Source organism: Nothobranchius furzeri, chromosome 3, assembly GCF_043380555.1.
Source record: "Nothobranchius furzeri strain GRZ-AD chromosome 3, NfurGRZ-RIMD1, whole genome shotgun sequence".
Classification (NCBI taxonomy): Eukaryota; Metazoa; Chordata; class Actinopteri; order Cyprinodontiformes; family Nothobranchiidae; genus Nothobranchius; species Nothobranchius furzeri.
The window spans coordinates 29442834-29587012 of NC_091743.1; positions in this window are offsets into that span (position 1 = coordinate 29442834).

Here is a 144179-nt window from a genome sequence, read left to right on the forward strand (position 1 = left end):
GGTCACGGGATCTGGTGTCAATTTAAAGAAGTAGTCCAGTTACACCTTTGTGGGCTTATAACTTGGCTTCTGAATGTCCTAGAGAGGTTAGGTTTGTTTAAGTGTACTCCAATCTACAGCCCCTACAACCACAAAAAGGAATGGAGTCATTAGCACTTATGGTTTGTAAATGGCACCCAGAATTATGTTGCACGAAGCACAATTTCACATCATTCTGGGTTCATTTGTGTGAAAACAAGGTCCAATCAGGCTGAAACGTTACAGGAAGGTAGAATCTATTGAGTTGTAAGTGATCTGAACGTTTCATGATGATAGCACTTTCCTAAGGGGGTCAAACCATGTCCCAAAGGTCACCGGATCTTGTGTCAATTTAAAGAAGTAGTCCAGTTACACATTTGTGGGCTTATAACTTGGCTTCTGAATGTCCTAGAGAGATCAGGTTTATTTTAGTGTACTCCAATCAACAGCCCCTACAACCACAAAAAGGAATGGAGTCATTAGCACTTATGGTTTGTAAATGGCACCCAGAATTATGTTGCACGAAGCACTATTTCACATCATTCTGGGTCCATTTGTGTGAAAACAAGGTCCAATCAGGCTGAAACGTTACAGGAAGGTAGAATCTATTGAGTTGTAAGTGATCTGAACGTTTCATGATGATAGCACTTTCCTAAGGGGGTCAAACCATGTCCCAAAGGTCACCGGATCTGGTGTCAATTTAAAGAAGTTGTCCAGTTACACATTTGTGGGCTTATAACTTGGCTTCTTAATGTCCTAGAGCGATCAGGTTTGTATTAGTGTACTCCAATCAACAGCCCCTACAACCACAAAAAGGAATGGAGTCATTAGCACTTATGGCTTTTAAATGGCACCCAGAATTATGTTGCACGAAGCACAATTTCACATCATTCTGGGTTCATTTGTGTGAAAACAAGGTCCAATCAGGCTGAAACGTTACATGAAGGTAGAATCTATTGAGTTGTAAGTGATCTGAAGGTTTCATGATGATAGCACTTTCCTAAGGGGGTGAATCCATGTCTCAAGGGTCACCGGATCTGGTGTCAATTTAAAGAAGTAGTCCAGTTACACATTTGTGGGCTTATAACTTGGCTTCTGAATGTCCTAGAGCGATCAGGTTTGTTTTAGTGTACTCCAATCAACAGCCCCTAGAACCACAAAAAGGAATGGAGACATTAGCACTTATGGTTTTTAAATGGCACCCAGAATTATGTTGCACGAAGCACAATTTCACATCATTCTGGGTTCATTTGTGTGAAAACAAGGTCCAATCAGGCTGAAACGTTACAGGAAGGTAGAATCTATTGAGTTGTAAGTGATCTGAACGTTTCATGATGATAGCACTTTCCTAAGGGGGTCAAACCATGTCCCAAAGGTCACCGGATCTGGTGTCACTTTAACGAAGTAGTCCAGTTACACATTTGTGGGCTTATAACTTGGCTTCTGAATGTCCTAGAGAGATCAGGTTTGTTTTAGTGTACTCCAATCAACAGCCCCTACAACCACAAAAAGGAATGGAGTCATTAGCACTTATGGTTTTTAAATGGCACCCAGAATTATGGTGCACGAAGCACAATTTCACATCATTCTGGGTTCATTTGTGTGAAAACAAGGTCCAATCAGGCTGAAACGTTACAGGAAGGTAGAATCTATTGAGTTGTAAGTGATCTGAACGTTTCATGATGATAGCACTTTCCTAAGGGGGTCAAACCATGTCCCAAAGGTCACCGGATCTGGTGTCAATTTAAAGAAGTAGTCCAGTTACACATTTGTGGGCTTATAACTTGGCTTCTGAATGTCCTAGAGAGATCAGGTTTGTTTTAGTGTACTCCAATCAACAGCCCCTACAACCACAAAAAGGAATGGAGTCATTAGCACTTATGGTTTGTAAATGGCACCCAGAATTATGTTGCACGAAGCACAATTTCACATCATTCTGGGTCCATTTGTGTGAAAACAAGGTCCAATCAGGCTGAAACGTTACAAGAAGGTAGAATCTATTGAGTTGTAAGTGATCTGAACGTTTCATGATGATCGCACATTCCTATAGGGGGTCAAACCATGTTCCAAAGGTCACCGGGCCTGGTGTCACTTTAAAGAAGTAGTCCAGTTACACATTTGTGGGCTTATAACTTGGCTTCTGAATGTCCTAGAGAGGTCAGGTTTGTTTTAGTGTACTCCAATCAACAGCCCCTACAACCACAAAAAGGAATGGAGTCATTAGCACTTATGGTTTGTAAATGGCACCCAGAATTATGTTGCACGAAGCACAATTTCACATCATTCGGGGTCCATTTGTGTGAAAACAAGGTCCAATCAGGCTGAAACGTTACAGGAAGGTAGAATCTATTGAGTTGTAAGTGATCTGAACATTTCAAGATGATCGCACATTCCTATAGGGGGTAAAACCATGTCCCAAAGGTCATTGGGCCTGGTGTCACTTTAAAGAAGTAGTCCAGTTACATCTTTGTGGGCTTATAACTTGGCTTCTGAATGTCCTAGAGAGGTTAGGTTTGTTTTAATGTACTCCAATCAACAGCCCCTACAACCACAAAAAGGAATGGAGTCATTAGCACTTATGGTTTGTTGGGGTTATTAGGAGCGAACAATTAGTAAGCTTCAACTTACTTTTGGATTCTTCAATAAATTCTGTAAATATGGGAATATTTACTGATTTATTAATTAATTAAGATATTCTTAGATATACGGGGCACCATTCCCCTTTTACCGGGGAAAAATTGAATCCAAAACTCTTATCAGTCTTTCTTGAAGTTCGTAGAATCCTTGGAGCAGAGACTTCTCTTCGACACAACAAAGCTACTGGAGACGTAAATCTGAATTTTATAATGTTTAATTAACAATTTGTCAAATGAATAAACAGTGGCATAAATTAATAATAACCATGTGATATAATAAAAGGATGTATATTCAAAATAATGTTCAAGGTGTTTGTGTGGTGTGTGTGAGTGAGTGTGTGTGTGTGTGTGTGTGTGTGTGTGAGAGAGATGAATGGGTCTTTGTTTCCCCAGAGTAGGTGGGGGAAGTGAGCTGTGAGTGTGTGTGGGGCTCTTCTCCTCCCCTCGCATTCAACAGGAGACCTGGATGTGTAAAGTTTTCTACTTTCCCGAACACTTAGTGGCTTAGAATCACAGTAAAACTTAACTCAAACACTTCAAAAGTTAACAAGCAACAAAAGGTCACTTGTAAATTATTTAATCTAAAAGGAGTCGGCAGCCTGGCCAGAGCTGACGACTAAAGATATTAGCGATGATCAATAAGCAGTTTATTCTTTCAAAATGACCCGAAGGACGTATTGGGAGCGAAAGAGGAAAACACGAAGCTACTTTTTAAGCAATAGCACGGTTTTATTGCTTATTCTGGACTATAGAGGAAACGGGAGAAGAAAAGGAGAGAGAGAAATGAATTTTCTGATCACCAGATGAGCGAGGCGTCCCCCGCTGTTATGACTTGACGGTTCTCCGTTTTTCTCCGCAGTTTTCAGCGTCATCCGTCGGTTTGATGCTTTCTCCGTTGTTTGGCTCCACGTGTGTTTCTCCACGGCTGGACACAAAGAGAACGAAGTTTCTTTTGTGCTGAGTTTGACAACTTACAGCGTCTCTGAGAGCTGAATGGAGCTCCGCTCGTTCCCAGTCAGGTCCCGATGGAGTTGAGTGTAGTTTCCAGCGGTTGCGTGGGCTCAACTTGGCACTTAGAGCTTCCGCGTGCTCAAGTTGACGGAGCGTTCGACAAGCGTGTCCTTACCGCCAGGTATCCTGGGCAAAAGAACCAGGTTTCTTTGTCTCTGCTGAAGATTTATGGTCTTAGTTCGCGGGAAAAGCTCCACGGCTTCCCGCACATGCGCAGAACGTGTTTCTGGTACTAGGCGGTGACATCATCCCAATGCTTCCGTGTGCAAAGCATCATGGGAAATGAAGTTTCTATGCGCTGATGTGATTATTTGCTTTTCAGAGCAATTTAAGCACAGTCATTTTGGAGAAAATCACTGCATAGTAATTTCCTCATGAGGTCAGACCCTCAACATTCCCCCTTTTGGTTTCGGGGATCGCGCCCAAAGCTCGATCGTCGGAAGCACAGATGGGTTTGTTCCTCATGAACGTAGGTCGACTTGATTGTCGGAAGCACAGGTGGGTTTGTCCCTTAGGACGTTGGTCTCCTTGGACGCCTTTGTCTTTGGTCTTTGTCTTGGATCCTGGCGCCTTTGGTCTTTGATCCTGGTCAGGCACAAAGAGGATAGGAAACGGGATAGTCCCCAACGCGCATAACGAGAAGAAGCCACTCACGCAGGTGGTACGCAATGATGATGTCGTCCATGCGAGAGGTAGTAGTGTAGAAGGAGGAAGGTCGGTGGGCGGTTAACTCCACGAGGGGACACAAAGGCATCTCACCGCCGGCCATACAGTTCAGTTTATGGATCACGCGGTGATGTACGAGGTCCATAGTTCGCAAACGCGCATTGACCTATGTGGTCCCAAGATTCCCCCCTTTTTGGTCCAAAGGGTGGATCAGGACAGTCTTTGGGCCAAAACAAGGACCATAAAACTAAGAGGTACTACAATGTGCTGGTGCGTCAGACAGAGTCATTGACAGACTGAGCTGGGCCGGCACATAACCACTAGTTAATATGTGACCAAGTAAGAAACAAAAATACAGAAAACCCAAAAAAAAAAAAAACATGTAACATATAACATCCAAGAAAATTCATAGCAACCTTGAGGTCTCATAAAATACATTCTTAGGTCATACATTCAGTGTGTAGCTTATAAAGAATGTGACATACTGCAACACTCAGATAAATATTTGAGGTAGACTAAAATGAGAACTACTCTTAGGGTTACAAAATAATAAAGAAAACGTTGCTCACCCCCTTTAGACAGGTGTGGTACATTCACGCTTGGAGTCTCCCCGAACGCGGTCAAGAGGCACACCGTAGGTGAGCAAGAGCATCTTATCTTGGAGTTTCTTAACACGCCTGTAGGCGGACTAAGCCATCACGGCCGTGATGAGCCATCCCATCCCCAGGGCGACCAATGTGCAGATTAAGGTGGTATAATCTGTGTCAATGTAGCGTCTTTGGTATCTATTCATGGGCGTCAAAGTAAGTTCACGCGGGGTTTGTGTGAACTTAACAAATTTGGTTCCTTCAATCAGTAATTGTTGGTCAATTTCTAAATCGAAGGCAAAGTTATAACCCTGGAAAGCGTCCATGATCTCAATCTCTGAGTCATGCTGTTCGAGGTTGAGGTGATGGAGTGCCAGGTTTCTAGTTCAAAGTGGAAATGCCTACCGTCCTTTCAAATACCAAAGTTCAGCATCGACTTAAACCTATAGATGTGAGGTGTCACAATTATGGGAACATGTAACAGGAAACCGAGTTCTAATTTTCTGCATCAACGTGAATGGGAATTGCACTACCTAGGCTGTACGCTAGGTGGATTTGTGAAAGGTGCACAGTAGAGGGGTAGCAGCTGTCAAGCTAACTTTGAGCAGGTCCAGTGGTACCAAGTACGGGGAAATACGACTTTCAACCAAGCTGTCCAGTGTGGAACTTACTTCCCTGAGCAGGTCCTGCATCAAATCTCTCACCACTCATGTGTACACAATATCCTGATGTATGGTTTCAGACAAAGTCTTGATTGCACGTAGAGATTCATTAATCAGAGCAGAATGTAGGTTGACAGTTACAAGAGTACCCTGTAAGGTTTTAGTAAGTACTTCCTGTTAGCGTTCTAGGAGGAGTTTCTCTTGGTTAGTGAAAATGACGGGGGGGGGGGGGGGGGGGAGGGGGGGGGGGCTTGGTTCTTTGTCGGTTAGTACATGTTAGTGGGTTAAACGTGCACTTTCCCCCCTTTCCATTTCCATGCATAGAACTATGTAGCGACTACGTCTACCTCCTGCGGGGAGTCTGGTCTCTGTACCCGCGGGGATGGTTTGACGTAGGGTTTGATTTGGCTTGCATGCACCCATTTGTAGACAGGCTCCTGTCTTGCTTTGGTGATGCGTAACCTGTATGCAACTGGAGAGAGTTTTGCCACGATCTCAAATGGTCCTGACCAGCAGGGCAGGAACTTCTTAGGTCTGCGTGCCGGTTGGGCGAACCGAAAGTAGAATACTTTGTCACCCACCTCGTATTCGCGGCTGGTTGTCTTTTGGTCGTAGTAGGCCTTAGCGCCTTCTACGTTGGTCTCCAGTTTCTTCTGAGCGTGCGCGAACGTAGCTCTGAGGTGTGTTTTCAAGTCTGCCACATACTGATGAGCGGTATAGGCAGTGGCAACACTGACATCCTCTGGGTGATACAGGAGGTGCAGTGGTAGAGTCATCAGTCTGCCGGTCATCATCTCAAAGGGCGTAACCCCCGTGGATCGCTGTGGAGTGGACCGTATGGCCATCAGGACCAGAGGGAGCTTGACGTCCCAGTCCTTCCCAGTGGAGCAGACGTACTTTTTGAGCATAGAGACGACCGTGCGGTTCATCCGTTCGACCTGTCCGGATGACTGTGGGTGATAGGGGAGGTGGAATCTCACTTCCACTCCCAAAAGTTCAAACAGGGACGTCATTACACTGGATGTGAAATGAGTTCCTCGGTCAGAGTCAATGCAGAGTGGAAGTCCCCATCGACTGAAAACGTGGTTAATCAGCAGTACAGCGGTTGTGACGGCTGTATCGTTTGGCGCTGGAAGGCACTCAACCCACTTTGTGAAACTGCAAGTTACAGTTAGCATATATTTGTTTCCTCTTGCCGATTTGGGAACCGGTCCAACCCAGTCGATCTGCAGGTGGGACCAAGGGAAGGTTATTCCCCTGCGTTGCAGTGGTGCTCTAGCAAGCGGCTGGGAGGGTTGAAACTGGGCACAGATGAGGCAGCCTTGGACATAGCTGTGTACATCCTTGGACATCGATGGCCAATATGCTACTTCTGTCAGTGACGCGAGGGTAGCGTTTGCTCCGCGGTGACCTCCGACCGGAGCGTCGTGGGCGTAGGCAAGCATTACTCCTCTGTGGTCGAGTGGAACAACCCAGCGCGGCGGGCTGTGATCGTCATGCATGTAAACTAACAAATCGTTTTGTAGTTTCAGGTGCGCGAGTTGACGATGCAGGGTTACCAAATCTCGGCTTGCGCCCATAGGTGGTGATGGTTGTTCAGGTATCGGGCCCTTTTGGAGAAGCTCGCGGATGAGCTTCAGGTCAGGATCTTGTTCCTGCATGGTGACTAGGTCCGCGTCATGTGGTTGTCTGCCTAGAAACACGGGTACCCCAATGTTCTGAGGTTCGTCTGCCTGTTTAGCATGGCGACGAGTAATCGCGCAGACCTCGTGAACGGCCTTGGGTGGAAGCCACTCGTCTTTGAATTCCCAACAGGTTCCCTGGTCAGCACCGAGCTTAGCAAGGCGGTCTGCTTCGTCATTACCATCTTTCTCCTGACCTAGGGTCCTGGAGTGACCTTTGACCTTTTTCCAGTAGACCATTATGCCTTTCTCAGTGGTGAGCAGATCACACGCTAGGAATAACTCCGAGTGTTTCACGTCTCTGTTCCTGGCGTTTTTCATGTGATTCTCCTTCCACATGGGGAAGTGAGAGATGAAGCTGTGTCTAGCGTAGTTTGAATCAGAGCAAAGGACGATTTGAGTGATGTCCAAGGCTGCCGCCTGCTGGAGGGTTATCAACACTGCAGCAATTTCGGCGTACTGACTAGACTTTTGGCCCAACCGGTAGTGATTTGGTTGCTTATTGTCACAGTCCACCCAAACGACTCCAACCCCAGCACGGAGCTGGCCTTCGTGAAGGTAGGAGCATCCATCAGTGTAAACTTTCGGAAGCCCTTGGCAAACATTCTCATCAAAGTAGCGATGATTGGATGCGGTTGGGTAGACTGCGGCAGGTGTGTCCAGGGGGCCCATGACGGAGTCAGAGTCACAGTGCTGGCAGCCTGCTAGCCCTTGTCCTAGCGCTAGCTTGGTGTTCTGACCATACTTGACCTCAATGTTGTATCCTTGGAGCACCATCATCCACGTCGCAATGCGGCTGTTTGACACTCTTCCTTCGCGCAGTCGCTGGCTGTTTAGGAAGGTGACAGGCTGATGACACGTTTCAATGATCACTTTCTGTCCACCGATGTAACTACGAAAGTGTTCGACGGCCCAGACTGTAGAGAGGAGAGCTCTCTCGCAGTCTGAGAACTGGAGTTCCACCTTGCTCAGAGGCTTGCTGGCGTATGCCACAACTCTCATGTCCTGATCGTGTTTCTGCTTCAAAGCAGCGCTCAGGCAGTGAGAGGAGAAAGTAGCCTCTATGTAGAACTCTTTATCCTTGTCTTGGTAAGCCAGACTGGGTGCGGACGCCAACTTCTGTTTTAGGAACTGGAAGGAGAGTTCTTGGGGTCTGTCCCACACGAAAGGTGTGTCGTTCCGAAGCAGCTCAGTGAGGGGCCTTGCTATTTCAGCGTACTCCTCAATGAACTGCCTGGAGTAGTTGCAGACTCCGAGGAAGCTCCTGAGTTCAGTCAGATTAGCTGGGGCTTTGATGTCCTGAATGGCTCTAATGCGTCCCGCTTGGGGCTCGACTCCATTAGGGCCAACCAGCAGTCCAACATACTCCACTTTGGTTCGACACCACTGTCCCTTGAGAATCGCCAATTTAGCTCCGGCGTCAGCGAGCTGTTGCAGCACATGACGGAGCTCAACCAGGTGCTCCTCGAAGGTTCGGCTCCTCATCAAGATGTCATCGACATATATGAGGTTCCCTCTAGAAGCAGCATCTGACATGGCTTTGTGGAGGAAGATGTTGAACTCGGCAGGTGAGTTAGAGTAGCCAAAGGGGCAGCGGTTCCAAGTATATTGGCGATTTCCAAAGGAGAAAGCCAGTTTATACTGGTCCGCCGGCTCAACCTTCATGGTCCAGAAGCCGTTGGCTACGTCAACCGTAGAGAAGAAACGAGCATATCTGACTCTGGCTAGCTCCTGATCTAAATGGATCATAGGCCACCTGGAGAGAGGTACTTGTTTGTTCAGTGCACGATAGTCTATGGTGAGACGCCATTTCCCAGTCGGTTTCAGAACCGGCCAGATGGGAGAGTTGTAAGTGGAGTTACACTCTCTGATGATGTTTTTCTCCTTCAGCTGATCGAGGATCTCCTGGATCGACTCATAAGCAGCGAGGGGAATCTTGTACTGACGTACAAAAGTAGGAGGGGCATTCGGGTTCGTCGGAATGCGAACCGTGTGCAGGTTTGTGAGTCCACAGTCCAGGGAGTCCCTGGATAAGATGGACTGAAACTCATAGAACAGGCTTCTAAGCGCTGCTCTCTGCTCCTCTGACTCCAGCGCATCCGCTTTGTCAAGCTGCTGGCTGACTTCGGCCTCGAAGCCGTCATAAGGTTCAGAGGAGGAGGGTCTCTGGTGTTCCGGGCTTTCAACCGGTGACTCAGAGGGTTGAGTATTTATTACAAAAACCGTTAGACACTGACCGCCGTCAGTATCTAAGGTTGCACTGCAAATGGGTTCCTCAGGAAGGGCTTCATGCCGCTTGATGGTAATCATTTGTGAAGGGAAAGTACTGAATGTGTCTACACCAACCTGTCTGTCGTTCAAGAACAACGGAAGTTGTCCGATCACGGGGACTGAAAGTTCAAAGTCATGGAATGAGCTATCTATCAGCATGCCCAAGGGCTTTCCTGCCGGCAGGTGGATAGGACTCTGGGTCGGATTTCCGACCAACAAGTAAGCAGAACGACTGTTCAGCTCCAAGAGTGGCGTGCCACAGACGGCTAAGTTGAGCTCCAAGAAGTGTGGTGATGGCTGGAAGAAGGCCTGTGTGCCTGGCAGCTTCTGATGCTTCATCAGAGTCAGATGAACAGGCACTCCTTTGACCAGTGGGGGCAGAACCGTGCTGGCCTCAACCACTGCACGGCAGGCCTGTGGAATGGTCTGACCGGACAGCAAGTGTTCAGGGCCTTCTGAGCGAGGCTCAGAGGATGGTGTGGCTCGGGCCCAAAGGACTTGATTGCAAGTGTCCATCTGGGCACCGAGTCGAACCAGCAGATCTGCTCCAATGAGTGCAGGTGGATCAAGCTGTGGTATGATGCTGAATGTATGTGTGAGCTGTCTTGCTCCAAGTTGGATAGTCAGAGAGCAGACCTCTGGCGCTTTCAGGAGCCTCTGCGGCCAAGTAGGTGACAAGAGCCGATGGCTACTTGTCACACTGACAAGAAGGGGGTCCTTCTGACGCAGGTGTTCAAACGTCTGCTGGCTGATGGCTGACTTTTCAGACCAAAGAGCAAGGCGAGCATCTGAGATGTGGGTGCAGTTGATGGTAAGACCACCAACTATGTGTGGTGCATATGGCTGCAGGCTGACGTTCTTCAGCGAGCAGAGAAAAGATGAATGTGTGCGGAACGGAGTTCCAGGAGCGGTTTCATGCCTTTGCAGGCGGACATCGTCTGTGGGAGCCGTAGGGAGGGGCATGACCTTGGAACAAGGGTTTTGCTGCTCACTTATGCTGACTTCAAGAATGGAGGATGGTCGGCTGCTATCCGGGTTCCGGGGCTTAGGTGTGTCCACCTGGGCCCACAGTTGACCCTTCTGGCAGTCGATGAGGGGAGCTAGACGTTCAAGCAGGTCCTGACCAACGAGAAGTGGTTCAGTGTCTAGCTGGCAGACATAAAACGGGTGAACCAGAGTCATGTCTTGGAAGGTGATATCCAGCCACGCCCGGTGAGTGATACACTCCCGGGTCTGGGTGTAGCTGGTGATTTTCAGGTCACAGGGTTCTACCTGGACTGGTTTCCCGAGCGACCGCATGGTGTCAGACACGCGATGGAACAGTGTGGAGCACATCGGGGTGATTTCTGAGCCGGTATCCAGCAGAGCATCAACCTGTATGCATCCACCTACGTTGGTGCTACAGTACAAACGGCGAGCATGATCATGGTTTGTTAAGTCACCAAGGAACTTCAGAAATTTAGTATCAGGTTTCTCTGGGGGGTAGATTTCAGGAGACTCCTGTGATCTACCAGTAGTGTTCCCCCAGCTGATCAGGTAGGTCCTGGCCACGCTGGGGGGTTGAGCCACGCCTAGTCATGCGGACGTTGGCTCTGGGTCTGGCTTCTTAGAAGAAGACTTTGGTGCAGGGGTCTCATCTGCAGATCTCAGCTGTTCCTTCTATTTAGCTAGGAACTGCTGAAACATCTCCTGGAGGTCGGCTTTGGTCAAGTACTCACCTGCGGACTTTCGATCGGGACCTACCTGTGGGCGGCGCTCCTTAAACTTTCCACTGTTCCGACCTGCCTGCCGTTGGTTTTGGTTGGGCCACTTCCTGTCTGATTGTCCAGACCTAGGCGGCCAATCAGCACCCCCCTTCCCCTGTTGAGGAGATTGGGACTGCTTTCGCGGTTTAGCAGGTTTTGGCTTAGTGGGTGGAGCTTCTGTGCCTTCGAGCTCCAAACGCGGCTCGGCGTCGGGAGCTAGGTGCATGACGCGGTGATGTGCATCAGGCTTTTGGGGCTTTCCGCCGGCTTCCCAAGCCTGTTGAGCGTATCTCCTAATCTCCTGAGTTGTCAGTTTTTTCATCCGACAATACATTGAGACTTCGGATCGAACACACTCGTGCAGGTTGTGAATGAACAGGGATCTGAAGGCAGGGTCTTCCTCGAGCCCAGGGCCGTTTCGACCTTGGAAATAAGCACTTTTGAGTCGGCGATAATACTCTCTGGGGGGTTCGTTTATCCCGTGTTTGATGGAGAAGGCCCCCATTGTAGCTGACGCAGAGTCTGCATACGTGGCGTATTCATCCCTCAACGCTCGGCAGAGCGAGGAGTACCGATCACGAATGTCAGGTGGTAGAGTTTCCATGAAACCGTGCACCGTTCTAGATGTGGTTTTCCAAATTAGCTTGAGCTTTTCCCTTGAAGAGGGTGCTGGAAGATCAAGCAGACAACGTTCTATCTCCCTGAGATAATCGTCGACATTGGATTCATTGGTGTTAGGATCAAAGCGTTCTATGTCTTTAGCTAGCGATTCAATTTGACGTACACGGAGCCCTGACTCACGGTACGGCGCGTCATCCTCTGACTCTGACCCACGGTCTGTCTCAGAAGGCGCTGGATATCGCTGGTGTGCTCTGGGCTCCCAATGTTGACTCCTGGGGCCCAAATCGGGGTTCGGCATGCTGTGGCGGGCTGCTGGCACGTCACGTGGGTGTCTTGGGAGGTCCTCCTCCCGGGGCACGTCTGCGTAGTGCAGCCTGCGTCTTTCAACTGGGGCTTCTGCGTAATACACTTTGTCCGGATACGGACTGGCGTATGATGCTTTGTCCTGCAGCTGGTTACCGGCATGCCGAATACCGGAGTAGCTAGGATGGGTGGATGGTTGAGGTGCAGCTTGGGGTGCATAACCCCAATCGGCACCTTGCACCCTTCGTGGACTGGGGGAGCGGTCTAAATAGAGGTGCCGCTCGGCTGGTCGGCTTCTCACTAATTGAGAAGGCCGTGAAGATGAGGGTGGTGGTCCAACCTGGGGTTCGAGGGCGAACTGCCCTCGGCCCCTAGGTGGTCCTGAATGCCCTATAGTGTGTGTAGGGAACGGGGCCGCAGGTTGGGACAGATGAGCTTCATCTCTCCCCTGTGGCGTGCGTCCGTCCAGAGAGTTATGGTGTTTCCCCCCTTCCCACTGTCTGTTGTCATCAGCAGAGGGGGGCGGGGTCTTCTCCCCATCTTCCCCAGAATCGGTGCTGTCTTCCTCCTCGTCATCCTTCTGCCTTCCATTTTGCTGCCTTTCAGCTAGCATGCTCTGGAGCTTCATGATCTCTCGATCATGTTGGAGTTCTCTCTGATAGAGGATCAGGGCTAACTTAGCTAAGTGAACCTGGATTGGTTTTGTACCATCCGGGTTTTCTATTTGATCAATTACAGCTTCTAGCTCGTCGCTACGCTGTTCTTCAGTGAAATCCCTAGAAGGGTAGTCGGGTTCTCGAGCAACCGCGACCAGTTTGGACAATATTTGTCCAGAAATTAGGCCAGGTTCATAGTCGTGGGCCGCAGCGCCACCTGGTTGCTGGGAGTTGGTCAGTTCACTACTCTGTCCCTCCATTTTTAACAACCGAAACAAAAATAGCCTAGTAGAGCTTCTGCAGATAGCTCAAACTGCACCTTTTGGGCAGCAACTGCTAGCTTTGTAGCAGAAAAACACTAAATTAACCTTTGTGCGCACAGGTTTTAGCGTTTTAAGATTGCACGGAATGCCGTGACTGACGCTTAAAATACTATTCCTTTCAGTATTTTAGCAAAAGCTGGTGCGTTGCCGTAGCAACGTCTTACAACACTTGCAGTGTTAAATATGCTAGTTATTCCTTCAGAATATTAGCAAACAGGGTGTTATCAGTCTTTGAGTGAAGGTTTCAGTTAGTTATAATAGCCACTGTGAGTTAAAGTCGCTAAATTAGCAGTTAATTTTAGCCTAAAAGGGTTAGTCAGAATTACTTACACGCTGCACCTTTAATGAGGAACTGAATTTTAACCTAAAAGGTTAGCCAGAATTAATTACACGTTGCACCTTTAAGGAAAAACTGAATTTTAACCTAAAAGGTTAGCCAGAATTAATTACACGTTGCACCTTTAAGGAAAAGCTGAATTTTAACCTAAAAGGTTAGCCAGAATTAATTACACGTTGCACCTTTAAGGAAAAACTGAATTTTTAACCTAAAAGGTCAACCAGAATTAATTTACACGTTGCACCTTTAAAGAAGCACTGAGTTACTGGTGAGAGTTCGATGCAGCTTCCTGCTCAGCGAAATCAGCACCACTCTGTTGCTGGTTCAAGGCTGAACAACGGATTATTTTTAATTCAAGCTCTTTGGATTTATTTGTTTGTTTGTGCCGGATAGAAAGTCTCTGTGTATCCAAGCCTCACACGGCCGCACCAATTAATGTTGGGGTTATTAGGAGCGAACAATTAGTAAGCTTCAACTTACTTTTGGATTCTTCAATAAATTCTGTAAATATGGGAATATTTACTGATTTATTAATTAATTAAGATATTCTTAGATATACGGGGCACCATTCCCCTTTTACCGGGGAAAAATTGAATCCAAAACTCTTATCAGTCTTTCTTGAAGTTCGTAGAATCCTTGGAGCAGAGACTTCTCTTCGACACAACAAAGCTACTGGAGACGAAAATCTGAATTTTATAACGTTTAATTAACAATTTGTCAAATGAATAAACAGTGGCATAAATGAATAATAACCATGTGATATAATAAAAGGATGTATATTCAAAATAATGTTCAAGGTGTTTGTGTGGTGTGTGTGAGTGAGTGTGTGTGTGTGTGTGTGTGTGTGTGAGAGAGATGAATGGGTCTTTGTTTCCCCAGAGTAGGTGGGGGGAGTGAGCTGTGAGTGTGTGTGGGGCTCTTCTCCTCCCCTCGCATTCAACAGGAGACCTGGATGTGTAAAGTTTTCTACTTTCCCGAACACTTAGTGGCTTAGAATCACAGTAAAACTTAACTCAAACACTTCAAAAGTTAACAAGCAACAAAAGGTCACTTGTAAATTATTTAATCTAAAAGGAGTCGGCAGCCTGGCCAGAGCTGACGACTAAAGATATTAGCGATGATCAATAAGCAGTTTATTCTTTCAAAATGACCCGAAGGACGAATTGGGAGCGAAAGAGGAAAACACGAAGCTACTTTTTAAGCAATAGCGCGGTTTTATTGCTTATTCTGGACTATAGAGGAAACGGGAGAAGAAAAGGAGAGAGAGAAATGAATTTTCTGATCACCAGATGAGCGAGGCGTCCCCCGCTGTTATGACTTGACGGTTCTCCGTTTTTCTCCGCAGTTTTCAGCGTCATCCGTCGGTTTGATGCTTTCTCCGTTGTTTGGCTCCACGTGTGTTTCTCCACGGCTGGACACAAAGAGAACGAAGTTTCTTTTGTGCTGAGTTTGACAACTTACAGCGTCTCTGAGAGCTGAATGGAGCTCCGCTCGTTCCCAGTCAGGTCCCGATGGAGTTGAGTGTAGTTTCCAGCGATTGCGTGGGCTCAACTTGGCACTTAGAGCTTCCGCGTGCTCAAGTTGACGGAGCGTTCGACAAGCGTGTCCTTACCGCCAGGTATCCTGGGCAAAAGAACCAGGTTTCTTTGTCTCTGCTGAAGATTTATGGTCTTAGTTCGCGGGAAAAGCTCCACGGCTTCCCGCACATGCGCAGAACGTGTTTCTGGTACTAGGCGGTGACATCATCCCAATGCTTCCGTGTGCAAAGCATCATGGGAAATGAAGTTTCTTGGCGCTGATGTGATTATTTGCTTTTCAGAGCAATTTAAGCACAGTCATTTTGGAGAAAATCACTGCATAGTAATTTCCTCATGAGGTCAGACCCTCAACAGGTTTGTAATTGGCACCCAGAATTTTGTTGCACGAAGCACAATTTCACATCATTCTGGGTTCATTTGTGTGAAAACAAGGTCCAATCAGGCTGAAACGTTACAAGAAGGTAGAATCTATTGAGTTGTAAGTGATCTGAACGTTTCATGATGATCGCACATTCCTATAGGGGGTCAAACCATGTCCCAAAGGTCACCGGGCCTGGTGTCACTTTAAAGAAGTAGTCCAGTTACACATTTGTGGGCTTATAACTTAGCTTCTGAATGTCCTAGAGCGATCAGGTTTGTTTTAGTGTACTCCAATCAACAGCCCCTACAACCACAAAAAGGAATGGAGTCATTAGCACTTATGGTTTGTAAATGGCACCCAGAATTATGTTGCACGAAGCACTATTTCACATCATTCTGGGTCCATTTGTGTGAAAACAAGGACCAATCAGGCTGAAACGTTACGGGAAGGCAGAATCTATTGAGTTGTAAGCGATCTGAACGTTTCATTATGATAGCACTTTCCTAAGGGGGTCAAACCATATCCCAAAGGTCACCGGATCTGGTGTCAATTTAAAGAAGTAGTCCAGTTACACGTGTGGGCTTATAACTTGGCTTCTGAATGTCCTAGAGAGATTAGGTTTATTTTAGTGTACTCCAATCAACAGCCCCTACAACCACAAAAAGGAATGGAGTCATTAGCACTTATGGTTTGTAAATGGCACCCAGAATTATGTTGCACGAAGCACTATTTCACATCATTCTGGGTCCATTTGTGTGAAAACAAGGTCCAATCAGGCTGAAACGTCACAGGAAGGTAGAATCTATTGAGTTGTAAGTGATCTGAACATTTCATGATGATAGCACTTTCCTAAGGGGGTCAAACCATGTCCCAAAGGTCACGGGATCTGGTGTCACTTTAAAGAAGTAGTCCAGTTACACCTTTGTGGGCTTATAACTTGGCTTCTGAATGTCCTAGAGAGGTTAGGTTTGTTTTAGTGTACTCCAATCTACAGCCCCTACAACCACAAAAAGGAATGGAGTCATTAGCACTTATGGTTTGTAAATGGCACCCAGAATTATGTTGCACGAAGCACAATTTCACATCATTCTGGGTTCATTTGTGTGAAAACAAGGTCCAATCAGGCTGAAACGTTACAGGAAGGTAGAATCTATTGATTTGTAAGTGATCTGAACGTTTCATGATGATAGCACTTTCCTAAGGGGGTCAAACCATGTCCCAAAGGTCACCGGATCTGGTGTCAATTTAAAGAAGTAGTCCAGTTAAACATTTGTGGGCTCATAACTTGGCTTCTGAATGTCCTAGAGAGATCAGGTTTATTTTAGTGTACTCCAATCAACAGCCCCTACAACCACAAAAAGGAATGGAGTCATTAGCACTTATGGTTTGTAAATGGCACCCAGAATTATGTTGCACGAAGCACTATTTCACATCATTCTGGGTCCATTTGTGTGAAAACAAGGTCAATTCAGGCTGAAACGTTACAGGAAGGTAGAATCTATTGAGTTGTAAGTGATCTGAACGTTTCATGATGATAGCACTTTCCTAAGGGGGTCAAACCATGTCCCAAAGGTCACCGGATCTGGTGTCAATTTAAAGAAGTTGTCCAGTTACACATTTGTGGGCTTATAACTTGGCTTCTTAATGTCCTACAGCGATCAGGTTTGTTTTAGTGTACACCAATCAACAGCCCCTACAACCACAAAAAGGAATGGAGTCATTAGCACTTATGGCTTTTAAATGGCACCCAGAATTATGTTGCACGAAGCACAATTTCACATCATTCTGGGTTCATTAGTGTGAAAACAAGGTCCAATCAGGCTGAAACGTTACAAGAAGGTAGAATCTATTGAGTTGTAAGTGATCTGAACGTTTCAAGATGATCGCACATTCCTATAGGGGGTAAAACCATGTCCCAAAGGTCACCGGGCCTGGTGTCACTTTAAAGAAGTAGTCCAGTTACATCTTTGTGGGCTTATAACTTGGCTTCTGAATGTCCTAGAGAGGTCAGGTTTGTTTTAGTGTACTCCAATCAACAGCCCCTACAACCACAAAAAGGAATGGAGTCATTAGCACTTATGGTTTGTACATGGCACCCAAAATTATGTTGCACGAAGCACTATTTCACATCATTCGGGGTCCATTTATCTGAAAACAAGGTCCAATCAGGCTGAAACGTTACAGGAAGGTAGAATCTATTGAGTTGTAAGTGATCTGAACATTTCAAGATGATCGCACATTCCTATAGGGGGTAAAACCATGTCCCAAAGGTCATTGGGCCTGGTGTCACTTTAAAGAAGTAGTCTAGTTACATCTTTGTGGGCTTATAACTTGGCTTCTGAATGTCCTAGAGAGGTTAGGTTTGTTTTAATGTACTCCAATCAACAGCCCCTACAACCACAAAAAGGAATGGAGTCATTAGCACTTATGGTTTGTAATTGGCACCCAGAATTTTGTTGCACGAAGCACAATTTCACATCATTCTGGGTTCATTTGTGTGAAAACAAGGTCCAATCAGGCTGAAACATTACAAGAAGGTAGAATCTATTGAGTTGTAAGTGATCTGAACGTTTCATGATGATCGCACATTCCTATAGGGGGTCAAACCATGTCCCAAAGGTCACCGGGCCTGGTGTCACTTTAAAGAAGTAGTCCAGTTACACATTTGTGGGCTTATAACTTGGCTTCTGAATGTCCTAGAGCGATCAGGTTTGTTTTAGTGTACTCCAATCAACAGCCCCTACAACCACAAAAAGGAATGGAGTCATTAGCACTTATGGTTTGTAAATGGCACCCAGAATTATGTTGCACGAAGCACTATTTCACATCATTCTGGGTCCATTTGTGTGAAAACAAGGACCAATCAGGCTGAAACGTTACGGGAAGGTAGAATCTATTGAGTTGTAAGCGATCTGAACGTTTCATTATGATAGCACTTTCCTAAGGGGGTCAAACCATATCCCAAAGGTCACCGGATCTGGTGTCAATTTAAAGAAGTAGTCCAGTTACACATGTGTGGGCTTATAACTTGGCTTCTGAATGTCCTAGAGAGATTAGGTTTATTTTAGTGTACTCCAATCAACAGCCCCTACAACCACAAAAAGGAATGGAGTCATTAGCACTTATGGTTTGTAAATGGCACCCAGAATTATGTTGCACGAAGCACTATTTCACATCATTCTGGGTCCATTTGTGTGAAAACAAGGTCCAATCAGGCTGAAACGTCACAGGAAGGTAGAATCTATTGAGTTGTAAGTGATCTGAACATTTCATGATGATAGCACTTTCCTAAGGGGGTCAAACCATGTCCCAAAGGTCACGGGATCTGGTGTCACTTTAAAGAAGTAGTCCAGTTACACCTTTGTGGGCTTATAACTTGGCTTCTGAATGTCCTAGAGAGGTTAGGTTTGTTTTAGTGTACTCCAATCTACAGCCCCTACAACCACAAAAAGGAATGGAGTCATTAGCACTTATGGTTTGTAAATGGCACCCTGAATTATGTTGCACGAAGCACAATTTCACATCATTCTGGGTTCATTTGTGTGAAAACAAGGTCCAATCAGGCTGAAACGTTACAGGAAGGTAGAATCTATTGATTTGTAAGTGATCTGAACGTTTCATGATGATAGCACTTTCCTAAGGGGGTCAAACCATGTCCCAAAGGTCACCGGATCTGGTGTAAATTTAAAGAAGTAGTCCAGTTACACATTTGTGGGCTTATAACCTGGCTTCTGAATGTCCTAGAGAGATCAGGTTTATTTTAGTGTACTCCAATCAACAGCCCCTACAACCACAAAAAGGAATGGAGTCATTAGCACTTATTTTTTTGTAAATGGCACCCAGAATTATGTTGCACGAAGCACTATTTCACATCATTCTGGGTCCATTTGTGTGAAAACAAGGTCCAATCAGGCTGAAACGTTACAGGAAGGTAGAATCTATTGAGTTGTAAGTGATCTGAAGGTTTCATGATGATAGCACTTTCCTAAGGGGGTCAAACCATGTCCCAAAGGTCACCGGATCTGGTGTGAATTTAAAGAAGTTGTCCAGTTACACATTTGTGGGCTTATAACTTGGCTTCTTAATGTCCTAGAGCGATCAGGTTTGTTTTAGTGTACTCCAATCAACAGCCCCTACAACCACAAAAAGGAATGGAGTCATTAGCACTTATGGCTTTTAAATGGCACCCAGAATTATGTTGCACGAAGCACAATTTCACATCATTCTGGGTTCATTAGTGTGAAAACAAGGTCAAATCAGGCTGAAACGTTACAAGAAGGTAGAATCTATTGAGTTGTAAGTGATCTGAACGTTTCATGATGATCGCACATTCCTATAGGGGGTCAAACCATGTCCCAAAGGTCACCGGGCCTGGTGTCACTTTAAAGAAGTAGTCCAGTTACACCTTTGTGGGCTTATAACTTGGCTTCTGAATGTCCTAGAGATATCAGGTTTGTTTTAGTGTACTCCAATCAACAGCCCCTACAACCACAAAAAGGAATGGAGTCATTAGCTCTTATGGTTTGTAAATGGCACCCAGAATTATGTTGCACGAAGCACAATTTCACATCATTTTGGGTCCATTTGTGTGAAAACAAGGTCCAATCAGGCTGAAACGTTACAAGAAGGTAGAATCTATTGAGTTGTAAGTGATCTGAACGTTTCATGATGATCGCACATTCCTATAGGGGGTCAAACCATGTTCCAAAGGTCACCGGGCCTGGTGTCACTTTAAAGAAGTTGTCCAGTTACACATTTGTGGGCTTATAACTTGGCTTCTGAATGTCCTAGAGAGGTCAGGTTTGTTTTAGTGTACTCCAATCAACAGCCCCTACAACCACAAAAAGGAATGGAGTCATTAGCACTTATGGTTTGTAAATGGCACCCAGAATTATGTTGCACGAAGCACAATTTCACATCATTCGGGGTCCATTTGTGTGAAAACAAGGTCCAATCAGGCTGAAACGTTACAGGAAGGTAGAATCTATTGAGTTGTAAGTGATCTGAACATTTCAAGATGATCGCACATTCCTATAGGGGGTAAAACCATGTCCCAAAGGTCATTGGGCCTGGTGTCAATTTAAAGAAGTAGTCCAGTTACATCTTTGTGGGCTTATAACTTGGCTTCTGAATGTCCTAGAGAGGTTAGGTTTGTTTTAGTGTACTCCAATCTACAGCCCCTACAACCACAAAGAGGAATGGAGTCATTAGCACTTATGGTTTGTAAATGGCACCCAGAATTATGTTGCACGAAGCACAATTTCACATCATTCTCGGTTCATTTGTGTGAAAACAAGGTCCAATCAGGCTGAAACGTTACAGGAAGGTAGAATCTATTGAGTTGTAAGTGATCTGAACGTTTAATGATGATAGCACTTTCCTAAGGGGGTCAAACCATGTCCCAAAGGTCACCAAATCTGGTGTCAATTTAAAGAAGTAGTCCAGTTACATCTTTGTGGGGCTTATAACTTGGTTTCTGAATGTCCTAGAGAGGTTAGGTTTGTTTTAGTGTACTCCAATCAACAGCCCCTACAACCACAAAAAGGAATGGAGTCATTAGCACTTATGGTTTGTGAATTGGCACCCAGAATTATGTTGCACGAAGCACAATTTCACATCATTCTGGGTTCATTTGTGTGAAAACAAGGTCCAATCAGGCTGAAACGTTACAAGAAGGTAGAATCTATTGAGTTGTAAGTGATCTGAACGTTTCATGATGATCGCACATTCCTATAGGGGGTCAAACCATGTCCCAAAGGTCACCGTGCCTGGTGTCACTTTAAAGAAGTAGTCCAGTTACACCTTTAGGGGCTTATAACTTGGCTTCTGAATGTCCTAGAGAGGTCAGGTTTGTTTTAGTGTACTCCAATCAACAGCCCCTACAACCACAAAAAGGAATGGAGTCATTAGCACTTATGGTTTTTAAATTGTACCCAGAATTATGTTGCACGAAGCACAATTTCACATCATTCTGGGTTCATTTGTGTGAAAACAAGGTCCAATCAGGCTGAAACGTTACAGGAAGGTAGAATCTTATGAGTTGTAAGTGATTTGAACGTTTCATGATGATAGCACATTCCTATAGGGGGTCAAAACATGTCCCAAAGGACACCGGGCCTGGTGTCACTTTAAAGAAGTCCAGTTACACATTTGTGGGCTTATAACTTGGCTTCTGAATGTCCTAGAGAGATCAGGTTTGTTTTAGTGTACTCCAATCAACAGCCCCTACAACCACTAAAAGGATTGGAGTCATTAGCACTTATGGTTTGTAAATGGCACCCAGAATTATGTTGCACGAAGCACAATTTCACAACATTCTGGGTCGATTTGTGTGAAAACAAGGTCCAATCAGGCTGAAACGTTACAAGAAGGTAGAATCTATTGAGTTGTAAGTGATCTGAACATTTCATGATGATCGCACATTCCTATAGGGGGTCAAACCATGTCCCAAAGGTCACCGGGCCTGGTGTCAATTTAAAGAAGTAGTCCAGTTACACCTTTGTGGGCTTATAACTTGGCTTCTGAATGCCCTAGAGAGGTCAGGTTTGTTTTAATGTACTCCAATCAACAGCCCCTACAACCACAAAAAGGAATGGAGTCATTAGCACTTATGGTTTGTAAATGGCACCCAGAATTATGTTGCACGAAGCACAATTTCACATCATTCTGGGTTCATTTGTGTGAAAACAAGGTCCAATCAGGCAGAAACGTTACAGGAAGGTAGAATCTATTGAGTTGTAAGTGATCTGAACGTTTCATGATGATAGCACTTTCCTATAGGGGGTCAAACCATGTCCCAAAGGTCACCGGGCCTGGTGTCACTTTAAAGAAGTAGTCCAGTTACAGCTTTGTGGGCATATAACTTGGCTTCTGAATGTCCTAGAGAGGTCAGGTTTGTTTTATTTTACTCCAATCAACGGCCCCTACAACCACAAAAAGGAATGGAGTCATTAGCACTTATGGTTTGTAAATGGCACCCAGAATTATGTGGCACAAAGCACAATTTCACATCATTCTGGGTTTATTTGTGTGAAAACAAGGTCCAATCAGGCTGAAACGTTACAGGAAGGTAGAATCTATTGAGTTGTAAGTGATCTGAACGTTTCATGATGATCGCACATTCCTATAGGGGGTCAAAACATGTCCCAAAGGACACCGGGCCTGGTGTCACTTTAAAGAAGAAGTCCAGTTACACATTTGTGGGCTTATAACTTGGCTTCTGAATGTCCTAGAGAGATCAGGTTTGTTTTAGTGTACTCCAATCAACAGCCCCTACAACCACTAAAAGGAATGGAGTCATTAGCACTTATGGTTTGTAAATGGCACCCAGAATTATTTTGCACGAAGCACAATTTCACAACATTCTGGGTCCAATTGTGTGAAAACAAGGTCCAATCAGGCTTAAACGTTACAAGAAGGTAGAATCTATTGAGTTGTAAGTGATCTGAACATTTCATGATGATCGCACATTCCTAAGGGGGTCAAACCATGTCCCAAAGGTCACCGGATCTGGTGTCAATTTAAAGAAGTAGTCCAGTTACACATTTGTGGGCTTATAACTTGGCTTCTGAATGTCCTAGAGAGATCAGGTTTGTTTTAGTATACTCCAATCAACAGCCCGTACAACCACAAAAAGGAATGGAGTCATTAGCACTTATGGTTTTTAAATGGCACCCAGAATTATGTTGCACGAAGCACAATTTCACATCATTCTGGGTTCATTTGTGTGAAAACAAGGTCCAATCAGGCTGAAATGTTACAGGAAGGTAGAATCTATTGAGTTGTAAGTGATCTGAACGTTTCATGATGATCGCACATTCCTATAGGGGGTCAAACCATGTCCCAAAGGTCACCGGATCTGGTGTCAATTTAAAGAAGTAGTCCAGTTACACATTTGTGGGCTTATAACTTGGCTTCTGAATGTCCTAGAGAGATCAGGTTTGTTTTAGTGTACTCCAATTAACAGCCCCTACAACCACAAAAAGGAATGGAGTCATTAGCACTTATGGTTTGTAAATGGCACCCAGAATTATGTGGCAAGAAGCACAATGTCACATCATTCTGGGCCCATTTGTGTAAAAACAAGGTCCAATCAGGCTGAAACGTTACAAGAAGGTAGAATCTATTGAGTTGTAAGTGATCTGAACGTTTCATGATGATCGCACATTCCTAAGGGGGTCAAACCATGTCCCAAAGGTCACCGGGCCTGGTGTCACTTTAAAGAAGTAGTGCAGTTACACCTTTGCGGGCTTATAACTTGGCTTCTGAATATCCTAGAGAGGTCAGGTTTAATTTAGAGTACTCCAATTAACAGCCCCCATTACCCCAAAAAGGAATGGAGTCATTAGCACTTATGGTTTGGAAATGGCACCCATAATTATGTTGCACGAAGCACAATTTCACATCATTCTGGGTCCATTTGTGTGAAAACAAGGTCCAATCAGGCTGAAACGTTACAAGAAGGTAGAATCTATTGAGTTGTAAGTGATCTGAACATTTCATGATGATCGCACATTCCTATAGAGGGTCAAACCATGTCCCAAAGGTCACCGGGCCTGGTGTCACTTTAAAGAAGTAGTCCAGTTACACTTTTGTGGGCTTATAACTTGGCTTCTGAATGTCCTAGAGAGGTCAGGTTTGTTTTAGTGTACTCCAATCAACAGCCCCTACAACCACAAAAAGGAATGGAGTCATTAGCGCTTATGGTTTGTAAATGGTACCCAGAATTATGTTGCACGAAGCACAATTTGACATCATTCTGGGTCCATTTGTGTGAAAACAAGGTCCAATCAGGCTGAAACGTTACAAGAAGGTAGAATCTATTGAGTTGTAAGTGATCTGAACTTTTCATGATGATAGCACTTTCCTAAGGGGGTCAAACCATGTCCCAAAGGTCACGGGATCTGGTGTCACTTTAAAGAAGTAGTCCAGTTACACCTTTGTGGGCTTATAACTTGGCTTCTGAATATCCTAGAGAGGTCAGGTTTAATTTAGAGTACTCCAATTAACAGCCCCCATTACCCCAAAAAGGAATGGAGTCATTAGCACTTATGGTTTTCAAATGGCACCCAGAATTATGTTGCACGAAGCACAATTTCACATCATTCTGGGTTCATTTGTGTGAAAACAAGGTCCAATCAGGCTGAAACGTTACAGGAAGGTAGAATTTATTGAGTTGTAAGTGATCTGAATGATTCATGATGATCGCACATTCCTATAGGGGGTAAAACCATGTCCCAAAGGTCACCGGGCCTGGTGTCACTTTAAAGAAGTAGTCCAGTTACACCTTTGTGGGCTTATAACTTGGCTTCTGAATGTCCTAGAGAGATCAGGTTTGTTTTAGTGTACTCCAATCAACAGCCCCTACAACCACAAAAAGGAATGGAGTAATTAGCACTTATGGTTTGTAAATGGCACCCAGAATTATGTGGCACGAAGCACAATTTCACATCATTCTGGGTTCATTTGTGTGAAAACAAGGTCCAATCAGGCTGAAACTTTACAAGAAGGTAGAATCTATTGAGTTGTAAGTGATCTGAACGTTTCATGATGATCGCACATTCCTATAGGGGGTCAAACCATGTCCCAAAGGTCATCGGGCCTGGTGCCACTTTAAAGAATTAGTCCAGTTACACCTTTGTGGGCTTGTAACTTGGCTTCTGAATGTCCTAGAGAGGTCAGGCTTGTTTTAGTGTACTCCGTACTCAGATCAACAGCCCCTACAACCCCAAAAAGGAATGGAGTCATTAGCACTTATGGTTTTTAAATGGCACCCAGAATTATGTTGCACGAAGCACAATTTCACATCATTCTGGGTTCATTTGTGTGAAAACAAGGTCCAGTCAGGCTGAAACGTTACAGAAAGGTAGAATCTATTGAGTTGTAAGTGATCTGAACGTTTCATGATGATAGCACTTTCCTAAGGGGGTCAAACCATGTAACAAAGGTCACCGGATCTGGTGTCAATTTAAAGAAGTAGTCCAGTTACACCTTTGTGGGCTTATAACTTGGCTTCTAAATGTCCTAGAGAGATCAGATTTGTTTTAGTGTACTCCAATCAACAGCCCCTACAACCACAAAAAGGAATGGAGTCATTAGCACTTATGGTTTTTAAATGGCACCCAGAATTATGTTGCACGAAGCACAATTTCACATCATTCTGGGTTCATTTGTGTGAAAACAAGGTCCAATCAGCCTGAAACGTTACAGGAAGGTAGAATCTATTGAGTTGTAAGTGATCTGAACGTTTCATGATGATAGCGCTTTCCTAAGGGGGTCACACCATGTCCCAAAGGTCACCGGATCTGGTGTCAATTTAGAGAAGTAGTCCAGTTACACCTTTGTGGGCTTATAACTTGGCTTCTGAATATCCTAGAGAGGTCAGGTTTGTTTGAGTGTACTCCAATCAACAGCCCCTACAACCACAAAAAGGAATGGAGTCATTAGCACTTATGATTTGTAAATGGCACCCAGAATTATGTTGCACGAAGCACAATTTCACATCATTCTGGGTCGATTTGTGTGTAAACAAGGTCCAATCAGGCTGAAACGTTACAAGAAGGTAGAATCTGTTGAGTTGTAAGTGATCTGAACGTTTCATGATGATCGCACATTCCTATAGGGGGTCAAACCATGTCCCAAAGGTCACCGGGCCTGGTGTCAATTTAAAGAAGTAGTCCAGTTACACATTTGTGGGATTATAACTTGGCTTCTGAATATCCTAGAGAGGTCAGGTTTGTTTTAGAGTACTCCAATAACAGCCCCCATTACCCCAAATAGGAATGGAGTCATTAGCGCTTATGGTTTTTAAATGGCACCCAGAATTATGTTGCACGAAGCACAATTTCACATCATTCTGGGTTCATTTGTGTGAAAACACGGTCCAATCAGGCTGAAACGTTACAGGAAGGTAGAATCTATTGAGTTGTAAGTGATCTGAACGTTTCATGATGATAGCACTTTCCTAAGGGGGTCAAACCATGTCCCAAAGGTCACCGGCTCTGGTGTCAATTTAAAGAAGTAGTCCAGTTACACCTTTGTGGGCTTATAACTTGGCTTCTAAATGTCCTAGAGAGGTCAGGTTTGTTTTAGTGTACTCCAATCAACAGCCCCTACAACCACAAAAAGGAATGGAGTCATTAGCACTTATGGTTTGTAAATGGCACCCAGAATTATGTGGCACGAAGCACAATTTCACATTATTCTGGGTTCATTTGTGTGAAAACAAGGTCCAATCAGGCTGAAACTTTACAAGAAGGTAGAATCTATTGAGTTGTAAGTGATCTGAACGTTTCATGATGATCGCACATTCCTATAGGGGGTCAAACCATGTCCCAAAGGTCATCGGGCCTGGTGCCACTTTAAAGAAGTAGTCCAGTTACACCTTTGTGGGCTTGTAACTTGGCTTCTGAATGTCCTAGAGAGGTCAGGCTTGTTTTAGTGTACTCCGTACTCAGATCAACAGCCCCTACAACCCCAAAAAGGAATGGAGTCATTAGCACTTATGGTTTTTAAATGGCACCCAGAATTATGTTGCACGAAGCACAATTTCACATCATTCTGGGTTCATTTGTGTGAAAACAAGGTCCAGTCAGGCTGAAACGTTACAGGAAGGTAGAATCTATTGAGTTGTAAGTGATCTGAACGTTTCATGATGATAGCACTTTCCTAAGGGGGTCAAACCATGTAACAAATGTCACCGGATCTGGTGTCAATTTAAAGAAGTAGTCCAGTTACACCTTTGTGGGCTTATAACTTGGCTTCTAAATGTCCTAGAGAGATCAGATTTGTTTTAGTGTACTCTAATCAACAGCCCCTACAACCACAAAAAGGAATGGAGTCATTAGCACTTATGGTTTTTAAATGGCACCCAGAATTCTGTTGCACGAAGCACAATTTCACATCATTCTGGGTTCATTTGTGTGAAAACAAGGTCCAATCAGCCTGAAACGTTACAGGAAGGTAGAATCTATTGAGTTGTAAGTGATCTGAACGTTTCATGATGATAGCGCTTTCCTAAGGGGGTCAAACCATGTCCCAAAGGTCACCGGATCTGGTGTCAATTTAGAGAAGTAGTCCAGTTACACCTTTGTGGGCTTATAACTTGGCTTCTGAATATCCTAGAGAGGTCAGGTTTGTTTGAGTGTACTCCAATCAACAGCCCCTACAACCACAAAAAGGAATGGAGTCATTAGCACTTATGATTTGTAAATGGCACCCAGAATTATGTTGCATGAAGCACAATTTCACATCATTCTGGGTGGATTTGTGTGAAAACAAGGTCCAATCAGGTTGAAACGTTACAGGAAGGTAGAATCTATTGAGTTGTAAGTGATCTGAACGTTTCATGATGATCGCACATTCCTAAGGGGGTATAACCATGTCCCAAAGGTCACCGGATCGGTGTCAATTTAAAGAAGTAGTCCAGTTACACATTTGTGGGCTTATAACTTGGCTTCTGAATGTCCTAGAGAGATCAGGTTTGTTTTAATGTACTCCAATCAACAGCCTCTACAACCACAAAAAGGAATGGAGTCATTAGCACTTATGGTTTGTAAATGGCACCCAGAATTATGTGGCACGAAGCACAATTTCACATCATTCTGGGTTCATTTGTGTGAAAACAAGGTCCAATCAGGCTGAAACTTTACAAGAAGGTAGAATCTATTGAGTTGTAAGTGATCTGAACGTTTCATGATGATCGCACATTCCTATAGGGGGTCAAACCATGTCCCAAAGGTCATCGGGCCTGAGGCCACTTTAAAGAAGTAGTCCAGTTACACCTTTGTGGGCTTGTAACTTGGCTTCTGAATGTCCTAGAGAGGTCAGGCTTGTTTTAGTGTACTCCGTACTCAGATCAACAGCCCCTACAACCCCAAAAAGGAATGGAGTCATTAGCACTTATGGTTTTTAAATGGCACCCAGAATTATGTTGCACGAAGCACAAATTCACATCATTCTGGGTTCATTTGTGTGAAAGCAAGGTCCAGTCAGGCTGAAACGTTACAGGAAGGTAGAATCTATTGAGTTGTAAGTGATCTGAATGTTTCATGATGATAGCACTTTCCTAAGGGGGTCAAACCATGTAACAAAGGTCACCGGATCTGGTGTCAATTTAAAGAAGTAGTCCAGTTACACCTTTGTGGGCTTATAACTTGGCTTCTAAATGTCCTAGAGAGATCAGATTTGTTTTAGTGTACTCCAATCAACAGCCCCTACAACCACAAAAAGGAATGGAGTCATTAGCACTTATGGTTTTTAAATGGCACCCAGAATTATGTTGCACGAAGCACAATTTCACATCATTCTGGGTTCATTTGTGTGAAAACAAGGTCCAATCAGCCTGAAACGTTACAGGAAGGTAGAATCTATTGAGTTGTAAGTGATCTGAACGTTTCATGATGATCGCACATTCTTATAGGGGGTCAAACCATGTCCCAAAGGTCACCAGATCTGGTGTCAATTTAAAGAAGTAGTCCAGTTACACCTTTGTGGGCTTATAACTTGGCTTCTGAATGTCCTAGAGAGATCAGGTTTGTTTTAGTGTACTCCATTCAACAGCCCCTACAACCACAAAAAGGAATGGAGTCATTAGCCCTTATGGTTTGGAAAAGGCACCCAGAATTATGTTGCAAGAAGCACAATTTCACATCATTCTGGGTCAATTTGTGTGAAAACAAGGTCCAATCAGGCTGAAACGTTACAAGAAGGTAGAATCTATTGAGTTGTAAGTGATCTGAACGTTTCATGATGATCGCACATTCCTATAGGGGGTCAAACCATGTCCCAAAGGTCACCGGGCCTTTTGTCACCTTAAAGAAGTAGTCCAGTTACACCTTTGTGGGCTTGTAACTTGGCTTCTGAATGTCCTAGAGAGGTCAGGCTTGTTTTAGTGTACTCCGTACTCAGATCAACAGCCCCTACAACCCCAAAAAGGAATGGAGTCATTAGCACTTATGGTTTTTAAATGGCACCCAGAATTATGTTGCACGAAGCACAATTTCACATCATTCTGGGTTCATTTGTGTGAAAACAAGGTCCAGTCAGGCTGAAACGTTACAGAAAGGTAGAATCTATTGAGTTGTAAGTTATCTGAATGTTTCATGATGATAGCACTTTCCTAAGGGGGTCAAACCATGTAACAAAGGTCACCGGATCTGGTGTCAATTTAAAGAAGTAGTCCAGTTACACCTTTGTGGGCTTATAACTTGGCTTCTAAATGTCCTAGAGAGATCAGATTTGTTTTAGTGTACTCCAATCAACAGCCCCTACAACCACAAAAAGGAATGGAGTCATTAGCACTTATGGTTTTTAAATGGCACCCAGAATTATGTTGCACGAAGCACAATTTCACATCATTCTGGGTTCATTTGTGTGAAAACAAGGTTCAATCAGCCTGAAACGTTACAGGAAGGTAGAATCTATTGAGTTGTAAGTGATCTGAACGTTTCATGATGATAGCGCTTTCCTAAGGGGGTCACACCATGTCCCAAAGGTCACCGGATCTGGTGTCAATTTAGAGAAGTAGTCCAGTTACACCTTTGTGGGCTTATAACTTGGCTTCTGAATATCCTAGAGAGGTCAGGTTTGTTTGAGTGTACTCCAATCAACAGCCCCTACAACCACAAAAAGGAATGGAGTCATTAGCACTTATGATTTGTAAATGGCACCCAGAATTATGTTGCACGAAGCACAATTTCACATCATTCTGGGTCGATTTGTGTGTAAACAAGGTCCAATCAGGCTGAAACGTTACAAGAAGGTAGAATCTGTTGAGTTGTAAGTGATCTGAACGTTTCATGATGATAGCACTTTCCTAAGGGGGTCAAACCATGTCCCAAAGGTCACCGGCTCTGGTGTCAATTTAAAGAAGTAGTCCAGTTACACCTTTGTGGGCTTATAACTTGGCTTCTAAATGTCCTAGAGAGGTCAGGTTTGTTTTAGTGTACTCCAATCAACAGCCCCTACAACCACAAAAAGGAATGGAGTCATTAGCACTTATGGTTTGTAAATGGCACCCAGAATTATGTGGCACGAAGCACAATTTCACATTATTCTGGGTTCATTTGTGTGAAAACAAGGTCCAATCAGGCTGAAACTTTACAAGAAGGTAGAATCTATTGAGTTGTAAGTGATCTGAACGTTTCATGATGATCGCACATTCCTATAGGGGGTCAAACCATGTCCCAAAGGTCATCGGGCCTGGTGCCACTTTAAAGAAGTAGTCCAGTTACACCTTTGTGGGCTTGTAACTTGGCTTCTGAATGTCCTAGAGAGGTCAGGCTTGTTTTAGTGTACTCCGTACTCAGATCAACAGCCCCTACAACCCCAAAAAGGAATGGAGTCATTAGCACTTATGGTTTTTAAATGGCACCCAGAATTATGTTGCACGAAGCACAATTTCACATCATTCTGGGTTCATTTGTGTGAAAACAAGGTCCAGTCAGGCTGAAACGTTACAGGAAGGTAGAATCTATTGAGTTGTAAGTGATCTGAACGTTTCATGATGATAGCACTTTCCTAAGGGGGTCAAACCATGTAACAAATGTCACCGGATCTGGTGTCAATTTAAAGAAGTAGTCCAGTTACACCTTTGTGGGCTTATAACTTGGCTTCTAAATGTCCTAGAGAGATCAGATTTGTTTTAGTGTACTCTAATCAACAGCCCCTACAACCACAAAAAGGAATGGAGTCATTAGCACTTATGGTTTTTAAATGGCACCCAGAATTATGTTGCACGAAGCACAATTTCACATCATTCTGGGTTCATTTGTGTGAAAACAAGGTCCAATCAGCCTGAAACGTTACAGGAAGGTAGAATCTATTGAGTTGTAAGTGATCTGAACGTTTCATGATGATAGCGCTTTCCTAAGGGGGTCAAACCATGTCCCAAAGGTCACCGGATCTGGTGTCAATTTAGAGAAGTAGTCCAGTTACACCTTTGTGGGCTTATAACTTGGCTTCTGAATATCCTAGAGAGGTCAGGTTTGTTTGAGTGTACTCCAATCAACAGCCCCTACAACCACAAAAAGGAATGGAGTCATTAGCACTTATGATTTGTAAATGGCACCCAGAATTATGTTGCATGAAGCACAATTTCACATCATTCTGGGTGGATTTGTGTGAAAACAAGGTCCAATCAGGTTGAAACGTTACAGGAAGGTAGAATCTATTGAGTTGTAAGTGATCTGAACGTTTCATGATGATCGCACATTCCTAAGGGGGTATAACCATGTCCCAAAGGTCACCGGATCGGTGTCAATTTAAAGAAGTAGTCCAGTTACACATTTGTGGGCTTATAACTTGGCTTCTGAATGTCCTAGAGAGATCAGGTTTGTTTTAATGTACTCCAATCAACAGCCTCTACAACCACAAAAAGGAATGGAGTCATTAGCACTTATGGTTTGTAAATGGCACCCAGAATTATGTGGCACGAAGCACAATTTCACATCATTCTGGGTTCATTTGTGTGAAAACAAGGTCCAATCAGGCTGAAACTTTACAAGAAGGTAGAATCTATTGAGTTGTAAGTGATCTGAACGTTTCATGATGATCGCACATTCCTATAGGGGGTCAAACCATGTCCCAAAGGTCACCGGGCCTTTTGTCACCTTAAAGAAGTAGTCCAGTTACACCTTTGTGGGCTTGTAACTTGGCTTCTGAATGTCCTAGAGAGGTCAGGCTTGTTTTAGTGTACTCCGTACTCAGATCAACAGCCCCTACAACCCCAAAAAGGAATGGAGTCATTAGCACTTATGGTTTTTAAATGGCACCCAGAATTATGTTGCACGAAGCACAATTTCACATAATTCTGGGTTCATTTGTGTGAAAACAAGGTCCAGTCAGGCTGAAACGTTACAGAAAGGTAGAATCTATTGAGTTGTAAGTGATCTGAATGTTTCATGATGATAGCACTTTCCTAAGGGGGTCAAACCATGTAACAAAGGTCACCGGATCTGGTGTCAATTTAAAGAAGTAGTCCAGTTACACCTTTGTGGGCTTATAACTTGGCTTCTAAATGTCCTAGAGAGATCAGATTTGTTTTAGTGTACTCCAATCAACAGCCCCTACAACCACAAAAAGGAATGGAGTCATTAGCACTTATGGTTTTTAAATGGCACCCAGAATTATGTTGCACGAAGCACAATTTCACATCATTCTGGGTTCATTTGTGTGAAAACAAGGTCCAATCAGCCTGAAACGTTACAGGAAGGTAGAATCTATTGAGTTGTAAGTGATCTGAACGTTTCATGATGATAGCGCTTTCCTAAGGGGGTCACACCATGTCCCAAAGGTCACCGGATCTGGTGTCAATTTAGAGAAGTAGTCCAGTTACACCTTTGTGGGCTTATAACTTGGCTTCTGAATATCCTAGAGAGGTCAGGTTTGTTTGAGTGTACTCCAATCAACAGCCCCTACAACCACAAAAAGGAATGGAGTCATTAGCACTTATGATTTGTAAATGGCACCCAGAATTATGTTGCACGAAGCACAATTTCACATCATTCTGGGTCGATTTGTGTGTAAACAAGGTCCAATCAGGCTGAAACGTTACAAGAAGGTAGAATCTGTTGAGTTGTAAGTGATCTGAACGTTTCATGATGATCGCACATTCCTATAGGGGGTCAAACCATGTCCCAAAGGTCACCGGGCCTGGTGTCAATTTAAAGAAGTAGTCCAGTTACACATTTGTGGGATTATAACTTGGCTTCTGAATATCCTAGAGAGGTCAGGTTTGTTTTAGAGTACTCCAATAACAGCCCCCATTACCCCAAATAGGAATGGAGTCATTAGCGCTTATGGTTTTTAAATGGCACCCAGAATTATGTTGCACGAAGCACAATTTCACATCATTCTGGGTTCATTTGTGTGAAAACACGGTCCAATCAGGCTGAAACGTTACAGGAAGGTAGAATCTATTGAGTTGTAAGTGATCTGAACGTTTCATGATGATAGCACTTTCCTAAGGGGGTCAAACCATGTCCCAAAGGTCACCGGCTCTGGTGTCAATTTAAAGAAGTAGTCCAGTTACACCTTTGTGGGCTTATAACTTGGCTTCTAAATGTCCTAGAGAGGTCAGGTTTGTTTTAGTGTACTCCAATCAACAGCCCCTACAACCACAAAAAGGAATGGAGTCATTAGCACTTATGGTTTGTAAATGGCACCCAGAATTATGTGGCACGAAGCACAATTTCACATTATTCTGGGTTCATTTGTGTGAAAACAAGGTCCAATCAGGCTGAAACTTTACAAGAAGGTAGAATCTATTGAGTTGTAAGTGATCTGAACGTTTCATGATGATCGCACATTCCTATAGGGGGTCAAACCATGTCCCAAAGGTCATCGGGCCTGGTGCCACTTTAAAGAAGTAGTCCAGTTACACCTTTGTGGGCTTGTAACTTGGCTTCTGAATGTCCTAGAGAGGTCAGGCTTGTTTTAGTGTACTCCGTACTCAGATCAACAGCCCCTACAACCCCAAAAAGGAATGGAGTCATTAGCACTTATGGTTTTTAAATGGCACCCAGAATTATGTTGCACGAAGCACAATTTCACATCATTCTGGGTTCATTTGTGTGAAAACAAGGTCCAGTCAGGCTGAAACGTTACAGGAAGGTAGAATCTATTGAGTTGTAAGTGATCTGAACGTTTCATGATGATAGCACTTTCCTAAGGGGGTCAAACCATGTAACAAATGTCACCGGATCTGGTGTCAATTTAAAGAAGTAGTCCAGTTACACCTTTGTGGGCTTATAACTTGGCTTCTAAATGTCCTAGAGAAATCAGATTTGTTTTAGTGTACTCTAATCAACAGCCCCTACAACCACAAAAAGGAATGGAGTCATTAGCACTTATGGTTTTTAAATGGCACCCAGAATTATGTTGCACGAAGCACAATTTCACATCATTCTGGGTTCATTTGTGTGAAAACAAGGTCCAATCAGCCTGAAACGTTACAGGAAGGTAGAATCTATTGAGTTGTAAGTGATCTGAACGTTTCATGATGATAGCGCTTTCCTAAGGGGGTCAAACCATGTCCCAAAGGTCACCGGATCTGGTGTCAATTTAGAGAAGTAGTCCAGTTACACCTTTGTGGGCTTATAACTTGGCTTCTGAATATCCTAGAGAGGTCAGGTTTGTTTGAGTGTACTCCAATCAACAGCCCCTACAACCACAAAAAGGAATGGAGTCATTAGCACTTATGATTTGTAAATGGCACCCAGAATTATGTTGCATGAAGCACAATTTCACATCATTCTGGGTGGATTTGTGTGAAAACAAGGTCCAATCAGGTTGAAACGTTACAGGAAGGTAGAATCTATTGAGTTGTAAGTGATCTGAACGTTTCATGATGATCGCACATTCCTAAGGGGGTATAACCATGTCCCAAAGGTCACCGGATCGGTGTCAATTTAAAGAAGTAGTCCAGTTACACATTTGTGGGCTTATAACTTGGCTTCTGAATGTCCTAGAGAGGTCAGGCTTGTTTTAGTGTACTCCGTACTCAGATCAACAGCCCCTACAACCCCAAAAAGGAATGGAGTCATTAGCACTTATGGTTTTTAAATGGCACCCAGAATTATGTTGCACGAAGCACAAATTCACATCATTCTGGGTTCATTTGTGTGAAAGCAAGGTCCAGTCAGGCTGAAACTTTACAGGAAGGTAGAATCTATTGAGTTGTAAGTGATCTGAATGTTTCATGATGATAGCACTTTCCTAAGGGGGTCAAACCATGTAACAAAGGTCACCGGATCTGGTGTCAATTTAAAGAAGTAGTCCAGTTACACCTTTGTGGGCTTATAACTTGGCTTCTAAATGTCCTAGAGAGATCAGATTTGTTTTAGTGTACTCCAATCAACAGCCCCTACATCCACAAAAAGGAATGGAGTCATTAGCACTTATGGTTTTTAAATGGCACCCAGAATTATGTTGCACGAAGCACAATTTCACATCATTCTGGGTTCATTTGTGTGAAAACAAGGTCCAATCAGCCTGAAACGTTACAGGAAGGTAGAATCTATTGAGTTGTAAGTGATCTGAACGTTTCATGATGATCGCACAATCTTATAGGGGGTCAAACCATGTCCCAAAGGTCACCGGATCTGGTGTCAATTTAAAGAAGTAGTCCAGTTACACCTTTGTGGGCTTATAACTTGGCTTCTGAATGTCCTAGAGAGATCAGGTTTGTTTTAGTGTACTCCATTCAACAGCCCCTACAACCACAAAAAGGAATGGAGTCATTAGCCCTTATGGTTTTGAAAAGGCACCCAGAATTATGTTGCAAGAAGCACAATTTCACATCATTCTGGGTCAATTTGTGTGAAAACAAGGTCCAATCAGGCTGAAACGTTACAAGAAGGTAGAATCTATTGAGTTGTAAGTGATCTGAACGTTTCATGATGATCGCACATTCCTATAGGGGGTCAAACCATGTCCCAAAGGTCACCGGGCCTGGTGTCACTTTAAAGAAGTAGTCCAGTTACACATTTGTGGGATTATAACTTGGCTTCTGAATATCCTAGAGAGGTCAGGTTTGTTTTAGAGTACTCCAATTAACAGCCCCCATTACCCCAAATAGGAATGGAGTCATTAGCCCTTATGGTTTGTAAATGGCACCCAGAATTATGTTGCAAGAAGCACAATTTCACATCATTCTGGGTCCATTTGTGTGAAAACAATGTCCAATCAGGCTGAAACGTTACAAGAAGGTAGAATCTATTGAGTTGTAAGTGATCTGAACGTTTCATGATGATCGCACATTCCTATAGGGGGTAAAACCATGTCCCAAAGGTCACTGGGCCTGGTGTCAATTTAAAGAAGTAGTCCAGTTACACCTTTGTGGGCTTATAGCTTGGCTTCTGAATGTCCTAGAGAGGTCAGGTTTGTTTTAGTGTACTCCAATCAACAGCCCCTACAACCACAAAAACGAATGGAGTTATTAGCACTTATGGTTTGTAAATGGCACCCAGAATTATGTTGCACGAAGCACTATTTCACATCATTCTGGGTCCATTTGTGTGAAAACAAGGTCCAATCAGGCTGAAACGTTACAGGAAGGTAGAATCTATTGAGTTGTAAGTGATCTGAACGTTTCATGATGATCGCACATTCCTATAGGGGGTAAAACCATGTCCCAAAGGTCACTGGGCCTGGTGTCAATTTAAAGAAGTAGTCCAATTACACCTTTGAGGGCTTATAACTTGGTTTCTGAATGTCCTAGAGAGATCAGGGTTGTTTTAATGTACTCCAAACAACAGCCCCTACAACCACAAAAAGGAATGGAGTCCTTAGCACTTATTGTTTGTAAATGGCACCCAGAATTATGTTGCACAAAGCACAATTTCACATCATTCTGGGTCCATTTGTGTGAAAACAAGGTCCAATAGGGCTGAAACGTTACAAGAAGGTAGAATCTTCTGAGTTGTAAGTTATCTGAACGTTTCATGATGATCGCACATTCCTATAGGGGGTCAAACCATGTCCCAAAGGTCACCGGGCCTGGTGTCACTTTAAAGAAGTAGTCCAGTTACACATTTGTGGGATTATAACTTGGCTTCTGAATATCCTAGAGAGGTCAGGTTTGTTTTAGAGTACTCCAATTAACAGCCCCCATTACCCCAAATAGGAATGGAGTCATTAGCGCTTATGGTTTTTAAATGGCACCCAGAATTATGTTGCACGAAGCACAATTTCACATCATTCTGGGTTCATTTGTGTGAAAACAAGGTCCAATCAGATGGAAACGTTACAGGAAGGTAGAATCTATTGAGTTGTAAGTGATCTGAACGTTTCATGATGATAGCACTTTCCTAAGGGGGTCAAACCATGTCCCAAAGGTCACCGGATCTGGTGTAAATTAAAAGAAGTGGTCCAGTTACACCTTTGTGGGCTTATAACTTGGCTTCTGAATATCCTAGAGAGGTCAGGTTTGTTTTAGTGTACTCCAATCAACAGCCCCTACAACCACAAAAAGGAATGGAGTCATTAGAACTTATAGTTTGTAAATGGCACCCAGAATTATGTTGCACGAAGCACAATTTCACATCATTCTGGGTCCATTTGTGTGAAAACAATGTCCAATCAGGCTGAAACGTTACAAGAAGGTAGAATCTATTGAGTTGTAAGTGATCTGAACGTTTCATGATGATCGAACATTCCTATAGGGGGTAAAACCATGTCCCAAAGGTCACCGGATCTGGTGTCAATTTAAAGAAGTAGTCCAGTTACACCTTTGTGGGCTTATAACTTGGCTTCTGAATGTCCTAGTGGGATCAGGTTTGTTTTAGTGTACTCCAATCAACAGCCCCTACAACCACAAAAAGGAATGGAGTCATTAGCCCTTATGGTTTGTAAATGGCACCCAGAATTATGTTGCAAGAAGCACAATTTCACATCATTCTGGGTCCATTTGTGTGAAAACAATGTCCAGTCAGGCTGAAACGTTACAAGAAGGTAGAATCTATTGAGTTGTAAGTGATCTGAACGTTTCATGATGATCGCACATTCCTATAGGGGGTAAAACCATGTCCCAAAGGTCACTGGGCCTGGTGTCAATTTAAAGAAGTAGTCCAGTTACACCTTTGTGGGCTTATAGCTTGGCTTCTGAATGTCCTAGAGAGGTCAGGTTTGTTTTAGTGTACTCCAATCAACAGCCCCTACAACCACAAAAACGAATGGAGTCATTAGCACTTATGGTTTGTAAATGGCACCCAGAATTATGTTGCACGAAGCACAATTTCACATCATTCTGGGTCCATTTGTGTGAAAACAAGGTCCAATCAGGCTGAAACGTTACAGGAAGGTAGAATCTATTGAGTTGTAAGTGGTCTGAACGTTTCATGATGATCGCACATTCCTATAGGGGGTAAAACCATGTCCCAAAGGTCACTGGGCCTGGTGTCACTTTAAAGAAGTAGTCCAGTTACACATTTGTGGGCTTATAACTTGGCTTCTGAATGTCCTAGAGAGGTCAGGTTTGTTTTAGTGTACTCCAATCAACAGCCCCAACAACCACAAAAAGGAATGGAGTCATTAGCACTTATGGTTTGTAAATGGCACCCAGAATTATGTTGCACGAAGCACAATTTCACATCATTCTGGGTCCATTTGTGTGAAAACAAGGTCCAATCAGGCTGAAACGTTACAAGAAGGTAGAATCTATTGAGTTGTAAGTGATCTGAACGTTTCATGAAGATCGCACATTCCTATAGGGGGTCAAACCATGTCCCAGAGGTCACCGGTCCTGCTGTCTCTTTAAAGAAGTAGTCCAGTTACACCTTTGTTGGCTTGTAACTTGGCTTTTGAATATCCTAGAGAGGTCAGGTTTCTTTTAGAGTACTCCAATTAACAGCCCCCATTACCCCAAAAAGGAATGGAGTCATTAGCACTTATGGTTTTTAAATGGCACCCAGAATTATGTTGCACGAAGCACAATTTCACATCATTCTGGGTTCATTTGTGTGAAAACAAGGTCCAATCAGGCTGAAACGTTACAGGAAGGTAGAATCTATTGAGTTGTTAGTGATCTGAAAGTTTCATGATGATAGCACTTTCCTAAGGGGGTCAAACGATGTCCCAAAGGTAACCGGATCTGGTGTCAATTTAAAGAAGTAGTCCAGTTACACATTTGTGGGCTTATAACTTGGCTTCTGAATGTCCTAGAGAGATCAGGTTTGTTTTAATGTACTCCAATCAACAGCCCCTACACCCACAAAACGGAATGGAGTCATTAGCACTTATGGTTTGGAAATGGCACCCAGAATTATGTTGCACGAAGCACAATTTCACATCATTCTGGGCCCATTTGTGTGAAAACAAGGTCCAATCAGGCTGAAACGTTACAAGAAGGTAGAATCTATTGAGTTGTAAGTGATCTGAACGTTTCATGATGATCGCACTTTCCTATAGGGGGTCAAACCATGTCCCAAAGGTCACCGGGCCTGGCGTCACTTTAAAGAAGTAGTCCAGTTACACCTTTGTGGGCTTATAACTTGGCTTCTGAATGTCCTAGAGAGGTCAGGTTTGTTTTAGAGTACTCCAATTAACAGCCCCCATTACCCCAAAAAGGAATGGAGTCATTAGCACTTATGGTTTTTAAATGGCACCCAGAATTATGGTGCACGAAGCACAATTTCACATCATTCTGGGTTCATTTGTGTGAAAACAAGGTCCAATCAGGCTGAAACGTTACAGGAAGGTAGAATCTATTGAGTTGTAAGTGATCTGAACGTTTCATGATGATAGCACTTTCCTAAGGGGGTCAAACCATGTCCCAAAGGTCACAGGGCCTGGTGTCAATTTAAAGAAGTAGTCCAGTTACACCTTTGTGGGCTTTTAACTTGGCTTCTGGATATCCTAGAGAGGTCAGGTTTGTTTTAGAGTTATCCAATTAACAGCACTCATTACCCCAAAAAGGAATGGAGTCATTAGCACTTATGATTTTTAAAGGCACCCAGAGTTATGTTGCACGAAGCACAATTTCACATCATTCTGGGTTCATTTGTGTGAAAACATGGTCCAATCAGGCTGAAACGTTACAGGAAGGTAGAATCTATTGAGTTGTAAGTGATCTGAACGTTTCATGATGATAGCACTTTCCTAAGGGGGTCAAACCATGTCCCAAAGGTCACCGGATCTGGTGTCAATTTAAAGAAGTAGTCCAGTTACACATTTGCGGGCTTATAACTTGGCTTCTGAATGTCCTAGAGAGATCAGGTTTGTTTTAGTGTACTCCAATCAACAGCCCCTACAACCACAAAAAGGAATGGAATCATTAGCACTTATGGTTTGTAAATGGCACCCAGAATTATGTTGCACCAAGCACAATTTCACATCATTCTGGGTCCATTTGTGTGAAAACAAGGTCCAATCAGGCTGAAACGTTACAAGAAGGTAGAATCTATTGAGTTGTAAGTGATCTGAACGTTTCATGATGATCGCACATTCCTATAGGGGGTCAAACCATGTCCCAAAGGTCACCGGGCCTGGTGTCACTTTAAAGAAGTCGTCCAGTTACACCTTTGTGGGCTTTTAACTTGGCTTCTGAATATCCTAGAGAGGTCAGGTTTGTTTTAGAGTACTCCAATTAACAGCCCCCATTACCCCAAAAAGGAATGGAGTCATTAGCACTTATGGTTTTTAAATGGCACCCAGAGATTTGTTGCACGAAGCACAATTTCACATCATTCTGGGTTCATTTGTGTGAAAACAAGGTCCAATCAGGCTGAAACGTTACAGGAAGGTAGAATCTATTGAGTTGTTAGTGATCTGAAAGTTTCATGATGATAGCACTTTCCTAAGGGGGTCAAACCATGTCCCAAACGTCACCAGATCTGGTGTCAATTTAAAGTAGTCCAGTTACACATTTGTGGGCTTATAACTTGGCTTCTGAATGTCCTAGAGAGATCAGGTTTGTTTTAATGTACTCCAATAAACAGCCCCTACAACCACAAAAAGGAATGGAGTCATTAGCAGTTATGGTTTGTAAATGGCACCCAGAATTATGTTGCACGAAGCACAATTTCACATCATTCTGGGTCCATTTGTGTGAAAACAAGGTCCAATCAGGCTGAAACGTTACAAGAAGGTAGAATCTATTGAGTTGTAAGTGATCTGAACGTTTCATGATGATCGCACTTTCCAATAGGGGGTCAAACCATGTCCCAAAGGTCACCGGGCCTCGTGTCACTTTAAAGAAGTAGTCCAGTTACATCTTTGTGGGCTTATAACTTGGCTTCTGAATATCCTAGAGAGGTCAGGTTTGTTTTAGTGTACTCCAATTAACAGCCCCCATTACCCCAAAAAAGGAATGGAGTCATTAGCACTCATGGTGTTTAAATGGCACCCAGAATTATGTTGCACGAAGCACAATTTCACATCATTCTGGGTTCATTTGTGTGAAAACAAGGTCCAATCAGGCTGAAACGTTACAGGAAGGTAGAATCTATTGAGTTGTAAGTGATCTGAACGTTTCATGATGATATCACTTTCCTAAGGGGGTCAAACCATGTCCCAAAGGTCACCGGATCTGGTGTAAATTTAAAGAAGTAGTCCAGTTACACATTTGTGGGCTTATAACTTGGCTTCTGAATGTCCTGGAGAGATCAGGTTTGTTTTAGTGTTCTCCAATCAACAGCCCCTACAACCACAAAAAGGAATGGAGTCATTAGCACTTATGGTTTGGAAATGGCACCCAGAATTATGTTGCACGATGTACAATTTCACATCATTCTGGTTCCATTTGTGTGAAAACAAGGTCCAATCAGGCTGAAACGTTACAAGAAGGTAGAATCTATTGAGTTGTAAGTGATCTGAACATTTCTTGATGATCGCACATTCCTATAGGGGGTCAAACCATGTCCCAAAGGTCACCGGGCCTGGTGTCACTTTAAAGAAGTAGTCCAGTTACACATTTGTGGGCTTATAACTTGGCTTCTGAATGTCCTAGAGAGGTCAGGTTTGTTTTAGTGTACTCCAATCAACAGCCCCTACAACCACAAAAAGGAATGGAGTCATTAGCACTTATGGTTTGGAAATGGCACCCAGAAATATGTTGCACGAAGCACAATTTCACATCATTCTGGGTCCATTTGTGTGAAAACAAGGTCCAATCAGGCTGAAACGTTACAGGAAGGTAGAATCTATTGAGTTGTAAGTGATCTGAACGTTTCATGATGATAGCACTTTCCTAAGGGGGTCAAACCATGTCCCAAAGGTCACCGGGCCTGGTGTCACTTTAAAGAAGTAGTCCAGTTACACCTTTGTGGGCTTATAACTTGGCTTCTGAATATCCTAGAGAGGTCAGGTTTGTTTTAGTGTACTCCAATTAACAGCCCCCATTACCCCAAAAAGGAATGGAGTCATTAGCACTTATGGTTTTTAAATGGCACCCAGAGATTTGTTGCACGAAGCACAATTTCACATCATTCTGGGTTCATTTGTGTGAAAACAAGGTCCAATCAGGCTGAAACGTTACAGGAAGGTAGAATCTATTGAGTTGTTAGTGATCTGAAAGTTTCATGATGATAGCACTTTCCTAAGGGGGTCAAACCATGTCCCAAACGTCACCGGATCTGGTGTCAATTTAAAGTAGTCCAGTTACACATTTGCGGGCTTATAACTTGGCTTCTGAATGTCCTAGAGAGATCAGGTTTGTTTTAATGTACTCCAATAAACAGCCCCTACAACCACAAAAAGGAATGGAGTCATTAGCAGTTATGGTTTGTAAATGGCACCCAGAATTATGTTGCACGAAGCACAATTTCACATCATTCTGGGTCCATTTGTGTGAAAACAAGGTCCAATCAGGCTGAAACGTTACAAGAAGGTAGAATCTATTGAGTTGTAAGTGATCTGAACGTTTCATGATGATCGCACTTTCCAATAGGGGGTCAAACCATGTCCCAAAGGTCACCGGGCCTGGTGTCACTTTAAAGAAGTAGTCCAGTTACATCTTTGTGGGCTTATAACTTGGCTTCTGAATATCCTAGAGAGGTCAGGTTTGTTTTAGTGTACTCCAATTAACAGCCCCCATTACCCCAAAAAAGGAATGGAGTCATTAGCTCTCATGGTTTTTAAATGGCACACAGAATTATGTTGCACGAAGCACAATTTCACATCATTCTGGGTTCATTTGTGTGAAAACAAGGTCCAATCAGGCTGAAACATTACAGGAAGGTAGAATCTATTGAGTTGTAAGTGATCTGAACGTTTCATGATGATATCACTTTCCTAAGGGGATCAAACCATGTCCCAAAGGTCACCGGATCTGGTGTCAATTTAAAGAAGTAGTCCAGTTACACATTTGTGGGCTTATAACTTGGCTTCTGAATGTCCTGGAGAGATCAGGTTTGTTTTAGTGTTCTCCAATCAACAGCCCCTACAACCACAAAAAGGAATGGAGTCATTAGCACTTATGGTTTGGAAATGGCACCCAGAATTATGTTGCACGATGTACAATTTCACATCATTCTGGTTCCATTTGTTTGAAAACAAGGTCCAATCAGGCTGAAACGTTACAAGAAGGTAGAATCTATTGAGTTGTAAGTGATCTGAACGTTTCTTGATGATCGCACATTCCTATAGGGGGTCAAACCATGTCCCAAAGGTCACCGGGCCTGGTGTCACTTTAAAGAAGTAGTCCAGTTACACATTTGTGGGCTTATAACTTGGCTTCTGAATGTCCTAGAGAGGTCAGGTTTGTTTTTGTGTACTCCAATCAACAGCCCCTACAACCACAAAAAGGAATGGAGTCATTAGCACTTATGGTTTGGAAATGGCACCCAGAAATATGTTGCATGAAGCACAATTTCACATCATTCTGGGTCCATTTGTGTGAAAACAAGGTCCAATCAGGCTGAAACGTTACAGGAAGGTAGAATCTATTGAGTTGTAAGTGATCTGAACGTTTCATGATGATAGCACTTTCCTAAGGGGGTCAAACCATGTCCCAAATGTCACCGGGCCTGGTGTCACTTTAAAGAAGTAGTCCAGTTACACCTTTGTGGGCTTATAACTTGGCTTCTGAATATCCTAGAGAGGTCAGGTTTGTTTTAGTGTACTCCAATTAACAGCCCCCATTACCCCAAAAAGGAATGGAGTCATTAGCACTTATGGTTTTTAAATGGCACCCAGAATTATGTTGCACGAAGCACAATTTCACATCATTCCGGGTTCATTTGTGTGAAAACAAGGTCCAATCAGCTGAAACGTTACAGGAAGGTAGAATCTATTGAATTTTAAGTGATCTGAACATTTCATGATGATAGCACTTTCCTAAGCGGGTCAAACCATGTCCCAGAGGTCACCGGATCTGGTGTCAATTTAAAGTAGTAGTCCAGTTACACATTTGTGGGCTTATAACTTGGCTTCTGAATGTCCTAGAGAGATCAGGTTTGTTTTAGTGTACTCCAATCAACAGCCCCTACAACCACAAAAAGGAATGGAGTCTTAGCACTTATGGTTTTTAAATGGCACCCAGAATTATGTTGCACGAAGCACAATTTCACATCATTCGGGGTTCATTTGTGTGAAAACAAGGTCCAATCAGGCTGAAACGTTACAGGAAGGTAGAATCTATTGAGTTGTAAGTGATCTGAACATTTCATGATGATAGCACTTTCCTAAGGGGGTCAAACCATGTCCCAGAGGTCACCGGATCTGGTGTCAATTTAAAGAAGTAGTACAGTTACACATTTGTGGGCTTATAACTTGGCTTATGAATGTCCTAGAGAGATCAGGTTTGTTTTAGTGTACTCCAATCAACAGCCCCTACAACCACAAAAAGGAATGCAGTCTTTGCACTTATGGTTTTGAAATTGGCACCCAAAATTATGTTGCACGAAGCACAATTTCACATCATTCTGGGTTCATTTGTGTGAAAACAAGGTCCAGTCAGGCTGAAACGTTACAGGAAGGTAGAATCTATTGAGTTGTAAGTGATCTGAACGTTTCATGATGATAGCACTTTCCTAAGGGGGTCAAACCATGTCCCAAAGGTCACTGGATCTGGTGTCAATTTAAAGAAGTAGTCCAGTTACACATTTGTGGGCTTACAACTTGGCTTCTGACTGGTGGTTTGACCCCCTTAGTAATTTGTGATCATCTTGAAACGTTCAGATCACTTACAACTCAATAGATTCTACCTTCTTGTAACGTTTCAGCCTGATTGGACCTTGTTTTCACACAAATGGACCCAGAATGATGTGAAATTGTGCTTCGTGCAACATAATTCTGGGTGCCATTTAAAAACCATAAGTGCTAATGACTCCATTCCTTTTAGTGGTAATGGGGGCTGCTAATTGGAGTACTCTAAAACAAACCTGACCTCTCTAGGATATTCAGAAGCCAAGTTATAAGCTCAGAAAAGGTGTAACTGGACTACTTCTTTAAATTGACACCAGGCCCGGTGACCTTTGGGACATGGTTTGACCCCCAATAGGAATGTGCGATCATCATGAAACGTTCAGATCACTTACAACTCAATAGATTCTACCTTCTTGTAACGTTTCAGCCTGACTGGACCTTGTTTTCACACAAATGGACCCATAATGATGTGAAATTTTGCTTCGTGCAACATAATTCTGGGTGCCATTTAAAAACCATAAGTGCTAATGACTCCATTCCTTTTTGAGGTTGTAGGGGCTGTTGATTGGAGTACACTAAAACAAACCTGATCTCTCTAGGACATTCAGAAACCAAGTTATAAGCCCTCAAAGGTGTAATTGGACTACTTCTTTAAATTGACACCAGGCCCGGTGACCTTTGGGACATGGTTTGACCCACTATAGGAATGTGCGATCATCATGAAACGTTCAGATCACTTACAACTCAATAGATTCTACCTTCTTGTAACGTTTCAGCCTGATTGGACCTTGTTTTCACACAAATGGACCCAGAATGATGTGAAATTGTGCTTCGTGCAACATAATTCTGGGTGCCACTTAAAAACCATACGTGCATATGACTCCATTCCTTTTTGTGGATGTAGGGGCTGTTGGTTGGAGTACATTAACACAAACCTGATCTCTCTAGGACATTCAGAAGCCAAGTTATAAGCCCACAAATGTGTAACTGGACTACTTCTTTAAATTTACACCAGATCCGGTGACCTTTGGGACATGGTTTGACCCCCTTAGGAAAGTGCGATCATCATGAAACGTTCAGATCACTTACAACTCAATAGATTCTACCTTCCTGTAACGTTTCAGCCTGATTGGACCTTGTTTTCACACAAATGAACCCAGAATGATGTGAAATTGTGCTTCGTGCAACATAATTCTGGGTGCCATTTAAAAACCATAAGTGCTAATGACTCCATTCCTTTTTGTGGTTGTAGGGGCTGTTGATTGGAGTATACTAAAACAAACCTGATCTCTCTAGGACATTCAGAAGCCAAGTTATAAGCCCACAAATGTGTAACTGGACTACTTCTTTAAATTGACACCAGATCCGGTGACCTTTGGGACATGGTTTGACCCCCTTAGGAAAGTGCTATCATCATGACACGTTCAGATCACTTACAACTCAATAGATTCTACCTTCTTGTAACGTTTCAGCCTGATTGGACCTTGTTTTCACACAAATGGACCCAGAATGATGTGAAATTGTGCTTCGTGCAACATAAGTCTGGGTGCCATTCACAAACCATAAGTGCTAATGACTCCATTGCTTTTTGTGGTTGTAGGGGCTGTTCGTTGGAGTACATTAAAACAAACCTGATCTCTCTAGGACATTCAGAAGCCAAGTTATAAGCCCACAAATGTGTAACTGGACTACTTCTTTAAATTGACACCAGATCCGGTGACCTTTGGGACATGGTTTGACCCCCTAGGAAAGTGCTATCATCATGAAACGTTCAGATCACTTACAACTCAATAGATTCTACCGTCTTGTAACGTTTCAGCCTGATTGGACCTTGTTTTAACACAAATGGACCCAGAATGATGTGAAATTGTGCTTCGTGCAACATAATTCTGGGTGCCATTTAAAAACCATAAGTGCTAATGATTCCATTCCTTTTTGAGGTTGTAGGGGCTGTTGATTGGAGTACACTAAAACAAACCTGATCTCTCTAGGACATTCAGAAGCCAAGTAATAAGCCCTCAAAGGTGTAATTGGACTACGTCTTTAAAGTGACACCAGGCCCGGTGACCTTTGGGACATGGTTTGACCCCCTATAGGAATGTGCGATCATCATGAAACGTTCAGATCACTTACAACTCAATAGATTCTACCTTCTTGTAACGTTTCAGCCTGATTGGAACTTGATTTCACACAAATGAACCCAGAATGATGTGAAATTGTGCTTCGTGCAACATAATTCTGGGTGCCATTAAAAACCATAAGTGCTATTGACTCCATTCCTTTTAGTGGTAATGGGGGCTGTTAATTGGAGTACTATAAAACAAACCTGATCTCTCTAGGACATTCAGAAGACAAGTTATAAGCCCACAAATGTGTAACTGGACTACTTCTTTAAAGTGACACCAGGCCCGGTGACCTTTGGGACATGGTTTTACCCCCTATAGGAATGTGCAATCATCATGAAACATTCAGATCAATTACAACTCAATAGATTCTACCTTCTTGTAACGTTTCAGCCTGATTGGACCTTGTTTTCACTCAAATGAAACCAGAATGATGTGAAATTGTGCTTCGTGCAACATAATTCTGGGTGCCATTTAAAAACCATAAGTGCTAATGACTCCATTCCTTTTAGTGGTAATGGGGGCTGTTAATTGGAGTACTCTAAAACAAACCTGACCTCTCTAGGATATTCAGAAGCCAAGTTATAAGCCCACAAAGGTGTAACTGGACTACTTCTTTAAAGTGACACCAGACCCGGTGACCTTTGGGACATGGTTTGACCCCCTATAGGAATGTGCGATCATCATGAAACGTTCTGATCACTTACAACTCAATAGATTCTACCTTCTTGTAACGTTTCAGCCTGATTGGACCTTGTTTTCACACAAATGGACCCAGAATGATGTGAAATTGTGCTTCGTGCAACATAATTCTGGATGCCATTTACAAACCATAAGTGCTAATGACTCCATTCCTTTTTGTGGTTGTAGGGGCTGTTGATTGGAGTACATTAAAACAAACCTGATCTCTCTAGGACATTCAGAAGCCAAGTTATAAGCCCACAAATGTGTTACTGGACTACTTCTTTAAATTGACACCATATCCGGTGACCTTTGGGACATGGTTTGACCCCCTTAGGAAAGGGCTATCATCATGTTACGTTCAGATCACTTACAACTCAATAGATTCTACCTTTCTGTAACGTTTCAGCCTGATTGGACCTTGTTTTCACTCTAATGAACCCAGAATGATGTGAAATTGTGCTTCGTGCAACATAATTCTGGGTGCCATTTAAAAACCATAAGTGCTAATGACTCCATTCCTTTTTGTGGTTGTAGGGGCTGTTGATTGGAGTATACTAAAACAATCCTGATCCCTCTAGGACATTCAGAAGCCAAGTTATAAGCCCACAAATGTGTAAGTGGACTACTTCTTTAAATTGACACCAGATCCGGTGACCTTTGGGACATGGTTTGACCCCATTAGGAAAGTGCTATAATCATGAAACGTTCAGATCACTTACAACTCAATAGATTCTACCTTCCTGTAACGTTTCAGCCTGATTGGACCTTGTTTTCACACAAATGAACCCAGAATGATGTGAAATTGTGCTTCGTGCAACATAATTCTGGGTGCCTTTTAAAAACCATAAGTGCTAATGACTCCATTCCTTTTTGTGGTTGTAGGGGCTGTTGATTGGAGTATGCTAAAACAAACCTGATCTCTCTAGGACATTCAGAAGCCAAGTTATAAGCCCACAAATGTGTAACTGGACTACTTTAAGTTGACACCAGATCCGGTGACCTTTGGGACATGGTTTGACCCCCTTAGGAAAGTGCTATCATCATGAAACGTTCAGATCACTTACAACTCAATAGATTCTACCTTCCTGTAACGTTTCAGCCTGATTGGACCTTGTTTTCACACAAATGGACCCAGAATGATGTGAAATTGTGCTTCGTGCAACATAATTCTGGGTGCCATTTAAAAACCATAAGTGCTAATGACTCCAATCCTTTTTGAGGTTGTAGGGGCTGTTGATTTGAGTACACTAAAACAAACCTGATCTCTCTAGGACATTCAGAAACCAAGTTATAAGCCCTCAAAGGTGTAATTGGACTACTTCTTTAAAGTGACACCAGGCCCGGTGACCTTTGGGACATGGTTTGACCCCCTATAGGAATGTGCGATCATCATGAAACGTTCAGATCACTTACAACTCAATAGATTCTACCTTCTTGTAACGTTTCAGCCTGATTGGACCTTGTTTTCACACAAATGGACCCAGAATGATGTGAAATTGTGCTTCGTGCAACATAATTCTGGTCGCCATTTACAAGCCATAAGTGCTAATACTCCATTCCTTTTTGTGGTTGTAGGGGCTGTTGGTTGGAGTACATTAAAACAAACCTGATCTCTCTAGGACAGTCAGAAGCCAAGTTATAAGCCCACAAATGTGTAACTGGACTACTTCTTTAAATTGACACCAGATCCGGTGACCTTTGGGACATGGTTTGACCCCCTTAGGAAAGTGCTATAATCATGAAACGTTCAGATCACTTACAATTCAATAGATTCTACCTTCCTGTAACGTTTCAGCCTGATTGTACCTTGTTTTCACACAAATGAACCCAGAATGATGTGAAATTAGGCTTCGTGCAACATAATTCTGGGAGCCATTTAAAAACCATAAGTGCTAATGACTCCATTCCTTTTTGTGGTTGTAGGGGCTGTTGATTGGAGTACATTAAAACAAACCTGATCTCTATAGGACATTCAGAAGCCAAGTTATAAGCCCACAAATGTGTAACTGGACTACTTCTTTAAATTGACACCAGATCCGGTGACCTTTGGGACATGGTTTGATCCCCTTAGGAAAGAACTATCATCATGAAACGTTCAGATCACTTACAACTCAATAGATTCTACCTTCCTGTAACGTTTCAGCCTGATTGGACCTTGTTTTCACACAAATGAACCCAGAATGATGTGAAATTGTGCTTCGTGCAACATAATTCTGGGTGCCATTTAAAAACCATAAGTGCTAATGACTCCATTCCTTTTTGTGGTTGTAGGGGCTGTTGATTGGAGTATACTAAAACAAACCTGATCTCTCTAGGACATTCAGAAGCCAAGTTATAAGCCCACAAATGTGTAACTGACTACTTCTTTAAAATGACACCAGATCCGGTGACCTTTGGGACATGGTTTGACCCCCTTACGAAAGTGCGATCATCTTGAAACGTTCAGATCACTTACAACTCAATAGATTCTACCTTCTTGTAACGATTCAGCCTGATTGGACCTTGTTTTCACACAGATGGACCCAGAATGAAGTGAAATTGTGCTTCATGCAACATAATTCTGGGTGCCATTTACAAACCATAAGTGGTAATGACTCCATTCCTTTTTGTGGTTGTAGGGGCTGTTGATTGGAGTACATTAAAACAAACCTGATCTCTCTAGGACATTCAGAAGCCAAGTTATAAGCCCACAAATGTGTAACTGGACTACTTCTTTAAATTGACACCAGATCCGGTGACCTTTGGGACATGGTTTGACCCCCTTAGGAAAGTGCTATCATCATGAAACGTTCAGATCACTTACAACTCAATAGATTCTACCTTCCTGTAACGTTTCAGCCTGATTGGACCTTGTTTTCACACAAATGAACCCAGAATGATGTGAAATTGTGCTTCGTGCAACATAATTCTGGGTGCCATTTAAAAACCACAAGTGCTAATGACTCCATTCCTTTTGGGGTTAATGGGGGCTGTTAATTGGAGTACTCTAAAACAAACCTGACCTCTCTAAGATATTCAGAAGCCAAGTTTTAGGCCCACAAATGTGTAACTGGACTACTTCGTTAAATTGACACCAGATCCCGTGACCTTTGGGACATGGTTTGACCCCCTTAGGAAAGTGCTATCATCATGAAACGTTTAGATCACTTACAACTCAATAGATTCTACCTTCCTGTAATGTTTCAGCCTGATTGGACCTTGTTTTCACACAAATGAACCCAGAATGATGTGAAATTGTGCTTTGTGCAACATAATTCTGGGTGCCATTTAAAAACCATAAGTGCTAATGATTCCATTCCTTTTTGAGGTTGTAGGGGCTGTTGATTGGAGTACACTAAAACAAACCTGATCTCTCTAGGACATTCAGAAGCCAAGTAATAAGCCCTCAAAGGTGTAATTGGACTACGTCTTTAAAGTGACACCAGGCCCGGTGACCTTTGGGACATGGTTTGACCCCCTATAGGAATGTGCGATCATCATGAAACGTTCAGATCACTTACAACTCAATAGATTCTACCTTCTTGTTACGTTTCAGCCTGATTGGAACTTGTTTTCACACAAATGAACCCAGAATGATGTGAAATTGTGCTTCGTGCAACATAATTCTGGGTGCCATTTACAAACCATACGTGCTAATGACTCCATTCCTTTTTGTGGTTGTAGGGCCTGTTGATTGGAGTTCACTAAAACAAACCTGATCTCTCTAGGACATTCAGAAGCCAAGTTATAAGCCCACAAATGTGTAAATGGACTACTTCTTTAAAGTGACGCCAGGCCCGGTGACCTTTGGGACATGGTTTTACCCCCTATAGGAATGTGCGATCATCATGAAACGTTCAGATCACTTACAACTCAATAGATTCTACCTTCTTGTAACGTTTCAGCCTGATTGGAACTTGATTTCACACAAATGAACCCAGAATGATGTGAAATTGTGCTTCGTGCAACATAATTCTGGGTGCCATTAAAAACCATAAGTGCTATTGACTCCATTCCTTTTAGTGGTAATGGGGGCTGTTAATTGGAGTACTATAAAACAAACCTGATCTCTCTAGGACATTCAGAAGACAAGTTATAAGCCCACAAATGTGTAACTGGACTACTTCTTTAAAGTGACACCAGGCCCGGTGACCTTTGGGACATGGTTTTACCCCCTATAGGAATGTGCAATCATCATGAAACATTCAGATCAATTACAACTCAATAGATTCTACCTTCTTGTAACGTTTCAGCCTGATTGGACCTTGTTTTCACTCAAATGAAACCAGAATGATGTGAAATTGTGCTTCGTGCAACATAATTCTGGGTGCCATTTAAAAACCATAAGTGCTAATGACTCCATTCCTTTTAGTGGTAATGGGGGCTGTTAATTGGAGTACTCTAAAACAAACCTGACCTCTCTAGGATATTCAGAAGCCAAGTTATAAGCCCACAAAGGTGTAACTGGACTACTTCTTTAAAGTGACACCAGACCCGGTGACCTTTGGGACATGGTTTGACCCCCTATAGGAATGTGCGATCATCATGAAACGTTCAGATCACTTACAACTCAATAGATTCTACCTTCTTGTAACGTTTCAGCCTGATTGGACCTTGTTTTCACACAAATGGACCCAGAATGATGTGAAATTGTGCTTCGTGCAACATAATTCTGGGTGCCATTTAAAAACCATAAGTGCTAATGACTCCATTCCTTTTTGTGGTTGTAGGGGCTGTTGATTGGAGTATACTAAAACAAACCGAATCTCTCTAGGACATTCAGAAGCCAAGTTATAAGCCCACAAATGTGTAACTGACTACTTCTTTAAAATGACACCAGATCCGGTGACCTTTGGGACATGGTTTGACCCCCTTACGAAAGTGCGATCATCTTGAAACGTTCAGATCACTTACAACTCAATAGATTCTACCTTCTTGTAACGATTCAGCCTGATTGGACCTTGTTTTCACACAGATGGACCCAGAATGAAGTGAAATTGTGCTTCATGCAACATAATTCTGGGTGCCATTTACAAACCATAAGTGCTAATGACTCCATTCCTTTTTGTGGTTGTAGGGGCTGTTGATTGGAGTACATTAAAACAAACCTGATCTCTCTAGGACATTCAGAAGCCAAGTTATAAGCCCACAAATGTGTAACTGGACTACTTCTTTAAATTGACACCAGATCCGGTGACCTTTGGGACATGGTTTGACCCCCTTAGGAAAGTGCTATCATCATGAAACGTTCAGATCACTTACAACTCAATAGATTCTACCTTCCTGTAACGTTTCAGCCTGATTGGACCTTGTTTTCACACAAATGAACCCAGAATGATGTGAAATTGTGCTTCGTGCAACATAATTCTGGGTGCCATTTAAAAACCACAAGTGCTAATGACTCCATTCCTTTTGGGGTTAATGGGGGCTGTTAATTGGAGTACTCTAAAACAAACCTGACCTCTCTAAGATATTCAGAAGCCAAGTTTTAGGCCCACAAATGTGTAACTGGACTACTTCGTTAAATTGACACCAGATCCGGTGACCTTTGGGACATGGTTTGACCCCCTTAGGAAAGTGCTATCATCATGAAACGTTTAGATCACTTACAACTCAATAGATTCTACCTTTCTGTAATGTTTCAGCCTGATTTGACCTTGTTTTCACACAAATGAACCCAGAATGATGTGAAATTGTGCTTTGTGCAACATAATTCTGGGTGCCATTTAAAAACCATAAGTGCTAATGATTCCATTCCTTTTTGAGGTTGTAGGGGCTGTTGATTGGAGTACACTAAAACAAACCTGATCTCTCTAGGACATTCAGAAGCCAAGTAATAAGCCCTCAAAGGTGTAATTGGACTACGTCTTTAAAGTGACACCAGGCCCGGTGACCTTTGGGACATGGTTTGACCCCCTATAGGAATGTGCGATCATCATGAAACGTTCAGATCACTTACAACTCAATAGATTCTACCTTCTTGTTACGTTTCAGCCTGATTGGAACTTGTTTTCACACAAATGAACCCAGAATGATGTGAAATTGTGCTTCGTGCAACATAATTCTGGGTGCCATTTACAAACCATACGTGCTAATGACTCCATTCCTTTTTGTGGTTGTAGGGCCTGTTGATTGGAGTTCACTAAAACAAACCTGATCTCTCTAGGACATTCAGAAGCCAAGTTATAAGCCCACAAATGTGTAAATGGACTACTTCTTTAAAGTGACGCCAGGCCCGGTGACCTTTGGGACATGGTTTTACCCCCTATAGGAATGTGCGATCATCATGAAACGTTCAGATCACTTACAACTCAATAGATTCTACCTTCTTGTAACGTTTCAGCCTGATTGGAACTTGATTTCACACAAATGAACCCAGAATGATGTGAAATTGTGCTTCGTGCAACATAATTCTGGGTGCCATTAAAAACCATAAGTGCTATTGACTCCATTCCTTTTAGTGGTAATGGGGGCTGTTAATTGGAGTACTATAAAACAAACCTGATCTCTCTAGGACATTCAGAAGACAAGTTATAAGCCCACAAATGTGTAACTGGACTACTTCTTTAAAGTGACACCAGGCCCGGTGACCTTTGGGACATGGTTTTACCCCCTATAGGAATGTGCAATCATCATGAAACATTCAGATCAATTACAACTCAATAGATTCTACCTTCTTGTAACGTTTCAGCCTGATTGGACCTTGTTTTCACTCAAATGAAACCAGAATGATGTGAAATTGTGCTTCGTGCAACATAATTCTGGGTGCCATTTAAAAACCATAAGTGCTAATGACTCCATTCCTTTTTGTGGTTGTAGGGGCTGTTGGTTGGAGTACATTAAAACAAACCTGATCTCTCTAGGACATTCAGAAGCCAAGTTATAAGCCCACAAATGTGTTACTGGACTACTTCTTTAAATTGACACCATATCCGGTGACCTTTGGGACATGGTTTGACCCCCTTAGGAAAGGGCTATCATCATGTTACGTTCAGATCACTTACAACTCAATAGATTCTACATTTCTGTAACGTTTCAGCCTGATTGGACCTTGTTTTCACTCTAATGAACCCAGAATGATGTGAAATTGTGCTTCGTGCAACATAATTCTGGGTGCCATTTAAAAACCATAAGTGCTAATGACTCCATTCCTTTTTGTGGTTGTAGGGGCTGTTGATTGGAGTATACTAAAACAAACCTGATCCCTCTAGGACATTCAGAAGCCAAGTTATAAGCCCACAAATGTGTAACTGGACTACTTCTTTAAATTGACACCAGATCCGGTGACCTTTGGGACATGGTTTGACCCCATTAGGAAAGTGCTATCATCATGAAACATTCAGATCACTTACAACTCAATAGATTCTACCTTCCTGTAACGTTTCAGCCTGATTGGACCTTGTTTTCACACAAATGAACCCAGAATGATGTGAAATTGTGCTTCGTGCAACATAATTCTGGGTGCCATTTAAAAACCATAAGTGCTAATGACTCCATTCCTTTTTGTGGTTGTAGGGGCTGTTGATTGGAGTATGCTAAAACAAACCTGATCTCTCTAGGACATTCAGAAGCCAAGTTATAAGCCCACAAATGTGTAACTGGACTACTTCTTTAAGTTGACACCAGATCCGGTGACCTTTGGGACATGGTTTGACCCCCTTAGGAAAGTGCTATCATCATGAAACGTTCAGATCACTTACAACTCAATAGATTCTACCTTCCTGTAACGTTTCAGCCTGATTGGACCTTGTTTTCACACAAATGGACCCAGAATGATGTGAAATTGTGCTTCGTGCAACATAATTCTGGGTGCCATTTAAAAACCATAAGTGCTAATGACTCCAATCCTTTTTGAGGTTGTAGGGGCTGTTGATTGGAGTACACTAAAACAAACCTGATCTCTCTAGGACATTCAGAAACCAAGTTATAAGCCCTCAAAGGTGTAATTGGACTACTTCTTTAAGTGACACCAGGCCCAGTGACCTTTGGGACATGGTTTGACCCCCTATAGGAATGTGCGATCATCATGAAACGTTCAGATCACTTACAACTCAATAGATTCTACCTTCTTGTAACGTTTCAGCCTGATTGGACCTTGTTTTCACACAAATGGACCCAGAATGATGTGAAATTGTGCTTCGTGCAACATAATTCTGGGCGCCATTTACAAGCCATAAGTGCTAATACTCCATTCCTTTTTGTGGTTGTAGGGGCTGTTGGTTGGAGTACATTAAAACAAACCTGATCTCTCTAGGACAGTCAGAAGCCAAGTTATAAGCCCACAAATGTGTAACTGGACTACTTCTTTAAATTGACACCAGATCCGGTGACCTTTGGGACATGGTTTGACCCCCTTAGGAAAGTGCTATAATCATGAAACGTTCAGATCACTTACAATTCAATAGATTCTACCTTCCTGTAACGTTTCAGCCTGATTGGACCTTGTTTTCACACAAATGAACCCAGAATGATGTGAAATTAGGCTTCGTGCAACATAATTCTGGGAGCCATTTAAAAACCATAAGTGCTAATGACTCCATTCCTTTTTGTGGTTGTAGGGGCTGTTGATTGGAGTACATTAAAACAAACCTGATCTCTCTAGGACATTCAGAAGCCAAGTTATAAGCCCACAAATGTGTAACTGACTACTTCTTTAAAATGACACCAGACCCGGTGACCTTTGGGACATGGTTTGACCCCCTTACGAAAGTGCGATCATCTTGAAACGTTCAGATCACTTACAACTCAATAGATTCTACCTTCTTGTAACGATTCAGCCTGATTGGACCTTGTTTTCACACAAATGGACCCAGAATGAAGTGAAATTGTGCTTCATGCAACATAATTCTGGGTGCCATTTACAAACCATAAGTGCTAATGACTCCAGTCCTTTTTGTGGTTGTAGGGGCTGTTGATTGGAGTACATTAAAACAAACCTGATCTCTCTAGGACATTCAGAAGCCAAGTTATAAGCCCACAAATGTGTAACTGGACTACTTCTTTAAATTGACACCAGATCCGGTGACCTTTGGGACATGGTTTGATCCCCTTAGGAAAGTTCTATCATCATGAAACGTTCAGATCACTTACAACTCAATAGATTCTACCTTCCTGTAACGTTTCAGCCTGATTGGACCTTGTTTTCACACAAATGAACCCAGAATGATGTGAAATTGTGCTTCGTGCCACATAATTCTGGGTACCATTTAAAAACCATAAGTTCTAATGACTCCATTCCTGTTTGTGGTTGTAGGGGCTGTTGACTGGAGTATACTAAAACAAACCTGATTTCTCTAGGATATTCAGAAGCCAAGTTATAAGCCCACAAATGTGTAACTGGACTACTTCGTTAAATTGACACCAGATCCGGTGACCTTTGGGACATGGTTTGACCCCCTTAGGAAAGTGCTATCATCATGAAACGTTTAGATCACTTACAACTCAATAGATTCTACCTTCCTGTAATGTTTCAGCCTGACTGGACCTTGTTTTCACACAAATGAACCCAGAATGATGTGAAATTGTGCTTCGTGCAACATAATTCTGGGTGCCATTTAAAAACCATAAGTGCTAATGATTCCATTCCTTTTTGAGGTTGTAGGGGCTGTTGATTGGAGTACTCTAAAACAAACCTGATCTCTCTAGGACATTCAGAAGCCAAGTTATAAGCCCTCAAAGGTGTAATTGGACTACGTCTTTAAAGTGACACCAGGCCCGGTGACCTTTGGGACATGGTTTGACCCCTTATAGGAATGTGCGATCATCATGAAACGTTCAGATCACTTACAACTCAATAGATTCTACCTTCTTGTAACGTTTCAGCCTGATTGGACCTTGTTTTCACACAAATGAACCCAGAATGATGTGAAATTGTGCTTCGTGCAACATAATTCTGGGTGCCATTTACAAACCATACGTGCTAATGACTCCATTCCTTTTTGTGGTTGTAGGGCCTGTTGATTGGAGTACACTAAAACAAACCTGATCTCTCTAGGACATTCAGAAGCCAAGTTATAAGCCCACAAATGTGTAAATGGACTACTTCTTTAAAGTGACGCCAGGCCTGGTGACCTTTGGGACATTATTTTACCCCCTATAGGAATGTGCGATCATCATGAAACGTTCAGATCACTTACAACTCAATAGATTCTACCTTCTTGTAACGTTTCAGCCTGATTGGAACTTGTTTTCACACAAATGAACCCAGAATGATGTGAAATTGTGCTTCGTGCAACATAATTCTGGGTGCCATTAAAAACCATAAGTGCTATTGACTCCATTCCTTTTAGTGGTAATGGGGGCTGTTAATTGGAGTACTCTAAAACAAACCTGATCTCTCTAGGACATTCAGAAGCCAAGTTATAAGCCCACAAATGTGTAACTGGACTACTTCTTTAAAGTGACACCAGGCCCGGTGACCTTTGGGACATGGTTTTACCCCCTATAGGAATGTGCAATCATCATGAAACGTTCAGATCACTTACAACTCAATAGATTCTACCTTCTTGTAACGTTTCAGCCTGATTGGACCTTGTTTTCACTCAAATGAAACCAGAATGATGTGAAATTGTGCTTCGTGCAACATAATTCTGGGTGCCATTTAAAAACCATAAGTGCTAATGACTCCATTCCTTTTAGTGGTAATGGGGGTTGTTAATTGGAGTACTCTAAAACAACCCTGACCTCTCTAGGATATTCAGAAGCAAAGTTATAAGCCCACAAAGGTGTAACTGGACTACTTCTTTAAAGTGACACCAGACCCGGTGACCTTTGGGACATGGTTTGACCCCCTATAGGAATGTGCGATCATCATGAAACGTTCAGATCACTTACAACTCAATAGATTCTACCTTCTTGTAACGTTTCAGCCTGATTGGACCTTGTTTTCACACAAATGGACCCAGAATGATGTGAAATTGTGCTTCGTGCAACATAATTCTGGGTGCCATTTACAAACCATAAGTGCTAATGACTCCATTCCTTTTTGTGGTTGTAGGGGCTGTTGGTTGGAGTACATTAAAACAAACCTGATCTCTCTAGGACATTCAGAAGCCAAGTTATAAGCCCACAAATGTGTTACTGGACTACTTCTTTAAATTGACACCAGATCCGGTGACCTTTGGGACATGGTTTGACCCCCTTAGGAAAGGGCTATCATCATGAAACGTTCAGATCACTTACAACTCAATAGATTCTACCTTTCTGTAACGTTTCAGCCTGATTGGACCTTGTTTTCACACAAATGAACCCAGAATGATGTGAAATTGTGCTTCGTGCAACATAATTCTGTGTGCCATTTAAAAAGCATAAGTGCTAATGACTCCATTCCTTTTTGTGGTTGTAGGGGCTGTTGATTGGAGTATACTTAAACTAACCTGATCTCTCTAGGACATTCAGAAGCCAAGTTATAAGCCCACAAATGTGTAACTGGACTACTTCTTTAAATTGACACCAGATCCGGTGACCTTTGGGACATGGTTTGACCCCCTTAGGAAAGTGCTATCATCATGAAACGTTCAGATCACTTACAACTCAATAGATTCTACCTTCCTGTAACGTTTCAGCCTGATTGGACCTTGTTTTCACACAAATGAACCCAGAATGATGTGAAATTGTGCTTCGTACAACATAATTCTGGGTGCCATTTAAAAACCATAAGCGCTAATGACTCCATTCCTTGTAGTGGTAATGGGGGCTGTTCATTGGAGTACTCTAAAACAAACCTGACCTCTCTAGGATATTCAGAAGCCAAGTTATAAGCCCACAAATGTGTAACTGGACTACTTCTTTAAATTGACACCAGATCCGGTGACCTTTGGGACATGGTTTGACCCCCTTAGGAAAGTGCTATCATCATGAAACGTTCAGATCACTTACAACTCAATAGATTCTACCTTCCTGTAACGTTTCAGCCTGATTGGACCTTGTTTTCACACAAATCGACCCAGAATGATGTGAAATTGTGCTTCGTGCAACATAATTCTGGGTGCCATTTAAAAACCATAAGTGCTAATGACTCCATTCCTTTTTGAGGTTGTAGGGGCTGTTGATTGGAGTACACTAAAACAAACCTGATCTCTCTAGGACATTCAGAAACCAAGTTATAAGCCCTCAAAGGTGTAATTGGACTACTTCTTTAAAGTGACACCAGGCCCGGTGACCTTTGGGACATGGTTTGACCCCCTATAGGAATGTGCGATCATCATGAAACGTTCAGATCACTTACAACTCAATAGATTCTACCTTCTTGTAACTTTTCAGCCTGATTGGACCTTGTTTTCACACAAATGGACCCAGAATGATGTGAAATTGTGCTTCGTGCAACATAATTCTGGGTGCCATTTACAAACCATAAGTGCTAATGGCTCCATTCCTTTTTGAGGTTGTATTGGCTGTTGATTGGAGTACACAAAAAAACAAACCTGATCTCTCTAGGACTTTCAGAAACCAAGTTATAAGCCCTCAAAGGTGTAATTGGACTACTTCTTTAAAGTGACACCAGGCCCGGTGACCTTTGGGACATGGTTTGACCCCCTATAGGAATGTGCGATCATCATGAAACGTTCAGATCACTTACAACTCAATAGATTCTACCTTCTTGTAACGTTTCAGCCTGATTGGACCTTGTTTTCACACAAATGGACCCAGAATGATGTGAAATTGTGCTTCGTGCAACATAATTCTGGGTGCCATTTACAAACCATAAGTGCTAATGGCTCCATTCCTTTTTGAGGTTGTAGGGGCTGTTGATTGGAGTATACTAAAACAATTCTGATCTCTCTAGGACATTCAGAAGCCAAGTTATAAGCCCACAAATGTGTAACTGGACTACTTCTTTAAATTGACACCAGATCCGGTGACCTTTGGGACATGGTTTGACCCCCTTAGGAAAGTGCGATCATCTTGAAACGTTCAGATCACTTACAACTCAATAGATTCTACCTTCTTGTAACGTTTCAGCCTGATTGGACCTTGTTTTCACACAAATGGACCCAGAATGATGTGAAATTGTGCTTCATGCAACATAATTCTGGGTGCCATTTACAAACCATAAGTGCTAATGACTCCATTTCTTTTTGTGGTTGTAGGGGCTGTTGATTGGAGTACATTAAAACAAACCTGATCTCTCTAGAACATTCAGAAGCCAAGTTATAAGCCCACAAATGTGTAACTGGACTACTTCTTTAAAGTGACACCAGGCCCGGTGACCTTTGGGACATGGTTTTACCCCCTATAGGAATGTGTGATCATCATGAAACGTTCAGATCACTTACAACTCAATAGATTCTACCTTCTTGTAACGTTTCAGCCTGATTGGACCTTGTTTTCACAAAAATGAACCCAGAATGATGTGAAATTGTGCTTCGTGCAACATAATTCTGGGTGCCATTTAAAAACCATAAGTGCTAATGACTCCATTCCTTTTAGTGGTAACGGGGGCTGTTAATTGGAGTACTCTAAAACAAACCTGACCTCTGTAGGATATTCAGAAGCCAAGTTATAAGCCCACAAAGGTGTAACTGGACTACTTCTTTAAAGTGACACCAGGCCCGGTGACCTTTGGGACATGGTTTTACCCCCTATAGGAATGTGCGATCATCATGAAACGTTCAGATCACTTACAACTCAATAGATTCTACCTTCTTGTAACGTTTCAGCCTGATTGGACCTTGTTTTCACACAAATGGACCCAGAATGAAGTGAAATTGTGCTTCGTGCAACATAATTCTGGGTGCCATTTAAAAACCATAAGTGCTAATGACTCCATTCCTTTTTGAGGTTGTAGGGGCTGTTGATTGGAGTACACTAAAACAAACCTGATCTCTCTAGGACATTCAGAAACCAAGTTATAAGCCCTCAAAGGTGTAATTTGACTACTTTAAAGTGACAACAGGCCCGGTGACCTTTGGGACATGGTTTGACCCCCTATAGGAATGTGCGATCATCTTGAAACGTTCAGATCACTTACAACTCAATAGATTCTACATTCTTGTAACGTTTCAGCCTGATTGGACCTTGTTTTCACACAAATGGACCCAGAATGATGTGAAATTGTGCTTCATGCAACATAATTCTGGGTGCCATTTACAAACCATAAGTGCTAATGACTCCATTCCTTTTTGAGGTTGTAGGGGCTGTTGATTGGAGTATACTAAAACAATTCTGATCTCTCTAGGACATTCAGAAGCAAAGTTATAAGCCCACAAATGTGTAACTGGACTACTTCTTTAAATTGACACCAGATCCGGTGACCTTTGGGACATGGTTTGACCCCCTTAGGAAAGTGCGATCATCTTGAAATGTTCAGATCATTTACAACTCAATAGATTCTACCTTCTTGTAACGTTTCAGCCTGATTGGACCTTGTTTTCACACAAATGGACCCAGAATGATTAGAAATTGTGCTTCATGCAACATAATTCTGGGTGCCATTTACAAACCATAAGTGCTAATGACTCCATTCCTTTTTGTGGTTGTAGGGGCTGTTGATTGGAGTATATTAAAACAAACCTGATCTCTCTAGGACATTCAGAAGCCAAGTTATAAGCCCACAAATGTGTAACTGGACTACTTCTTTAAAATGACACCAGATCCAGTGACCTTTGGGACATGGTTTGACCCCCTCAGGAAAGTGCTATCATCATGAAACGTTCAGTTCACTTACAACTCAATAGATTCTACCTTCCTGTAACGTTTCAGCCTGATTGGACCTTGTTTTCACACAAATGAACCCAGAATGATGTGAAATTGTGCTTCGTGCAACATAATGCTGGGTGCCATTTACAAACCATAAGTGCTAATGACTCCATTCCTTTTTGGGGTAATTGGGGCTGTTAATTTGAGTACTCTAAAACAAACCTGACCTCTCTAGGATATTCAAAAGCCAAGTTATAAGCCCACAAAGGTGGAACTGGACTACTTCATTAAAGTGACACCAGGCCCGGTGACCTTTGGGACATGGTTTGACCCCCTATAGGCATGTGCGATCATCATGAAACGTTCAGATCACTTACAACTCAATAGATTCTACCTTTTTGTAACGTTTCAGCCTGATTGGATCTTGTTTTCGCACAAATGGACCCAGAATGATGTGAAATTGTGCTTCGTGCATTATAATTCTGGGTGCCATTTACAAACCATAAGTGCTAATGACTCCATTCCTTTTTGTGGTTGTAGGGGCTGTTGATTGGAGTACTCTGAAACAAACCTGATCTCTCTAGGACATTCAGAAGCCAAGTTATAAGCCCACAAATGTGTAACTGGGCTACTTCTTTAAATTGACACCAGATCCGGTGACCTTTGGGACATGGTTTGACCCCCTTAGGAAAGTGCTATCATCATGAAACGTTTAAATCACTTACAACTCAATAGATTCTACCTTCTTGTAACGTTTCAGCCTGATTGGACCTTGTTTTCACACAAATGAACCCAGAATGATGTGAAATTGTGCTTCGTGCAACATAATTCTGGGTGTCATTTAAAAACCATAAGTGCTAATGACTCCATTCCTTTTTGGAGTAATTGGGGCTGTTAATTGGAGTACTCTAAATCAAACCTGACCTCTCTAGGATATTCAAAAGCCAAGTTATAAGCCCACAAAGATGTAACTGGAATACTTCTTTAAAGTGACACCAGGCCCGGTGACCTTTGGGACATGGTTTGATATCCTATAGGAATGTGCGATCATCATGAAACGTTCAGATCACTTACAACTCAATAGATTCTACCTTCTTGTAACGTTTCAGCCTGATTGGACATTGTTTTCGAACAAATGGACCCAGAATGATGTGAAATTGTGCTTCGTGCAACATAATTCTGGGTGCCATTTACAAACCATAAGTGCTAATGACTCCATTCCTTTTTGGGGTAATGGGGGCTGTTAATTGGAGTACTCTAAATTAAACCTGACCTCTCTAGGATATTCAGAAGCCAAGTTATAAGCCCACAAATGTGTAACAGGACTACTTCTTTAAATTGACCCCAGATCCGGTGACCTTTGGGACATGGTTTGACCCCCTTAGGAAAGTGCTATCATCATGAAACGTTTAGATCACTTACAACTCAATAGATTCTACCTTCTTGTAACGTTTCAGCCTGATTGGACCTTGTTTTCACACAAATGGACCCAGAATGATGTGAAATTGTGCTTTGTGCAACATAATTCTGGGTGCCATTTACAAACCATAAGTGCTAATGACTCCATTCTTTTTTGTGGTTGTAGGGGCTGTTGATTGGAGTACACTAAAACAAACCTGACCTCTCTAGGACATTCAGAAGCCAAGTTATTTGCCCACAAAGGTGTAACTGTGTAACGGTTTTTAGGTTTTGCTTTATTGACTAGATGAATATGGACGTTGGGCGCCAGTCAGGTCTCCCTCCTGACACATGGGATAAAATAACAAGAAAAAACAGGCGTACAAGTTGCAATGGTGATTGAACATAAAATCTCCCGTTACACAAGGAAATATGTTACTAGACATACACCCTTACATTAAGTTGTCTGACCAAAAAAATGAAATGAATGGAGGTAATAGTCCAGAGGAAAATCAGGTTTGAGCAATTTCACAGATGCAGTTTATTTAGCTGAATTGTCCATAATGGAGGAGCGGTGCTTGCAGGTGAGTGAAGAATTTTTACCCTTGTATTGGAAAAGTTGACAGGGGTCGTTTAACAAATGAGAGTGATGAGAAGTTTGAAACACACGTTCTCACTACAAAGGAAATAATTTTCTTTTAATAATCGATTCCATTTTAATCCTGCCATTGAGCAAACCCAAATTCTGAGTTTAGTTTTCTTTTTAACTCACGTTTTAGTAGATCGTTTGCTTGACGTAAGGATCTCTTCAATGGGCAATCCGATTAAGCAATCCCCCTTTAAAAGAATTTTCAGATGAGTTTTGGCTTCATTTTCCTTTTCTCGCTACGGTCAGTAGGAACTTACATCAGTGGTCAAGTTGCGATGAATATGGTGCGTCCAGGTGATGACATCATCAAATAGCGAATTTAGAAACTTCCAGCGTCTCTTCCAGATCTGTCTCAATCCTTGAGGGATTAACAGCCTCTTTGATTAAAAAACAGTCTGTTTACTCAGTAGAAATCACTGTGCACCTGTGTTCACGTCACTCTGTTCACAGGTGGAGAGAAAGTCTGTGGAGCTTGAAGGCACTTTCTATTTTTTTCCTGTTTAGGGTGCGGCAGCCAGCTGCGCACAGGTGCAGCAGATTTATAATCAAGAAAAAAAAGGTGAGAGGAGCGGTGGAGTGCTTAGCTCTATATTGTCATGACAATTCCAGATCGTTACATCCACCCCCCCTTATGAATACCAGCATGGTAGGTGGAAAATTCACAATACCATGTCTGTACATTTTAATTGGGTTTTGATTTTGATTTTTTTATTATATTCTTTTATATTCTGTTTTCCATTAAGATTGTTGATCAATGGGAGGAAATCCAGTGAAATCTTCCTCATCACTGTCTTCTTGGAAAATCTTAATGATTTTTTGTTTCTGTAGCCTGTCCCATTCTCTTGCCGTAGGATAACAAGGTTTCATTTGCGATACATGGATTATTCTATGGTCTTCTCCAGTATCTTCCAGCACGATTTCATAAATTACAGGACCAGTCTGTTTGATGACTCGATATGGTCCTTTCCATCGAGGTGCAAGTTTTGCTGTGAATGGTTTATCACCCTTTGATAAATGATGCGTGCGTATCCAGACACGATCTTGGTCGGAGTACGTGTCATCACGGTGTCTTTTGTCATAGTGTTTTTTCTGGCTCTGTTTTGCTTTTTCCAGGTGATCTGTTGCAAATCTTTGCAGTTCAGCCAAGCTTTTGCTTGTAGAATAGGCAGGAGTATCGGGATTACTTAGATGCGGGTTGAGTTCGGCATCTAGAGGTCCTCGGAGATGGCGTCCAGTATTCAGTTCGGCTGGAGTGATTCCAGTGGATTCATGAACGGCGGTGTTTATGGCAAAACGGAATTCGGGTAAGAATCTGTCCCAAGTTTTGTGTTTTGCATCTACATATGAGGCCAACATAGTTTTAATGTTGCGATTGACTCTTTCCGTCAAATTCGTTTGTGGGTGATATGCAGAAGTTCTTTTAGGTATCACGTTCCATTTTTTACAAAGTTCATCATAAAGAGAAGAAACAAATTGAGGTCCTTGATCAGAGAGTATGTATGTAGGTACACCCCAGCGAGTCAATATTTCCTTTATTAAATGTTGTCCTACAACTTCAGCTGTGGCTTTGCGTAAAGGAAACATTTCGACCCACCGGCTGTAATAGTCAACAAATACTAGCAAGTATATGTTACCATTGTTGCTGCGAGGAAAGGGGCCCATGAGATCTACTCCGAGCATTTCCCATGGTTTACTTATGGTGGGCTGTTGAAGCTTACCAGGAGGCTTTCTGGTTTCGGGTTTGCATACTTGACAAATTTGGCAACAGCGCACATAGTCTCTGACATCTAAACTCATTTTTGGCCAATAGACAAGAGCTTGCAGTCTTTTATAAGTTTTATATCTGCCTAAATGTCCTGATAAGGGATCGTTATGGTAGTGGTATAGAAGCTGTGATCGGAGAGAAGGCGGTATGTAGACTTGATAAGTGGTTTTGTGAGGCAGTTTAACCACTCGGTAAACCTTGTCTTCCAATACTGTATATGTGATTACTTGACTCTCCTTTATTTCACCTTTTTCCATTATTTCAGTGTATAACTTTTGGGCAAAGGGGTCTGTTTGTTGTTCTCTCCAGATGTTTTCATCTGTAATTTGCAAAGGATCAGATGTGTCTCTTTTTGATCTCAGTACAACAGCACAAGAGGAAAAAGAATGTTCTGAGTCCATGAGTGGAGCTCGTGAAAGGGCATCCGGCACTGTGTTGTATCTCCCTTTCCTGTATTCCACAGTGAAAGTGAATTCTTGTAGACGTAGGGCCCATCGGATTAATCTGGTGCTTGGTTTTTGTGTTTTGAAAACCCAGATTAATGAAGAATGGTCGGTTACTACAGTAAATGGTTTTCCTTCCAGGTAATATCTCCATTTTTCTAATGCCCATACCACAGCGAGACATTCCTGTTCTGTCGTAGAGTAATTTCTTTCTGCTTTGTTTAGAGTTCGACTGTCAAAGGCGAGAACTTGCTCCGTACCTAACCCAGTTTGTTGGGCTAAGACTGCTCCAAGACCTACATCACTGGCATCTGTGTACACAATGAAAGGTAAGTTGAAGTTTGGATGTCCTAATACAGGAGGAGAGGTAAGCAGTTGTTTAATAGTTTCGAAAGATGTTTGACATTGAGGAGTCCAATTGAATTTTTCTCCTTTTCTTTTCAGTGCATTCAATGGTTCAGTGAGGTGAGAAAATCCAGGTACAAAGCGGTGGTACCATCCCGCCATTCCAAGAAACCATTGCAACTGTTTGAGGTTCGTTGGAACAGGGAAGTCTTGTACAGCTTTGCTCTTTTCTTCATCCACAGTTATCCCTTCTGAAGAAACAGTGTGCCCAAGAAACTTCAGGTGTGTACGGAAAAACTGACTTTTGTCCATGTTCACAGTTAAGTTAGCTTCACGTAGTTTATCCAATACAGCTTGAATATCCTGTTGATGTTGTGTATGGGAGGAAGAGTAAATGATGATATCATCAAGATATACAAAACATTTTTTTTCCTTTGAGTTCTCCAAGGACGATTTCCATCAACCTTTGGAAAGTAGCTGGTGCGTTCTTCAATCCAAAGGGCATTACTTTGAATTGGTATAATCCAATGGGGCATACAAAAGCAGTTTTCTCTTTGTCTGTGGGGTTCATTTTGACTTGCCAATATCCACTATTGAGGTCTAAGGTGGTGAATATGGTTGCTCCAGCGCGAGATTCTAGGATTTCTTGTATGTTTGGTAGTGGGTACGAGTCTGTGTGGGTAGCAGCGTTGAGTATGCGGTAGTCTACACAGAAACGTAGTTTAGGGTCATTTTTTTGTACCAGTACAACTGGGGCAGCATATGAGGAAGTAGAAGGCTCAATGAAGCCCACAAATGTGTAACTGGACTACTTCTTTAAATTGACACCAGATGCAGTGACCTTTGGGACATGGTTTGACCCCCTTAGGAAAGTGCGATCATCATGAAACGTTCAGATCACTTACAACTCAATAGATTCTTCCTTCCTGTAACGTTTCTGCCTGATTGGACCTTGTTTTCACACAAATGGACCCAGAATGATGTGAAATTGTGCTTCATGCAACATAATTCTGGGTGCCATTTAAAAACCATAAGTGCTAATGACTCCATTCCTTTTTGTGGAAATGGGGGCTGCTAATTGGAGTACTCTAAAACAAACCTGACCTCTCTAGGATATTCAGAAGCCAAGTTATAAGCCCACAAAGGTGTAACTGGACTACTTCTTTAAAGTGACACCAGGCCCGGTAACCTTTGGGACATGGTTTGACCCCCAATAGGAATGTGCGATCATCATGAAACGTTCAGATCACTTACAACTCAATAGATTCTACCTTCTTGTAACGTTTCAGCCAGATTGGACCTAGTTTTCACACAAATGGACCGAGAATGATGTGAAATTGTGCTTCGTGCAACATAATTCTGGGTTCCATTTAAAAACCATAATTGCTAATGACTCCATTCCTTTTTGAGGTTGTAGTGGCTGTTGATTGGAGTACATTAAAACAAACCTGATCTCTATAGGACATTCAGAAACCAAGTTATAAGCCCACAAAGGTGTAATTGGACTACTTCTTTAAAGTGACACCAGGCCCGGTGACCTTTGGGACATGGTTTGACCCCCTATAGGAATATGCGATCATCATGAAACGTTCAGATCACTTACAACTCAATAGATTCTACCTTCTTGTAACGTTTTAGCCTGATTGGACCTTGTTTTCACACAAATGAACCCAGAATGATGTGAAATTGTGCTTCGTGCAACATAATTCTGGGTGCCATTTAAAAACCATAAGTGCTAATGACTCCATTCCTTTTTGTGGTTGTAGGGGCTGTTGATTGGAGTATACTAAAACAAACCTGATCTCTCTAGGACATTCAGAAGCAAAGTTATAAGCCCACAAATGTGTAACTGGACTACTTCTTTAAATTGACACCCGATCCGGTGACCTTTGGGACATGGTTTGACCCCCTTAGGAAAGTGTGATCATCTTGAAACGTTCAGATCACTTACAACTCAATGGATTCTACCTTCTCGTAACGTTTCAGCCTGATTGGACCTTGTTATCACACAAATGGACCCAGAAAGATGTGAAATTGTGCTTCGTGCAACATAATTCTGGGTGCCATTTACAAACCATAAGTGCTAATGACTCCATTCCTTTTTGTGGTTGTAGGGGCTGTTGATTGGAGTACATTAAAACAAACCTGATCTCTCTAGGACATTCAGAAGCCAAGTTATAAGCCCACAAATGTGTAACTGGACTACTTCTTTAAATTGACACCAGATCCGGTGACCTTTGGGACATGGTTTGACCCCCTTAGGAAAGTGCTATCATCATGAAACGTTCAGATCACTTACAATTCAATAGATTCTACCTTCCTGTAACGTTTCACCCTGATTGTACCTTGTTTTCACACAAATGAACCCAGAATGATGTGAAATTGTGCTTCGTGCAACATAATTCTGGGTGCCATTTACAAACCATAAGTGCTAATGACTCCATTCCTTTTTGAGTTTGTAGGGGCTGTTGATTGGAGTACACTAAAACAAACCTGATTTCTCTAGGACATTCAGAAACCAAGTTATAAGCCCTCAAAGGTGTAATTGGGCTACTTCTTTAAAGTGACACCAGGCCCGGTGACCTTTGGGACATGGTTTGACCCCCTATAGGAATGTGCTATCATCATGAAACGTTCAGATCACTTACAACTCAAAAGATTCTACCTTCTTGTAACGTTTCAGCCTGATTGGACCTTTTTTTCACACAAATGTACCCAGAATGATGTGAAATTGTGCTTCGTGCAACATAATTCTGGGAGCCATTTACAAACCATAAGTGCTAATGACTCCATTGCTTTTTGTGGTTGTAGGGGCTGTTGATTGGAGTACATTAAAACAAACCTGATCTCTCTAGGACATTCAGAAGCCAAGTTATAAGCCCACAAATGTGTAACTGGACTACTTCTTTAAATTGACACCAGATCCGGTGACCTTTGGGACATCGTTTGACCCCCTTAGGAAAGTGCTATCATCATGAAACGTTCAGATCACTTACAATTCAATAGATTCTACCTTCCTGTAATGTTTCAGCCTGATTGTACCTTGTTTTTACACAAATGAACCCAGAATGATGTGAAATTGTGCTTCGTGCAACATAATTCTGGGTGCCATTTACAAACCATAAGTGCTAATGACTCCATTCCTTTTTGAGTTTGTAGGGGCTGTTGATTGGAGTACACTAAAACAAACCTGATTTCTCTAGGACATTCAGAAACCAAGTTATAAGCCCTCAAAGGTGTAATTGGGCTACTTCTTTAAAGTGACACCAGGCCCGGTGACCTTTGGGACATGGTTTGACCCCCTATAGGAATGTGCTATCATCATGAAACGTTCAGATCACTTACAACTCAAAAGATTCTACCTTCTTGTAACGTTTCAGCCTGATTGGACCTTTTTTTCACACAAATGTACCCAGAATGATGTGAAATTGTGCTTCGTGCAACATAATTCTGGGAGCCATTTACAAACCATAAGTGCTAATGACTCCATTGCTTTTTGTGGTTGTAGGGGCTGTTGATTGGAGTACATTAAAACAAACCTGATCTCTCTAGGACATTCAGAAGCCAAGTTATAAGCCCACAAATGTGTAACTGGACTACTTCTTTAAATTGACACCAGATCCGGTGACCTTTGGGACATCGTTTGACCCCCTTAGGAAAGTGCTATCATCATGAAACGTTCAGATCACTTACAATTCAATAGATTCTACCTTCCTGTAATGTTTCAGCCTGATTGTACCTTGTTTTTACACAAATGAACCCAGAATGATGTGAAATTGTGCTTCGTGCAACATAATTCTGGGTGCAATTTAAAAACCATAAGTGCTAATGACTCCATTCCTTTTTGTGGTTGTAGGGGCTGTTGATTGGAGTATACTAAAACAAACCTGATCTCTCTAGGACATTCAGAAGCCAAGTTATAAGCCCACAAATGTGTAACTAGACTACTTCTTTAAATTGACACCAGATCCGGTGACCTTTGGGACATGGTTTGACCCCCTTAGGAAAGTGCGATCATCTTGAAACGTTCAGATCACTTACAACTCAATAGATTCTACCTTCTTGTAACGTTTCAGCCTGATTGGACCTTGTTTTCACACAAATGGACCCAGAATGATGTGAAATTGTGCTTCATGCAACATAATTCTGGGTGCCATTTACAAACCATAAGTGCTAATGACTCATTCCTTTTTGTGGTTGTAGGGGCTGTTGATTGGAGTACATTAAAACAAACCTGATCTCTCTAGGACATTCAGAAGCCAAGTTATAAGCCCACAAATGTGTAACTGGACTACTTCTTTAAAGTGACACCAGGCCCGGTGACCTTTGGGACATGGTTTCAGCCCCTATAGGAATGTGCGATCATCATGAAACGTTCAGATCACTTACAACTCAATAGATTCTACCTTCTTATAACATTTCAGCCTGATTGGACCCTGTTTTCACACAAATGAACCCAGAATGATGTGAAATTGTGCTTCGTGCAACATAATTCTGGGTGCCATTTAAAAACCATAAGTGCTAATGACTCCATTCCTTTTTGTGGTTGTAGGGGCTGTTGATTGGAGTACATTAAAACAAACATGATCTCTCTAGGACATTCAGAAGCCGAGTTATAAGCCCACAAATGTGTAACTGGACTACTTCTTTAAATTGACACCAGATCCGGTGACCTTTGGGACATGGTTTGACCCCCTTAGGAAAGTGCGATCATCATGAAATGTTGAGATCCCTTACAATTCAATAGATTCTACCTTCCTGTAATGTTTCAGCCTGATTGGACCTTGTTTTCACACAAATGAACCCAGAATGATGTGAAATTGTGCTTCGTGCAACATAATTCTGGGTGCCATTTAAAAACCATAAGTGCTAATGACTCCATTCCTTTTTGTGGTTGTAGGGGCTGTTGATTGGAGTATACTAAAACAAACCTGATCTCTCTAGGACATTCAGAAGCCAAGTTATAAGCCCACAAATGTGTAACTGGCCTACTTTAAAATGACACCAGATCCGGTGACCTTAGGGACATGGTTTGACCCCCTTAGGAAAGTGCGATCATCTTGAAACGTTCAGATCACTTACAACTCAATAGATTCTACCTTCTTGTAACGTTTCAGCCTGATTGGACCTTGTTTTCACACAAATGGACCCAGAATGATGTGAAATTGTGCTTCATGCAACATAATTCTGGGTGCCATTTACAAACCATAAGTGCTAATGACTCCATTCCTTTTTGTGGTTGTAGGGGCTGTTGATTGGAGTACATTAAAACAAACCTGATCTCTCTAGGACATTCAGAAGCCAAGTTATAAACCCACAAATGTGTAACTGGACTACTTCTTTAAATTGACACCAGATCCGGTGACCTTTGGGACATGGTTTGATCCCCTTAGGAAAGTACTATCATCATGAAACGTTCAGATCACTTACAACTCAATAGATTCTACCTTCCTGTAACGTTTCAGCCTGATTGGACCTTGTTTTCACACAAATGAACCCAGAATGATGTGAAATTGTGCTTCATGCAACATATTTCTGGGTGCCATTTAAAAACCATAAGTGCTAATGACTCCATTCCTTTTTGTGGTTGTGGAGGCTGTTGTTTGGAGTATACTAAAACAAACCTGATCTCTCTAGGACATTCAGAAGCCAAGTTATAAGCCCACAAATGTGTAACTGGACTACTTCTTTAAATTGACACCAGATCCGGTGACCTTTGGGACATGGTTTGACCCCCTTAGGAAAGTGCTATCATCATGAAACGTTCATGCAACATAATTCTGGGTGCCATTTAAAAACCATAAGTGCTAATGAGTCCATTCCTTTTTTAGGTTGTAGGGGCTGTTGATTGGAGTACACTAAAACAAACCTGATCTCTCTAGGACATTCAGAAACCAAGTTATAAGCCCTCAAAGGTGCAATTAGACTACTTCTTTAAAGTGACACCAGGCCCGGTGACCTTTGGGACATGGTTTTACCCCCTATAGGAATGTGCGATCATCATGAAACGTTCAGATCACTTACAATTCAATAGATTCTACCTTCCTGTAACGTTTCACCCTGATTGTACCTTGTTTTCACACAAATGAACCCAGAATGATGTGAAATTGTGCTTCGTGCAACTTAATTCTGGGTGCCATTTACAAACCATACGTGCTAATGACTCCATTCCTTTTTGAGGTTGTAGGGGCTGTTGATTGGAGTACACTAAAACAAACCTGATTTCTCTAGGACATTCAGAAACCAAGTTATAAGCCCTCAAAGGTGTAATTGGGCTACTTCTTTAAAGTGACACCAGGCCCGGTGACCTTTGGGACATGGTTTGACCCCCTATAGGAATGTGCGATCATCATGAAACGTTCAGATCACTTACAACTCAAAAGATTCTACCTTCTTGTAACGTTTCAGCCTGATTGGACCTTTTTTTCACACAAATGGACCCAGAATGATGTGAAATTGTGCTTCGTGCAACATAATTCTGGGAGCCATTTACAAACCATAAGTGCTAATGACTCCATTGCTTTTTGTGGTTGTAGGGGCTGTTGATTGGAGTACATTAAAACAAACCTGATCTCTCTAGGACATTCAGAAGCCAAGTTATAAGCCCACAAATGTGTAACTGGACTACTTCTTTAAATTGACACCAGATCCGGTGACCTTTGGGACATGGTTTGACCCCCTTAGGAAAGTGCTATCATCATGAAACGTTCAGATCACTTACAATTCAATAGATTCTACCTTCCTGTAATGTTTCAGCCTGATTGTACCTTGTTTTCACACAAATGAACCCAGAATGATGTGAAATTGTGCTTCGTGCAACATAATTCTGGGTGCCATTTAAAAACCATAAGTGCTAATGACTCCATTCCTTTTTGTGGTTGTAGGGGCTGTTGATTGGAGTATACTAAAACAAACCTGATCTCTCTAGGACATTCAGAAGCCAAGTTATAAGCCCTCAAATGTGTAACTAGACTACTTCTTTAAATTGACACCAGATCCGGTGACCTTTGGGACATGGTTTGACCCCCTTAGGAAAGTGCGATCATCTTGAAACGTTCAGATCACTTACAACTCAATAGATTCTACCTTCTTGTAACGTTTCAGCCTGATTGGACCTTGTTTTCACACAAATGGACCCAGAATGATGTGAAATTGTGCTTCATGCAACATAATTCTGGGTGCCATTTACAAACCATAAGTGCTAATGACTCATTCCTTTTTGTGGTTGTAGGGGCTGTTGATTGGAGTACATTAAAACAAACCTGATCTCTCTAGGACATTCAGAAGCCAAGTTATAAGCCCACAAATGTGTAACTGGACTACTTCTTTAAAGTGACACCAGGCCCGGTGACCTTTGGGACATAGTTTCAGCCCCTATAGGAATGTGCGATCATCATGAAACGTTCAGATCACTTACAACTCAATAGATTCTACCTTCTTGTAACATTTCAGCCTGATTGGACCCTGTTTTCACACAAATGAACCCAGAATGATGTGAAATTGTGCTTCGTGCAACATAATTCTGGGTACCATTTAAAAACCATAAGTGCTAATGACTCCATTCCTTTTTGTGGTTGTAGGGGCTGTTGATTGGAGTACATTAAAACAAACCTGATTTCTCTAGGACATTCAGAAGCCGAGTTATAAGCCCACAAATGTGTAACTGGACTACTTCTTTAAATTGACACCAGATCCGGTGACCTTTGGGACATGGTTTGACCCCCTTAGGAAAGTGCTATCATCATGAAACGTTCAGATCCCTTACAATTCAATAGATTCTACCTTCCTGTAACGTTTCAGCCTGATTGGACCTTGTTTTCACACAAATGAACCCAGAATGATGTGAAATTGTGCTTCGTGCAACATAATTCTGGGTGCCATTTAAAAACCATAAGTGCTAATGACTCCATTCCTTTTGTGGTTGTAGGGGCTGTTGATTGGAGTATACTAAAACAAACCTGATCTCTCTAGGACATTCAGAAGCCAAGTTATAAGCCCACAAATGTGTAACTGGACTACTTTAAAATGACACCAGATCCGGTGACCTTAGGGACATGGTTTGACCCCCTTAGGAAAGTGCGATCATCTTGAAACGTTCAGATCACTTACAACTCAATAGATTCTACCTTCTTGTAACGTTTCAGCCTGATTGGACCTTGTTTTCACACAAATGGACCCAGAATGATGTGAAATTGTGCTTCATGCAACATAATTCTGGGTGCCATTTACAAACCATAAGTGCTAATGACTCCATTCCTTTTTGAGGTTGTAGGGGCTGTTGATTGGAGTACATTAAAACAAACCTGATCTCTCTAGGACATTCAGAAGCCAAGTTATAAGCCCACAAATGTGTAACTGGACTACTTCTTTAAATTGACACCAGATCCGGTGACCTTTGGGACATGGTTTGATCCCCTTAGGAAAGTACTATCATCATGAAACGTTCAGATCACTTACAACTCAATAGATTCTACCTTCCTGTAACGTTTCAGCCTGATTGGACCTTGTTTTCACACAAATGAACCCAGAATGATGTGAAATTGTGCTTCGTGCAACATATTTCTGGGTGCCATTTAAAAACCATAAGTGCTAATGACTCCATTCCTTTTTGTGGTTGTAGAGGCTGTTGATTGGAGTATACTAAAACAAACCTGATCTCTCTAGGACATTCAGAAGCCAAGTTATAAGCCCACAAATGTGTAACTGGACAACTTCTTTAAATTGACACCAGATCCGGTGACCTTTGGGACATGGTTTGACCCCCTTAGGAAAGTGCTATCATCATGAAACGTTCATGCAACATATTTCTGGGTGCCATTTAAAAACCATAAGTGCTAATGAGTCCATTCCTTTTTTAGGTTGTAGGGGCTGTTGATTGGAGTACACTAAAACAAACCTGATCTCTCTAGGACATTCAGGAACCAAGTTATAAGCCCTCAAAGGTGCAATTAGACTACTTCTTTAAAGTGACACCAGGCCCGGTGACCTTTGGGACATGGTTTTACCCCCTATAGGAATGTGCGATCATCATGAAACGTTCAGATCACTTACAACTCAATAGATTCTACGTTCTTGTAACGTTTCAGCCTGATTGGACCTTGTTTTCACACAAATGGACCCAGAATGATGTGAAATTGTGCTTCGTGCAACATAATTCTGGGTGCCATTTACAAACCATAAGTGCTAATGACTCCATTCCTTTTTGTGGTTGTAGGGGCTGTTGGTTGGAGTACATTAAAACAAACCTGATCTCTCTAGGACATTCAGAAGCCAAGTTATAAGCCCACAAATGTGTAACTGGACTACTTCTTTAAATTGACACCAGATCCGGTGACCTTTGGGACATGGTTTGACCCCCTTAAGAAAGTGCTATCATCATGAAACGTTCAGATCACTTACAACTCAATAGATTTTACCTTCCTGTAACGTTTCAGCCTGATTGGACCTTGTTTTCACACAAATGAACCCAGAATGATGTGAAATTGTGCTTCGTGCAACATAATTCTGGGTGCCATTTACAAACCATAAGTGCTAATGACTCCATTCCTTTTTGTGGTTGTAGGGGCTGTTGATTGGAGTACATTAAAACAAACCTGATCTCTCTAGGACATTCAGAAGCCAAATTATAAGCCCACAAATGTGTAACTGGACTACTTCTTTAAATTGACACCAGATCCGGTGACCTTTGGGACATGGTTTGACCCCCTTAGGAAAGTGCTATCATCATGAAACGTTCAGATCACTTACAATTCAATAGATTCTACCTTCCTGTAACGTTTCAGCCTGATTGTACCTTGTTTTCACACAAATGAAACCAGAATGATGTGAAATTGTGCTTCGTGCAACATAATTCTGGGTGCCATTTACAAACCATAAGTGCTAATGACTCCATTCCTTTTTGAGGTTGTAGGGGCTGTTGATTCGAGTACACTAAAACAAACCTGATATCTCTAGGGCATTCAGAAACGAAGTTATAAGCCCTCAAAGGTGTAATTGGACTACTTCTTTAAAGTGACACCAGGCCCCGTGACCTTTGGGACATGGTTTGACCGCCTATAGGAATGTGCGATCATCATGAAACGTTCAGATCACTTACAACTCAATAGATTCTACCTTCTTGTAACGTTTCAGCCTGATTGGACCTTGTTTTCACACAAATGGACCCAGAATGATGTGAAATTGTGCTTCGTGCAACATAATTCTGGGTGCAATTTACAAACCATAAGTGCTAATGACTCCATTCCTTTTTGTGGTTGTAGGGGCTGTTGATTGGAGTACATTAAAACAAACCTGATCTCTCTAGGACATTTAGAAGCCAAGTTATAAGCCCACAAATGTGTAACTGGACTACTTCTTTACATTGACACCAGATCCGGTGACCTTTGGGACATGGTTTGACCCCCTTAGGAAAGTGCTATCATCATGAAACGTTCAGATCACTTACAATTCAATAGATTCTACCTTCCTGTAATGTTTCAGCCTGATTGTACCTTGTTTTCACACAAATGAACCCAGAATGATGTGAAATTGTGCTTCGTGCAACATAATTCTGGGTGCCATTTAAAAACCATAAGTGCTAATGACTCCATTCCTTTTTGTGGTTGTAGGGGCTGTTGATTGGAGTATACTAAAACAAACCTGATCTCTCTAGGACATTCAGAAGCCAAGTTATAAGCCCACAAATGTGTAACTGGACTACTTCTTTAAATTGACAAAAGATCCGGTGACCTTTGGGACATGGTTTGAGCCCCTTAGGAAAGTGCGATCATCTTGAAACGTTCAGATCACTTACAACTCAATAGATTCTACCTTCTTGTAACATTTCAGCCTGATCGGACCTTGTTTTCAAACAAATGGACCCAGAATGATGTGAAATTGTGCTTCATGCAAAATAATTCTGGGTGTCATTAGCACTTATGGTTTTTAAATGGCACCCAGAATTATGTTGCACGAAGCACAATTTCACATCATTCTGGGTTCATTTGTGTGAAAACAATGTACAATCAGGCAGAAACATTACAGGAAGGTAGAATCTATTGAATTGTAAGTGATCTGAACGTTTCATGATGATAGCACTTTCCTAAGGGGGTCAAACCATGTCCCAAAGGTCACCGGATCTGGTGTCAATTTAAAGAAGTAGTCCAGTTACACATTTGTGGGCTTATAACTTGGCTTCTGAATGTCCTAGAGAGATCAGGTTTGTTTTAATGTACTCCAATCAACAGCCCCTACAACCACAAAAAGGAATGGAGTCATTAGCACTTATGGTTTGTAAATGGCACCCAGAATTATGTTGCACGAAGCACAATTTCACATCATTCTGGGTCCATTTGTGTGAAAACAAGGTCCAATCAGACTGAAACGTTACAAGAAGGTAGAATCTATTGAGTTGTAAGTGATCTGAACGTTTCATGATGATCGTACATTCCTATAGGCGGTCAAACCATGTCCCAAAGGTCACCGGGCCTGGTGTCACTTTAAAGAAGTAGTCCAATTACACCTTTGAGGGCTTATAACTTGGTTTCTGAATGTCCTAGAGAGATCGGGTTTGTTTTAGTGTACTCCAATCAACAGCCCCTACAACCTCAAAAAGGAATGGAGTCATTAGCACTTATGGTTTGTAAATTCCACCCAGAATTATGTTGCACGAAGCACAATTTCACATCATTCTGGTTGCATTTGTGTGAAAACAAGGTACAATCAGGCTGAAACGTTACAGGAAGGTAGAATCTATTGAATTGTAAGTGATCTGAACATTTCAAGATGATAGCACTTTCCTAAGGGGGTCAAACCTTGTCCCAAAGGTCACCGGATCTGGTGTCAATTTAAAGAAGTAGTCCAGTTACACATTTGTGGGCTTATAACTTGGCTTCTGAATGTCCTAGAGAGATCAGGTTTGTTTTAATGTACTCCAATCAACAGCCCCTACAACCACAAAAAGGAATGGAGTCATTAGCACTTATGGTTTGTAAATGGCACCCAGAATTATGTTGCACGAAGCACAATTTCACATCATTATGGGTCCATTTGTGTGAAAACAAGGTCCAATCAGGCTGAAACGTTACAAGAAGGTAGAATCTATTGAGTTGTAAGTGATCTGAACGTTTCAAGATGATCGCACTTTCCTAAGGGGGTCAAACCATGTCCCAAAGGTCACCGGATCTGGTGTCAATTTAAAGAAGTAGTCCAGTTACACATTTGTGGGCTTATAACTTGGCTTCTGAATGTCCTAGATAGATCAGGATTGTTTTAGTAAACTTCAATCAACAGCCCCTACAAACACAAAAAGGAATGGAGTCATTAGCACTTATGGTTTTTAAATGGCACCCAGAATTATGTTGCACGAAGCACAATTTCACATCATTCTGGGTTCATTTGTGTGAAAACAAGGTCCAATCAGGCTGAAACGTTACAAGAAGGTAGAATCTATTGAGTTGTAAGTGATCTGAACGTTTCATGATGATCGCACATTCCTATAGAGGTCAAACCATGTCCCAAAGGTCACCGGGCCTGGTGTCACTTTAAAGAAGTAGTCCAATTACACCTTTGAGGGATTATAACTTGGTTTCTGAATGTCCTACAGAGATCAGGTTTGTTTTAATGTACTCCAACCAACAGCCCCTACAACCACAAAAAGGAATGGAGTCATTAGCACTTATGGTTTGTAAATGGCACCCAGAATTATGTTGCACGAAGCACGATTTCACATCATTCTGGGTCCATTTGTGTGAAAACAAGGTCCAATCAGGCTGAAACGTTACAAGAAGGTAGAATCTATTGAGTTGTAAGTGATCTGAACGTTTCATGATGATAGCACTTTCCTAGGGGGGTCAAACCATGTCCCAAAGGTCACCGGATCTGGTGTCAATTTAAAGAAGTAGTCCAGTTACACATTTGTGGGCTTATAACTTGGCTTCTGAATGTCCTAGAGAGATCAGGTTTGTTTTAGTATACTCCAATCAACAGCCCCTACAACCACAAAAAGGAATGGAGTCATTAGCACTTTTGGTTTGTAAATGGCACCCAGAATTATTTTGCATGAAGCACAATTTCACATCATTCTGGGTCCATTTGTGTGAAAACAAGGTCCGATCAGGCTGAAACGTTACAAGAAGGTAGAATCTATTGAGTTGTAAGTGATCTGAACGTTTCATGATGATAGCACTTTCCTAGGGGGGTCAAACCATGTCCCAAAGGTCACCGGATCTGGTGTCAATTTAAAGAAGTAGTCCAGTTACACATTTGTGGGCTTATAACTTGGCTTCTGAATGTCCTAGAGAGATCAGGTTTGTTTTAGTATACTCCAATCAACAGCCCCTACAACCACAAAAAGGAATGGAGTCATTAGCACTTATGTTTTTTAAATGGCACCCAGAATTATGTTGTATGAAGCACAATTTCACATCATTCTGGGTTCATTTGTGTGAAAACAAGGTCCAATCAGGCTGAAACATTACAGAAAGGTAGAATCTATTGAGTTGTAAGTGATCTGAACGTTTCATGATGATAGCACTTTCCTAAGGGGATCAAACAATGTCCCAAAGGTCACCGGATCTGGTGTCAATTTAAAGAAGTAGTCCAGTTACACATTTGTGGGCTTATAACTTGGCTTCTGAATGTCCTAGAGAGATCAGGTTTTTTTTAATGTACTCCAATCAACAGCCCCTACAACCACAAAAAGGATTGGAGTCATTAGCACTTATGGTTTGTAAATGGCACCCAGAATTATGTTGCATGAAGCACAATTTCACATCATTCTGGGTCCATTTGTGTGAAAACAAGGTCCAATCAGGCTGAAACGTTCCAGGAAGGTAGAATCTATTGAGTTGTAAGTGATCTGAATGTTTCATGATGATAGCACTTTCCTAAGGGGGTCAAACCATGTCCCAAAGGTCACCTGATCTGGTGTCAATTTAAAGAAGTAGTCCAGTTACACATTTGTGGGCTTATAACTTGGCTTCTGAATGTCCTACAGAGATCAGGTTTGTTTTAGTATACTCCAATCAACAGCCCCTACAACCACAAAAAGGAATGGAGTCATTAGCACTTATGGTTTTTAAATGGCACCCAGAATTATGTTGCACGAAGCACAATTTCACATCATTCTGGGTTCATTTGTGTGAAAACAAGGTACAATCAGGCTGAAACATTACAGGAAGGTAGAATCTATTGAATTGTAAGTGATCTGAACGTTTCATGATGATAGCACTTTCCTAAGGGGGTCAAACCATGTCCCAAAGGTCACCGGATCTGGTGTCAATTTAAAGAAGTAGTCCAGTTACACATTTGTGGGCTTATAACTTGGCTTCTGAATGTCCTAGAGAGATCAGGTTTGTTTTAATGTACTCCAATCAACAGCCCCTATAACCACAAAAAGGAATGGAGTCATTAGCACTTATGGTTGGTAAATGGCACCCAGAATTATGTTGCAGGAAGCACAATTTCACATCATTCTGGGTCCATTTGTGTGAAAACAAGGTCCAATCAGGCTGAAACGTTACAAGAAGGTAGAATCTATTGAGTTGTAAGTGATCTGAACGTTTCATGATGACCGCACATTCCTATAGGCGGTCATACCATGTCCCAAAGGTCACCGGGCCTGGTGTCACTTTAAAGAAGTAGTCCAATTACACCTTTGAGGGCTTATAACTTGGTTTCTGAATGTCCTAGAGAGATCAGGTTTGTTTTAGTGTACTCCAATCAACAGCCCCTACAACCTCAAAAAGGAATGGAGTCATTAGCACTTATGGTTTGTAAATGGCACCCAGAATTATGTTGCACGAAGCACAATTTCACATCATTCTGGTTTCATTTGTTTGAAAACAAGGTACAATCAGGCTGAAACGTTACAGGAAGGTAGAATCTATTGAATTGTAAGTGATCTGAACGTTTCAAGATGATAGCACTTTCCTAAGGGGGTCAAACCATGTCCCAAAGGTCACCGGATCTGGTGTCAATTTAAAGAAGTAGTCCAGTTACACATTTGTGGGCTTATAACTTGGCTTCTGAATGTCCTAGAGAGATCAGGTTTGTTTTAATGTACTTCAATCAACAGCCCCTACAACCACAAAAAGGAATGGAGTCATTAGCACTTATGGTTTGTAAATGGCACCCAGAATTATGTTGCACGAAGCACAATTTCACATCATTCTGGGTCCATTTGTGTGAAAACAAGGTCCAGTCAGGCTGAAACGTTACAAGAAGGTAGAATCTATTGAGTTGTAAGTGATCTGAACGTTTCAAGATGATCGCACTTTCCTAAGGGGGTCAAACCATGTCCCGAAGGTCACCGGATCTGGTGTCAATTTAAAGAAGTAGTCCAGTTACACATTTGTGGGCTTATAACTTGGCTTCTGAATGTCCTAGAGAGATCAGGTTTGTTTTAGTATACTCCAATCAACAGCCCCTACAACCACAAAAAGGAATGGAGTCATTAGCACTTATGGTTTTTAAATGGCACCCAGAATTATGTTGCACGAAGCACAATTTCACATCATTCTGGGTTCATTTGTGTGAAAACAAAGTCCAATCAGGCTGAAACGATACAAGAAGGAAGAATCTATTGACTTGTAAGTGATCTGAACGTTTCATGATGATAGCACTTTCCTAAGGGGGTCTAACCATGTCCCAAAGGTCACCGGATCTGGTGTCAATTTAAAGAAGTAGTCCAGTTACACATTTGTGGGCTTATAACTTGGCTTCTGAATGTCCTAGAGAGATCAGGTTTGTTTTAGTATACTCCAATCAACAGCCCCTACAACCACAAAAAGGAATGGAGTCATTAGCAGTTATGGTTTTTAAATGGCACCCAGAATTATGTTGCACGAAGCACAATTTCACATCATTCTGGGTTCATTTGTGTGAAAACAAGGTCCAATCAGGCTGAAACGTTACAGTAAGGTAGAATCTATTGAGTTGTAAGTGATCTGAATGTTTCATGATGATAGCACTTTCCTAAGGGGATCAAACAATGTCCCAAAGGTCACCGGATCTGGTGTCAATTTAAAGAAGTAGTCCAGTTACACATTTGTGGGCTTATAACTTGGCTTCTGAATGTCCTAGAGAGATCAGGTTTGTTTTAATGTACTCCAATCAACAGCCACTACAACCACAAAAAGGAATGGAGTCATTAGCACTTATGGTTTGTAAATGGCACCCAGAAATATGTTGCATGAAGCACAATTTCACATCATTCTGGGTCCATTTGTGTGAAAACAAGGTCCAATCAGGCTGAAACGTTCCAGGAAGGTAGAATCTATTGAGTTGTAAGTGATCTGAACGTTTCATGATGATAGCACTTTCCTAAGGGGGTCAAACCATGTCCCAAAGGTCACCGGATCTGGTGTCAATTTAAAGAAGTAGTCCAGTTACACATTTGTGGGCTTATAACTTGGCTTCTGAATGTCCTAGAGAGGTTAGGTTTGTTTTAATGTACTCCAATCAACAGCCCCTACAACCACAAAAAGGAATGGAGTCATTAGCACTTATGGTTTGTAAATGGCACCCAGAATTATTTTGCATGAAGCACAATTTCACATCATTCTGGGTCCATTTGTGTGAAAACAAGGTCCGATCAGGCTGAAACGTTACAAGAAGGTAGAATCTATTGAGTTGTAAGTGATCTGAACGTTTCAAGATGATCGCACTTTCCTAAGGGGGTCAAACCATGTCCCAAAGGTCACCGGATCTTTTGTCAATTTAAAGAAGTAGTCCAGTTACACATTTGTGGGCTTATAACTTGGCTTCTGAATGTCCTTGAGAGATCAGGTTTGTTTTAGTATACTCCAATCAACAGCCCCTACAACTACAAAAAGGAATGGAGTCATTAGCACTTATGGTTTTTAAATGGCACCCAGAATTATGTTGCACGAAGCACAATTTCACATCATTCTGGGTTCATTTGTGTGAAAACAAGGTACAATCAGGCTGAAACATTACAGGAAGGTAGAATCTATTGAGTTGTAAGTGATCTGAACGTTTCATGATGATAGCACTTTCCTAAGGGGGTCAAACCATGTCCCAAAGGTCACCGGATCTGGTGTCACTTTAAAGAAGTAGTCCAATTACACCCTTGAGGGCTTATAACTTGGTTTCTGAATGTCCTAGAGAGATCAGGTTTGTTTTAGTGTACTCCAATCAACAGCCCCTACAACCTCAAAAAGGAATGGAGTCATTAGCACTTATGGTTTGTAAATGGCACCCAGAATTATGTTGCACGAAGCACAATTTCACATCATTCTGGGTTCATTTGTGTGAAAACAAGGTACAATCAGGCTGAAACGTTACAGGAAGGTAGAATCTATTGAGTTGTAAGTGATCTGAACGTTTGAAGATGATAGCACTTTCCTAAGGGGGTCAAACCATGTCCCAAAGGTCACCGGATCTGGTGTCAATTTAAAGAAGTAGTCCAGTTACACATTTGTGGGCTTATAACTTGGCTTCTGAATGTCCTAGAGAGATCAGGTTTGTTTTAATGTACTCCAATCAACAGCCCCTACAACCACAAAAAGGAATGGAGTCATTAGCACTTATGGTTTGTAAATGGCACCCAGAATTATGTTGCACGAAGCACAATTTCACATCATTCTGGGTCCATTTGTGTGAAAACAAGGTCCAATCAGGCTGAAACGTTACAAGAAGGTAGAATCTATTGAGTTGTAAGTGATCTGAACGTTTCAAGCTGATCGCACTTTCCTAAGGGGGTCAAACCATGTCCCAAAGGTCACCGGATCTGGTGTCAATTTAAAGAAGTAGTCCAGTTACACATTTGTGGGCTTATAACTTGGCTTCTGAATGTCCTAGAGAGATCAGGTTTGTTTTAGTATACTCCAATCAACAGCCCCTACAACCACAAAAAGGAATGGAGTCATTAGCACTTAAGGTTTGTAAATGGCACCCAGAATTATGTTGCACGAAGCACAATTTCACATCATTCTGGGTCCATTTGTGTGAAAACAAGGTCCAATCAGGCTGAAACGTTACAAGAAGGTAGAATCTATTGAGTTGTAAGTGATCTGAACGTTTCATGATGATAGCACTTTCCTAAGGGGGTCAAACCATGTCCCAAAGGTCACCGGATCTGGTGTCAATTTAAAGAAGTAGTCCAGTTACACATTTGTGGGCTTATAACTTGGCTTCTGAATGTCCTAGAGAGATCAGGTTTGTTTTAGTATACTCCAATCAACAGCCCCTACAACCACAAAAAGGAATGGAGTCATTAGCACTTATGGTTTGTAAATGGCACCCAGAATTATGTTGCACGAAGCACAATTTCACATCATTCTGGGTCCATTTGTGTGAAAACAAGGTCCAATCAGGCTGAAACGTTACAAGAAGGTAGAATCTATTAAGTTGTAAGTGAGCTGAACGTTTCTTGATGATCGCACATTCCTATAGGGGGTAAAACCATGTCCCAAAGGTCACCGGGCCTGGTGTCACTTTAAAGAAGTAGTCTAATTGCACCTTTGAGGGCTTATAACTTGGTTTCTGAATGTCCTAGAGAGATCAGGTTTGTTTTAGTGTACTCCAATCAACAGCCCCTACAACCTAAAAAAGGAATGGACTCATTAGCACTTATGGTTTTTAAATGGCACCCAGAATTATGTTGCACGAAGCACAATTTCACATCATTCTGGGTCCATTTGTGTGAAAACAAGGTCCAATCAGGCTGAAACGTTACAAGAAGGTAGAATCTATTGAGTTGTAAGTGATCTGAACGTTTCATGATGATAGCACTTTCCTAAGGGTGTCAAACCATGTCCCAAAGGTCACCGGATCTGGTGTCAATTTAAAGAAGTAGTCCAGTTACACATTTGTGGGCTTATAACATGGCTTCTGAATGTCCTAGAGAGATCAGGTTTGTTTTAGTATACTCCAATCAACAGCCCCTACAACCACAAAAAGGAATGGAGTCATTAGCACTTATGGTTTTTAAATGGCACCCAGAATTATGTTGCACGAAGCACAATTTCACATCATTCTGGGTTCATTTGTGTGAAAACAAGGTCCAATCAGGCTGAAACGTTACAGAAAGGTAGAATCTATTGAGTTGTAAGTGATCTGAACGTTTCAAGATGATCGCACTTTCCTAAGGGGGTCAAGCCATGTCCCAAAGGTCACCGGATCTGGTGTCAATTTAAAGAAGTAGTCCAGTTACACATTTGTGGGCTTATAACTTGGCTTCTGAATGTCCTTGAGAGATCAGGTTTGTTTTAGTATACTCCAGTCAACAGCCCCTACAACCACAAAAAGGAATTGAGTCATTAGCACTTATGGTTTTTAAATGGCACCCAGAATTATGTTGCACGAAGCACAATTTCACATCATTCTGGGTTCATTTGTGTGAAAACAAGGTCCAATCAGGCTGAAACGTCACAAGAAGGTAGAATCTATTGAGTTGTAAGTGATCTGAACGTTTCATGATGATAGCACTTTCCTAAGGGGGTCAAACCATGTCCCAAAGGTCACCGGATCTGGTGTCAATTTAAAGAAGTAGTCCAGTTACACATTTGTGGGCTTATAACTTGGCTTCTGAATGTCCTAGAGAGATCAGGTTTGTTTTAGTATACTCCAATCAGCAGCCCCTACAACCACAAAAAGGAATGGAGTCATTAGCACTTATGGTTTGTAAATGGCACCCAGAATTATGTTGCACGAAGCACAATTTCACATCATTCTGGGTCCATTTGTGTGAAAACAAGGTCCAATCAGGCTGAAACGTTACAAGAAGGTAGAATCTATTGAGTTGTAAGTGATCTGAACGTTTCAAGATGATCGCACTTTCCTAAGGGGGTCAAGCCATGTCCCAAAGGTCACCGGATCTGGTGTCAATTTAAAGAAGTAGTCCAGTTACACATTTGTGGGCTTATAACTTGGCTTCTGAATGTCCTAGAGAGATCAGGTTTGTTTTAGTATACTCCAATCAACAGCCCCTACAACCACAAAAAGGAATTGAGTCATTAGCACTTATGGTTTTTAAATGGCACCCAGAATTATGTTGCACGAAGCACAATTTCACATCATTCTGGGTTCATTTGTGTGAAAACAAGGTCCAATCAGGCTGAAACGTTACAAGAAGGTAGAATCTATTGAGTTGTAAGTGATCTGAACGTTTCAAGATGATCGCACTTTCCTAAGGGGGTCAAACCATGTCCCAAAGGTCACCGGATCTGGTGTCAATTTAAAGAAGTAGTCCAGTTACACATTTGTGGGCTTATAACTTGGCTTCTGAATGTCCTAGAGAGATCAGGTTTGTTTCAGTATACTCCAATCAACAGACCCTACAACCACAAAAAGGAATGGAGTCATTAGCACTTATGGTTTTTAAATGGCACCCAGAATTATGTTGCACGAAGCACAATTTCACATCATTCTGGGTTCATTTGTGTGAAAACAAGGTCCAATCAGGCTGAAACGTTACAAGAAGGTAGAATCTATTGAGTTGTAAGTGATCTGAACGTTTCATGATGATCGCACATTCCTATAGGGGGTCAAACCATGTCCCAAAGGTCACCGGGCCTGGTGTCACTTTAAAGAAGTAGTCCAATTACACCTTTGAGGGATTATAACTTGGTTTCTGAATGTCCTAAAGAGATCAGGTTTGTTTTAATGTACTCCAACCAACAGCCCCTACAACCACAAAAAGGAATGGAGTCATTAGCACTTATGGTTTTTAAATGGCACCCAGAATTATGTTGCACGAAGCACAATTTCACATCATTCTGGGTTCATTTGTGTGAAAACAAGGTCCAACCAGGCTGAAACATTACAAGAAGGTAGAATCTATTGAGTTGTAAGTGATCTGAACGTTTCATGATGATCGCACATTCCTATAGGGGGTCAAACCATGTCCCAAAGGTCACCGGGCCTGGTGTCACTTTAAAGAAGTAGTCCAATTACACCTTTGAGGGATTATAACTTGGTTTCTGAATGTCCTAAAGAGATCAGGTTTGTTTTAATGTACTCCAACCAACAGCCCCTACAACCACAAAAAGGAATGGAGTCATTAGCACTTATGGTTTGTAAATGGCACCCAGAATTATGTTGCACGAAGCACAATTTCACATCATTCTGGGTCCATTTGTGGGAAAACAAGGTCCAATCAGGCTGAACGTTACAAGAAGGTAGAATCTATTGAGTTGTAAGTGATCTGAACGTTTCATGATGATAGCACTTTCCTAAGGGGGTCAAACCATGTCCCAAAGGTCACCGGATCTGGTGTCAATTTAAAGAAATAGTCCAGTTACACATTTGTGGGCTTATAACTTGGCTTCTGAATGTCCTAGAGAGATCAGGTTTGTTTTAGTATACTCCAATCAACAGCCCCTACAACCACAAAAAGGAATGGAGTCATTAGCACTTATGGTTTTTAAATGGCACCCAGAATTATGTTGCACGAAGCACAATTTCACATCATTCTGGGTTCATTTGTGTGAAAACAAGGTCCAATCAGGCTGAAACGTTACAAGAAGGTAGAATCTATTGAGTTGTAAGTGATCTGAACGTTTCATGATGATAGCACTTTCCTAAGGGGGTCAAACCATGTCCCAAAGGTCACCGGATCTGGTGTCAATTTAAAGAAGTAGTCCAGTTACACATTTGTGGGCTTATAACTTGGCTTCTGAATGTCCTAGAGAGATCAGGTTTGTTTTAGTATACTCCAATCAACAGCCCCTACAACCACAAAAAGGAATGGAGTCATTAGCACTTATGGTTTTTAAATGGCACCCAGAATTATGTTGCACGAAGCACAATTTCACATCATTCTGGGTTCATTTGTGTGAAAACAAGGTCCAACCAGGCTGAAACGTTACAGAAAGGTAGAATCTATTGAGTTGTAAGTGATCTGAATGTTTCAAGATGATCGCACTTTCCTAAGGGGGTCAAGCCATGTCCCAAAGGTCACCGGATCTGGTGTCAATTTAAAGAAGTAGTCCAGTTACACATTTGTGGGCTTATAACTTGGCTTCTGAATGTCCTAGAGAGATCAGGTTTGTTTTAGTATACTCCAGTCAACAGCCCCTACAACCACAAAAAGGAAATGAGTCATTAGCACTTATGGTTTTTAAATGGCTCCCAGAATTATGTTGCACGAAGCACAATTTCACATTATTCTGGGTTCATTTGTGTGAAAACAAGGTCCAATCAGGCTGAAACGTTACAAGAAGGTAGAATCTATTGAGTTGTAAGTGATCTGAACGTTTCATGATGATAGCACTTTCCTAAGGGGGTCAAACCATGTCCCAAAGGTCACCGGATCTGGTGTCAATTTAAAGAAGTAGTCCAGTTACACATTTGTGGGCTTATAACTTGGCTTCTGAATGTCCTAGAGAGATCAGGTTTGTTTTAGTATACTCCAATCAACAGCCCCTACAACCACAAAAAGGAATTGAGTCATTAGCACTTATGGTTTTTAAATGGCACCCAGAATTATGTTGCACGAAGCACAATTTCACATCATTCTGGGTTCATTTGTGTGAAAACAAGGTCCAATCAGGCTGAAACGTTACAAGAAGGTAGAATCTATTGAGTTGTAAGTGATCTGAACGTTTCAAGATGATCGCACTTTCCTAAGGGGGTCAAACCATGTCCCAAAGGTCACCGGATCTGGTGTCAATTTAAAGAAGTAGTCCAGTTACACATTTGTGGGCTTATAACTTGGCTTCTGAATGTCCTAGAGAGATCAGGTTTGTTTTAGTATACTCCAGTCAACAGACCCTACAACCACAAAAAGGAATGGGTCATTAGCACTTATGGTTTTTAAATGGCACCCAGAATTATGTTGCACGAAGCACAATTTCACATCATTCTGGGTTCAGTTGTGTGAAAACAAGGTCCAATCAGGCTGAAACATTACAAGAAGGTAGAATCTATTGAGTTGTAAGTGATCTGAACGTTTCATGATGATCGCACATTCCTATAGGGGGTCAAACCATGTCCCAAAGGTCACCGGGCCTGGTGTCACTTTAAAGAAGTAGTCCAATTACACCTTTGAGGGATTATAACTTGGTTTCTGAATGTCCTAAAGAGATCAGGTTTGTTTTAATGTACTCCAACCAACAGCCCCTACAACCACAAAAAGGAATGGAGTCATTAGCACTTATGGTTTTTAAATGGCACCCAGAATTATGTTGCACGAAGCACAATTTCACATCATTCTGGGTTCATTTGTGTGAAAACAAGGTCCAACCAGGCTGAAACATTACAAGAAGGTAGAATCTATTGAGTTGTAAGTGATCTGAACGTTTCATGATGATCGCACATTCCTATAGGGGGTCAAACCATGTCCCAAAGGTCACCGGGCCTGGTGTCACTTTAAAGAAGTAGTCCAATTACACCTTTGAGGGATTATAACTTTGTTTCTGAATGTCCTAAAGAGATCAGGTTTGTTTTAATGTACTCCAACCAACAGCCCCTACAACCACAAAAAGCAATGGAGTCATTAGCACTTATGGTTTTTAAATGGCACCCAGAATTATGTTGCACGAAGCACAATTTAACATCATTCTGGGTCCATTTGTGTGAAAACAAGGTCCAATCAGGCTGAAACGTTACAAGAAGGTAGAATATATTGAGTTGTAAGTGATCTGAACGTTTCATGATGATAGCACTTTCCTAAGGGGGTCAAACCATGTCCCAAAGGTCACCGTATCTGGTGTCAATTTAAAGAAATAGTCCAGTTACACATTTGTGGGCTTATAACTTGGCTTCTGAATGCCCTAGAGAGATCAGGTTTGTTTTAGTATACTCCAATCAACAGCCCCTACAACCACAAAAAGGAATGGAGTCATTAGCACTTATGGTTTTTAAATGGCACCCAGAATTATGTTGCACAAAGCACAATTTCACATCATTCTGGGTTCATTTGTGTGAAAACAAGGTCCAATCAGGCTGAAACGTTACAAGAAGGTAGAATCTATTGACTTGTATGTGATCTGAACGTTTCATGATGATAGCACTTTCCTAAGGGGGTCAAACCATGTCCCAAAGGTCACCGGATCTGGTGTCAATTTAAAGAAGTAGTCCAGTTACACATTTGTGGGCTTATAACTTGGCTTCTGAATGTCCTAGAGAGATCAGGTTTGTTTTAGTATACTCCAATCAACAGCCCCTACAACCACAAAAAGGAATGGAGTCATTAGCAGTTATGGTTTTTAAATGGCACCCAGAATTATGTTGCACGAAGCACAATTTCACATCATTCTGGGTTCATTTGTGTGAAAACAAGGTCCAATCAGGCTGAAACGTTACAGTAAGGTAGAATCTATTGAGTTGTAAGTGATCTGAACGTTTCATGATGATAGCACTTTCCTAAGGGGATCAAACAATGTCCCAAAGGTCACCTGATCTGGTGTCAATTTAAAGAAGTAGTCCAGTTACACATTTGTGGGCTTATAACTTGGCTTCTGAATGTCCTACAGAGATCAGGTTTGTTTTAATGTACTCCAATCAACAGCCACTACAACCACAAAAAGGATTGGAGTCTTTAGCACTTATGGTTTGTAAATGGCACCCAGAAATATGTTGCATGAAGCACAATTTCACATCATTCTGGGTCCATTTGTGTGAAAACAAGGTCCAATCAGGCTGAAACGTTCCAGGAAGGTAGAATCTATTGAGTTGTAAGTGATCTGAACGTTTCATGATGATAGCACTTTCCTAAGGGGGTCAAACCATGTCCCAAAGGTCACCGGATCTGGTGTCAATTTAAAGAAGTAGTCCAGTTACACATTTGTGGGCTTATAACTTGGCTTCTGAATGTCCTAGAGAGGTTAGGTTTGTTTTAATGTACTCCAATCAACAGCCCCTACAACCACAAAAAGGAATGGAGTCATTAGCACTTATGGTTTGTAAATGGCACCCAGAATTATTTTGCATGAAGCACAATTTCACATCATTCTGGGTCCATTTGTGTGAAAACAAGGTCCGATCAGGCTGAAACGTTACAAGAAGGTAGAATCTATTGAGTTGTAAGTGATCTGAACGTTTCAAGATGATCGCACTTTCCTAAGGGGGTCAAACCATGTCCCAAAGGTCACCGGATCTTTTGTCAATTTAAAGAAGTAGTCCAGTTACACATTTGTGGGCTTATAACTTGGCTTCTGAATGTCCTTGAGAGATCAGGTTTGTTTTAGTATACTCCAATCAACAGCCCCTACAACTACAAAAAGGAATGGAGTCATTAGCACTTATGGTTTTTAAATGGCACCCAGAATTATGTTGCACGAAGCACAATTTCACATCATTCTGGGTTCATTTGTGTGAAAACAAGGTACAATCAGGCTGAAACATTACAGGAAGGTAGAATCTATTGAATTGTAAGTGATCTGAACGTTTCATGATGATAGCACTTTCCTAAGGGGGTCAAACCATGTCCCAAAGGTCACCGGATCTGGTGTCACTTTAAAGAAGTAGTCCAATTACACCCTTGAGGGCTTATAACTTGGTTTCTGAATGTCCTAGAGAGATCAGGTTTGTTTTAGTGTACTCCAGTCAACAGCCCCTACAACCTCAAAAAGGAATGGAGTCATTAGCACTTATGGTTTGTAAATGGCACCCAGAATTATGTTGCACGAAGCACAATTTCACATCATTCTGGGTCCATTTGTGTGAAAACAAGGTCCAATCAGGCTGAAACGTTACAGTAAGGTAGAATATATTGAGTTGTAAGTGATCTGAACGTTTCATGATGATAGCACTTTCCTAAGGGGATCAAACAATGTCCCAAAGGTCACCGGATCTGGTGTCAATTTAAAGAAGTAGTCCAGTTACACATTTGTGGGCTTATAACTTGGCTTCTGAATGTCCAAGAGAGGTTAGGTTTGTTTTAATGTACTCCAATCAACAGCCCCTACAACCACAAAAAGGAATGGAGTCATTAGCACTTATGGTTTGTAAATGGCACCCAGAATTATTTTGCATGAAGCACAATTTCACATCATTCTGGGTCCATTTGTGTGAAAACAAGGTCCGATCAGGCTGAAACGTTACAAGAAGGTAGAATCTATTGAGTTGTAAGTGATCTGAACGTTTCAAGATGATCGCACTTTCCTAAGGGGGTCAAACCATGTCCCAAAGGTCACCGGATCTTTTGTCAATTTAAAGAAGTAGTCCAGTTACACATTTGTGGGCTTATAACTTGGCTTCTGAATGTCCTTGAGAGATCAGGTTTGTTTTAGTATACTCCAATCAACAGCCCCTACAACTACAAAAAGGAATGGAGTCATTAGCACTTATGGTTTTTAAATGGCACCCAGAATTATGTTGCACGAAGCACAATTTCACATCATTCTGGGTTCATTTGTGTGAAAACAAGGTACAATCAGGCTGAAACATTACAGGAAGGTAGAATCTATTGAATTGTAAGTGATCTGAACGTTTCATGATGATAGCACTTTCCTAAGGGGGTCAAACCATGTCCCAAAGGTCACCGGATCTGGTGTCACTTTAAAGAAGTAGTCCAATTACACCCTTGAGGGCTTATAACTTGGTTTCTGAATGTCCTAGAGAGATCAGGTTTGTTTTAGTGTACTCCAGTCAACAGCCCCTACAACCTCAAAAAGGAATGGAGTCATTAGCACTTATGGTTTGTAAATGGCACCCAGAATTATGTTGCACGAAGCACAATTTCACATCATTCTGGGTTCATTTGTGTGAAAACAAGGTCCAATCAGGCTGAAACGTTACAGTAAGGTAGAATCTATTGAGTTGTAAGTGATCTGAACGTTTCATGATGATAGCACTTTCCTAAGGGGATCAAACAATGTCCCAAAGGTCACCGGATCTGGTGTCAATTTAAAGAAGTAGTCCAGTTACATATTTGTGGGCTTATAACTTGGCTTCTGAATGTCCTAGAGAGATCAGGTTTGTTTTAATGTACTCCAATCAACAGCCACTACAACCACAAAAAGGATTGGAGTCTTTAGCACTTATGGTTTGTAAATGGCACCCAGAAATATGTTGCATGAAGCACAATTTCACATCATTCTGGGTCCATTTGTGTGAAAACAAGGTCCAATCAGGCTGAAACGTTCCAGGAAGGTAGAATCTATTGAGTTGTAAGTGATCTGAACGTTTCATGATGATAGCACTTTCCTAAGGGGGTCAAACCATGTCCCAAAGGTCACCGGATCTGGTGTCAATTTAAAGAAGTAGTCCAGTTACACATTTGTGGGCTTATAACTTGGCTTCTGAATGTCCTAGAGAGGTTAGGTTTGTTTTAATGTACTCCAATCAACAGCCCCTACAACCACAAAAAGGAATGGAGTCATTAGCACTTATGGTTTGTAAATGGCGCCCAGAATTATTTTGCATGAAGCACAATTTCACATCATTCTGGGTCCATTTGTGTGAAAACAAGGTCCGATCAGGCTGAAACGTTACAAGAAGGTAGAATCTATTGAGTTGTAAGTGATCTGAACGTTTCAAGATGATCGCACTTTCCTAAGGGGGTCAAACCATGTCCCAAAGGTCACCGGATCTTTTGTCAATTTAAAGAAGTAGTCCAGTTACACATTTGTGGGCTTATAACTTGGCTTCTGAATGTCCTTGAGAGATCAGGTTTGTTTTAGTATACTCCAATCAACAGCCCCTACAACTACAAAAAGGAATGGAGTCATTAGCAATTATGGTTTTTAAATGGCACCCAGAATTATGTTGCACGAAGCACAATTTCACATCATTCTGGGTTCATTTGTGTGAAAACAAGGTACAATCAGGCTGAAACATTACAGGAAGGTAGAATCTATTGAATTGTAAGTGATCTGAACGTTTCATGATGATAGCACTTTCCTAAGGGGGTCAAACCATGTCCCAAAGGTCACCGGATCTGGTGTCACTTTAAAGAAGTAGTCCAATTACACCCTTGAGGGCTTATAACTTGGTTTCTGAATGTCCTAGAGAGATCAGGTTTGTTTTAGTGTACTCCAGTCAACAGCCCCTACAACCTCAAAAAGGAATGGAGTCATTAGCACTTATGGTTTGTAAATGGCACCCAGAATTATGTTGCACGAAGCACAATTTCACATCATTCTGGTTTCATTTGTGTGAAAACAAGGTACAATCAGGCTGAAACGTTACAGGAAGGTAGAATCTATTGAGTTGTAAGTGATCTGAACGTTTCAAGATGATAGCACCTTCCTAAGGGGGTCAAACCATGTCCCAAAGGTCACCGGATCTGGTGTCAATTTAAAGAAGTAGTCCAGTTACACATTTGTGGGCTTATAACTTGGCTTCTGAATGTCCTAAAGAGATCAGGTTTGTTTTAATGTACTCCAATCAACAGCCCCTACAACCACAAAAAGGAATGGAGTCATTAGCACTTATGGTTTGTAAATGGCACCCAGAATTATGTTGCACGAAGCACAATTTCACATCATTCTGGGTCCATTTGTGTGAAAACAAGGTCCAATCAGGCTGAAACGTTACAAGAAGGTAGAATATATTGAGTTGTAAGTGATCTGAACGTTTCAAGATGATCGCACTTTCCTAAGGGGGTCAAACCATGTCCCAAAGGTCACCGGATCTGGTGTCAATTTAAAGAAGTAGTCCAGTTACACATTTGTGGGCTTATAACTTGGCTTCTGAATGTCCTAGAGAGATCAGGTTTATTTTAGTATACTCCAATCAACAGCCCCTACAACCACAAAAAGGAATGGAGTCATTAGCACTTATGGTTTGTAAATGGCACCCAGAATTATGTTGCACGAAGCACAATTTCACATCATTCTGGGTCCATTTGTGTGAAAACAAGGTCCAATCAGGCTGAAACGTTACAAGAAGGTAGAATCTATTGAGTTATAAGTGATCTGAACGTTTCATGATGATAGAACTTTCCTAAGGGGGTCAAACCATGTCCCAAAGGTCACCGGATCTGGTGTCAATTTAAAGAAGTAGTCCAGTTACACATTTGTGGGCTTATAACTTGGCTTCTGAATGTCCTAGAGAGATCAGGTTTGTTTTAGTATACTCCAATCAACAGCCCCTACAACCACAAAAAGGAATGGAGTCATTAGCACTTATGGTTTGTAAATGGCACCCAGAATTATGTTGCACGAAGCACAATTTCACATCATTCTGGGTCCATTTGTGTGAAAACAAGGTCCAATCAGGCTGAAACGTTACAAGAAGGTAGAATCTATTAAGTTGTAAGTGAGCTGAACGTTTCGTGATGATCGCACATTCCTATAGGGGGTAAAACCATGTCCCAAAGGTCACCGGGCCTGGTGTCACTTTAAAGAAGTAGTCTAATTGCTCCTTTGAGGGCTTATAACTTGGTTTCTGAATGTCCTAGAGAGATCAGGTTTGTTTTAGAGTACTCCAATCAACAGCCCCTACAACCTAAAAAAGGAATGGACTCATTAGCACTTATGGTTTTTAAATGGCACCCAGAATTATGTTGCACGAAGCACAATTTCACATCATTCTGGGTCCATTTGTGTGAAAACAAGGTCCAATCAGGCTGAAACGTTACAAGAAGGTAGAATCTATTGAGTTGTAAGTGATCTGAACGTTTCATGATGATAGCACTTTCCTAAGGGGGTCAAACCATGTCCCAAAGGTCACCGGATCTGGTGTCAATTTAAAGAAGTAGTCCAGTTACACATTTGTGGGCTTATAACTTGGCTTCTGAATGTCCTAGAGAGATCAGGTTTGTTTTAGTATACTCCAATCAACAGCCCCTACAACCACAAAAAGGAATGGAGTCATTAGCACTTATGGTTTTTAAATGGCACCCAGAATTATGTTGCACGAAGCACAATTTCACATCATTCTGGGTTCATTTGTGTGAAAACAAGGTCCAATCAGGCTGAAACGTTACAGAAAGGTAGAATCTATTGAGTTGTAAGTGATCTGAACGTTTCAAGATGATCGCACTTTCCTAAGGGGGTCAAGCCATGTCCCAAAGGTCACCGGATCTGGTGTCAATTTAAAGAAGTAGTCCAGTTACACATTTGTGGGCTTATAACTTGGCTTCTGAATGTCCTAGAGAGATCAGGTTTGTTTTAGTATACTCCAGTCAACAGCCCCTACAACCACAAAAAGGAATTGAGTCATTAGCACTTATGGTTTTTAAATGGCACCCAGAATTATGTTGCACGAAGCACAATTTCACATCATTCTGGGTCCATTTGTGTGAAAACAAGGTCCAATCAGGCTGAAACGTTACAAGAAGGTAGAATCTATTAAGTTGTAAGTGAGCTGAACGTTTCGTGATGATCGCACATTCCTATAGGGGGTAAAACCATGTCCCAAAGGTCACCGGGCCTGGTGTCACTTTAAAGAAGTAGTCTAATTGCACCTTTGAGGGCTTATAACTTGGTTTCTGAATGTCTTAGAGAGATCAGGTTTGTTTTAGAGTACTCCAATCAACAGCCCCTACAACCTAAAAAAGGAATGGACTCATTAGCACTTATGGTTTTTAAATGGCACCCAGAATTATGTTGCACGAAGCACAATTTCACATCATTCTGGGTCCATTTGTGTGAAAACAAGGTCCAATCAGGCTGAAACGTTACAAGAAGGTAGAATCTATTGAGTTGTAAGTGATCTGAACGTTTCATGATGATAGCACTTTCCTAAGGGGGTCAAACCATGTCCCAAAGGTCACCGGATCTGGTGTCAATTTAAAGAAGTAGTCCAGTTACACATTTGTGGGCTTATAACTTGGCTTCTGAATGTCCTAGAGAGATCAGGTTTGTTTTAGTATACTCCAATCAACAGCCCCTACAACCACAAAAAGGAATGGAGTCATTAGCACTTATGGTTTTTAAATGGCACCCAGAATTATGTTGCACGAAGCACAATTTCACATCATTCTGGGTTCATTTGTGTGAAAACAAGGTCCAATCAGGCTGAAACGTTACAGAAAGGTAGAATCTATTGAGTTGTAAGTGATCTGAACGTTTCAAGATTATCGCACTTTCCTAAGGGGGTCAAGCCATGTCCCAAAGGTCACCGGATCTGGTGTCAATTTAAAGAAGTAGTCCAGTTACACATTTGTGGGCTTATAACTTGGCTTCTGAATGTCCTAGAGAGATCAGGTTTGTTTTAGTATACTCCAGTCAACAGCCCCTACAACCACAAAAAGGAATTGAGTCATTAGCACTTATGGTTTTTAAATGGCACCCAGAATTATGTTGCACGAAGCACAATTTCACATCATTCTGGGTTCATTTGTGTGAAAACAAGGTCCAATCAGGCTGAAACGTTACAAGAAGGTAGAATCTATTGAGTTGTAAGTGATCTGAACGTTTCATGATGATAGCACTTTCCTAAGGGGGTCAAACCATGTCCCAAAGGTCACCGGATCTGGTGTCAATTTAAAGAAGTAGTCCAGTTACACATTTGTGGGCTTATAACTTGGCTTCTGAATGTCCTAGAGAGATCAGGTTTGTTTTAGTATACTCCAATCAACAGCCCCTACAACCACAAAAAGGAATGGAGTCATTAGCATTTATGGTTTGTAAATGGCACCCAGAATTATGTTGCACGAAGCACAATTTCACATCATTCTGGGTCCATTTGTGTGAAAACAAGGTCCAATCAGGCTGAAACGTTACAAGAAGGTAGAATCTATTGAGTTGTAAGTGATCTGAACGTTTCAAGATGATCGCACTTTCCTAAGGGGGTCAAGCCATGTCCCAAAGGTCACCGGATCTGGTGTCAATTTAAAGAAGTAGTCCAGTTACACATTTGTGGGCTTATAACTTGGCTTCTGAATGTCCTAGAGAGATCAGGTTTGTTTTAGTATACTCCAATCAACAGCCCCTACAACCACAAAAAGGAATTGAGTCATTAGCACTTATGGTTTTTAAATGGCACCCAGAATTATGTTGCACGAAGCACAATTTCACATCATTCTGGGTTCATTTGTGTGAAAACAAGGTCCAATCAGGCTGAAACGTTACAAGAAGGTAGAATCTATTGAGTTGTAAGTGATCTGAACGTTTCAAGATGATCGCACTTTCCTAAGGGGGTCAAACCATGTCCCAAAGGTCACCGGATCTGGTGTCAATTTAAAGAAGTAGTCCAGTTACACATTTGTGGGCTTATAACTTGGCTTCTGAATGTCCTAGAGAGATCAGGTTTAATTTAATGTACTCCAACCAACAGCCCCTACAACCACAAAAAGGAATGGAGTCATTAGCACTTATGGTTTGTAAATGGCACCCAAAATTATGTTGCACGAAGCACAATTTCACATCATTCTGGGTCCATTTGTGTGAAAACAAGGTCCAATCAGGCTGAAACGTTACAAGAAGGTAGAATCTATTGAGTTGTAAGTGATCTGAACGTTTCGTGATGATCGCACATTCCTATAGGGGGTAAAACCATGTCCCAAAGGTCACCGGGCCTGGTGTCACTTTAAAGAAGTAGTCTAATTGCACCTTTGAGGGCTTATAACTTGGTTTCTGAATGTCCTAGAGAGATCAGGTTTGTTTTAGTGTACTCCAATCAACAGCCCCTACAACCTAAAAAAGGAATGGACTCATTAGCACTTATGGTTTTTAAATGGCACCCAGACTTATGCTGCACGAAGCACAATTTCACATCATTCTGGGTCCATTTGTGTGAAAACAAGGTCCAATCAGGCTGAAACGTTACAAGAAGGTAGAATCTATTGAGTTGTAAGTGATCTGAACGTTTCATGATGATAGCACTTTCCTAAGGGGGTCAAACCATGTCCCAAAGGTCACCGGATCTGGTGTCAATTTAACGCAGTAGTCCAGTTACACATTTGTGGGCTTATAACTTGGCTTCTGATTGTCCTAGAGAGATCAGGTTTGTTTTAGTATACTCCAATCAACAGCCCCTACAACCACAAAAAGGAATGGAGTCATTAGCACTTATGGTTTTTAAATGGCACCCAGAATTATGTTGCACGAAGCACAATTTCACATCATTCTGGGTTCATTTGTGTTAAAACAAGGTCCAATCAGGCTGAAACGTTACAGAAAGGTAGAATCTATTGAGTTGTAAGTGATCTGAACGTTTCAAGATGATCGCACTTTCCTAAGGGGGTCAAGCCATGTCCCAAAGGTCACCGGATCTGGTGTCAAGAAGTAGTCCAGTTACACATTTGTGGGCTTATAACTTGGCTTCTGAATGTCCTAGAGAGATCAGGTTTGTTTTAGTATACTCCAGTCAACAGCCCCTACAACCACAAAAAGGAATTGAGTCATTAGCACTTATGGTTTTTAAATGGCACCCAGAATTATGTTGCACGAAGCACAATTTCACATCATTCTGGGTTCATTTGTGTGAAAACAAGGTCCAATCAGGCTGAAACGTTACAAGAAGGTAGAATCTATTGAGTTGTAAGTGATCTGAACGTTTCAAGATGATCGCACTTTCCTAAGGGGGTCAAACCATGTCCCAAAGGTCACCGGATCTGGTGTCAATTTAAAGAAGTAGTCCAGTTACACATTTGTGGGCTTATAACTTGGCTTCTGAATGTCCTAGAGAGATCAGGTTTGTTTTAGTGTACTCCAATCAACAGCCCCTACAACCTCAAAAAGGAATGGAGTCATTAGCACTTATGGTTTGTAAATGGCACCCAGAATTATGTTGCACGAAGCACAATTTCACATAATTCTGGTTTCATTTGTGTGAAAACAAGGTACAATCAGGCTGAAACGTTACAGGAAGGTAGAATCTATTGAATTGTAAGTGATCTGAATGTTTCAAGATGATAGCACTTTCCTAAGGGGGTCAAACCATGTCCCAAAGGTCACCGGATCTGGTGTCAATTTAAAGAAGTACTCCAGTTACACATTTGTGGGCTTATAACTTGGCTTCTGAATGTCCTAGAGAGATCAGGTTTGTTTTAATGCACTACAATCAACAGCCCCTACAACCACAAAAAGGAATGGAGTCATTAGCACTTTTGGTTTGTAAATGGCACCCAGAATTATGTTGCACGAAGCACAATTTCACATCATTCTGGGTCCATTTGTGTGAAAACAAGGTCCAATCAGGCTGAAACGTTACAAGAAGGTAGAATCTATTGAGTTGTAAGTGATCTGAACATTTCATGATGATCGCACATTCCTATAGGGGGTCAAACCATGTTCCAAAGGTCACCAGACCTGGTGTCAATTTAAAGAAGTAGTCCAGTTACACATTTGTGGGCTTATAACTTGGCTTCTGAATGTCCTAGAGAGATCAGGTTTGTTTTAATGTACTCCAATCAACAGCCCCTACACCCACAAAAAGGAATGGACTCATTAGCACTTATGGTTTTTAAATGGCACCCAGACTTATGTTGCACGAAGCACAATTTCACATCATTCTGGGTCCATTTGTGTGAAAACAAGGTCCAATCAGGCTGAAACGTTACAAGAAGGTAGAATCTATTGAGTTGTAAGTGATCTGAACGTTTCATGATGATAGCACTTTCCTAAGGGGGTCAAACCATGTCCCAAAGGTCACCGGATCTGGTGTCAATTTAACGCAGTAGTCCAGTTACACATTTGTGGGCTTATAACTTGGCTTCTGAATGTCCTAGAGAGATCAGGTTTGATTTAGTATACTCCAATCAACAGCCCCTACAACCACAAAAAGGAATGGAGTCATTAGCACTTATGGTTTTTAAATGGCACCCAGAATTATGTTGCACGAAGCACAATTTCACATCATTTTGGGTTCATTTGTGTTAAAACAAGGTCCAATCAGGCTGAAACGTTACAGAAAGGTAGAATCTATTGAGTTGTAAGTGATCTGAACGTTTCAAGATGATCGCACTTTCCTAAGGGGGTCAAACCATGTCCCAAAGGTCACCGGATCTGGTGTCAATTTAAAGAAGTAGTCCAGTTACACATTTGTGGGCTTATAACTTGGCTTATGAATGTCCTAGAGAGATCAGGTTTGTTTTAGTATACTCCAGTCAACAGCCCCTACAACCACAAAAAGGAATTGAGTCATTAGCACTTATGGTTTTTAAATGGCACCCAGAATTATGTTGCACGAAGCACAATTTCACATCATTCTGGGTTCATTTGTGTGAAAACAAGGTCCAATCAGGCTGAAACGTTACAAGAAGGTAGAATCTATTGAGTTGTAAGTGATCTGAACGTTTCATGATGATAGCACTTTCCTAAGGGGGTCAAACCATGTCCCAAAGGTCACCGGATCTGGTGTCAATTTAAAGAAGTAGTCCAGTTACACATTTGTGGGCTTATAACTTGGCTTCTGAATGTCCTAGAGAGATCAGGTTTGTTTTAGTATACTCCAATCAACAGCCCCTACAACCACAAAAAGGAATGGAGTCATTAGCACTTATGGTTTGTAAATGGCACCCAGAATTATGTTGCACGAAGCACAATTTCACATCATTCTGGGTCCATTTGTGTGAAAACAAGGTCCAATCAGGCTGAAACGTTACAAGAAGGTAGAATCTATTGAGTTGTAAGTGATCTGAACGTTTCAAGATGATCGCACTTTCCTAAGGGGGTCAAGCCATGTCCCAAAGGTCACCGGATCTGGTGTCAATTTAAAGAAGTAGTCCAGTTACACATTTGTGGGCTTATAACTTGGCTTCTGAATGTCCTAGAGAGATCAGGTTTGTTTTAGTATACTCCAATCAAAAGCCCCTACAACCACAAAAAGGAATTGAGTCATTAGCACTTATGGTTTTTAAATGGCACCCAGAATTATGTTGCACGAAGCACAATTTCACATCATTCTGGGTTCATTTGTGTGAAAACAAGGTCCAATCAGGCTGAAACGTTACAAGAAGGTAGAATCTATTGAGTTGTAAGTGATCTGAACGTTTCAAGATGATCGCACTTTCCTAAGGGGGTCAAACCATGTCCCAAAGGTCACCGGATCTGGTGTCAATTTAAAGAAGTAGTCCAGTTAGACATTTGTGGGCTTATAACTTGGCTTCTGAATGTCCTAGAGAGATCAGGTTTGTTTTAGTATACTCCAATCAACAGCCCCTACAACCACAAAAAGGAATGGAGTCATCTGCACTTATGGTTTTTAAATGGCACCCAGAATTATGTTGCACGAAGCACAATTTCACATCATTCTGGGTTCATATGTGTGAAAACAAGGTCCAATCAGGCTGAAACGTTACAAGAAGGTAGAATCTATTGAGTTGTAAGTGATCTGAACGTTTCATGATGATCGCACATTCCTATAGGGGGTCAAACCATGTCCCAAAGGTCACCGGGCCTGGTGTCACTTTAAAGAAGTAGTCCAATTACACCTTTGAGGGATTATAACTTGGTTTCTGAATGTCCTAAAGAGATCAGGTTTGTTTTAATGAACTCCAACCAACAGCCCCTACAACCACAAAAAGGAATGGAGTCATTAGCACTTATGGTTTTTAAATGGCACCCAGAATTATGTTGCACGAAGCACAATTTCACATCATTCTGGGTTCATTTGTGTGAAAACAAGGTCCAATCAGGCTGAAACGTTACAAGAAGGTAGAATCTATTGAGTTGTAAGTGATCTGAACGTTTCATGATGATCGCACATTCCTATAGGGGGTCAAACCATGTCCCAAAGGTCACCGGGCCTGGTGTCACTTTAAAGAAGTAGTCCAATTACACCTTTGAGGGATTATAACTTGGTTTCTGAATGTCCTAAAGAGATCAGGTTTGTTTTAATGTACTCCAACCAACAGCCCCTACAACCACAAAAAGGAATGGAGTCATTAGCACTTATGGTTTGTAAGTGGCACCCAGAATTATGTTGCACGAAGCACAATTTCACATCATTCTGGGTCCATTTGTGTGAAAACAAGGTCCAATCAGGCTGAAACGTTACAAGAAGGTAGAATCTATTGAGTTGTAAGTGATCTGAACGTTTCATGATGATAGCACTTTCCTAAAGGGGTCAAACCATGTCCCAAAGGTCACCGGATCTGGTGTCAATTTAAAGAAATAGTCCAGTTACACATTTGTGGGCTTATAACTTGGCTTCTGAATGTCCTAGAGAGATCAGGTTTGTTTTAGTATACTCCAATCAACAGCCCCTACAACCACAAAAAGGAATGGAGTCATTAGCACTTATGGTTTTTAAATGGCACCCAGAATTATGTTGCACGAAGCACAATTTCACATCATTTTGGGTCCATTTGTGTGAAAACAAGGTCCAATCAGGCTGAAACGTTACAGGAAGGTAGAATCTATTGAGTTGTAAGTGATCTGAATGTTTCATGATGATAGCACTTTCTTAAGGGGGTCAAACCATGTCCCAAAGGTCACCGGATCTGGTGTCAATTTAAAGAAGTAGTCCAGTTACACATTTGTGGGCTTATAACTTGGCTTCTGAATGTCCTAGAGAGATCAGGTTTGTTTTAATGTACTCCAACCAACAGCCCCTACAACCACAAAAAGGAATGGAGTCATTAGCACTTATGGTTTGTAAATGGCACCCAGAATTATGTTGCACGAAGCACAATTTCACATCATTCTGGGTCCATTTGTGTGAAAACAAGGTCCAATCAGGCTGAAACGTTACAAGAAGGTAGAATCTATTGAGTTGTAAGTGATCTGAACGTTTCATGATGATCGCACATTCCTATAGGCGGTCAAACCATGTCCCAAAGGTCACCGGGCCTGGTGTCACTTTAAAGAAGTAGTCCAATTACACCTTTGAGGGCTTATAACTTGGCTTCTGAATGTCCTAGAGAGATCAGGTTTGTTTTAGTGTACTCCAATCAACAGCCCCTACAACCTCAAAAAGGAATGGAGTCATTAGCACTTATGGTTTGTAAATGGCACCCAGAATTATGTTGCACGAAGCACAATTTCACATAATTCTGGTTTCATTTGTGTGAAAACAAGGTACAATCAGGCTGAAAAGTTACAGGAAGGTAGAATCTATTGAATTGTAAGTGATCTGAACGTTTCAAGATGATAGCACTTTCCTAAGGGGGTCAAACCATGTCCCAAAGGTCACCGGATCTGGTGTCAATTTAAAGAAGTACTCCAGTTACACATTTGTGGGCTTATAACTTGGCTTCTGAATGTCCTGGAGAGATCAGGTTTGTTTTAATGCACTACAATCAACAGCCCCTACAACCACAAAAAGGAATGGAGTCATTAGCACTTATGGTTTGTAAATGGCACCCAGAATTATGTTGCACGAAGCACAATTTCACATCATTCTGGGTCCATTTGTGTGAAAACAAGGTCCAATCAGGCTGAAACGTTACAAGAAGGTAGAATCTATTGAGTTGTAAGTGATCTGAACATTTCATGATGATCGCACATTCCTATAGGGGGTCAAACCATGTTCCAAAGGTCACCGGGCCTGGTGTCAATTTAAAGAAGTAGTCCAGTTACACATTTGTGGGCTTATAACTTGGCTTCTGAATGTCCTAGAGAGATCAGGTTTGTTTTAATGTACTCCAATCAACAGCCCCTACACCCACAAAAAGGAATGGAGTCATTAGCACTTATGGTTTGGAAATGGCACCCAGAATTATGTTGCACAAAGCACAATTTCACATCATTCTGGGTCCATTTGTGTGAAAACAAGGTCCAATCAGGCTGAAACGTTACAGGAAGGTAGAATCTATTGAGTTGTAAGTGATCTGAACGTTTCATGATGATAGCACTTTCTTAAGGGGGTCAAACCATGTCCCAAAGGTCACCGGATCTGGTGTCAATTTAAAGAAGTAGTCCAGTTACACATTTGTGGGCTTATAACTTGGCTTCTGAATGTCCTAGAGAGATCAGGTTTGTTTTAATGTACTCCAACCAACAGCCCCTACAACCACAAAAAGGAATGGAGTCATTAGCACTTATGGTTTGTAAATGGCACCCAGAATTATGTTGCACGAAGCACAATTTCACATCATTCTGGGTCCATTTGTGTGAAAACAAGGTCCAATCAGGCTGAAACGTTACAAGAAGGTAGAATCTATTGAGTTGTAAGTGATCTGAACGTTTTGTGATGATCGCACATTCCTATAGGGGGTAAAACCATGTCCCAAAGGTCACCGGGCCTGGTGTCACTTTAAAGAAGTAGTCTAATTGCACCTTTGAAGGCTTATAACTTGGTTTCTGAATGTCCTAGAGAGATCAGGTTTGTTTTAGTGTACTCCAATCAACAGCCCCTACAACCTAAAAAAGGAATGGACTCATTAGAACTGATGGTTTTTAAATGGCACCCAGAATTATGTTGCACGAAGCACAATTTCACATCATTCTGGGTCCATTTGTGTGAAAACAAGGTCCAATCAGGCTGAAACGTTACAAGAAGGTAGAATCTATTGAGTTGTAAGTGATCTGAACGTTTCATGATGATAGCACTTTCCTAAGGGGGTCAAACCATGTCCCAAAGGTCACCGGATCTGGTGTCAATTTAAAGAAGTAGTCCAGTTACACATTTGTGGGCTTATAACTTGGCTTCTGAATGTCCTAGAGAGATCAGGTTTGTTTTAATGTACTCCAATCAACAGCCCCTACAACCACAAAAAGGAATGGAGTCATTAGCACTTATGGTTTGTAAATGGCACCCAGAATTATGTTGCACGAAGCACAATTTCACATCATTCTGGGTCCATTTGTGTGAAAACAAGGTCCAATCAGGCTGAAACGTTACAAGAAGGTAGAATCTATTGAGTTGTAAGTGATCTGAACGTTTCAAGATGATCACACTTTCCTAAGGGGGTCAAGCCATGTCCCAAAGGTCACCGGATCTGGTGTCAATTTAAAGAAGTAGTCCAGTTACACATTTGTGGGCTTATAACTTGGCTTCTGAATGTCCTAGAGAGATCAGGTTTGTTTTAGTATACTCCAATCAACAGCCCCTACAACCACAAAAAGGAATGGAGTCATTAGCACTTATGGTTTTTAAATGGCACCCAGAATTATGTTGCACGAAGCACAATTTCACATCATTCTGGGTTCATTTGTGTGAAAACAAGGTCCAATCAGGCTGAAACGTTACAAGAAGGTAGAATCTATTGAGTTGTAAGTGATCTGAACGTTTCAAGATGATCGCACTTTCCTAAGGGGGTCAAACCATGTCCCAAAGGTCACCGGATCTGGTGTCAATTTAAAGAAGTAGTCCAGTTACACATTTGTGGGCTTATAACTTGGCTTCTGAATGTCCTAGTGAGATCAGGTTTGTTTTAGTATACTCCAATCAACAGCCCCTACAACCACAAAAAGGAATGGAGTCATTAGCACTTATGGTTTTTAAATGGCACCCAGAATTATGTTGCACGAAGCACAATTTCACATCATTTTGGGTTCATTTGTGTGAAAACAAGGTCCAATCAGGCTGAAACATTACAAGAAGGTAGAATCTATTGAGTTGTAAGTGATCTGAACGTTTCATGATGATCGCACATTCCTATAGGGGGTCAAACTATGTCCCAAAGGTCACCGGGCCTGGTGTCACTTTAAAGAAGTAGTCCAATTACACCTTTGAGGGATTATAACTTGGTTTCTGAATGTCCTAAAGAGATCAGGTTTTTTTTAATGTACTCCAACCAACAGCCCCTACAACCACAAAAAGGAATGGAGTCATTAGCACTTATGGTTTTTAAATGGCACCCAGAATTATGTTGCACGAAGCACAATTTCACATCATTCTGGGTTCATTTGTGTGAAAACAAGGTCCAATCAGGCTGAAACGTTACAAGAAGGTAGAATCTATTGAGTTGTAAGTTATCTGAACGTTTCATGATGATCGCACATTCCTATAGGGGGTCAAACCATGTCCCAAAGGTCACCGGGCCTGGTGTCACTTTAAAGAAGTAGTCCAGTTACACATTTGTGGGCTTATAACTTGGCTTCTGAATGTCCTAGAGAGATCAGGTTTGTTTAAGTATACTCCAATCAACAGCCCCTACAACCACAAAAAGGAATGGAGACATTAGCACTTATGGTTTTTAAATGGCACCCAGAATTATATTGCACGAAGCACAATTTCACATCATTCTGGGTTCATTTGTGTGAAAACAAGGTCCAATCAGGCTGAAACATTGCAGGAAGGTAGAATCTATTGAGTTGTAAGTGATCTGAACGTTTCATGATGATAGCACTTTCTTAAGGGGGTCAAACCATGTCCCAAAGGTCACCGGATCTGGTGTCAATTTAAAGAAGTAGTCCAGTTACACATTTGTGGGCTTATAACTTGGCTTCTGAATGTCCTAGAGAGATCAGGTTTGTTTTAATGTACTCCAACCAACAGCCCCTACAACCACAAAAAGGAATGGAGTCATTAGCACTTATGGTTTGTAAATGGAACCCAGAATTATGTTGCACGAAGCACAATTTCACATCATTCTGGGTCCATTTGTGTGAAAACAAGGTCCAATCAGGCTGAAACGTTACAAGAAGGTAGAATCTATTGAGTTGTAAGTGATCTGAACGTTTCGTGATGATCGCACATTCCTATAGGGGGTAAAACCATGTCCCAAAGGTCACCGGGCCTGGTGTCACTTTAAAGAAGTAGTCTAATTGCACCTTTGAGGGCTTATAACTTGGTTTCTGAATGTCCTAGAGAGATCAGGTTTGTTTTAGTGTACTCCAATCAACAGCCCCTACAACCTAAAAAAGGAATGGACTCATTAGCACTTATGGTTTTTAAATGGCACCCAGAATTATGTTGCACGAAGCACAATTTCACATCATTCTGGGTCCATTTGTGTGAAAACAAGGTCCAATCAGGCTGAAACGTTACAAGAAGGTAGAATCTATTGACTTGTAAGTGATCTGAACGTTTCATGATGATAGCGCTTTCCTAAGTGGGTCAAACCATGTCCCAAAGGTCACCGGATCTGGTGTCAATTTAAAGAAGTAGTCCAGTTACACATTTGTGGGCTTATAACTTGGCTTCTGAATGTCCTAGAGAGATCAGGTTTGTTTTAGTATACTCCAATCAACAGCCCCTACAACCACAAAAAGGAATGGAGTCATTAGCACTTATGGTTTTTAAATGGCACCCAGAATTATGTTGCACGAAGCACAATTTCACATCATTCTGGGTCCATTTGTGTGAAAACAAGGTCCAATCAGGCTGAAACGTTACAAGAAGGTAGAATCTATTGAGTTGTAAGTGATCTGAACATTTCATGATGATCGCACATTCCTATAGGGGGTCAAACCATGTTCCAAAGGTCACCGGGCCTGGTGTCAATTTAAAGAAGTAGTCCAGTTACACATTTGTGGGCTTATAACTTGGCTTCTGAATGTCCTAGAGAGATCAGGTTTGTTTTAATGTACTCCAATCAACAGCCCCTACACCCACAAAAAGGAATGGAGTCATTAGCACTTATGGTTTGGAAATGGCACCCAGAATTATGTTGCACGAAGCACAATTTCACATCATTCTGGGCCATTTGTGTGAAAACAAGGTCCAATCAGGCTGAAACGTTACAAGAAGGTAGAATCTATTGAGTTGTAAGTGATCTGAACGTTTCATGATGATAGCACTTTCCTAAGGGGGTCAAACCATGTCCCAAAGGTCACCGGATCTGGTGTCAATTTAAAGAAGTAGTCCAGTTACACATTTGTGGGCTTATAACTTGGCTTCTGAATGTCCTAGAGAGATCAGGTTTGTTTTAGTATACTCCAATCAACAGCCCCTACAACCACAAAAAGGAATGGAGTCATTAGCACTTATGGTTTTTAAATGGCACCCAGAATTATGTTGCACGAAGCACAATTTCACATCATTCTGGGTTCATTTGTGTGAAAACAAGGTCCAATCAGGCTGAAACGTTACAGGATGGTAGAATCTATTGAGTTGTAAGTGATCTGAACGTTTCATGATGATAGCACTTTCTTAAGGGGGTCAAACCATGTCCCAAAGGTCACCGGATCTGGTGTCAATTTAAAGAAGTAGTCCAGTTACACATTTGTGGGCTTATAACTTGGCTTCTGAATGTCCTAGAGAGATCAGGTTTGTTTTAATGTACTCCAACCAACAGCCCCTACAACCACAAAAAGGAATGGAGTCATTAGCACTTATGGTTTGTAAATGGCACCCAGAATTATGTTGCACGAAGCACAATTTCACATCATTCTGGGTCTATTTGTGTGAAAACAAGGTCCAATCAGGCTGAAACGTTACAAGAAGGTAGAATCTATTGAGTTGTAAGTGATCTGAACGTTTTGTGATGATCGCACATTCCTATAGGGGGTAAAACCATGTCCCAAAGGTCACCGGGCCTGGTGTCACTTTAAAGAAGTAGTCTAATTGCACCTTTGAAGGCTTATAACTTGGTTTCTGAATGTCCTAGAGAGATCAGGTTTGTTTTAGAGTACTCCAATCAACAGCCCCTACAACCTAAAAAAGGAATGGACTCATTAGCACTTATGGTTTTTAAATGGCACCCAGAATTATGTTGCACGAAGCACAATTTCACATCATTCTGGGTCCATTTGTGTGAAAACAAGGTCCAATCAGGCTGAAACGTTACAAGAAGGTAGAATCTATTGAGTTGTAAGTGATCTGAACGTTTCATGATGATAGCACTTTCCTAAGGGGGTCAAACCATGTCCCAAAGGTCACCGGATCTGGTGTCAATTTAAAGAAGTAGTCCATTTACACATTTGTGGGCTTATAACTTGGCTTCTGAATGTCCTAGAGAGATCAGGTTTGTTTTAGTATATTCCAATCAACAGCCCCTACAACCACAAAAAGGAATGGAGTCATTAGCACTTATGGTTTTTAAATGGCACCCAGAATTATGTTGCACGAAGCACAATTTTACATCATACTGGGTTCATTTGTGTGAAAACAAGGTCCAATCAGGCTGAAACGTTACAAGAAGGTAGAATCTATTGAGTTGTAAGTGATCTGAACGTTTCAAGATGATCACACTTTCCTAAGGGGGTCAAACCATGTCCCAAAGGTCACCGGATCTGGTGTCAATTTAAAGAAGTAGTCCAGTTACACATTTGTGGGCTTATAACTTGGCTTCTGAATGTCCTAGTGAGATCAGGTTTGGTTTAGTATACTCCAATCAACAGCCCATACAACCACAAAAAGGAATGGAGTCATTAGCACTTATGGTTTTTAAATGGCACCCAGAATTATGTTGCACGAAGCACAATTTCACATCATTCTGGGTTCATTTGTGTGAAAACAAGGTCCAATCAGGCTGAAACATTACAAGAAGGTAGAATCTATTGAGTTGTAAGTGATCTGAACGTTTCATGATGATCGCACATTCCTATAGGGGGTCAAACCATGTCCCAAAGGTCACCGGGCCTGGTGTCACTTTAAAGAAGTAGTCCAATTACAACTTTGAGGGATTATAACTTGGTTTCTGAATGTCCTAAAGAGATCAGGTTTGTTTTAATGTACTCCAACCAACAGCCCCTACAACCACAAAAAGGAATGGAGTCATTAGCACTTATGGTTTGTAAATGGCACCCAGAATTATGTTGCACGAAGCACAATTTCACATCATTCTGGGTCCATTTGTGTGAAAACAAGGTCCAATCAGGCTGAAACGTTACAAGAAGGTAGAATCTATTGAGTTGTAAGTGATCTGAACGTTTCATGATGATAGCACTTTCCGAAGGGGGTCAAACCATGTCCCAAAGGTCACCGGATCTGGTGTCAATTTAAAGAAGTAGTCCTGTTACACATTTGTGGGCTTATAACTTGGCTTCTGAATGTCCTAGAGAGATCAGGTTTGTTTTATTATACTCCAATCAACAGCCCCTACAACCACAAAAAGGAATGGTGTCATTAGCACTTATGGTTTTTAAATGGCACCCAGAATTATGTTGCACGAAGCACAATTTCACATCATTCTGGGTTCATTTGTGTGAAAACAAGGTCCAATCAGGCTGAAATGTTACAAGAAGGTAGAATCTATTGAGTTGTAAGTGATCTGAACGTTTCAAGATGATCGCACTTTCCTAAGGGGGTCAAACCATGTCCCAAAGGTCACCGGATCTGGTGTCAATTTAAAGAAGTAGTCCAGTTACACATTTGTGGGCTTATAACTTGGCTTCTGAATGTCCTAGTGAGATCAGGTTTGTTTTAGTATACTCCAATCAACAGCCCCTACAACCACAAAAAGGAATGGAGTCATTAGCACTTATGGTTTTTAAATGGCACCCAGAATTATGTTGCACGAAGCACAATTTCACATCATTTTGGGTTCATTTGTGTGAAAACAAGGTCCAATCAGGCTGAAACATTACAAGAAGGTAGAATCTATTGAGTGGTAAGTGATCTGAACGTTTCATGATGATCGCACATTCCTATAGGGGGTCAAACCATGTCCCAAAGGTCACCGGGCCTGGTGTCACTTTAAAGAAGTAGTCCAATTACACCTTTGAGGGATTATAACTTGGTTTCTGAATGTCCTAAAGAGATCAGGTTTGTTTTAATGTACTCCAACCAACAGCCCCTACAACCACAAAAAGGAATGGAGTCATTAGAACTTATGGTTTTTAAATGGCACCCAGAATTATGTTGCACGAAGCACAATTTCACATCATTCTGGGTTCATTTGTGTGAAAACAAGGTCCAATCAGGCTGAAACGTTACAAGAAGGTAGAATCTATTGAGTGGTAAGTGATCTGAACGTTTCATGATGATCGCACATTCCTATAGGGGGTCAAACCATGTCCCAAAGGTCACCGGGCCTGGTGTCACTTTAAAGAAGTAGTCCAATTACACCTTTGAGGGATTATAACTTGGTTTCTGAATGTCCTAAAGAGATCAGGTTTGTTTTAATGTACTCCAACCAACAGCCCCTACAACCACAAAAAGGAATGGAGTCATTAGAACTTATGGTTTTTAAATGGCACCCAGAATTATGTTGCACGAAGCACAATTTCACATCATTCTGGGTCCATTTGTGTGAAAACAAGGTCCAATCAGGCTGAAACGTTACAAGAAGGTAGAATCTATTGAGTTGTAAGTGATCTGAACGTTTCATGATGATAGCACTTTCCTAAGGGGGTCAAACCATGTCCCAAAGGTCACCGGATCTGGTGTCAATTTAAAGAAGTAGTCCAGTTACACATTTGTGGGCTTATAACTTGGCTTCTGAATGTCCTAGAGAGATCAGGTTTGTTTTAGTATACTCCAATCAACAGCCCCTACAACCACAAAAAGGAATGGAGACATTAGCACTTATGGTTTTTAAATGGCACCCAGAATTATATTGCACGAAGCACAATTTCACATCATTCTGGGCTCATTTGTGTGAAAACAAGGTCCAATCAGGCTGAAACATTACAGGAAGGTAGAATCTATTGAGTTGTAAGTGATCTGAACGTTTCATGATGATAGCACTTTCTTAAGGGGGTCAAACCATGTCCCAAAGGTAACCGGATCTGGTGTCATTTTAAAGAAGTAGTCCAGTTACACATTTGTGGGCTTATAACTTGGCTTCTGAATGTCCTAGAGAGATCAGGTTTGTTTTAATGTACTCCAACCAACAGCCCCTACAACCACAAAAAGGAATGGAGTCATTAGCACTTATGGTTTGTAAATGGCACCCAGAATTATGTTGCACGAAGCATAATTTCACATCATTCTGGGTCCATTTGTGTGAAAACAAGGTCCAATCAGGCTGAAACGTTACAAGAAGGTAGAATCTATTGAGTTGTAAGTGATCTGAACGTTTCGTGATGATCGCACATTCCTATAGGGGGTAAAACCATGTCCCAAAGGTCACCGGGCCTGGTGTCACTTTAAAGAAGTAGTCTAATTGCACCTTTGAGGGCTTATAACTTGGTTTCTGAATGTCCTAGAGAGATCAGGTTTGTTTTAGTGTACTCCAATCAACAGCCCCTACAACCTAAAAAAGGAATGGACTCATTAGCACTTATGGTTTTTAAATGGCACCCAGAATTATGTTGCACGAAGCACAATTTCACATCATTCTGGGTCCATTTGTGTGAAAACAAGGCCCAATCAGGCTGAAACGTTACAAGAAGGTAGAATCTATTTACTTGTAAGTGATCTGAACGTTTCATGATGATAGCGCTTTCCTAAGGGGGTCAAACCATGTCCCAAAGGTCACCGGATCTGGTGTCAATTTAACGCAGTAGTCCAGTTACACATTTGTGGGCTTATAACTTGGCTTCTGAATGTCCTAGAGAGATCAGGTTTGTTTTAGTATACTCCAATCAACAGCCCCTACAACCACAAAAAGGAATGGAGTCATTAGCACTTATGGTTTTTAAATGGCACCCAGAATTATGTTGCACGAAGCACAATTTCACATCATTCTGGGTCCATTTGTGTGAAAACAAGGTCCAATCAGGCTGAAACGTTACAAGAAGGTAGAATCTATTGAGTTGTAAGTGATCTGAACATTTCATGATGATCGCTCATTCCTATAGGGGGTCAAACCATGTCCCAAAGGTCACCGGGCCTGGTGTCAATTTAAAGAAGTAGTCCAGTTACACATTTGTGGGCTTATAACTTGGCTTCTGAATGTCCTAGAGAGATCAGGTTTGTTTTAATGTACTCCAATCAACAGCCCCTACACCCACAAAAAGGAATGGAGTCATTAGCACTTATGGTTTGGAAATGGCACCCAGAATTATGTTGCACGAAGCACAATTTCACATCATTCTGGGTCCATTTGTGTGAAAACAAGGTCCAATCAGGCTGAAACGTTACTAGAAGGTAGAATCTATTGAGTTGTAAGTGATCTGAACGTTGCATGATGATAGCACTTTCCTAAGGGGGTCAAACCATGTCCCAAAGGTCACCGGATCTGGTGTCAATTTAAAGAAGTAGTCCAATTACACATTTGTGGGCTTATAACTTGGCTTCTGAATGTCCTAGAGAGATCAGGTTTGTTTTAGTATACTCCAATCAACAGCCCCTACAACCACAAAAAGGAATGGAGTCATTAGCACTTATGGTTTTTAAATGGCACCCAGAATTATGTTGCACGAAGCACAATTTCGCATCATTCAGGGTTCATTTGTTTGAAAACAAGGTCCAATCAGGCTGAAACGTTACAGGAAGGTAGAATCTATTGAGTTGTAAGTGATCTGAACGTTTCATGATGATAGCACTTTCTTAAGGGGGTCAAACCATGTCCCAAAGGTCACCGGATCTGGTGTCAATTTAAAGAAGTAGTCCAGTTACACATTTGTGGGCTTATAACTTGGCTTCTGAATGTCCTAGAGAGATCAGGTTTGTTTTAATGTACTCCAATCAACAGCCCCTACAACCACAAAAAGGAATGGAGTCATTAGCACTTATGGTTTGTAAATGGCACCCAGAAATATGTTGCACGAAGCACAATTTCACATCATTCTGGGTCCATTTGTGTGAAAACAAGGTCCAATCAGGCTGAAACGTTACAAGAAGGTAGAATCTATTGAGTTGTAAGTGATCTGAACGTTTTGTGATGATCGCACATTCCTATAGGCGGTAAAACCATGTCCCAAAGGTCACCGGGCCTGGTGTCACTTTAAAGAAGTAGTCTAATTGCACCTTTGAAGGCTTATAACTTGGTTTCTGAATGTCCTAGAGAGATCAGGTTTGTTTTAGAGTACTCCAATCAACAGCCCCTACAACCTAAAAAAGGAATGGACTCATTATCACTTATGGTTTTTAAATGGCACCCAGAATTATGTTGCACGAAGCACAATTTCACATCATTCTGGGTCCATTTGTGTGAAAACAAGGTCCAATCAGGCTGAAACGTTACAAGAAGGTAGAATCTATTGAGTTGTAAGTGATCTGAACGTTTCATGATGATAGCACTTTCCTAAGGGGGTCAAACCATGTCCCAAAAGTCACCGGATCTGGTGTCAATTTAAAGAAGTAGTCCAGTTACACATTTGTGGGCTTATAACTTGGCTTCTGAATGTCCTAGAGAGATCAGGTTTGTTTTAGTATATTCCAATCAACAGCCCATACAACCATAAAAAGGAATGGAGTCATTAGCACTTATGGTTTTTAAATGGCACCCAGAATTATGTTGCACGAAGCACAATTTCACATCATTCTGGGTTCATTTGTGTGAAAACAAGGTCCAATCAGGCTGAACCGTTACAGACAGGTAGAATCTATTGAGTTGTAAGTGATATGAACGTTTCATGATGATAGTACTTTCCTAAGGGGATCAAACAATGACCCAAAGGTCACCGGATCTGGTGTCAATTTAAAGAAGTAGTCCAGTTACACATTTGTGGGCTTATAACTTGGCTTCTGAACGTCCTAGAGAGATCAGGTTTGTTTTAATGTACTCCAATCAACAGCCCCTACAACCACAAAAAGGAATGGAGTCATTAGCACTTATGGTTTGTAAATGGCACCCAGAATTATGTTGCACGAAGCACAATTTCACATCATTCTGGGTCCATTTGTGTGAAAACAAGGTCCAATCAGGCTGAAACGTTACAAGAAGGTAGAATCTATTGAGTTGTAAGTGATCTGAACGTTTCAAGATGATCGCACTTTCCTAAGGGGGTCAAGCCATGTCCCAAAGGTCACCGGATCTGGTGTCAATTTAAAGAAGTAGTCCAGTTACACATTTGTGGGCTTATAACTTGGCTTCTGAATGTCCTAGAGAGATCAGGTTTGTTTTAGTATACTCCAATCAACAGCCCCTACAACCACAAAAAGGAATGGAGTCATTAGCACTTATGGTTTTTAAATGGCACCCAGAATTATGTTGCACGAAGCAAAATTTCACATCATTCTGGGTTCATTTGTGTGAAAACAAGGTCCAATCAGGCTGAAACGTTACAAGAAGGTAGAATCTATTGAGTTGTAAGTGATCTGAACGTTTCAAGATGATCGCACTTTCCTAAGGGGGTCAAACCATGTCCCAAAGGTCACCGGATCTGCTGTCAATTTAAAGAAGTAGTCCAGTTACACATTTGTGGGCTTATAACTTGGCTTCTGATTGTCCTAGTGAGATCAGGTTTGTTTTAGTATACTCCAATCAACAGCCCCTACAACCACAAAAAGGAATGGAGTCATTAGCACTTATGGTTTTTAAATGGCACCCAGAATTATGTTGCACGAAGCACAATTTCATATCATTCTGGGTTCATTTGTGTGAAAACAAGGTCCAATCAGGCTGAAACATTACAAGAAGGTAGAATCTATTGAGTTGTAAGTGATCTGAACGTTTCATGATGATCGCACATTCCTATAGGGGGTCAAACCATGTCCCAAAGGTCACCGGGCCTGGTGTCACTTTAAAGAAGTAGTCCAATTACACCTTTGAGGGATTATAACTTGGTTTCTGAATGTCCTAAAGAGATCAGGTTTGTTTTAATGTACTCCAACCAACAGCCCCTACAACCACAAAAAGGAATGGAGTCATTAGCACTTATGGTTTTTAAATGGCACCCAGAATTATGTTGCACGAAGCACAATTTCACATCATTCTGGGTTCATTTGTGTGAAAACAAGGTCCAATCAGGCTGAAACGTTACAAGAAGGTAGAATCTATTGAGTTGTAAGTTATCTGAACGTTTCATGATGATCGCACATTCCTATAGGGGGTCAAACCATGTCCCAAAGGTCACCGGGCCTGGTGTCACTTTAAAGAAGTAGTCCAATTACACCTTTGAGGGATTACAACTTGGTTTCTGAATGTCCTAAAGAGATCAGGTTTGTTTTAATGTACTCCAACAAACAGCCCCTACAACCACAAAAAGGAATGGAGTCATTAGCACTTATGGTTTGTAAATGGCACCCAGAATTATGTTGCACGAAGCACAATTTCACATCATTCTGGGTCCATTTGTGTGAAAACAAGGTCCAATCAGGCTGAAACGTTACAAGAAGGTAGAATCTATTGAGTTGTAAGTGATCTGAACGTTTCATGATGATAGCACTTTCTTAAGGGGGTCAAACCATGTCCCAAAGGTCACCGGATCTGGTGTCAATTTAAAGAAGTAGTCCAGTTACACATTTGTGGGCTTATAACTTGGCTTCTGAATGTCCTAGAGAGATCAGGTTTGTTTTAATGTACTCCAACCAACAGCCCCTACAACCACAAAAAGGAATGGAGTCATTAGCACTTATGGTTTGTAAATGGCACCCAGAATTATGTTGCACGAAGCACAATTTCACATCATTCTGGGTCCATTTGTGTGAAAACAAGGTCCAATCAGGCTGAAACGTTACAAGAAGGTAGAATCTATTGAGTTGTAAGTGATCTGAACGTTTCATGATGATAGCGCTTTCCTAAGGGGGTCAAACCATGTCCCAAAGTTCACCGGATCTGGTGTCAATTTAACGCAGTAGTCCAGTTACACATTTGTGGGCTTATAACTTGGCTTCTGAATGTCCTAGAGAGATCAGGTTTGTTTTAGTATACTCCAATCAACAGCCCCTACAACCACAAAAAGGAATGGAGTCATTAGCACTTATGGTTTTTAAATGGCACCCAGAATTATGTTGCACGAAGCACAATTTCACATCATTCTGGGTTCATTTGTGTGAAAACAAGGTCAAATCAGGCTGAAACGTTACAGAAAGGTAGAATCTATTGAGTTGTAAGTGATCTGAACGTTTCATGATCATAGTACTTTCCTAAGGGGGTCAAACCATGTCCCAAAGGTCACCGGATCTGGTGTCAATTTAAAGAAGTAGTCTAATTGCACCTTGAGGGCTTATAACTTGGTTTCTGAATGTCCTAGAGAGATCAGGTTTGTTTTAGTGTACTCCAATCAACAGCCCCTACAACCTAAAAAAGGAATGGACTCATTAGCACTTATGGTTTTTAAATGGCACCCAGAATTATGTTGCACAAAGCACAATTTCACATCATTCTGGGTCCATTTGTGTGAAAACAAGGTCCAATCAGGCTGAAACGTTACAAGAAGGTAGAATCTATTGAGTTGTAAGTGATCTGAAAGTTTCATGATGATAGCACTTTCCGAAGGGGGTGAAACCATGTCCCAAAGGTCACCGGATCTGGTGTCAATTTAAAGAAGTAGTCCAGTTACACATTTGTGGGCTTATAACTTGGCTTCTGAATGTCCTAGAGAGATCGGGTTTGTTTTAGTATACTCCAATCAACAGCCCCTACAACCACAAAAAGGAATGGAGTCATTAGCACTTATGGTTTTTAAATGGCACCCAGAATTATGTTGCACGAAGCACAATTTCACATCATTCTGGGTCCATTTGTGTGAAAACAAGGTCCAATCAGGCTGAAACGCTACAAGAAGGTAGAATCTCTTTAGTTGTAAGTGATCTGAACGTTTCATGATGATCGCACATTCCTATAGGGGGTAAAACCATGTCCCAAAGGTCACCGGGCCTGGTGTCACTTTAAAGTAGTAGTCCAGTTACACATTTGTGGGCTTATAACTTGGCTTCTGAATGTCCTAGAGAGATCAGGTTTGTTTTAGTGTACTCCAATCAACAGGCACTACAACCACAAAAAGGAATGGAGTCATTAGCACTTATGGTTTGTAAATGGCACCCAGAATTATGTTGCACGAAGCACAATTTCACATCATTCTGGGTCCATTTGTGTGAAAACAAGATCCAATCAGGCTGAAACGTTACAAGAAGGTAGAATCTATTGAGTTGAAAGTGATCTGAAAGTTTCATGATGATCGCACATTCCTATAGGGGGTCAAACCATGTCCGAAAGGTCACCGGATCTGGTGTCAATTTAAAGAAGTAGTCCAGTTACATCTTTGTGGGCTTATAACTTGGCTTCTGAATGTCCTAGAGAGATCAGGTTTGTTTTAGTATACTCCAATCAACAGCCCCTACAACCACAAAAAGGAATGGAGTCATTAGCACTTATGGTTTTTAAATGGCACCCAGAATTATGTTGCACGAAGCACAATTTCACATCATTCTGGGTTCATTTGTGTGAAAACAAGGTCCAATCAGGCTGAAACGTTACAGGAAGGTAGAATCTATTGAGTTGTAAGTGATCTGAACGTTTCATGATGATAGTACTTTCCTAAGGGGATCAAACCATGTCCCAAAGGTCACCGGATCTGGTGTCAATTTAAAGAAGTAGTCCAGTTACACATTTGTGGGCTTATAACTTGGCTTCTGAATGTCCTAGAGAGATCAGGTTTGTTTTAATGTACTCCAATCAACAGCCCCTACAACCACAAAAAGGAATGGAGTCATTAGCACTTATGGTTTGTAAATGACACCCAGAATTATGTTGCATGAAGCACAATTTCACATCATTCTGGGTCCATTTGTGTGAAAACAAGGTCCAATCAGGCTGAAACGTTACAAGAAGGTAGAATCTATTGAGTTGTAAGTGATCTGAACGTTTCAAGATGATCGCACTTTCCTAAGGGGGTCAAACCATGTCCCAAAGGTCACCGGATCTGGTGTCAATTTAAAGAAGTATTCCAGTTACACATTTGTGGGCTTATAACTTGGCTTCTGAATGTCCTAGAGAGATCAGGTTTGTTTTAGTATACTCCAATCAACAGCCCCTACAACCACAAAAAGGAATGGAGTCATTAGCACTTATGGTTTGTAAATGGCACCCAGAATTATGTTGCACGAAGCATAATTTCACATCATTCTGGGTCCATTTGTGTGAAAACAAGGTCCAATCAGGCTGAAACGTTACAAGAAGGTAGAATCTATTGAGTTGTAAGTGATCTGAACGTTTCGTGATGATCGCACATTCCTATAGGGGGTAAAACCATGTCCCAAAGGTCACCGGGCCTGGTGTCAATTTAAAGAAGTAGTCCAGTTACACATTTGTGGGCTTATAACTTGGCTTCTGAATGTCCTAGAGAGATCAGGTTTGTTTTAATGTACTCCAATCAACAGCCCCTACACCCACAAAAAGGAATGGAGTCATTAGCACTTATGGTTTGGAAATGGCACCCAGAATTATGTTGCACGAAGCACAATTTCACATCATTCTGGGTCCATTTGTGTGAAAACAAGGTCCAATCAGGCTGAAACGTTACTAGAAGGTAGAATCTATTGAGTTGTAAGTGATCTGAACGTTGCATGATGATAGCACTTTCCTAAGGGGGTCAAACCATGTCCCAAAGGTCACCGGATCTGGTGTCAATTTAAAGAAGTAGTCCAATTACACATTTGTGGGCTTATAACTTGGCTTCTGAATGTCCTAGAGAGATCAGGTTTGTTTTAGTATACTCCAATCAACAGCCCCTACAACCACAAAAAGGAATGGAGTCATTAGCACTTATGGTTTTTAAATGGCACCCAGAATTATGTTGCACGAAGCACAATTTCGCATCATTCTGGGTTCATTTGTTTGAAAACAAGGTCCAATCAGGCTGAAACGTTACAGGAAGGTAGAATCTATTGAGTTGTAAGTGATCTGAACGTTTCATGATGATAGCACTTTCTTAAGGGGGTCAAACCATGTCCCAAAGGTCACCGGATCTGGTGTCAATTTAAAGAAGTAGTCCAGTTACACATTTGTGGGCTTATAACTTGGCTTCTGAATGTCCTAGAGAGATCAGGTTTGTTTTAATGTACTCCAATCAACAGCCCCTACAACCACAAAAAGGAATGGAGTCATTAGCACTTATGGTTTGTAAATGGCATCCAGAATTATGTTGCACGAAGCACAATTTCACATCATTCTGGGTCCATTTGTGTGAAAACAAGGTCCAATCAGGCTGAAACGTTACAAGAAGGTAGAATCTATTGAGTTGTAAGTGATCTGAACGTTTTGTGATGATCGCACATTCCTATAGGCGGTAAAACCATGTCCCAAAGGTCACTGGGCCTGGTGTCACTTTAAAGAAGTAGTCTAATTGCACCTTTGAAGGCTTATAACTTGGTTTCTGAATGTCCTAGAGAGATCAGGTTTGTTTTAGAGTACTCCAATCAACAGCCCCTACAACCTAAAAAAGGAATGGACTCATTATCACTTATGGTTTTTAAATGGCACCCAGAATTATGTTGCACGAAGCACAATTTCACATCATTCTGGGTCCATTTGTGTGAAAACAAGGTCCAATCAGGCTGAAACGTTACAAGAAGGTAGAATCTATTGAGTTGTAAGTGATCTGAACGTTTCATGATGATAGCACTTTCCTAAGGGGGTCAAACCATGTCCCAAAAGTCACCGGATCTGGTGTCAATTTAAAGAAGTAGTCCAGTTACACATTTGTGGGCTTATAACTTGGCTTCTGAATGTCCTAGAGAGATCAGGTTTGTTTTAGTATATTCCAATCAACAGCCCATACAACCATAAAAAGGAATGGAGTCATTAGCACTTATGGTTTTTAAATGGCACCCAGAATTATGTTGCACGAAGCACAATTTCACATCATTCTGGGTTCATTTGTGTGAAAACAAGGTCCAATCAGGCTGAACCGTTACAGAAAGGTAGAATCTATTGAGTTGTAAGTGATCTGAACGTTTCATGATGATAGTACTTTCCTAAGGGGATCAAACAATGACCCAAAGGTCACCGGATCTGGTGTCAATTTAAAGAAGTAGTCCAGTTACACATTTGTGGGCTTATAACTTGGCTTCTGAATGTCCTAGAGAGATCAGGTTTGTTTTAATGTACTCCAATCAACAGCCCCTACAACCACAAAAAGGAATGGAGTCATTAGCACTTATGGTTTGTAAATGGCACCCAGAATTATGTTGCACGAAGCACAATTTCACATCATTCTGGGTCCATTTGTGTGAAAACAAGGTCCAATCAGGCTGAAACGTTACAAGAAGGTAGAATCTATTGAGTTGTAAGTGATCTGAACGTTTCAAGATGATCGCACTTTCCTAAGGGGGTCAAGCCATGTCCCAAAGGTCACCGGATCTGGTGTCAATTTAAAGAAGTAGTCCAGTTACACATTTGTGGGCTTATAACTTGGCTTCTGAATGTCCTAGAGAGATCAGGTTTGTTTTAGTATACTCCAATCAACAGCCCCTACAACCACAAAAAGGAATGGAGTCATTAGCACTTATGGTTTTTAAATGGCACCCAGAATTATGTTGCACGAAGCAAAATTTCACATCATTCTGGGTTCATTTGTGTGAAAACAAGGTCCAATCAGGCTGAAACGTTACAAGAAGGTAGAATCTATTGAGTTGTAAGTGATCTGAACGTTTCAAGATGATCGCACTTTCCTAAGGGGGTCAAACCATGTCCCAAAGGTCACCGGATCTGGTGTCAATTTAAAGAAGTAGTCCAGCTACACATTTGTGGGCTTATAACTTGGCTTCTGATTGTCCTAGTGAGATCAGGTTTGTTTTAGTATACTCCAATCAACAGCCCCTACAACCACAAAAAGGAATGGAGTCATTAGCACTTATGGTTTTTAAATGGCACCCAGAATTATGTTGCACGAAGCACAATTTCATATCATTCTGGGTTCATTTGTGTGAAAACAAGGTCCAATCAGGCTGAAACATTACAAGAAGGTAGAATCTATTGAGTTGTAAGTGATCTGAACGTTTCATGATGATCGCACATTCCTATAGGGGGTCAAACCATGTCCCAAAGGTCACCGGGCCTGGTGTCACTTTAAAGAAGTAGTCCAATTACACCTTTGAGGGATTATAACTTGGTTTCTGAATGTCCTAAAGAGATCAGGTTTGTTTTAATGTACTCCAACCAACAGCCCCTACAACCACAAAAAGGAATGGAGTCATTAGCACTTATGGTTTTTAAATGGCACCCAGAATTATGTTGCACGAAGCACAATTTCACATCATTCTGGGTTCATTTGTGTGAAAACAAGGTCCAATCAGGCTGAAACGTTACAAGAAGGTAGAATCTATTGAGTTGTAAGTTATCTGAACGTTTCAAGATGATCGCACATTCCTATAGGGGGTCAAACCATGTCCCAAAGGTCACCGGGCCTGGTGTCACTTTAAAGAAGTAGTCCAATTACACCTTTGAGGGATTATAACTTGGTTTCTGAATGTCCTAAAGAGATCAGGTTTGTTTTAATGTACTCCAACCAACAGCCCCTACAACCACAAAAAGGAATGGAGTCATTAGCACTTATGGTTTGTAAATGGCACCCAGAATTATGTTGCACGAAGCACAATTTCACATCATTCTGGGTCCATTTGTGTGAAAACAAGGTCCAATCAGGCTGAAACGTTACAAGAAGGTAGAATCTATTGAGTTGTAAGTGATCTGAACGTTTCATGATGATAGCACTTTCCTAAGGGGGTCAAACCATGTCCCAAACGTCACCGGATCTGGTGTCAATTTAAAGAAGTAGTCCTGTTACACATTTGTGGGCTTATAACTTGGCTTCTGAATGTCCTAGAGAGATCAGGTTTGTTTTAGTATACTCCAATCAACAGCCCCTACAACCACAAAAAGGAATGGAGACATTAGCACTTATGGTTTTTAAATGGCACCCAGAATTATATTGCACGAAGCACAATTTCACTTCATTCTGGGTTCATTTGTGTGAAAACAAGGTCCAATCAGGATGAAACATTACAGGAAGGTAGAATCTATTGAGTTGTAAGTGATCTGAACGTTTCATGATGATAGCACTTTCTTAAGGGGGTCAAACCATGTCCCAAAGGTCACCGGGCCTGGTGTCACTTTAAAGAAGTAGTCCAATTACGCCTTTGAGGGATTATAACTTGGTTTCTGAATGTCCTAGAGAGATCAGGTTTGTTTTAATGTACTCCAACCAACAGCCCCTACAACCACAAAAAGGAATGGAGTCATTAGCACTTATGGTTTGTAAATGGCACCCAGAATTATGTTGCACGAAGCACAATTTCACATCATTCTGGGTCCATTTGTGTGAAAACAAGGTCCAATCAGGCTGAAACGTTACAAGAAGGTAGAATCTATTGAGTTGTAAGTGATCTGAACGTTTCGTGATGATCGCACATTCCTATAGGGGGTAAAACCATGTCCCAAAGGTCACCGGGCCTGGTGTCACTTTAAAGAAGTAGTCTAATTGCACCTTTGAGGGCTTATAACTTGGTTTCTGAATGTCCTAGAGAGATCAGGTTTGTTTTAGTGTACTCCAATCAACAGCCCCTACAACCTAAAAAAGGAATGGACTCATTAGCACTTATGGTTTTTAAATGGCACCCAGAAATATGTTGCACGAAGCACAATTTCACATCATTCTGGGTCCATTTGTGTGAAAACAAGGTCCAATCAGGATGAAACGTTACAAGAAGGTAGAATCTATTGACTTGTAAGTGATCTGAACGTTTCATGATGATAGCGCTTTCCTAAGGGGGTCAAACCATGTCCCAAAGGTCACCGGATCTGGTGTCAATTTAACGCAGTAGTCCAGTTACACATTTGTGGGCTTATAACTTGGCTTCTGAATGTCCTAGAGAGATCAGGTTTGTTTTAGTATACTCCAATCAACAGCCCCTACAACCACAAAAAGGAATGGAGTCATTAGCACTTATGGTTTTTAAATGGCACCCAGAATTATGTTGCACGAAGCACAATTTCACATCATTTTGGGTTCATTTGTGTGAAAACAAGGTCAAATCAGGCTGAAACGTTACAGAAAGGTAGAATCTATTGAGTTGTAAGTGATCTGAACGTTTCATGATCATAGTACTTTCCTAAGGGGGTCAAACCATGTCCCAAAGGTCACCGGATCTGGTGTCAATTTAAAGAAGTAGTCTAATTGCACCTTGAGGGCTTATAACTTGGTTTCTGAATGTCCTAGAGAGATCAGGTTTGTTTTAGTGTACTCCAATCAACAGCCCCTACAACCTAAAAAAGGAATGGACTCATTAGCACTTATGGTTTTTAAATGGCACCCAGAATTATGTTGCACAAAGCACAATTTCACATCATTCTGGTTCCATTTGTGTGAAAACAAGGTCCAATCAGGCTGAAACGTTACAAGAAGGGAGAATCTATTGAGTTGTAAGTGATCTGAAAGTTTCATGATGATAGCACTTTCCGAAGGGGGTGAAACCATGTCCCAAAGGTCACCGGATCTGGTGTCAATTTAAAGAAGTAGTCCAGTTACACATTTGTGGGCTTATAACTTGGCTTCTGAATGTCCTAGAGAGATCGGGTTTGTTTTAGTATACTCCAATCAACAGCCCCTACAACCACAAAAAGGAATGGAGTCATTAGCACTCATGGTTTTTAAATGGCACCCAGAATTATGTTGCACGAAGCACAATTTCACATCATTCTGGGTCCATTTGTGTGAAAACAAGGTCCAATCAGGCTGAAACGCTACAAGAAGGTAGAATCTCTTTAGTTGTAAGTGATCTGAACGTTTCATGATGATCGCACATTCCTATAGGGGGTAAAACCATGTCCCAAAGGTCACCGGGCCTGGTGTCACTTTAAAGTAGTAGTCCAGTTACACATTTGTGGGCTTATAACTTGGCTTCTGAATGTCCTAGAGAGATCAGGTTTGTTTTAGTGTACTCCAATCAACAGGCACTACAACCACAAAAAGGAATGGAGTCATTAGCACTTATGGTTTGTAAATGGCACCCAGAATTATGTTGCACGAAGCACAATTTCACATCATTCTGGGTCCATTTGTGTGAAAACAAGATCCAATCAGGCTGAAACGTTACAAGAAGGTAGAATCTATTGAGTTGAAAGTGATCTGAAAGTTTCATGATGATCGCACATTCCTATAGGGGGTCAAACCATGTCCGAAAGGTCACCGGATCTGGTGTCAATTTAAAGAAGTAGTCCAGTTACATCTTTGTGGGCTTATAACTTGGCTTCTGAATGTCCTAGAGAGATCAGGTTTGTTTTAGTATACTCCAATCAACAGCCCCTACAACCACAAAAAGGAATGGAGTCATTAGCACTTATGGTTTTTAAATGGCACCCAGAATTATGTTGCACGAAGCACAATTTCACATCATTCTGGGTTCATTTGTGTGAAAACAAGGTCCAATCAGGCTGAAACGTTACAGGAAGGTAGAATCTATTGAGTTGTAAGTGATCTGAACGTTTCATGATGATAGTACTTTCCTAAGGGGATCAAACCATGTCCCAAAGGTCACCGGATCTGGTGTCAATTTAAAGAAGTAGTCCAGTTACACATTTGTGGGCTTATAACTTGGCTTCTGAATGTCCTAGAGAGATCAGGTTTGTTTTAATGTACTCCAATCAACAGCCCCTACAACCACAAAAAGGAATGGAGTCATTAGCACTTATGGTTTGTAAATGACACCCAGAATTATGTTGCATGAAGCACAATTTCACATCATTCTGGGTCCATTTGTGTGAAAACAAGGTCCAATCAGGCTGAAACGTTACAAGAAGGTAGAATCTATTGAGTTGTAAGTGATCTGAACGTTTCAAGATGATCGCACTTTCCTACGGGGGTCAAACCATGTCCCAAAGGTCACCGGATCTGGTGTCAATTTAAAGAAGTATTCCAGGTACACATTTGTGGGCTTATAACTTGGCTTCTGAATGTCCTAGAGAGATCAGGTTTGTTTTAATGTACTCCAATCAACAGCCCCTACAACCACAAAAAGGAATGGAGTCATTAGCACTTATGGTTTGTAAATGGCTCCCAGAATTATGTTGCACGAAGCACAATTTCACATCATTCTGGGTCCATTTGTTTGAAAACAAGGTCCAATCAGGCTGAAACGTTACAAGAAGGTAGAATCTTTTGAGTTGTAAGTGATCTGAACGTTTCGTGATGATCACACTTTCCTAAGGGGGTCAAACCATGTCCCAAAGGTCACCGGATCTGGTGTCAATTTAAAGAAGTAGTCCAGTTACACATTTGTGGGCTTAAAACTTGGCTTCTGAATGTCCTAGAGAGATCAGGTTTGTTTTAGTATACTCCAATCAACAGCCCCTACAACCACAAAAAGGAATGGAGTCATTAGCACTTATGGTTTTTAAATGGCACCCAGAAATATGTTGCACGAAGCACAATTTCACATCATTCTGGGTTCATTTGTGTGAAAACAAGGTCCAATCAGGCTGAAACGATACAGGAAGGTAGAATCTATTGAGTTGTAAGTGATCTGAACGTTTCATGATGATCGCACTTTCTTAAGGGGGTCAAACCATGTCCCAAAGGTCACCGGATCTGGTGTCAATTTAAAGAAGTAGTCCAGTTACACATTTGTGGGCTTATAACTTGGCTTCTGAATGTCCTAGAGAGATCAGGTTTGTTTTAATGTACTCCAATCAACAGCCCCTACAACCACAAAAAGGAATGGAGTCATTAGCACTTATGGTTTGTAAATGGCATCCAGAATTATGTTGCACGAAGCACAATTTCACATCATTCTGGGTCCATTTGTGTGAAAACAAGGTCCAATCAGGCTGAAACGTTACAAGAAGGTAGAATCTATTGAGTTGTAAGTGATCTGAACGTTTTGTGATGATCGCACATTCCTATAGGCGGTAAAACCATGTCCCAAAGGTCACTGGGCCTGGTGTCACTTTAAAGAAGTAGTCTAATTGCACCTTTGAAGGCTTATAACTTGGTTTCTGAATGTCCTAGAGAGATCAGGTTTGTTTTAGAGTACTCCAATCAACAGCCCCTACAACCTAAAAAAGGAATGGACTCATTATCACTTATGGTTTTTAAATGGCACCCAGAATTATGTTGCACGAAGCACAATTTCACATCATTCTGGGTCCATTTGTGTGAAAACAAGGTCCAATCAGGCTGAAACGTTACAAGAAGGTAGAATCTATTGAGTTGTAAGTGATCTGAACGTTTCATGATGATAGCACTTTCCTAAGGGGGTCAAACCATGTCCCAAAAGTCACCGGATCTGGTGTCAATTTAAAGAAGTAGTCCAGTTACACATTTGTGGGCTTATAACTTGGCTTCTGAATGTCCTAGAGAGATCAGGTTTGTTTTAGTATATTCCAATCAACAGCCCATACAACCATAAAAAGGAATGGAGTCATTAGCACTTATGGTTTTTAAATGGCACCCAGAATTATGTTGCACGAAGCACAATTTCACATCATTCTGGGTTCATTTGTGTGAAAACAAGGTCCAATCAGGCTGAACCGTTACAGAAAGGTAGAATCTATTGAGTTGTAAGTGATCTGAACGTTTCATGATGATAGTACTTTCCTAAGGGGATCAAACAATGACCCAAAGGTCACCGGATCTGGTGTCAATTTAAAGAAGTAGTCCAGTTACACATTTGTGGGCTTATAACTTGGCTTCTGAATGTCCTAGAGAGATCAGGTTTGTTTTAATGTACTCCAATCAACAGCCCCTACAACCACAAAAAGGAATGGAGTCATTAGCACTTATGGTTTGTAAATGGCACCCAGAATTATGTTGCACGAAGCACAATTTCACATCATTCTGGGTCCATTTGTGTGAAAACAAGGTCCAATCAGGCTGAAACGTTACAAGAAGGTAGAATCTATTGAGTTGTAAGTGATCTGAACGTTTCAAGATGATCGCACTTTCCTAAGGGGGTCAAGCCATGTCCCAAAGGTCACCGGATCTGGTGTCAATTTAAAGAAGTAGTCCAGTTACACATTTGTGGGCTTATAACTTGGCTTCTGAATGTCCTAGAGAGATCAGGTTTGTTTTAGTATACTCCAATCAACAGCCCCTACAACCACAAAAAGGAATGGAGTCATTAGCACTTATGGTTTTTAAATGGCACCCAGAATTATGTTGCACGAAGCAAAATTTCACATCATTCTGGGTTCATTTGTGTGAAAACAAGGTCCAATCAGACTGAAACGTTACAAGAAGGTAGAATCTATTGAGTTGTAAGTGATCTGAACGTTTCAAGATGATCGCACTTTCCTAAGGGGGTCAAACCATGTCCCAAAGGTCACCGGATCTGGTGTCAATTTAAAGAAGTAGTCCAGTTACACATTTGTGGGCTTATAACTTGGCTTCTGATTGTCCTAGTGAGATCAGGTTTGTTTTAGTATACTCCAATCAACAGCCCCTACAACCACAAAAAGGAATGGAGTCATTAGCACTTATGGTTTTTAAATGGCACCCAGAATTATGTTGCACGAAGCACAATTTCATATCATTCTGGGTTCATTTGTGTGAAAACAAGGTCCAATCAGGCTGAAACATTACAAGAAGGTAGAATCTATTGAGTTGTAAGTTATCTGAACGTTTCATGATGATCGCACATTCCTATAGGGGGTCAAACCATGTCCCAAAGGTCACCGGGCCTGGTGTCACTTTAAAGAAGTAGTCCAATTACACCTTTGAGGGATTATAACTTGGTTTCTGAATGTCCTAAAGAGATCAGGTTTGTTTTAATGTACTCCAACCAACAGCCCCTACAACCACAAAAAGGAATGGAGTCATTAGCACTTATGGTTTTTAAATGGCACCCAGAATTATGTTGCACGAAGCACAATTTCACATCATTCTGGGTTCATTTGTGTGAAAACAAGGTCCAATCAGGCTGAAACGTTACAAGAAGGTAGAATCTATTGAGTTGTAAGTTATCTGAACGTTTCATGATGATCGCACATTCCTATAGGGGGTCAAACCATGTCCCAAAGGTCACCGGGCCTGGTGTCACTTTAAAGAAGTAGTCCAATTACACCTTTGAGGGATTATAACTTGGTTTCTGAATGTCCTAAAGAGATCAGGTTTGTTTTAATGTACTCCAACCAACAGCCCCTACAACCACAAAAAGGAATGGAGTCATTAGCACTTATGGTTTGTAAATGGCACCCAGAATTATGTTGCACGAAGCACAATTTCACATCATTCTGGGTCCATTTGTGTGAAAACAAGGTCCAATCAGGCTGAAACGTTACAAGAAGGTAGAATCTATTGAGTTGTAAGTGATCTGAACGTTTCATGATGATAGCACTTTCCTAAGGGGGTCAAACCATGTCCCAAACGTCACCGGATCTGGTGTCAATTTAAAGAAGTAGTCCTGTTACACATTTGTGGGCTTATAACTTGGCTTCTGAATGTCCTAGAGAGATCAGGTTTGTTTTAGTATACTCCAATCAACAGCCCCTACAACCACAAAAAGGAATGGAGACATTAGCACTTATGGTTTTTAAATGGCACCCAGAATTATATTGCACGAAGCACAATTTCACTTCATTCTGGGTTCATTTGTGTGAAAACAAGGTCCAATCAGGATGAAACATTACAGGAAGGTAGAATCTATTGAGTTGTAAGTGATCTGAACGTTTCATGATGATAGCACTTTCTTAAGGGGGTCAAACCATGTCCCAAAGGTCACCGGGCCTGGTGTCACTTTAAAGAAGTAGTCCAATTACGCCTTTGAGGGATTATAACTTGGTTTCTGAATGTCCTAGAGAGATCAGGTTTGTTTTAATGTACTCCAACCAACAGCCCCTACAACCACAAAAAGGAATGGAGTCATTAGCACTTATGGTTTGTAAATGGCACCCAGAATTATGTTGCACGAAGCACAATTTCACATCATTCTGGGTCCATTTGTGTGAAAACAAGGTCCAATCAGGCTGAAACGTTACAAGAAGGTAGAATCTATTGAGTTGTAAGTGATCTGAACGTTTCGTGATGATCGCACATTCCTATAGGGGGTAAAACCATGTCCCAAAGGTCAGCGGGCCTGGTGTCACTTTAAAGAAGTAGTCTAATTGCACCTTTGAGGGCTTATAACTTGGTTTCTGAATGTCCTAGAGAGATCAGGTTTGTTTTAGTGTACTCCAATCAACAGCCCCTACAACCTAAAAAAGGAATGGACTCATTAGCACTTATGGTTTTTAAATGGCACCCAGAAATATGTTGCACGAAGCACAATTTCACATCATTCTGGGTCCATTTGTGTGAAAACAAGGTCCAATCAGGATGAAACGTTACAAGAAGGTAGAATCTATTGACTTGTAAGTGATCTGAACGTTTCATGATGATAGCGCTTTCCTAAGGGGGTCAAACCATGTCCCAAAGGTCACCGGATCTGGTGTCAATTTAACGCAGTAGTCCAGTTACACATTTGTGGGCTTATAACTTGGCTTCTGAATGTCCTAGAGAGATCAGGTTTGTTTTAGTATACTCCAATCAACAGCCCCTACAACCACAAAAAGGAATGGAGTCATTAGCACTTATGGTTTTTAAATGGCACCCAGAATTATGTTGCACGAAGCACAATTTCACATCATTCTGGGTTCATTTGTGTGAAAACAAGGTCAAATCAGGCTGAAACGTTACAGAAAGGTAGAATCTATTGAGTTGTAAGTGATCTGAACGTTTCATGATCATAGTACTTTCCTAAGGGGGTCAAACCATGTCCCAAAGGTCACCGGATCTGGTGTCAATTTAAAGAAGTAGTCTAATTGCACCTTGAGGGCTTATAACTTGGTTTCTGAATGTCCTAGAGAGATCAGGTTTGTTTTAGTGTACTCCAATCAACAGCCCCTACAACCTAAAAAAGGAATGGACTCATTAGCACTTATGGTTTTTAAATGGCACCCAGAATTATGTTGCACAAAGCACAATTTCACATCATTCTGGTTCCATTTGTGTGAAAACAAGGTCCAATCAGGCTGAAACGTTACAAGAAGGGAGAATCTATTGAGTTGTAAGTGATCTGAAAGTTTCATGATGATAGCACTTTCCGAAGGGGGTGAAACCATGTCCCAAAGGTCACCGGATCTGGTGTCAATTTAAAGAAGTAGTCCAGTTACACATTTGTGGGCTTATAACTTGGCTTCTGAATGTCCTAGAGAGATCGGGTTTGTTTTAGTATACTCCAATCAACAGCCCCTACAACCACAAAAAGGAATGGAGTCATTAGCACTCATGGTTTTTAAATGGCACCCAGAATTATGTTGCACGAAGCACAATTTCACATCATTCTGGGTCCATTTGTGTGAAAACAAGGTCCAATCAGGCTGAAACGCTACAAGAAGGTAGAATCTCTTTAGTTGTAAGTGATCTGAACGTTTCATGATGATCGCACATTCCTATAGGGGGTAAAACCATGTCCCAAAGGTCACCGGGCCTGGTGTCACTTTAAAGTAGTAGTCCAGTTACACATTTGTGGGCTTATAACTTGGCTTCTGAATGTCCTAGAGAGATCAGGTTTGTTTTAGTGTACTCCAATCAACAGGCACTACAACCACAAAAAGGAATGGAGTCATTAGCACTTATGGTTTGTAAATGGCACCCAGAATTATGTTGCACGAAGCACAATTTCACATCATTCTGGGTCCATTTGTGTGAAAACAAGATCCAATCAGGCTGAAACGTTACAAGAAGGTAGAATCTATTGAGTTGAAAGTGATCTGAAAGTTTCATGATGATCGCACATTCCTATAGGGGGTCAAACCATGTCCGAAAGGTCACCGGATCTGGTGTCAATTTAAAGAAGTAGTCCAGTTACATCTTTGTGGGCTTATAACTTGGCTTCTGAATGTCCTAGAGAGATCAGGTTTGTTTTAGTATACTCCAATCAACAGCCCCTACAACCACAAAAAGGAATGGAGTCATTAGCACTTATGGTTTTTAAATGGCACCCAGAATTATGTTGCACGAAGCACAATTTCACATCATTCTGGGTTCATTTGTGTCAAAACAAGGTCCAATCAGGCTGAAACGTTACAGGAAGGTAGAATCTATTGAGTTGTAAGTGATCTGAACGTTTCATGATGATAGTACTTTCCTAAGGGGATCAAACCATGTCCCAAAGGTCACCGGATCTGGTGTCAATTTAAAGAAGTAGTCCAGTTACTCATTTGTGGGCTTATAACTTGGCTTCTGAATGTCCTAGAGAGATCAGGTTTGTTTTAATGTACTCCAATCAACAGCCCCTACAACCACAAAAAGGAATGGAGTCATTAGCACTTATGGTTTGTAAATGACACCCAGAATTATGTTGCATGAAGCACAATTTCACATCATTCTGGGTCCATTTGTGTGAAAACAAGGTCCAATCAGGCTGAAACGTTACAAGAAGGTAGAATCTATTGAGTTGTAAGTGATCTGAACGTTTCAAGATGATCGCACTTTCCTACGGGGGTCAAACCATGTCCCAAAGGTCACCGGATCTGGTGTCAATTTAAAGAAGTATTCCAGGTACACATTTGTGGGCTTATAACTTGGCTTCTGAATGTCCTAGAGAGATCAGGTTTGTTTTAATGTACTCCAATCAACAGCCCCTACAACCACAAAAAGGAATGGAGTCATTAGCACTTATGGTTTGTAAATGGCTCCCAGAATTATGTTGCACGAAGCACAATTTCACATCATTCTGGGTCCATTTGTTTGAAAACAAGGTCCAATCAGGCTGAAACGTTACAAGAAGGTAGAATCTTTTGAGTTGTAAGTGATCTGAACGTTTCGTGATGATCACACTTTCCTAAGGGGGTCAAACCATGTCCCAAAGGTCACCGGATCTGGTGTCAATTTAAAGAAGTAGTCCAGTTACACATTTGTGGGCTTAAAACTTGGCTTCTGAATGTCCTAGAGAGATCAGGTTTGTTTTAGTATACTCCAATCAACAGCCCCTACAACCACAAAAAGGAATGGAGTCATTAGCACTTATGGTTTTTAAATGGCACCCAGAAATATGTTGCACGAAGCACAATTTCACATCATTCTGGGTTCATTTGTGTGAAAACAAGGTCCAATCAGGCTGAAACGTTACAGGAAGGTAGAATCTATTGAGTTGTAAGTGATCTGAACGTTTCATGATGATAGTACTTTCCTAAGGGGGTCAAACCATGTCCCTAAGGTCACCGGATCTGGTGTCATTTTAAAGTAGTCCAGTTACACATTTGTGGGCTTATAACTTGGCTTCTGAATGTCCTAGAGAGATCAGGTTTGTTTTAGTATACTCCAATCAACAGCCCCTACAACCACAAAAAGGAATGGAGTCATTAGCACTTATGGTTTTTAAATGGCATCCAGAATTATGTTGCACGAAGCACAATTTCACATCATTCTGGGTACATTTGTGTGAAAACAAGGTCCAATCAGGCTGAGACGTTACAGGAAGGTAGAATCTATTGAATTGTAAGGGATCTGAACGTTTCATGATGATAGCACTTTCCTAAGGGGGTCAAACCATGTCCCAAAGGTCACCGGATCTGGTGTCAATTTAAAGAAGTAGTCCAGTTACACATTTGTGGGCTTATAACTTGGCTTCTGAATGTCCTAGAGAGATCAGGTTTGTTTTAATGTTCTCCAATCAACAGCCCCTACAACCACAAAAAGGAATGGAGTCATTAGCACTTATGGTTTTTAAATGGCACCCAGAATTATGTTGCACGAAGCACAATTTCACATCATTCTGGGTCCATTTGTGTGAAAACAGGGTCCAATCAGGCTGAAATGTTACAAGAAGGTAGAATCTCTTGAGTTGTAAGTGATCTGAACGTTTCATGATGATCGCACATTCCTATAGGGGGTAAAACCATGTCCCAAAGGTCACCGGGCCTGGTGTCACTTTAAAGAAGTAGTCCAGTTACACATTTGTGGGCTTATAACTTGGCTTCTGAATGTCCTAGAGAGATCAGGTTTGTTTTAGTGTACTCCAATCAACAGCCCCTACAACCACAAAAAGGAATGGAGTCATTAGCACTTATGGTTTTTAAATGGCACCCAGAATTATGTTGCACGAAGCACAATTTCACATCATTCTATGTTCATTTGTGTGAAAACAAGGTCCAATCAGACTGAAACGTTACAAGAAGGTAGAATCTATTGAGTTGTAAGTGATCTGAACGTTTCATGATGATCGCATATTCCTATAGGGGGTCAAACCATGTCCCAAAGGTCACCGGGCCTGGTGTCCCTTTAAAGAAGTAGTCCAATTACACCTTTGTGGGCTTATAACTTGGTTTCTGAATGTCCTAGCGAGATCAGGTTTGTTTTAATGTACTCGCACCAACAGCCCCTACAACCACAAAAAGGAATGGAGTCATTAGCACTTATGGTTTTTAAATGGCACCCAGAATTATGTTGCACGAAGCACAATTTCACATCATTCTGGGTCCATTTGTGTGAAAACAAGGTCCAATCAGGCTGAAACGTTACAAGAAGGTAGAATCTATTGAGTTGTAAGTGATCTGAACGTTTCATGATGATCGCATATTCCTATAGGCGGTCAAACCATGTCCCAAAGGTCACCGGGCCTGGTGTCACTTTAAAGAAGTAGTCCAATTACACCTTTGAGGGCTTATAACTTGGTTTCTGAATGTCCTAGAGAGATCAGGTTTGTTTTAGTGTACTCCAATCAACAGCCCCTACAACCTCAAAAAGGAATGGAGTCATTAGCACTTATGGTTTTTAAATGGCTCCCAGAATTATGTTGCACGAAGCACAATTTCACATCATTCTAGGTCCATTTGTGTGAAAACTAGGTCCAATAAGGCTGAAACGTTACAAGAAGGTAGAATCTATTGAGTTGTAAGTGATCTGAACGTTTCATGATGATCGCACATTCCTATTGGGAGTCAAACCATGTCCCAAAGGTCACCGGGCCTGGTGTCACTTTAAAGAAGTAGTCCAGTTACACATTTGTGGGCTTATAACTTGGCTTCTGAATATCCTAGAGAGGTCAGGTTTGTTTTAGAGTACTCCAATTAGCAGCCCCCATTTCCACTAAAAGGAATGGAGTCATTAGCACTTATGGTTTTTAAATGGCACCCAGAATTATGTTGCATGAAGCACAATTTCACATCATTCTGGGTCCATTTGTGTGAAAACAAGGTCCAATCAGGCAGAAACGTTACAGGAAGGTAGAATCTATTGAGTTGTAAGTGATCTGAACATTTCATGATGATAGCACTTTCCTAAGGGGGTCAAACCATGTCCCAAAGGTCACCGGATCTGGTGTCAATTTAAAGAAGTAGTCCAGTTACACATTTGTGGGCTTATAACTTGGCTTCTGAATGTCCTAGAGAGATCAGGTTTGTTTTCATGTACTCCAATCAACAGCCCCTACAGCCACAAAAAGGAATGGAGTCATTAGCACTTATGGTTTTTAAATGGCACCCAGAATTATGTTGCACGAAGCACAATTTCACATCATTCTGGGTTCATTTGTGTGAAAACAAGGTCCAATCAGGCTGAAACGTTACAGGAAGGTAGAATCTATTGAATTGTAAGTGATCTGAACGTTTCATGATGATAGCACTTTCCTAAGGGGGTCAAACCATGTCCCAAAGGTCACCGGATCTGGTGTCAATTTAAAGAAGTAGTCCAGTTACACATTTGTGGGCTTATAACTTGGCTTCTGAATGTCCTAGAGAGATCAGGTTTGTTTTAATGTACTCCAATCAACAGCCCCTACAACCACAAAAAGCAATGGAGTCATTAGCACTTATGGTTTTTAAATGGCACCCAGAATTATGTTGCACGAAGCACAATTTCACATCATTCTGGGTCCATTTGTGTGAAAACAAGGTCCAATCAGGCTGAAACGTTACAAGAAGGTAGAATCTATTGAGTTGTAAGTGATCTGAACGTTTCAAGATGATCGCACTTTCCTAAGGGGGTCAAACCATGTCCCAAAGGTCACCGGACCTGGTGTCAATTTAAAGAAGTAGTCCAGTTACACATTTGTGGGCTTATAACTTGGCTTCTGAATGTCCTAGAGAGATCAGGTTTGTTTTAGTATACTCCAATCAACAGCCCCTACAACCACAAAAAGCAATGGAGTCATTAGCACTTATGGTTTTTAAATGGCACCCAGAATTATGTTGCACGAAGCACAATTTCACATCATTCTGGGTTCATTTGTGTGAAAACAAGGTCCAGTCAGGCTGAAACGTTACAAGAAGGTAGAATCTATTGAGCTGTGAGTGATCTGAACGTTTCATGATGATCGCATATTTCTATAGGGGGTCAAACCATGTCCCAAAGGTCACCGGGCCTGGTGTCACTTTAAAGAAGTAGTCCAATTACACCTTTGAGGGCTTATAACTTGGTTTCTGAATGTCCTAGAGAGATCAGGTTTGTTTTAATGTACTCCAACCAACAGCCCCTACAACCACAAAAAGGAATGGAGTCATTAGCACTTATGGTTTGTAAATGGCACCCAGAATTATGTTGCACGAAGCAAAATTTCACATCATTCTGGGTTCATTTGTGTGAAAACAAGGTCCAATCAGGCTGAAACGTTACAGGAAGGTAGAATCTATTGAGTTGTAAGTGATCTGAACGTTTCATGATGATAGCATTTTCCTAAGGGGGTCAAACCATGTCCCAAAGGTCACCGGATCTGGTGTCAATTTAAAGAAGTAGTCCAGTTACACATTTGTGGGCTTATAACTTGGCTTCTGAATGTCTTAGAGAGATCAGGGTTGTTTTAATGTTCTCCAATCAACAGCCCCTACAACCACAAAAAGGAATGGAGTCATTAGCACTTATGAATTGTAAATGGCACCCAGAATTATGTTGCACGAAGCACAATTTCACATCATTCTGGGTCCATTGGTGTGAAAACAAGGTCCAATCAGGCTGAAACGTTACAAGAAGGTAGAATCTATTGAGTTGTAAGTGATCTGAACGTTTCATGATGATCGCACATTCCTATAGGGGGTCAAACCATGTCCCAAAGGTCACCGGGCCTGGTGTCACTTTAAAGAAGTAGTCCAGTTACACCTATGTGGGCTTATAACTTGGCTTCTGAATGTCCTAGAGAGGTCAGGTTTGTTTTTGTGTACTCCAATCAACAGCCCCTACAACCACAAAAAGGAATGGAGTCATTAGCACTTATGGTTTGTAAATGGCACCCAGAATTATGTTGCACGAAGCACAATTTCACATCATTCTGGGTCCATTTGTGTGAAAACAAGGTCCAATCAGGCTGAAACGTTACAAGAAGGTAGAATCTATTGAGTTGTATGTGATCTGAACGTTTCATGATGATTGCACATTCCTATAGGGAGTCAAACCATGTCCCAAAGGTCACCGGGCCTGGTGTCACTTTAAAGAAGTAGTCCAGTTACACCTTTGAGGGCTTATAACTTGGCTTTGGAATATCCTAGAGAGGTCAGGTTTGTTTTAGAGTACTCCAATTAACAGCCCCCATTACCCCAAGAAGGAATGGAGTCATTAGCAGTTATGGTTTTTAAATGGCACCCAGAATTATGTTGCATGAAGCACAATTTCACATCATTCTGGGTTCATTTGTGTGAAAACAAGGTCCAATCAGGCTGAAACGTTACAGGAAGGTAGAATCTATTGAGTTGTAAGTGATCTGAACGTTTCATGATGATAGCACTTTCCTATAGGGGGTCAAACCATGTCCCAAAGGTCACCGGATCTGGTGTCACTTTAAAGAAGTAGTTCAGTTACACATTTGAGGGCTTATGACTTGGCTTCTGAATGTCCTAGAGAGATCAGGTTTGTTTTAGTGTACTCCAATCAACAGCCCCTACAACCACAAAAAGGAATGGAGTCATTAGCACTTATGGTTTGGAAATGGCACCCAGAATTATGTTGCACGAAGCACAATTTCACATCATTCTGGGTCCATTTGTGTGAAAACAAGGTCCAATCAGGCTGAAACGTTACAAGAAGGTAGAATCTATTGAGTTGTAAGTGATCTGAACGTTTCATGATGATAGCACTTTCTTAAGGGGGTCAAACCATGTCCCAAAGGTCACCGGATCTGGTGTCAATTTAAAGAAGTAGTCCAGTTACACATTTGTGGGCTTATAACTTGGCTTCTGAATGTCCTAGAGAGATCAGGTTTGTTTTAGTATACTCCAATCAACAGCCCCTACAACCACAAAAAGGGATGGAGTCATTAGCACTTATGGTTTTTAAATGGCACCCAGAATTATGTTGCACGAAGCACAATTTCACATCATTCTGGGTTCATTTGTGTGAAAACAAGGTCCAATCAGGCTGAAACGTTACAGGAAGGTAGAATCTATTGAGTTGTAAGTGATCTGAACGTTTCATGATGATAGCACTTTCTTAAGGGGGTCAAACCATGTCCCAAAGGTCACCGGATCTGGTGTCAATTTAAAGAAGTAGTCCAGTTACACATTTGTGGGCTTATAACTTGGCTTCTGAATGTCCTAGAGAGATCAGGTTTGTTTTAATGTACTCCAACCAACAGCCCCTACAACCACAAAAAGGAATGGAGTCATTAGCACTTATGGTTTGTAAATGGCACCCAGAATTATGTTGCACGAAGCACAATTTCACATCATTCTGGGTCCATTTGTGTGAAAACAAGGTCCAATCAGGCTGAAACGTTACAAGAAGGTAGAATCTATTGAGTTGTAAGTGATCTGAACGTTTCAAGATGATCGCACTTTCCTAAGGGGGTCAAGCCATGTCCCAAAGGTCACCGGATCTGGTGTCAATTTAAAGAAGTAGTCCAGTTACACATTTGTGGGCTTATAACTTGGTTTCTGAATGTCCTAGAGAGATCAGGTTTGTTTTAGAGTACTCCAATCAACAGCCCCTACAACCTAAAAAAGGAATGGACTCATTAGCACTTATGGTTTTTAAATGGCACCCAGAAATATGTTGCACGAAGCACAATTTCACATCATTCTGGGTCCATTTGTGTGAAAACAAGGTCCAATCAGGCTGAAACGTTACAAGAAGGTAGAATCTATTGAGTTGTAAGTGATCTGAACGTTTCATGATGATAGCACTTTCCTAAGGGGGTCAAACCATGTCCCAAAGGTCACCGGATCTGGTGTCAATTTAAAGAAGTAGTCCAGTTACACATTTGTGGGCTTATAACTTGGCTTCTGAATGTCCTAGAGAGATCAGGTTTGTTTTAGTATATTCCAATCAACAGCCCCTACAACCATAAAAAGGAATGGAGTCATTAGCACTTATGGTTTTTAAATGGCACCCAGAATTATGTTGCACGAAGCACAATTTCACATCATTCTGGGTTCATTTGTGTGAAAACAAGGTCCAATCAGGCTGAACCGTTACATAAAGGTAGAATCTATTGAGTTGTAAGTGATCTGAACGTTTCATGATGATAGTACTTTCCTAAGGGGATCAAACAATGTCCCAAAGGTCACCGGATCTGGTGTCAATTTAAAGAAGTAGTCCAGTTACACATTTGTGGGCTTATAACTTGGCTTCTGAATGTCCTACAGAGATCAGGTTTGTTTTAATGTACTCCAATCAACAGCCCCTACAAAAAAGGAATGGAGTCATTAGCACTTATGGTTTGTAAATGGCACCCAGAATTATGTTGCACGGAGCACAATTTCACATCATTCTGGGTCCATTTGTGTGAAAACAAGGTCCAATCAGGCTGAAACGTTACAAGAAGGTAGAATCTATTGAGTTGTAAGTGATCTGAACGTTTCAAGATGATCGCACTTTCCTAAGGGGGTCAAGCCATGTCCCAAAGGTCACCGGATCTGGTGTCAATTTAAAGAAGTAGTCCAGTTACACATTTGTGGGCTTATAACTTGGCTTCTGAATGTCCTAGAGAGATCAGGTTTCTTTTAGTATACTCCAATCAACAGCCCCTACATCCACAAAAAGGAATGGAGTCATTAGCACTTATGGTTTTTAAATGGCACCCAGAATTATGTTGCACGAAGCACAATTTCACGTCATTCTGGGTTCATTTGTGTGAAAACAAGGTCCAATCAGGCTGAAACGTTACAAGAAGGTAGAATCTATTGAGTTGTAAGTGATCTGAACGTTTCAAGATGATCGCACTTTCCTAAGGGGGTCAAACCATGTCCCAAAGGTCACCGGATCTGGTGTCAATTTAAAGAAGTAGTCCAGTTACACATTTGTGGGCTTATAACTTGGCTTCTGAATGTCCTAGTGAGATCAGGTTTGTTTTAGTATACTCCAATCAACAGCCCCTACAACCACAAAAAGGAATGGAGTCATTAGCACTTATGGTTTTTAAATGGCACCCAGAATTATGTTGCACGAAGCACAATTTCACATCATTCTGGGTTCATTTGTGTGAAAACAAGGTCCAATCAGGCTGAAACATTACAAGAAGGTAGAATCTATTGAGTTGTAAGTGATCTGAACGTTTCATGATGATCGCACATTCCTATAGGGGGTCAAACCATGTCCCAAAGGTCACCGGGCCTGGTGTCACTTTAAAGAAGTAGTCCAATTACACCTTTGAGGGATTATAACTTGGTTTCTGAATGTCCTAAAGAGATCAGGTTTGTTTTAATGTACTCCAACCAACAGCCCCTACAACCACAAAAAGGAATGGAGTCATTAGCACTTATGATTTTTAAATGGCACCCAGAATTATGTTGCACGAAGCACAATTTCACATCATTCTGGGTTCATTTGTGTGAAAACAAGGTCCAATCAGGCTGAAACGTTACAAGAAGGTAGAATCTATTGAGTTGTAAGTTATCTGAACGTTTCATGATGATCGCACATTCCTATAGGGGGTCAAACCATGTCCCAAAGGTCACCGGGCCTGGTGTCACTTTAAAGAAGAAGTCCAGTTACACATTTGTGGGCTTATAACTTGGCTTCTGAATGTCCGGGAGCGATCAGGTTTGTTTTAGTGTACTCCAATCAACAGCCCCTACAACCACAAAAAGGAATGGAGTCATTAGCACTTATGGTTTGTAAATGGCACCCAGAATTATGTTGCACGAAGCACAATTTCACATCATTCTGGGTTCATTTGTGTGAAAACAAGGTCCAATCAGGCTGAAACGTTACAATAAGGTAGAATCTATTGAGTTGTAAGTGATCTGAACGTTTCATGATGATCACACATTCCTATAGGGGGTCAAACCATGTCCCAAAGGTCACCGGGCCTGGTGTCACTTTAAAGAAGAAGTCCAGTTACACATTTGTGGGCTTATAACTTGGCTTCTGAATGTCCTAGAGCGATCAGGTTTGTTTTGGTGTACTCCAATCAACAGCCCCTACAACCACAAAAAGGAATGGAGTCATTAGCACTTATGGTTTTTAAATGGCACCCAGAATTATGTTGCACGAAGCACAATTTCACATCATTCTATGTTCATTTGTGTGAAAACAAGGTCCAATCAGACTGAAACGTTACAAGAAGGTAGAATCTATTGAGTTGTAAGTGATCTGAACGTTTCATGATGATCGCATATTCCTATAGGGGGTCAAACCATGTCCCAAAGGTCACCGGGCCTGGTGTCCCTTTAAAGAAGTAGTCCAATTACACCTTTGTGGGCTTATAACTTGGTTTCTGAATGTCCTAGCGAGATCAGGTTTGTTTTAATGTACTCGCACCAACAGCCCCTACAACCACAAAAAGGAATGGAGTCATTAGCACTTATGGTTTTTAAATGGCACCCAGAATTATGTTGCACGAAGCACAATTTCACATCATTCTGGGTCCATTTGTGTGAAAACAAGGTCCAATCAGGCTGAAACGTTACAAGAAGGTAGAATCTATTGAGTTGTAAGTGATCTGAACGTTTCATGATGATCGCATATTCCTATAGGCGGTCAAACCATGTCCCAAAGGTCACCGGGCCTGGTGTCACTTTAAAGAAGTAGTCCAATTACACCTTTGAGGGCTTATAACTTGGTTTCTGAATGTCCTAGAGAGATCAGGTTTGTTTTAGTGTACTCCAATCAACAGCCCCTACAACCTCAAAAAGGAATGGAGTCATTAGCACTTATGGTTTTTAAATGGCTCCCAGAATTATGTTGCACGAAGCACAATTTCACATCATTCTAGGTCCATTTGTGTGAAAACTAGGTCCAATCAGGCTGAAACGTTACAAGAAGGTAGAATCTATTGAGTTGTAAGTGATCTGAACGTTTCATGATGATCGCACATTCCTATTGGGAGTCAAACCATGTCCCAAAGGTCACCGGGCCTGGTGTCACTTTAAAGAAGTAGTCCAGTTACACATTTGTGGGCTTATAACTTGGCTTCTGAATATCCTAGAGAGGTCAGGTTTGTTTTAGAGTACTCCAATTAGCAGCCCCCATTTCCACTAAAAGGAATGGAGTCATTAGCACTTATGGTTTTTAAATGGCACCCAGAATTATGTTGCATGAAGCACAATTTCACATCATTCTGGGTCCATTTGTGTGAAAACAAGGTCCAATCAGGCAGAAACGTTACAGGAAGGTAGAATCTATTGAGTTGTAAGTGATCTGAACATTTCATGATGATAGCACTTTCCTAAGGGGGTCAAACCATGTCCCAAAGGTCACCGGATCTGGTGTCAATTTAAAGAAGTAGTCCAGTTACACATTTGTGGGCTTATAACTTGGCTTCTGAATGTCCTAGAGAGATCAGGTTTGTTTTCATGTACTCCAATCAACAGCCCCTACAGCCACAAAAAGGAATGGAGTCATTAGCACTTATGGTTTTTAAATGGCACCCAGAATTATGTTGCACGAAGCACAATTTCACATCATTCTGGGTTCATTTGTGTGAAAACAAGG